Consider the following 144,179-nt stretch of genomic DNA (forward strand, 5'->3'; position numbering starts at 1 on the left):
CCATCACACTTAAGTATAATTGGCTATACACTTTACATGTTTCATATATACTGCGCAGTCATGACGTCACTAACCGAATTGATGTAAGCGTAGTAATTAATGTAATTACTAGCGACGCACAAAACGCAAATCTTGACCTTGATCTGGGGGTGAGACTGTCGAGCTTAAATTAGGCACGACAACATTGCGCGTCAAGGAGAACATCAGAATGCACGCAATCACACTATGACACGTTTTCTGGTGCTATAATAAGCATTTCCCAGAAACCTGCATATTAACAAAAACAAAACAATTGGTCATGCCGAGTATGTGACAAACACATATGATCAGCGCATGCGTAGATGCCGCAGGCTTCATGGTTGACTGACGGAGAATGATACCTCAGACAAATAATAAATTTATTAAATGAAACATATTTGACTAGGAATAAAGACAGGTTTTTTTAATAAAAATAGGGGCATGTAACTGGTAGTTAACGCAACCCTAAAAAAAGAAACCAACCTGCGCTAGATTTAAATTTTGCGAATATTTTAATCAACGCCCTGATCCACAAAAAATACGACAATTTATATTATGACCTTGACTTTCAACCCAAAATTGTAACCATGTCATACGAGTTGTACATGAAAACATTATTTAGTGAAAGTCTAAAGATGATAATCATTCAATCGCCTATTTTGTATATTTAATGGCATGCAATCAATATATACCACGTTTTGGTTTCAGCTTTTCGTTAGATGACTTTTGCTGGTTGTCGTCGATTTTTGTAGCATTAACTTCCGTCGCCTGTATCTTATTTTCATGTAGTGTTTTCCAAGCTTTGATGTCGTTTGCTGGATTCCTATTTTGTCTTTCCTGTTTTTTTCTGTTTTTGTTGTTGTTGTTGTTTTGCGTTAACGTTGAATTGACAGGTCAGGTCAGGTCAAAACTCGCTCGTTCAACAGTTAGCTTTCAATTAGCTTTAACAAATGACATCAGTGATCCGCCAGACAGTAAACTTTCAGTTTCGTCATGAGCGTCATCTTAAAAAACTGTTACAAGTTGGACATATAAGATGCAATAGACTCCATGTCGTCTTCAGCATCAGACAACTCGGAGCAATTATCGTTATCATTAAAACAATTATATCCTTTGGTTCCCCTGAAAATTCAAAAGCGGATATTCAAAACCCCGTGCCTTTATCTTGACGACAGCCATTTTCATCACTCCTGTGTCAGGTTTACATCGGCGTGCAGAAACGTCGCTCGTCGATTTCCCGGGACAGGAGAATGGTCACGAAAAAACACTAGGCATGGAAAAGGGGAGGAATTCTTACATTTTTTTTGCCAGTAGCAGGTTCACTTGGCATTGTAGATTGACCAGTGCAGGTAGCATTTGTGTCACAAACAAGTTCGTCTATTTCAATGGGTTGCCATGGTGACGGTTTGTGTTTCTCAATTAACTTGTGTCTATCTTGGCTAACGTTCACCCGGTCAGGTATAGGTGTACTCAGAGCGTTTTTTTTCTTTTGCATGACAGACGAAATGTTCATGTCTATACTTTCGTTGATTGATGACATGTCGTGATTTCCCGTTAGTCTTGTAAACTGTGTATCATGTGATGAACTCATTATGGCGGTCTCCGTAGAATGATAGATATTTTATTGACAACACTATCAAAGCAGTATGATATCAAAAAAATAAAACTAAGGTATGAAATAAAAGCTTAAATATTTCCGGGGGAAAAGGCATAACGGGAATTTGAACATTATTAAGAAAGATTATTATTATTATTATTATTACAAAACGCTTCAGCGTGGTATTAGGAGTTTGTTTTCAGGGGTGGGTGATACCAAGGTGGAAAATGGATGCAAATATGGGGTTAATTCCTGGAATTGCAATATAGAGGGTTCAGGCTGAAATACAATATATAGTGTTTTCATGTTTCGTCTGATATTTCTGTGGTATTCTGCTGCTGTAAATAATGCACGATATGTTCCGAAATTTAGTGTGTTGTGTGCATTCCAGGGTTATTCGTTTTTTGCTGAAAACAACCATATTTTTTAATGGCAGAGTCAAATAGTTTCACTCCCACTGGGAAATCTGCATTGTTGCTTGAATGGGAGCTAATTAAACGCTTTTTCCAGACCGGCGAAATAGTATGCAACGGCCAATTTTAACAGCCTGTCATGTAATTTTACTCTGAATGTCAACATGAAAAGAGGCTCGTCCATTTTACGCTGGAATTATTGGGAGTAGAATATATGAGGGATAGTATAAACAGAGATGTGTATACTGAAAAGTAATATCTATCCTTTTTGCATCGCTAAGTATTTCTGCTTCAGTATATTGGTTTTAAAATGTTGAATTTGCAAGGTATTCTATGTGTGTTTTTACCGAAACTCCCCTATTGATGGAATGAACATGCCGTGCTACAGCGGTACTCCACTGACAGGATGACTTACATCGTCAGCGGTCGTCGCTGAGCTGCACGCTACAACTTCGCTTGTGATGTTGCTTGTTAGCCGTGGATTGAATGAATCTTGATTACCGGTTAAAATGTTGCTCATTTGGCGCTGGTTATCTTTATTTGGAACTGGGTAACGTCGCAACGTCGCCAGCAGAAACCTTCTAATACTTTGATGTTGATGGTTGCGTCTCCATGGCAATCGCTAATTTTACTGCGGGCGGATCTTATGAGAGCCCATCGGGGTTTATACAACTCGGTTTCCAGGTGGTCAACATTAATGATGTACATGCCAAAAATGTTGCTGAACAATTTAAACCGCACAAAAATAGCGGACAAAAATGCGTTTACAAAATAAAAATAGTTCGGTAGCCAATGGAAATGCCATGTTCATTTGCATATCGACCATGAAAATACCGAAACATTATTGCAAGGGTGCTATACAAATTAATTTTAGTCAAAATAATTGACCGCCTAAAGTACCATTACTATTGTTCAAATTTCATTCCCCTCGGCAAGTATATTCATGTATCCCAAGGGAAAATTATCGTACTTCTAAATATTGTTTATTTTTGATATGACTACTTTGTTTGCTCTCAGACCGCATTTGCATATGGGGTGTGGTAATACCGATTTTCAAGTTCTCTCAAATGTAGTATTCCATATGATGTACACATAATATGTCAAAAATGTTGCTGAACGATTTTGCCAATGAAAACAAACCGGTAGGCTGGTTTGTGATCCACTCCGCTCAACAAACAAGCATTATGTTTTCGGCTGTTGCCATGGTAGGACATGAACGTGAAGCTAACATCGGTTTATAACTAAAACCGGGCGCCGTATACGAAGTTCGCAAAAAAACATTCAGTCTTTAGAAGTCACTTTATTTTATTGCTAGGACGTATTCTGTCGTTAAATGTATTATTTCCAACCGTTTTGCTTTAGTATTTTCAATATTGAAGGCAGCATTTACATTTCATTCAAAGTTCAAAGTTGCGTTGAGATTATGTTGATACAGTTGGCGCCGGTGATCTCTTACCAGTGTGTAACATAGAGGAAAATAAAAGGCATGATCATTTGAACACTGCTATTACAAGACTGGTAGAAGGTAATAAATTTGGGGCGAAAGTATTAAAAAACAGTTTTTGCCATGGTAGCTGTGGGCCAGGATTGTTTTTCCAATTAGTGACAGCACGATCTGCCTGTCAAGTATGAACAAAATTAGCCAAGCCCAAAAAAATACACAGGAGTTAAAAGCCTCTGCTGGCGAAAAGTTGCCCCAATGTTGGTGTAAATTTTCTCGGTGATGAAAATAGACATAAAAAATAGTAAATTGTTGCCCACGCTCAAGCTCAGTAGAATGACCTACGTCCGTGCTTTTTAATCATAGAAATGTAGGGTGTGATACATTTGGCGCGAAAGTATTCAAAACATCAGTTTTTGGCTGTTGTCATGGAAACAGTGGTCAGGATTTGTTTTCCGATTTTACAAATAGTATCTTTGTGCCCACACTCAATCTGAGTAGAATGGGCTATGTCTGAAGTGTTTTATCCTAAATTTGTAAGAAGCTATCCAAAAATCATTTTTTTGGCTGTTGCTATGGCAACAGTTGGAACATTTTTTCTCAGATTGTTCCTAATAACTAGGGTGAAGGTGTGAGCGAAATCGGCCAAGCCAAAACAATCACAGAAGAATTAATACGTGCAAAATACTGGAAATCACACATACAGACACACAAAAGCGATTTTAAGGGCAATCCTAGTGGAGATTACCATGTTCATTTGCATATTGACCGTGAAAATACCATAAGCCCTATTGCATGGATGATATGCAAATTAGTTTTAGTCAAAATAAGTGACTGCCTAGAAGTACGATTACTGTTGTTCAAATTTCATTTCACTCGGCATGTATATTCATGTACCCAAGTGTAAAATATCGTACTTCTAAATATTGTTTATGTCTGCTATGTTTCGAAAAACGCTACTACTTTGTTTGCTCCCAGACTTCATTTGCATATGGGGTGTGGAAATACCGATTTTGATTTCCGGGACGAATCAAAATAAACTGCAGTACATATGTAATAACGTGGAATAATTAATTTTCACTGTAAACATTTTTCCACTAAAATAAATTCCAGTGAAAATGCAATTTCACTCATACTCCCTGAGACTTGACACAGCACAGTGAAAACTGGATTCAAACGTAATGCTTGAAAACTTTTCATCGAACATAAAGTGAAACTCTAGGTGTATTCACGAGAGTTGGAAATGAACAAATTATATGACACCCAACCCCACCACTCCATACACAATGTAAACTACACCCCAAAAGATATTTTCACCATGTGTGTTGTATTTGACTTCAGGAGAAATTGAAATAAATTATATGACAACGAATTTAGTTTTAATTTCCGCCTCTAGTTCAGCACTGATTAAATGAACTACCTCAACTTTATGCCAACTTGAAAGTATTCAATGCCTACATTCAGTGACTTCAGAATCTATGTTTCAATCCCAGGAATTTCACCTGCTATTAATTGCATGTTTGTTATTTTCTATTGCAATGTCAATTCCTTGCGATTACTCGGAACAAAAAGCTGTAACCACAGACCGTCTAGATGTTGTAACTACATACTGGTGTAAGCATCAGTTAGGCAGGCTTGAACTATGCATGTGAAGCTAGCTGAGTGGTATGTCCAATCATATAGATTTCTCATTGTTTGCTTACTATTTGCTGCAAGTGCAACAAAAATCAATATAAAAATGTTACCCTCACAGCATTCTACAGGTTACTTGTTATTATTATTATTTAGCAAAGTACACACATTTTTCTACGTACTTTGCTAATTTGACGTTAGGAAGTTTATTATCTGAACTCATGAATTTGTTGTTTTTCGTCGGAACAGTGCGTTGTCTAAAAGTAAATTTCTTTGCTGTTCCTACTTTTTTGTCTGACATTACAAAATTTATCTCAGGAGAAATTCTTTTCTCAGTCGGAGTTTTAGGTTTGGTGTGTCTACCCATTTCAATTTTGAGACATTGATTGCAGAGTTCAAATTTACTAAACTGTTTTTCCATTTAGATGCTTTCGGTATCAACCAGGTATTTTTCCAATTTTGCCTATTATTTTTAATGCACGGCTAAACCATGTGGCCCTGGAACATGAATTGACTACAGGTTTAATACGTAAACTGGTAGTATTTGTTTTTTTAGGGAAATATAGTGGTTGAATTTTAAACAAATGTTGAAAAAAATACCGAATTAAAAACAACTGAAAAATTATATAACCATAATATTGCTTTTTGTTGATGTTGGGATCCAAGCTATAAGCTTCGGTCGTTGGGTGATTGTCGTTCGCCACACAAACCTAAACAACAGTGCCTAAACAAACGCCAGAATGCTGTGTTCTCCGTATTGTGACTTTGAAATATATTGCGAACCTCCAACAAAGAAAACATGATCTGTAAGTTCAACTTGTGACCAACTAGATGAGACTTAGGGATTGAAGGACAAAAAAATTAAAAAAAAAACTACGAGTCACAGGCAAAAATGTATGCCACCAATAACAACCGGTGAATGTGCAACCAGGTAATCGTCATCTGATTCAAAGAACACGGGAGAACGCAGAATTCGGCGACGATGTATTGTATTGTATGGTATTGTAATTCTCCACTATGGGTAAATAAATTACAGGATATGATGAAGGTAATTTCGAAAGCTGTAGATTTGTGCCGAGTGTACACCAACCACTGTATGAGAGCGACGGCGTGCACAGTTTTGCATTCGGCCGGAGTTGAGACAAGGCATATCATGGACGTGTCACAAAAACGATGCGGGAATCCGATCTTACACCATCAAACTTACCCCAGAACAACGTCAAAACTTGTCAAGCATACTGTCACATAACTGTCTTTGGTTATACCAAAGATGTCACCGTACATACACCGCGTCCCGCCGCGTCTCTGTGAACCACGGGCGCTCGGAACGTTTCGTGGATAATAAAAAATGATCTAAAGTGGGATCGGCATAGTTAGTCAGTCGCTGGTAGGTCATGTCATTTTTTATTATCCAGGAAACGTTCCGAGCGCCTGTGGGTGAACCAAGTACCGATGAACGTCAAATATCCACAGTTACAAGTGGTATGATGAGTCACAAAACTGGTTTGTTTCACTACTGTACTTTGAAAGGGCATATTACAATCCAAATTGTACAAAAACCGGAATGAAAACGTGGAAATTTGTTTTAATGATCCAAACTGTACACGACCCTGCATTTCAAATGGCGTTGACGCAGTCAGTAAAAGGTCAGAAAGGTCATATTTTGTTATGCTAATTTTTGTGTTTACGCTGCTATATCGACTGGATACCTTTCGATTTCACGCGGAATAAAAATTTGTATGTATACAATTTGAACTGTGTTATGTATGTAATTTTTGTATGCATTCAGTGTACAACTACATACTATTCTTTTAAATATTCATGTTCAAGGGCCATAATCATGATCTTATAGTAGATGCAAGTTAACTAGTTTTTTACTAACTAAAATAGCAGCAATGGGATGTACAGTAATGTGTAATCCAATCTGAAGAAAACATGACATAATTGGAGGTTAAGTAAGAATGTTGCTGTATTCTAATGCAATAAACGAAGACTGACAATTCCCAACACCCATTAGCATTTAGTTCTGCTAATTTTTAACAAATCCAAAATCACTCTCAAAATCACTGATTTGGGCAAAGTAACTACTAAATTTACACTGATTCAGTTATTGGTATTGCCATGTTTATATATATGCTTTTTGTGGAATTTATGTTGTCAACATGGTGAAACAGACAGAGTTTGATCAGCTGAAGAAGTCCATGGAAAGTGTTGCAAAGCAGGAAGACTTGGATGGGGCAATCAAGTCTCTGGAATATATAACTTGGCAACTAGATGATATGCAGAAAAGTAACATGTACTAACAAGAGACTGTGAAGATGCTGCTTGCCAAAATAGTGAAATTAGAAGAGGTAAACGTGAAAAAAGAAAAAAAGAATTCTGCAGCTGGAAACACGTGTTGATGAGCTTGAACAATACAGCAAAATCCAGAATGTAATCATATCTGGCCTACCAGTTTTACCATTTCAGAAGAGGTTCAGTGCTACTGAGGTTGTTACAGACAAAAGCTATGCTGAGGTAGCAATAAATGACACCAAAGCTCCCATGGCGAGGAGGAGGAATGATGTGTGACAAGCTCGGTGGAAGAACAGGTTCTGAATTTCTTCAAAAAGAATCTACATGTACATGTTAAACCTAATGAGATTGACGCTGTCAACATCCTACCTCGGAAGTCAGGAAAGAAGGACATCTTGGTGCGTTTTGTCTCAAGGCGCAGTAAGGCAAGAATCATGAGTAGTAAGAAGAAGGTAAAGGTAATGACATCTATATCAATGAACATATAACTAACAGAACAGCACTGATCTTCAAGTGATCTGGAACTACCCAGGCAACCTGGACTCGGAATTGTAAAGTTTATATAAAAACCCTTGGAGAACAGGGAAAAGTGCTTAATATCACCTCTATGGCTGATTTCCAGGCACATTGTTTGTGTTAATATTTTGCTTGAAAAAGGTTAAATATGTAAATAACGGGTGATAGACAAATTACTTATAATTTGCATAACAATTCACTTAGTAAGAAGTTTGCTAAAGCTCATTAATGCTAATTAAAATGGCTGTAACAGTTCCAAATTTACATGTATTATCGTTTTGTAAAAAGTTAAATATAGCGCATAATATGGAGATCCCGTCATTTCATTTTTTCACCATGTTTCTTTTTTATTATTTATGTACAGCCTTGCTAAATCTTGCTAAGCATTCAAAAAATAGAATGTTTGCACCTGTTATCTATATTTTAAAATCGTCTTTTGAGTATGTTCCACTATTCACAATTCTACAAAGTTTTAACAGTCTATAGCCAAGACTGTTTGGATAATAAAAAGCAAAAAAAAAATTCACTCCCAAGTGCCCACAAACCTGCATCTCTACCTTAACTCAGATCTAATGAGTATAAGTCATGGCGTTCCGCAAGGTTCAATTCTTGCAGGTATACACATCACTATGAACTTGACCAAATATGATTGTTTCAATAATACTGTAGATCAGTACGTCATTGAAACGTATGTGGTGATATTTCGAAACCATGGAAACCATCCATCTTTTCACGCTTTTACGGGTTGTATACAATGTAAGTTATATTGACTCGAACACCGTGATGACTCGTTAAACAGTTTCAATTCCCATGCCTATAATGCAGAATAATTCCCATTTCATTATCAGTGTGTCCATCTTTCAATATGGGGACGTATTCAAATGCTAGTTTCTGTTTTCTTTTTTTCACAGCTTATTTGATGATGACATCATTTACGGTCAACACGTACACGTTTGCAGTACAAAAAGAAAACTGAAGTATGCATGCTATACAATGTTGTATTGTTACACATTCTGTGTCGAATCTATAAACAGTAAGTCTCTGTCATGTGACGGGTAAACACGTCATCCCTATTTGCACTGTCTCTCTCTCTGGGATTATGACCTATTCTGACCTGTTCATTTATCATGTGGTCATAGCAATTATATAAGACACTACGGACCACTCGTACTGTGATTGAGATACCGTTTGCGGTTCGTTGTGTCGTTACCCAGAATGCATCGACATTTAATCCGAATAAAACTGCATTGTTTTTTGTTCTTTTGTTAAAAATATGTGGTTTTTATTGAGTGCCGTCTGAAAGGGAAATACATTATTTAAATTTGTTCTATTAAAAAGGTCTGATATAGACACCACATAGCTACACTGTAAATCAGGGAAGCATTTTCAAATTGATGGTTTTATAAATAGAACACACTTTTTAATTGAAAATACGTGCACTTTATTATCATACATCTGTATTTTCAAGCATACTAGTGTTCTAGTATTTTTCGAGAAGATTTGTATAGTGCCAATTAAACACATTTTGATGAACATTAACCATAATTAAAAGAACAAAAACACAAAAGTACATGTTCTCAAGATAAAACATAGGGACATGAACGTTTCATAAATGTGTTTATTGATAGTATATTTATGGAATAATGTAACAAACTTCATGCCACCTGCACTAATTGGTTTAGTGACAAAACACTTGTCTAAAATGTGGTAAAAAGCGCCCGAGTCAACATCTGTGTTCCGGCTTTTTATTTGAAACGACCTATTTCATTTCATCGTGTGCCGAATGGCATGATAACTATTTACCTAAAATTTATGCATTTAAAGGAAATTTTCATACTGCTAGAATTCCTTGAGACAGTTTGATTCGTGTTACCGGTGATGAGCATAATTTCATGTCCGCAATACATGTGTGTTTCATTAATTTACCTTATAAAAAATATTTGTCTGAATCACATATTGAATCCTTGAACATATAACAATTTGATACGTAAATGAATGAATGAATGAATAATGTGTATAGATGCAAGTTATTGAATGAGATTGAAATACAGCATGTTTATTTTTTAAAGATTTGCTTCTTATGTTCCACTATTTATTCTGTGTAGTCGCGTTTATTCGTATCAAAGAAGAACAAGTTTTAAAATGTTATTGTTTGTTCCGGTATAAAATCACCTGATCTGAAGTATCACGTTAACTAATGTTTTTATACAGTTTCACGAAAGGTTTGAATTTCAGTAATAAGTATTTATTAATACTTATTTGCTTGAATATGTGATTTGTTTACAAAATGTGTGTAGAACGAACCTATAAACAAAGAATGTGTTATGCAAAACACTTCTGACATATTTTAAATGAAAAACACCTATGATTGGGTATGTTATTTTCACTTCTCAATCACATATCAAGGAAATATTGTGCATATATAGACGTTTCTAGTATATATTTGTATATAGTCAATGTATACTGTAACATATTAAGCGATAAAACAATGTTATGTAATCAATTGACATTAAGTTACCATAATATAAATATATGATATATTGGTCCTAAACTTTTTTATGAGTACAAAAAATATTGATGATATATACATATATAGTTTTTAATGTTATTTTACCATTATATAAAAATGTGGTGCGTAGAAATGCATATGAAGTAATTGTTGTGAATAATGAATATTTGTAAACAAAATATAATCATATAAAATACGACATATATACTAATGGACAAACGAAACCCGTAGCTTTTGACAGTTACCCTCCGTAATTATTTCCTCTGCCAGTACTACACTCCAACTCAAAATAACAGTAGCTAAAATAACTATTGTATATATGTACAAACAATTGTTTGATTTAGATTCGGATCTTGTTCATAGCCCCGCAGATGTATTTAACGTTATGCTAGTCTCTCCAAACATGAACCGACATTGTAATATTCGTACATACGCACTACGAAAGTCTTTTTTGTAGGCGTAAAGAACAGGGTTAACCGCCGAGTTGGAAAACCCGAGCCATAAAAACACTTCCACAGCCTGCAATGGCACACAGGAACAAAGTGAGTTCGTCAGCATTGCAGCAAAGAACGGCATCCAAAAAATCATTAGAACTATTATAATCAATACCATCGTTTTTATTACTTTAATTTCACCAGGCTGCAAGAAACGCTCGTGACCTTGGACATGTGTTCCGGTTTCGCTGTTTGCGGTAACAGGTGCGTCAACTCGAAAACGTTGCTTTCGCAGCACTTTTAAAATGTAGTAATTGTTATATAAAATATTCAACAGTGGCAGCAAGTTTAACAGCATTCCGATGACAACGTATACGGTCACTACCGGGAAACACAGCGGGTGAACGTTCTCATTAATCCCGTGGTCTTGCTGCCATCGCCCGATCGTGGGCAGCACTGCATACATAGCGGATGTTGCCCATGACACAACGATTGAAATTAGTACACGAACAGGGGTGACCAGTGAATGATAATGTAACGGGTACTTTATATATAAGTATTTATCCGAACAAAGCAGCATGGTACTGAAAATTGATTCATGACATAGCAACACAAGGACACTTTGGTAAAAGCTACAAGCTGCGTGGCTGTAAGGCCAATGATCACCCACGCGAAAAACGATAGCTATTGGCATGACAACTATGCCCATCAGAATGTCACACACGACCATGTTGAAAATAAATATGTTGGTCTGAGATCGACGCAGTTTTGTAAATAAAAGCAGAGAAAGCAACGTCACGACGTTGTTTGTTATCACAAAAAACGTAATAAAACATTGTAGAGCGATCCAAATAGTTGAGCCCGTGTCCAGAACGTGTTCATCTGAAAGCCAGCTGGGGTTAACAGTTGAGTTATTCATATTTGTGTCAAGCGCTATTCAATTGACTCGTGGTTCGACTCACTTGTTAACGACGACTGTGATTAATTGATCAATATGGGACACATGTACGCGTGTTCATTTCCGACTACGTTCGTCTTCTCATTTTCTGCTTCCCGATAATTACACAAAAACGACGTGTAGAGTCAACCATGCTGCCTACCAGATCAATGAAAAAAAAGGTCACCACACACTAAATTCAGTTGTATCAGCCGTAATCATTTGAATATTATTGAATATGTACGCATGTTTGTAACTTAATAATGTGCGACTCGTGACTATATTCTACACCTGTAAGACAAAACAGATATATATTAGCATTAGACAGAATGGTTCTCCGATACGGCATGAATTATTTACACCTTGTGAGATCACCTGGGAGCCTTATAATATGAATTATTGCACAGAAATCTTGTTTTACCCTATGTGTGTAAATACTGTAGTGAAACGGCTGCACAATAATAAAAAACAACAATTTGGCTTCTCGATGACTTCTACCAATATCAACACTCATAAACAAGGTCAAACATGTTTCTAAAACATTAACAATAGATACCAATACATGTGTGATGGTACGTTGTGTTTATTAATAGCATCGCGCTATTAAATTTATCGCGTGAATCACATTAAATTAAAACGTATTCTTTGAAACTGTGACATTTAAAGCCTACGTATAATACGATAACATAGTTATTTTTTCCGAATAATTCTCGTTTATTGCCGAAATGCATACATTATCTTATTTTATTTATTTTTACCTGTATAAAATATAGCTATGGGTACAAGACAATCAGTAATCAAAAGGAACACTAGTCCGGAATATGTTGTTGGTAATATATACATTTGGCACCAGAGAAGTGGAGGCTTTCGTGTGGTTCATTTAACCAACCAGTGTTTTAGTCTTTTATTTGCCAAAAATTGGTCTACTCTGCGTATTTCTGTGCACCTGACATTTAATGACATCAGCAGCTCGTAGCCTCGTTCGCAGATTTTTACTAGTAATGACGCGTTGGTTGCCGACTCGTGCAAACAAATGAATTTAACTAAGCTACTGCCTTTTCCGTATTGTGCGATGTTTTAAATGAATTTATCTTCCGAGTAATTATGTGATTATTATATGGAAGGCAGTTTTAGTGATTAATATATTTCTAAGGATATGTCTGATTTTGTGACATAATCAGATAATAACAAATAAAACATAGTGAAACTATTGATCACCTTGCACATGATTTGTTAATTATGATATTTTCTGATGAAATTGATGTCATAATGATAAACCGTTACGGTGCTTTGGGGCTTAGATTTAAAGAAAATGATACTATACCTTCTGTCAAAGCAATACAACTCGAAAGACGAGGGCTATACATTTTATAAATAAAATGGCCACCATTCAACAATCTTGAATTGGATCATCGAATGAAAGTACATACATGTGACACTATGTGTGGTGTTTTTGGGGGAAATTTGAACATGATAGCGACATACATGTCTACAGAAATACGGAGGTAAATCTGTCCCACTTTTGGATTCCGTCTGAATGTTATCTTGCAAGAACAATGAGGTCATAAGCAATTGTTTTTGTAATTAATTAATCTTTTTGTTTCTCGGTTAATATAAAACGTACTTTATTATTCGTATGGTTCCTATACAGTATGATATTAATTGTATGAAAGTTCAAAAATAGTGCAACAATTTTATTTTAGCAAATGTAAGCGAGACATTTATTAAATGGCGGTGGTCGTTCCATCGCGCCCTGTTCGATATGGGACTCATAGTGACGTATAAAACACGTGTAAAATACTAGTACAGTGTTTATATACATGCAATTGGAACACGCGCTGCGCGACGACCACCGCCCTTTAAATATTAAATGTATAATAACATTTATACCTTTAGTAGTATATGTTATATATTAATTCCCATTTCACTCTTACTATTGTTTAATTTTTTTCGTTTGTGTTTTTGTGTTTTTTGTTAAGTACTTGTGATTCGGTATTTTTTTTAATTAGCGCTACATACATTTGAATCAATGCCTATGAAACCAATGCCTATGTAAGATTCGATTCAATGTAATTCATGAAAACAGAAAATAAATAATTTGATGCAACATTATAATGAACAATCTGTGTTTTGACTTACAGTGTTTTGGTGGGCATGTGCTAAACCATTAACGATGTATACGTAATCTCTTTCGTTGTAAGTACCTAGAGGTACCATTAGTAGACTATCATTAAACTGCATAAAGTCACGCATGGTACAAATCTATTACTCGTCAACACTCAATTAGCGTAAACCATATACATGTCTACAAGATAGAAGAGAAGGCAATTGTGCTCATAGTTATACCTCTGTTCGTATTTTACAAGTCCGCATTTCTATATGCTAGCTGCCTCGAGTTATATTTATTCTAAGTTACACTTTAAATACAAATGGTAATTGTCGAGCAACTAAACCCAGCGTAATTTGGTTCAGCATTAATCCAATCTGATTAAAATAAGATCCTGGTTTGGTCTTTTTTTTTTTTTTTAAATAATATCATTCATATTTTTTTCATATATTCTATTATTTATTTTTTTCAAAATTTCTTTGCTGGTATTTTTTTGAAGTTTTGGTAATCGCGAAAGCCCACAAGGATCTGACCAACTACCTATACAAATCGCGTTCAAGTACCTCTCCGCTGACGGGATTAGTCAACCAATCACAGAGCGCTTTACGAAAACATGGTGATGCACTTTGCGCGTGCGCATGAAGTGGTCACAAAAAAAATGAAAAAAATGGCGGCGCTTACCGGCCAATCGAGCGAGAAACTCGGAACAAATAATTGACCATGAGGTGAGTATTTGTTGAATATGACATGTTTCCTATTATGATTGAACTATGTCGGGTATTGGTGGACGTTTAGCCAAGTAACAATATTTATATACGCGAAAATGCGTACTTGTGTGGATATAAATAAAAACACCAGTGTTATTCACAGGCGCTCGGAACGTTTCTTGGATAATAAAAAATGACCTAAAGTAGAATCGACATAATTAGTCAGTCGCCTACCACTCATGTTAGTCACATTAACAAGGATACAAGGAGATTGTGTTTTAATTCTGTCGCCTCCTGTCTCATTAATGAAAGACCAAGTCACAGTCCCTCTATCCTCTACTGTCACTGGAAATTGTTTAATTTGACTGGTTCATGTAATTTCGAAATCTATACTTCCTGTTATTATTTTAATATCTTGTTGATTAGTTTCTAAGTGATTGATTAATTGGTAATTCTTCCAGATAGACAGTTTGACTTTGTTGGGATTTAGTGCAAAAATGGCCAGAGATATCCAGATTGATAGAAAGTTGCCAACCTATATATATGGTATCCCAAAGGAACAAAGCACACCTTCATAGACATGCTACATCAACATCATGGTGATAAGATTGTATTATTGGTAGTTGATGAAGTTCATACTATTCAAAAGTGGTAAGTATATTGCTTGTATGCTTGCTTGTAAAATTTGTATGGTTGTTATTTCCATAATTGACACTAGAGGCATTTTGAGTCGATCTGTAATTCTAAACCACTCACTGCATCATGGGAAAGAACTTCCATTGTATATATAATCTGGAAACTGACTAAATTCTTATGTAAATTTTATGAAATTTTTCAACAATATTAGGATTTGTATCACTATATTAATATACAATTTTTTCATCCTATGTCAGAGATTTTTTTGAGAAACAAGTGAAAAAAACAAAAACATTATCACCATATACATGTACCACATTTTGGACTCTTGTAATCTCGATTTTATTTATTTTATTTTGAGTATCCTGATGGCCCAGTACCGATAATGATAAAACTATGACAAACATGACCTAATCTTGAATTCAACATGAATCTCTTTAACATCTAAATTTAGCATAATTTTTTTAATCAATTTAACAGGGGTGAAAAATCTGATGCAAGTAACAAAAGCAGACGAAAGGCACAAGAAGGGGCATTCCGAACTAGGGAACTGAGATAGTTTTTTCCTGGTGTCGGAGTTTTTGCAGTAACAGCAACAGCATCAAAATGTCTGCAAAATCAGATTAAGGAAAATTTAATTATGCAGACTGCAAAGTTGTAAATGTTTGCCCAAACAGAGATAATATCAGACTATCTGTTTTGAAGATTCAACGAGATATCCCATCATCATTTTATTGAATGGTCGACAAGCTACGAGAAGATGAATACATGAATCCCAAAGGACAATAGTATACTGTTCATCTATTGATGCAACAGAAACACTTATTATTTTTTTTAAGGAGGAATACCCTCAATTACAGCGAGACGGATAATATAGTCCAGGAATCACACTTAAAAGAGTTTACTAAATTATCTACTTCTAATTTTGAGATTATTGTTTGTACAACAGCCCTTGGGCATTGACATGAAATCAATATACCATGTACTTCACTATGGGTCATCATTTTATCTCGAGAGCTATATACAAGAATCTGGCAGAGTTGGAAGAGATGGTAAACCATCTCATGCCGCGTTATTTTATCACGGTGGAATGTTACGCGACATTTGTCCAGGCACAGTCCCTCTATCCCCGGTCTGGAAACGACTAGCGTTTTTTTGTCTCGAACCGCAGTGCGGGTAAACAAACCGTTCACACGCGGGCCGAGGGAGTCAGGAAGTCGGACAGATTACAATACCTTCAAAAGTTACCGTCATGCAAAGCGATACCTCATTGTATGACTTCACTTTGACTTCAAATTCGGGCAACCACAACGTAAACAAACATGTAAACAAAATTATCACTATGAAATTTGGGTTTTTTGAACCCTGATATGCATCACCACCAGCCTACCAACTCATAAACATCCAGTTCCTGCAATTCAAAGATTAATATCGGGAATTATGTTAATGTTCTCGTTTTAATAGGGAAAAAACTTCGCGTACCAACATGCTGACATCGCTAAAAAAAATCTTGTCAAAATGGCGTCCATGTTAACGTAGTCGATCGAAAAACCTGTGATATTTCTGATTCTTGGGGGGTTCATAACAGTTCAAGTCAACTATACAACAACTAATGACTTTATTCTATGTAAAAGTATATAACAATGCTTCAATGATTGTATATAAATGATTTTTTTAGCACAGAATTGAGTACATTGTCATTTCAAAACGTCGCCATTTGCATTTACGATCTAAAAAGCATCCATAAAAGTCGCTCAATTTAACATTAATAAAATGCGGTGTGACAAATAACAAATCAGCCCACCAATTTTTAATGATATGTTTCGATTATAAAATGTCAAAATCGAAGACAAATATTGTTTTCGCGCCGAGAAGTATGGTAAATAAAATTGAGTTAATTTCAATCACCCCAAAATCAAAAACGACAAATATCTGGGTAAAGGTATGAAAATTTGTTGCGAAAATGTGTTGTTGCTACTAAAATAGATGAATTAAAGAACTACTCGCCGGCTAAAATATGACCTTATACAGATATCCTGATTAAAAAATTATGTGAAAAAGTACGAATTCTGTAATAAACAACTAAGTTGTAAAAAAATACAGTACATCCATGCACGGACGATGTCAAATCACGTACTGATCACGTGACAATGCTTTGCCCACACCCGCAATGCGCCTTTGCCAGGGAAGGAGACCAATTCACACCTAATACAATGACCGTTTCTAGACCGGGGATAGAGGGACTGTGGTCCAGAACTGAAACGTTATGTCAAAAATGATACTCTTTGTAGGAGAGTTAAATTATTTGAAGATTTTACATCCAGTAAAGACTTAAGGTAGAGATGCACTTTATTTGTGAATTTCAATCAAAAATAGTTTTTTTCGTTTTTTATATAGATTTTTATCTAAAGAACATTCTGTGAAAATTTGACCAATGAATTCTTATTGGAACACCGTTAAAATTGCTATTTATTTTCTGGTTAAAAATAAAAAACACTCACACGTGGCAATGTTTATGTCCAATTGGCTAATTTGCATGAGTAACCAAATAACAAGACCTGTGATTGACAATATGCAAATCGAGATTGTACGGGTCATAGTTCATTCAATTCACGCGCATGTGCAATTATTCTCAAATCAGTTCTCGCTCGCTAGCAAACCAAACATTATATTTCCTCAGCGTTTTTTCCTAATTTTTATCATTACATTATGCGTGGTGTGAAAAGAAAGAAAGGTAGAAAGAAGATTCAGATGATTTCTATGTCGGAAGAGGCAAAAGCTACACTGAAGGCATCAGCTCACCGAACGAAAAACAAATCGATGTGAGCGTCCAAACATGACTTTCCCTGAAGGCATCAATCCGAGTTTCTGATTGACTGAGAGATTTTATTTTTAAATAATTGTTCTCAAAAAATAAACTGAGTATGTGAAGAATAATTTAACATTGTTTACAGTGATAACTGCTCATAGTCGAAACGAAGCTGACCCATTCACGCTAGTCACAATAAACATCATACTCTTGAATAGGCGTCAATGACTACGGTAAAACTTAGACTCTATTTTAGGCATCAGGAATGATTGAAATGCCCGAAAATGACACCAAAATACACCTTAAAAGTCCCATTTTTTTTCTAAATCCCATCCCGAATTTACGGCAGAATCTGGTCCCTCAAATAAGGGACACGTGAGCTTTGATTTTAACCGGATATATTGCACTGGGTCGGGGAGATACAAACTTTTGTGTATCTTTTGTCCAATGGGTACCTGTACTTCGATCATTCGCAAGTTTTGCTAGGTGGTGCGAGACAGCTTTGTTTGCAACCGGTCGAACTCCGTTTAATTCAATGAAGCAAACAACTGACAATGCTAAAATAAATTGCAGAGGTACGCTAAAATTAATTGAAAACAACCAAATAATTTCAATGAAAAATAAATCACAGAGAGAGGTAACTTGATACATTACGGTAACAACTCTTTTGACGCGCTGACCGCCTCTCCACGTCTGATGTTTTGTTTTCCTTGTCATAATACTTACTGATTGATGATTTTGTTTTGATTTTTGAGTTTTTTTAGCCTGCAACTCGGCCACGACCTTTGCTTTTTCCGTGAAAAATGGGGAAGTCTACGTCAATTTGACGGACATTCCATTTTTTTGTAAACTAACGAAGCACACTGTTTAGCACTCCCATTTTTCTTTTCATTTGCCGATTTCTATTCAGAAAAATTCGACCGCTCGAAAATGCACCTTCATTTTGCACTCTTAAAACATGTCACATTTCCAACACAAATTATTTAAAACCGGTCGAAATTTTAAAACTTTTACGTTAGGAGCTGGAGCTCTCTTCTTGCAGGCGACCGTCGCCGCTAGTACAACAGCATGTTTTGTACGTACATCCGTCTGCGACTGTCTTAGAAAATCCCTGAATAAGGCGTTGCCAAAATCGGAAAAAATTAAAAAATGCCTCCTTAAAAAACGAACAGAATTCAAATATTTCTTTTAACAAATATGTTGCAGTGGGAAAAATGGGATTGGAAACGATGAACAAAACTTCTGTGCCTCGCGTTTCGATTCCAGGATTACGCGATTATTCATTATTGTGCGTTCGCTTCCTGGAGTTGGTTCTCAATACTACATAAAAATCATCAAGGATAAATAATTTAATATCCCACTTTGTACTCTTCACGGTAAACCATAGGCTCTGAAATACTCGTAGATTTTTTATTGAAAATACATCGAAGAGAAGCCATGATGTTTTGATCGTGATAAAAGGTCACCTTCCTAGGACCGCCCCCTGTTTAATAATTCATGAGATGACGTCATATTTACTGGGCATTGCCACGTGTTTTTACCATCCCCATCAAAACACTGGTATGAATGACGTGTTTCTGATTTATATATTCAAGAGCAGTTGTTCTGGTCCAACGATTTTACATAAAATGTCTATGTCTATACGTTAACTTTCAATTTCAATAGTCTAGAAAGTATGACAAAGCAGTAATTCCCGGTTTAACGCGCAAATATGCAAATTAGCCTTTTTCTCGTCTTCTATTTTTGGTGAATTCTTGGGCTTTAAATTAAAATAGCTGATAGACGCTTTGGCCATTTGCCTCGAAATTTTCACACATTATTGACAAGGTGTTCCCCCTTCAAAATGCGTCCGGACAGTTTATTACAGCGAGTGGAACAAAAATAACAAGTCCGCAATTAACATGGATATATAAATTATGCAAAAATAGAAAAGAGTGAACTTAGAGGTCATGCTGTGCGACTTTGAAAGCCGTTAGAGAGATGAGTGGACGCATTTGAATTAGTAGTATACCAAGGTATCCAGTGATGTAATTTTACCCACAAACGGACTTGAAGTTTTTAAGCTAATTTTTTTTAAACCACTTTTGTCCAAAAAAGCATATTTTTGACCCAAAATCAAAAACGCATTCTGGATATTTAAAATAAAGACAAGTTTTACAAAGTTTGTATAATAAGCTTTCAGAAAATATATAACATGTTGGATATATAATACCATCTTCATTGTCTAATTACTCAATTAAAAAGCAAGCCAAATAAACTGCATCTCTACCTTAAGTGTTTTAAAAAACAAGGAATCACATCACAACTGCTGTGATATATGTGAACGGAACTGTTCTTGTAGTAATTACGACTCTCATGCTAACTGTGTAGAAAAATATATGGTCCATTACTGTGCCAATACAGAGAGTGATGAGTCACGTGCAGTTTAGAATTGGATGCTGTACTGGCAGATTCATTACAGTCTTCATGTTCTAATGAAAGTTTGGAAGCAGACCAAACTGAATAAATCAATGTACATGTACATATCACTTTGTTGATCATGTATGCATTTAAAATCAGAGTAAAAAAAACACATCATTAATGTAAATAAATAATTGTTTATTACAAATTATATGATTCATTTTTGGCTCAAGTGTGAGTTTAAGGCGTGTTCCAGAAAATTATTTTGTGAACAAATCAAAGGATTTGCACCAAATTTGATAGGGATATTATACATTGATGTGTCTACATGGCATTACTGTTGGGGATAATTTACTCGTGCAAATTATTTTTACATCATGAACACCTCCAATTTGTATTCTGAGCTTTTACAAGCTTGTCATTAAAACCCATACAAATCACACATATGGATGATAACCAAAATAACAAAGCCTTTTATTTCTATAGCACTAAATGTGACATACAAAAATAAATTAAAATTACAAGCAGATAGATATAACAGCTATAGAAAAGGGGCAACAAGAAGCATTGCCACCTGTATACATTGTGATTATAGGGGATGGCAAGGTTCTGGTAAATAATATAAGGGGTAAATAATTGACAAAATAAGTTAAACATTAAATAGATATTGTATTTATCTAACAGACTCTTTACATAGAGGTGTTTAAATTTTGTTTGACTATTGCAATATTTAATATAATTTTTGATATTACTACCGGTAGTATTCCAAAGTTTGATTCCATAACATGACATACACATTGACTTGAGTAGTTCTTCTATATTTTATACAGAAATCTAAATGTTTTGTACTATGGCTGTGTACTTCATGGGTATTTGTAAAGTACTTCAAGTTGTTTTCTGGGACTTTTTTATGATAAACATTATACATTACAAGCATGGTTCTTAATTCAATTACATTTAATACATTTAGTTTATATAATAATGGTTTTGTATGGCTAAAGTATCACTCTTTTGTAACAATTCTTATAGCTTTTTTTGGAGTAAAAATAAACAAATTAGAGTAGTTTTATATGGATGTCCTCAGATTTCACAACAATACACAAGATATGGCAATATAAGGGTTAAATACAGACGAGTCTAACAGGTATTTTAATTTTTAAAGAATACCTAAGTTTTTAGCAACTTTAACTAAATATTTTTCACATGTTCTTTCCACTGGAATTTACAGTCCAGTTCTACACATAAGAATTTAGTATGATACACTCTTTCAATATAAACATCATTGATTGGATGGACACTGTTTACATTTTTACAATAGAAAATCATGTAGTTAGTTTTAGTAATATTTAAAGATAATTTGTTAGCCATAAACCATAAGTGTAAATTCTTCATATTTTCTAGATAAAAATATGTTAGTATCATCTGCATATAGAATAACCTTTAACAATTATGATACATTACAGATATCATTTACATATAGTATAAATAAAGTTGAACCTTGCGGAACGCCATGAATTATACTCATTAGATCTGAGTTAATACCATCAATACAGACCTGCTGTAACCTGTTATCCAAACACTTCGAATGCCATAATTACATAATTTTTGGACTAGGATTTTGTGATCTATAGTGTCAAACGCCTTTTTTAGGTCGATGAAAACACCAACTGTATACATAGAGACCATGATGGTAATTGTATATCTTGTAAAACATCACATTAGATATCTGGATTATCGTGGAACTTTAAATCACAAACTGCACACAGGTTTGTTTGGGTTGCCATGATTAATCTGTGTGGAAAAAAATACAAAACCAATTATCTCCACAATTACTAGTAGTATAACGTGTTACTGGGACGTGAAGTTGACGATCTAACGTATGCGGTTGGTTGCCGAAGTCTAGTAGAAAATATTGTTTATAAATGATAAAAGACGCCCAAAATTGCCGCTACTGCGTTTTAAGCCGACCCTGTATAACTAGTGTCATTTATAAGCATTATTTCCTGCTAGATTTCGGCAGAGACCTTTTGTCTTTTAAGTTCTAATGATTTCGGCAACCAACCGGCGACTGACTAACTATGCCGATCCCGGTTTAGGTCATTTTTTTATTATCCAGGAAACGTTCCGAGCGCCTGTGCAACCAACCACATACTAAAATCGCCTATGATTGTTTCGTTACGGCACGGAAATCTTACAATCAAATCAATAATGCATAACGTTAATCATTTTCTAAGCTAAACTAATTAGTGAATGGCAGCTCAAAAAACAAGGCACGTGAATGGTTACTGAAATCGATAGCGATAACTTACGTATTTGCACTGTTCAATGTAGCTTAGTATACGTCTTCTGAAAAAATACAGCAGAAAAACAAGTCCACCATTGTACATGTGTTTGTTTGTTTGTTGTGTCGCTTTTCCTGCTCTAGAAAGTGATTTGTAACACGAGTTCTGATTGGTTGCTGATTCTACGAGACTTGAACGCGATTTGTATAGGTAGTTGGTCAGATCCTTGTGGGCTTTCGCGATTACCAAAACTTAAAAAAAAAAATACCAGCAAATAAATTTTGAAAACAAAATAATAGAATATATGAAAAAAATATTAATGATATTATTTTAACAAAAAAACAAAAAAAAAAAAAAAAAAAAAAAAAGCCCAAACTAGGATCTTATTTTAATCAGATTGGCATTAATCTAGCTTCACTGGAGTCTCGTTTAATTACGCTAACATTCACGTAACTACGCGGGATATCTTACTATTCCTAAATCATCGGGTAATGTTTCCTTTTATTAAATATTCCATTTAGCGAGCCTCGAAGCTTGAAGAGAAATGAATACTAACTTGGGAAATGACATGAATAGTTAACAGCCTGGTACGGTGAAGTAAACAATAATGTCCCCCCATATGTAACGACACTTTCACCGTGACGAAAGATTGATAAAATCACACACTTAAAGAAAGTTGAATGACATTTCTCACATTAATTAGGCAAATATTTTCAACGAGAAAAACAAGCTGGGCCACCAACATTCACACATATATGTATTTACTCTTGTGGTTGACACAAAACTGTGAACGCGTGCGTGTACCTACTAATCAAAACGTGGTCACGTGATAGTTACGTCATGTGCACCAAATGCGCGAGTGATTTATGTGCCTCAGGCATCAAGTGATGATTTCGCGAATTTATACCATGAGTGTCGCAAATTAAGGAGTTACAGCCAATACAATTGTCGCTGTGAATATATATCTTTTGCCTAAGTTGTAGGTAATTTGTACAGCATATAAGTACGGAAGTTCTAGAACGTCCATTTGTCGATAGATGGTCGTGGTATAAATGATTACGCCGATGCTGTCGCATCTTCGCCAGCCAAGGACCATTTATTCGACGGAAGCCTCAACATTAACCCTTAGCAGATTTCATCACGATTTACTGTATGTTGCCCGCCCTCAAACGATTATGCGATTCACATGGGCTCATTTGCATAACCCAATCAGAACTCGCAATAGAAACGACACATTACTTGATAAATTAAAATGATGGAATATAGAAATAAACGTGTTTCTAGCTTTTTCTATGTAAACGAGCTTACTGACCAGAAAACACTAAGTCCTGATTTTTGAGGGAAATGATTTGTTTTGCAACGAAGATTATGTAGCTCGTTGCTACAAAGTAAACTTAAAAGGTGGCAGTCGTCGTGCCGCGCACTGTTCGATGTGGGACTCATAGCGACGTATGAAACGCGTGTAAAATACATTGTTTATTTACATGAAATTCGAACACGCGCTGCGCGACGACCACCGCGCTTTAATTACGTGAAAAATCACTTATCAGAATAAAGAGGGAGACACACACACAAGTTAACGGGTTGTACCGGATTCTACCGTAAATTGGCCCAGGGACCAAGAAATCGGCATTTTTTTAAGGTGTTATTTTAATCATTTTTGGTGCCTAAAAGTTTAGCCGTGGTCAATGACGCATATTCAAGTGTATTGATGTTTATTGCGACTAGCGTGAATGGGTAGCTTCGTTTCGACAATGAGCTGTTATCACTGTAAACAATGTTAAATTATTCTTCAAATGCTAATTTTATCTTTTGAAAACAACCCATATTTTTTATTTAAAAACAAATCATGTCGCTTTCTCATTAAAATCCAAGCAAACAACATCGGCAAATCTCTTCCGTGCTGCGTTCAATAACATTAACATATTTATATGAGCTATGGTAATTTGAACACGTTGGCATCATCCGTCGTTTTCATTGGTTAATTATAGATTTGACCTGACAGGTTATAGAAAACCATTTCAGGTCAAAACATGACAGATATTCATTTCTACAGCATCGAGAGTTGAAAATGCGATCGGAATCATTCGCTTACGATGATATAAGTTAAAATTTATTTGCATTTCATAACAATTCAACGATTTTATTTTTTGTACGTTATTATAATCATTACTAGGTAATAATCAACACAGCATGGCCATATTGCGCTACCGCGATCATTTGCTACTAAGCAATGCAGTTGTGTTCGTTGTTATTTGAAACTTCTTTCAGAATATACTTTCGTTACTAACAAAATGAAACAAAATAATTGTATTTGGCGCACAAGGTTTGTTAATGTTATTTTTTTTGGAGTATGGTGCGCGGTCTACTTTTTAATCCAGCTAGAACAAAATGTATGCAATTTAATAAATTGCAATAGTGTCTTTCCTTTTGGGTGGTCCAACTGCCGACGTTGAAAATCGGTGTTTTTTTCAATGAAAATATAAGCCCCCTAAAATATTTGATGATCATTTCATGAAAATTTGAACCCCAAATATAGACCCACCAGCCGTGAAACCGTCCAGGGAGATTTTTTCGGATGGGCAAATTTACGGCAGAATTCGGTAGGTTGGCGGCGAAGTGACACGTTTTATTGCGTAACACGTGATCAGCTCATGACAACAAACATGGCGTAATGTGATTAGCGATAAGGTCATGGTCATGACACATGATTATGTAACCCTAACTCAATGAATAACAGTGCAAGAAACGCATAGCAAAGTCAAAGATGCAACAGAAGACATGATCCATTCGGGCAATTCGATATGTTACGATAAATTCGTTTCGACAGTTTTGTCAGTTAACTAAAACACGGTTTGCACAAATATTTAGACATTTCATCGTCTTCATTCACTAGCCAACAAACCATTTTCAATAATGGAATAAGAAGTTTTGGAAACGTGTCAACGAATATAGACCTTCTGTTTTTGACTTCCGGTGAATCAGCCTACATGTGCCACTGTTTTAATCTTCGATGACCTTCACGTTTAAGATACAGCAACGCTGATTGGTGGCGCCAGCTCCTTGGCGCGCCCAATCAAGTGACTCAATTTAACTGCCAGTGCAATGAAATATAGCTTTTTCTAATACGATCACGCCAGGGTTCGTGGGCCCATTCGGACGATGTTTCTGCCGACAAGATATATATATATATGTGACAGATATAACACAGCCATTCACTAGTAACTAGCTAAATAAGTCTGCCAAAAGATACGCGAAAACTATTCTATGTACACGCATGAATACAGAGCGTGGAATCGATGTATACTCACACTCACAACCCAACCATGCAAGAAACACTCTTGATACATTCTAGCAATATATATGACTGCCGAGTTTTATAAAACTCAATTGTTGACGCGGTGATCACAAATTATACATTAGTTTTGAGAGTGCCGTTACGTTTCATTGATATTGATGAAGCTGCAGTGTAACCTACAAAAATACCTTCAGCAAAGTTATTATTAGAAATAGAATGTTATTTGTATTTTTAGTACATCTGTCATATTGAAAGACGTATCATTAATCGATAGCTTTCAACTACACAGAGGTAATGCCAGGGACATGGTGTATAAACCGATGACAAGCTCACCAGTTTACCACATAATGTTAATTGAAGTGTCGATGAGTATTGTGGTACAAGACTGCTGGACCAATATTAATATCTACGTATATCGCACGGGCAATTTGAATTGCTGCACTGATTGATTAGAGATTCACCAGTAATCGTATCTTTAGACTGACTCTTATTCTGTGTTAAGGTTACGGTATTAGGACTATTATTTGGGGGTTCGTCCTAATGTGCACTCGTACTATGCGTCTGTTCGTCTTGGCATGAGCTGGCTGATCACATTCAAGCTGATCACACTGACCGTGTATAATGACTTACATATCTACACAGATCATATGTGGCTTGCCATATTGGTCATATTGTTTTTATTCATTTTTACTAATACATCGCATGATTCAAATGAAAGTTTACTCATCGATAATTCTGAGGGATGTATGCTTTTGTGATTTGATCTAATTTCCTCTGGCACCCATTTTGCTTTCATTCATATCCATACTAATTTTTCACCAGTGTATCGATTGATTCAGTTGACAGTTTGCATACATGCACTTAATTCATAGGTAATTCCATAGGTTGTATGTCGAATTGATAGCCATTTTGTCTTGAACTATTGCATAGGGATTTTTGTTAGACATGTCTAGCACGAGGTGGAAACAAATAAACGAATCTTGAAGTGAATTGAACACTTAATTGTACTAATTGAGAGGTAGTGTATACTGAACAATTTACTATGCAATATGAAGTAAACAATAATTTAATCGTCTCTACTCGTGTTCGTGCGCTTTTGTATTGTTACAAGTAATATCCAGCAAAGAAACAATCTAAGCAAATCCCAATATGTGCCAAAATGTTGATAATTGTGGTTTGTAATCCTACCGCAATGACTTTATAACTAAACAAATTTACTAGAAACAAATCATCTCAATTTAAGTCAAACGATACCACAAATAAGAGCCCGATTATAAGATACCCATCTGCCGTATTTGAAACCTTCAAAAAGTATGGACAACTTTATTTGTTGGTGGTTCAAATCGGACATTAGCTGTCAATTTTCTAAATACAATACCATCAATTCATCTTGTTTGAAATGTACATGTTTGATTTAAACGATCACTGTTTCAACTACGTAATCGAACAAATCTGTGTACTTTTTATTGAAAGTGTTACACCATTACATCTAGATTGGCTCAGTGAGAAAATTAGACGGGACATGATTAAATGACGTCTATTTAAGAAGCTTTTCTGAATCTGACATATTAGTTAGCTGTTATAAATTAATTAATGGATTCATAAATCAGATCTTGCATCTTGGCTAGAAGTGAGCAGTGCAACGCCTGAAGTTAATGAGGAGATAATCTTCTTCATCAATTATTGAAAATGTTGGTAAAGTTCGAGCCCAGAACATAAACCATGACAAGTACAGCTTCTTACAACTTAGCTATTGGAATTCCTGTGGAATTTTCTGAGAAAAGGTTATTAAAATAGTCATGCCTATGCCAAATGTTATATATTGAATTATTCTAGAGCATGACATCTTTTGTATTTCTGTATATTAGCATATGTTCAACGTTGTACACTGACAATGCAACTGATAGCTGAATCTTTCAAGTTTATCTTTTCTTCGTGGTATAACTCGTTAATCGCATTTCCTTGTCGTGTCTTTGCAACTAACAAAAATTATGGGATTTACAGTTGTAAACGCCCTCCAACTCGTGCGATTAACCATACCAAAACACGGTGTCAGTCGGTTTGTCAATCTATTCTATAAATAGATTCAATTACAAGTTAACAGCAAATTTATGTTCGTTATAAAAAATTCAATAAACAAAACAATTTGCATTTAAAAATATTAATATTTGTTGCCTCCTGAACACATCGATGCAATTTTCTTCACAGAATCGGAGCTTGGCAAGATTTGTTCTCACTATGCATACATGGTTGACATGGCAACTCGATTGGGTGTATTGATAGAATGTATGTCCCTGGTGACCTACATGTTATTCTTTAGATATAATGTGAACATCTGCAATTTATGCAATAAAAAAACTGGATGCGAACATTAACAGAGATACATGGATAATGGACATCCCATGTTGATCTTGTAATCTTTTTTGTAGCAGGGTACACTACCATCAAAGTATCCCTATGCAGTTTCCCAAAAAAATCAACAATAATAGCTACGTAATGGTAGTAATATGCAATTCTAAAATGCCGCATCATAGTTCACAAGAACGGCAACGAACTGGAAAACAAAATCCGATTTACTTGTCAGTATTATCCTGGCACGTGGCGTATATATACACATTTGACATTTATACATTCAGAAACTTGTTCTTCTTTACCAATCAACCGAGTTTAATTATTGAACATAAGAACCGGCGGGTATATTCACATTTTGAAAAAATGCAAAATTTATTTTTATTTCATTATTAACGGGAAAGAAGGGGAAACATCATTTCCTGATTGTTCATAATTTTCTAATAAACAGCGCGTAAGTTATTCTGAATGTTGCATATCTTATGTAAGCGATAATTGGTTTGGATGTTAGCTGTACGAACACTTACATCACGTTTATATGTGGGGTATATCTTATATTTAATTATCATTAAATGCACGGGGGGGGGGGGTTCCCACAGGATGCGTTTTGTCTGTTTGAATTTAAAGAATGTTCCATGGTGAATAGAGATACAATGCAATGTCAGCCGAAGTTCAATAAATGTCAATTGGCATGAGGGGTCTTCAAAAGAAATTTAGGTCTACCGACAATGACCTGATCAGACAATGTTCTCTTGCTCAGTTGATGCGCTGGAGCAGCTCACTGCATTAGTTTGGTACACTTGCGTGTCCATTGCCGAAGGGCCGCACAGTTTCAATATTAGGGAACAGAGAGCAGAGGAGTTGGGCCCTGTGGAGCCAATTTGGTGCAATTAGTGTTTGATTTCTGGCATTCTGCTATAATGAGCTGACAAGTTGGAATCATATACGTGCCCATGTCCTTCAAAATCATCAGTAGTGTAAGTCATGTCAGTGATAAATCACACATAATGGCACAAACACAGGTCTTTTATGGTTACAGGGGCTGAATTTGTCAGCACATCGTTTGATTTTAATAAACCGGGACCGAGTAAGTCATCAGTGAGAATTATTTTAACCATCAGTTTGTTCGGGGTTTTGAATCGTATTCTCCTATTTTCGACGAGAGCTTAAAAAGTTGGACGTGCTCTCTGAACTGCAGTCATTTCTTACAAGTTTATACGAGCATCAGATTCCCTGGGGAGGGTAAACTGCATGTGCAATGACACATGTCGGTGGTCCGACAAAATGTTGGGGGGTCGCCCCCTGAAAATCAAGCTGAAATCCTTTGTGTATGTAGATTTCAAACTGTTCGCGGAGGAGCATGCCCCGGACCCGCTGAATAAAGACACGCGTTTGGCAAGGGATGATGAGCAGACACCCAACCAAGCCGCCACAACAACCCACCCCCATCCCCATGCAAAATTTCGTGCCGCCGCCTTAGTGCCTTGTTGAAAACATCTGTTCGTCAACAGTGTCGTTGAGGACATTTTATTGTGAGCTTCCGTATATCCAGTGAGCTATGGAAATTCAGTAGACCTCTCTAAATGTGTGTGACGTCACATGAGAAACTGGCCTCTTCAGCAGTTGTTGCCTGACGATTGTTGCTTCCAGCGCTACTATTACCTGACATATATATGTCCAATGGTGTTATCGTGATAAAATGACCTAATCAGCCGAACATGTTTAATTTAACTGGATCGAGAATCATATGATAAGGCATTTGCTTTTGCTGTCAGAAAAAAAAAAACTGAGTACCAAGAATTTATTTTGCATTGTACGAGATTGTATGCAGCTTGACAACTTTTTCAAATATTGTCCGAGCCAGTACTGAGCCTGAGGGTAGGTCTCTAGATGGTGGCTGTAAGACTTGAGTTTAATATCAGTGGCATATTATAACTATGTTAAAGAATTGAAAGCACAAATATTATAATTCCTATTTGTGAAATATACATCTTTATTCTAGGGCAACAGAGACAAGTTAAACAACATGATTCCAATGATTCTGAGTACACCAATTGAGGATATCAATTGTTTGTTTATGCAGGTCTTTTTTAATGAATAAAATGGACCAATTAATTAAATTTAAGAGATTTTGTGAATCTTTCTTAACTATGTCACTGATAATTAAATTATGTTAATTGACTAATTGCTAGATAAACATGTTAAAAACATTTCAGTTTTTGCAGTCATTGAACTGGTACTTTTAGCTTAGCACGTGAACAGCCGAACCATTTTAATTAATATTTACCTCAAATTTAAATTTGGTCTCCTGAGTCGCAATCGAAGGTCATATAAGAAATAAATTTTATTATTACAAGTTTGTAAAGCAGACGTCAAATTAAAGCATAATTCATGGCTTAATAATTTGAAATATTTTCCTTTTTTTCTTTATTTGTGCAATCATTTTATGTTTCCATGCAATTATTAAATATACATCCTTTGATTATTACGACAAGAATCTCAATCAATAGCTCAAGCTCAATATCCGGGAACTTTTCATATTCCCTTAAATTGTGTATTGTGCAATGATATCTCTGCGGCTTCCTCTGCTTATAAGATAATGGAATCTTTTCTGATTTGTATGTACATGCATGACTGTAGCTCTCAGGTAGGCAATAATTGATGTTTACTTCGTCTCCCAATATATGTAATCCTCAGGGAGTGGAATTCTAGAATTGAATTGTAATTATACAAGTAACATTGTATCTTTTTTTATCTCCAGCCTCACCGTCATTCACCCAACAACAAATTTGCAAATGATTGATATATATATATATATATATATATATATATATATATATATATATATATATATATATATATATATATATATATATATATATATATATATATATATATATATATATATATGTATGTATAACGTCTAAATTGTAACAGAATGTTCTTATCGTGGGAAGTCGAGCTTGGTAAGGATGGAAGGTTAACGTAGAGATAAAAATGATAAATTCTGATATTGCCATTACGTTTTTCACTGCCTACGTTTCTATCATATCTTGAAATGTGGATCAATTGGATAAGTACTTTATGGTGAATAATAAAACCACATTTTTATGTCTTTTTAAATATAAATGTATACAGAATAATATAATAGTTGAACACCCCTGTCACAATTTGTAGTTAAAAGGTAATTGAACAACGAATATACATGAGTACTTTTGTATTCTGAATGTGTCTATCGTTGACTTTAATGTAGTTTATACACACTATCCTGGTGACTGACATTGTCGTTTTCATTATACAATGTACTGTGAAAGCAATTTAATTATGTGTCGAAAAAATTGTCTCAGCTAATGAACACATTATATTAATTTCGTGTCATATTGCTACATAAATATAATACATCTAATACGTCGCATAATATAATAATCCATCAAATTCATTATTACTATAGTCGATTTTATATTCATACTGATATACATTTAATTGTGGTACCAACTGCATTTCGTCTGCCATCCCGCAGAGATGCTATGTACATTGTATATCAGCAAAAGTCGATAGACGATGATTAATTTTTAATTTTTTAATTAATTTGTTCTACTCAATTAGACGGAGGTCATATTCTACTCCCCCACGTGACATTGCGAGGACATGCTATATATTTCGTTGTTTACAGATAACAATGTCGTCTGGGATTGACTTAAATTTATGTCTAAAAACTTTTATATGTCGTATAGCTGTTTTATTTATTTTTTTGAACTTCTTACTTCTACTATTGTACATGATTATGATCGACATGTTCTTCTGATAAACACACATCCAACAAATGGTGAAAATGTTAAAAGAAACAGAACACCCCCCCCCCCCCCGGAGTTAGATTCTTGTATTTAAATGTTAACGATAAATGCCTTTGCGTGCTTTTGAAAATATGTTGTATTCCACTTGTGGTGAACCACGAACCCTCAACTGAAATTAAACGTTAGTGCATTGACAACAAACCGGACTCTTAAAACTATGGTAACTGGCCATGTCACTTTTACATAATCATTACTTCTTCATGTAATAGTTTACTTAAGACACATTGGAAAGATTAATCTTTAGTTAATTTCAGTCAGTTTTCATTTAATATGAAACAGATTCATAAAGCTCCCTGTCTAACCGATTATGTTTGAAGCCTACTTAATAATTAATAATAATTCCTACCTCAGGAGAAACAACTTTTCGTGATTTTCCTAATTGGGCTATTTTGCATTGCCAGTTGGTAGATTTGAATGCCTTGGGTGTGTTTTGCAAATCAATTACGTAGTAAACGCTTTTATCGGATAGAATTTCACTGGAAAATCAAAAGCGTCTCCATGGGGATTATCTCTCGGGCTATAATGCTAATCCGGGGAATTGCATCTTGACATTTTCACAAGCAAATTGTTTTCACATAATATTTTGTCTTAAAGTTTGCGTTGGTTGCGAAAATATTCATTATTAGTAGAATAATAAAGGCGTTGCTCGATTGTCGGTGATTCCAGAATCAACCAGGAAGGTACTTGTCTATAAAATATATATACATGTATATAAATAAAATATATAATGTAAAAAAGAGAACGTGGCATGTTAGAGTTCCAAAATGGGAAACAGGTTTCACAAAAATGGTATATGCTAAACTAACGACTGAAAAAAGAAGGTACAATAAGATAACAAAGCATGGATGAGTTTGTAAATAGAAAATTACCTTTGTAAAGAATATTCACTGGTATTTGACAACCACTGTTCACGATAAATCCCTCAATATATATAGATATGTACGTAGATTTAGCAAACTGATGAGGTATGTCACCTACTGATTATGCGTTTTCTCAAAGAAATGATTTAGCTTGTATTATGGAATTTCAGTCTACAATTCGAAACATAAGATTTAATATACAGCTTTTATATATAAAATAGAGTAATTCCTTATTGAATTTGCTATCACAAGAATGCATGGTCATTTAACTTACGCCGGGGACGAGAACAGCACACACCTGCAGTTATATCGACCGATAGGACGCTATTATACCAATGCGCCGTGACCGGTGTTTTTAGGCAGAATATATTTTTTACTGTTGAGTATCAGCTTGTGGTGGATGAGATAGGGTTGCGTTGTGTAGAGAAATTCCATGGGACAAAGTCAGAGTTCCGTGAGATTCAGTTTATTACAACACGTCAGACTACATTGAAGTCAAAACCAGAACTACTCCCTCCAAAAATCTGGTAGCTTGGAGTATTTTCATAATGTTGTCAAAATAGAATACATAACTGTGATTGGCTCAATTCAAAGTGGAAGATTCCACTATCATAACAACAATTAATTAGTCTTAGTTACGAGTCAAAGGTTATAGAAAGAGGCGGCAAGACCAACACCTAACGTTGCAGCATTAAATGATAAACAAGATACAATGTAATACAATGTTATACTACATAGGTAAACAGTGGAATTCTATACCATGCATGTAAATAAATTTTGAAATGTTGAATGCAATGGAGCTCTCAGTGATACAGCTCAAGTATTGAATCTATGGAACCTTGGTATGAGGAAAACGCCCATAACACACGAACATTATTATTAAACTGACTTACCTAGTACACTTTGTTCGGCCGTCAATTGTGCCAAATCTCCTTTGCCGTTTTCTGGATTGTGAGCATGAAAACTCTGGAACAGTTTTCTATCAAATTCTCAGCGATGAAACTGTATAAGCTGTCCATTATACAAGATTGCTTTTTCCAAAGGCGTATGTTTTCGTCAGTGTGACCTTTACATTGGAGTAATGAGAAAAAAAATGATAAAAGCATATGTAAGGATTACGTATGGATACTTGAATGCATTACACAGTGTGCTATAAGGTTTCATGTAGCAATATATATTCTACTTCAGTTGTATTTGAGGAAGTAGTTGTACGATCTTTGGTTTAGTATGTGCAGTACATAGGCAGCTCGTGTAGACGTGAGGAGTGGTCCTTCCTTTTCGGGAATCGATAAAAGCAATTTAATCTCAATGCCATTAATAATCACTTACCCCATCTGCTTTGATTAATGTTGAAGTTTGAGAAAACGTCGAAACCATTTTAATTGTGATTTTGACAGTACAGTAAAATGTGTATCTTACCATGTGTGTAAATTAATATATTATATTAGATGTTAAAAGTTACAATATATTACTTGTATTTATAGGCCAGTGGCCTCTGTACCTTGAATAAATAAATATAAATATTTCAGAATACATTTTTATTAGTATCCTTCTTCCGTGCTTTGTAGCAATGAATTTGGATGATGATAACAGATAGTGTTATATAGTTATTGCTGCCATTGAAATCCAGCAATCCAGCGTTTGCCTCATTCATCTCAATAAGAATTCAGGGTGTATATGTTGTTCTAAAACACTAAATAGTTGTATACTACCCTGTACGTTAGATCAGATTCAATTTCCCGTTTGCTTCGTTTGAGTGTGAAAAATTCATAACGGAATTACTTGTATTCTACCTTTGAATCTACCTTATCCAATAGACGACATGATAGTTTCAGTGTCGCCTGTTGTCTCGTTTATTCCAGTCATGCGATGACTACTAAAGTCGTCCTCAAAATATCAATTTCCATGATAGGCAAATATTTCGAATGTCAGATTGTGTGATTTTAAGGTCTTCGTCCCATGTAATATTTACATCAAAAGAAGTCATATCCGTGCTTCGCAATCGCAACTCTCAGGCATAGAGGACTATATATTCAATTTAATCAACCACACAATAAACTGCAAACATCTTCATCACTATTATTATAAAGATCATCGTCATTTGAAGTTACTGACATGCAATATATAATGTCCATGTGTTATATTAAGTGACGTAAGCATATTGCTTGTAATGCATGCATTTTTTCAACCAAGGTGGTCGTCAATTCGTACCTTTAATTCCATCGTGTCGTGAATTTATTGAACATTTGTGATAATATCATATGGAGGAGTGAAGCATCGGATGGATGCGGTGTAGAAACTGCGACGCAATCAAATTGTTAATGATTAGTGAATGTCTGCTGTGTGACATTTTTATTGTACATTTTCACAATTTTTTTACAATTTTACTCCATGTACTTATCATTGTTACCTAAGTAGACACTCAGTAGTTTCAGCCTGTTATTGTACCATTTAATAGGGTGCCGTGATTGTTGCGTCAGCTACACAACTCATACGTCGTTAAGACTTTTCAAAAGTGATCCGAGCATTGGAAGCACGTTCATAAGTGTTTAATGGGAGAGTTTGGCAAGGTCTTGTTTGTGTGTGATGAGAACTTAACATTATCAGCATATGTGTACAAGATCTTCCATTGCTTCCAGGAGAAATCACCAATTAAATCTTTGCATCTCCTCTGATTGTATGAAGATGAGGCTTGATTGCAATAACATATAGAGGGCAGTATATAGTGAACACCCTTGCCATTGCCCCTATACAGCTATTCAGTGTAAAGATGTTTATAAAAATTATAAATAATGTTGCGATTTTTTACTCGATCTGGGGTTAGTATCATTTGAGTGCTTAAGCTGTGATACACATTTTTTTTAAATTCCATTTTGTTTTTTTCTACTTGGAATACAAATCAGGCATGCACGCATCACTTTCACTGAGGTATTTGAGTCGTGCACGTATTGTACGCATCACTTTCACTGAGGTATTTGAGTCGTGCACGTATTGCACGCATCTCTTTCACTGAGGTATTTGAGTCGTGCACGTATTGCATGCATCACTTTCACTGAGGTATTTGAGTCGTGCACGTATTGCACGCATCACTTTCACTGAGGTATTTGAGTCGTGCACGTATTACACGCATCACTTTCACTGAGGTATTTGAGTCGTGCACGTATTACACGCATCACTTTCACTGAGGTATTTGAGTCGTGCACGTATTGCACCCATCACTTTCACTGATGTATTTGAGTCGTGCACGTATTGCACGCATCACTTTCACTGAGGTATTTGAGTCGTGCACGTATTGCACGCATCACTTTCACTGAGGTATTTGAGTCGTGCACGTATTGCACGCATCACTTTCACTGAGGTATTTGAGTCGTGCACGTATTGCACGCATCTCTTTCACTGAGGTATTTGAGTCGTGCACGTATTGCACGCATCACTTTCACTGAGGTATTTGAGTCGTGCACGTATTGCACGCATCACTTTCACTGGGGTATTTGAGTCGTGCACGTATTGCAATACCTGCATATTTTGGCTTAACCAGACGTGAAATTACTTGTTTATTTTTTCTGTGTGAAAAGTTGGTACAGGTATATTGTATGTTGTGTTGTGTTAAGTTTCGGATTTTTTTTTCTAGATCGTTTTGTTTTGTGTATAAGTGAAGAGCTTAGAAGTACAATAATGGTGAGTGGGAAATTTCATTTTTTGATTTGATTTGATTTGATTTGATTTGATCTGCCATTTTGCCAAAAAATCAAGGATGATGTTAATGTACTCGTCATCGTCCAACAATGTATACACCGTATTAGATTTTTATATTTAACATCGCAGAAATTAATATAGATATTAACTGACAAGTGATCTGCGAAAGCCATAAACTATTATTAATATTCACCATTATGGGCTTCATTTGGTTCAAGTGTACAGCTAAAGTCACCGCCAGTGGTGACAAGATCTTCATTCAGTGATATTTAGTTTTGTCCGTTTGGTCACTTCTGTCAATGGGCACACATATATTGATGAGATGTACTAGAATGTCATTAATTTACACAGGCGAGTGTATTGAATGACCTGTCATAATGTCACTATGTGAAATAATTTTAACGGGAAGTTTGGTGATAACAAAATGGCTACACCTGTATAATCTGCACTTTCATTGGTGAGAAACACTCGCCTTTCCACACAACCTTCCAGTCACTTTTATCCGGTGGCAATTAGTGTGTCACTTAGAGAATATAGAAATTGCTGTGGCGATCCTTATTTTAGAGAGCTGTACACTTTCTAATGCAACACGGCATCTATTTACACTGTAAATTACCCCAGAAAATGATGTATCCGTGACAATGTTCATGATAGTAAAAACCAAGATTATAATGTTCATCAAATGTACACAGAAGGTGCATTGGGTAAAAATCGGCAGTGCGATTTCCATTCGTTCAAACATATTCTTTTATTGTCATTACGTCATTGAATACAAATCCTTTTGTGAAGTATCCAGAGAGTGACGGTAGTGATGTCGGGCTGGAAATCAAAACACTTTTCAATCTACTTCCTTGAATGAAGTGTATAAGTTAAAAAACTGTGATAGCTTCAGTGGTTAGGTGGGATTCAGTGATATCTGAGTAGAAAAGTCATTTACTTTATCGTCTCTATTAATTCCCGTTGAAACTACTGGTGTTATGAACAAGTCAGTGGACAGATCCAGGAGTACTCTAGACAAATGAATGAAGATCAAGACTTCACAATTAACAGCGACCCATGGAAAGTTTTCACATCTGACAGCGTGATTACATGTCAGTAGTTGGTCTCCTGTGTGAGCGGTCATCATGTCACACAGCACGCCTTCCACGTCTAAACAGAAAGGACACCAAAAACACGACAGAAACAGGACAAATATCAGTAATTACAGTGTATCAGGAGAAATGAAACAAACATCTAACAAACACAAAACACGCAAAAGAACTGTAAAGCGCGGAAAACGAGAACACAAAGGTGAAAACCCAGAGTGCACAATACCACGTATTGTAATGTAGTTGTATTGTACTAATATTTGATTGCATCTAATGTCCATCCATTAACCCTAGCAAACATACATTCCTATGGCTAAGCATGGAAGGTACTAATACTATGTCATATTTTAAATTGTAGGCTGGTGACACAGACTGAAAAAATGATGTATTGTGAATGATTGGGTTCTAGTACCTTTTGTTGTTTTCATATATCTAGGTTTTAAAAAGTGTTAAAAATGAAATTTTACTTTAATATTTTGCCCTATGGAATTGTTGTAAAATAGTAATTTTTGCAAAAAACAAGACAATTTTCTCACAATACGTCACTGTAACACACAAACAAATGCTATTTCACGGTGTCAAGAGACAATCCTCGGGGCGGACATCCGGGCATTTTCACCGCCTGGCAACCCGCGGCGGTGAAAACAAAGGCCCAAAACTCGCAGAAAACAGTACTTTGGGATGATTGTTGATACTCCTCTGAACAGTGTAACAAGATTAGCCCTACGTGTGTAACATATATACATTGGTTGTTCGGAATTACTTCAAGGTTGAGTTTGTGTTGTTTTCTCGAATTTTCACCGGCTCGACCGGCGTTCCACAGCAGCGCGCACAGAGCCCATAGAAATGCATGTACAGTGGTGCGCGTCTTAGCAACGTGGAACGTCTTGTGACGTAGCTCCGCCCCCGAGGATAGCTCGTTCTGTATGTGAAACGCCCTCTATTGTCCATGACCCGAGAACGTAAATAGGTCGAGTCAGCTGGTGACTTCCTATAGCGGGTAACATGAACTAGACCAGAGTTTATTCCGAAATACCGGTACATCAAAGTGTGAGTGATAAATATATATACATATGCATGTATATATCTAGTCCGTGACATTCTTGGAGTCAACATTTTTTACGTTTATTATTAATCGATTTCAAGTTCAACCTCAAATGAATGATATTGTTGACATGGACAGCTGGATAATCTAGATCATGCAAGTTTAGTTTATACAGAACAAAAGTAGCAGCAACTATCACCTCAAATCGATGACCATTCATGCATACATTGATTCTATAATGTGTTGAAATAACACGTGTTGTTGTTTTCAGTGAAAATGCCATAGAGCCACTGTTTAGTATTGAAGGGAGGTGTTGGTCTGTTTTGAGACGACTAGAAACAAGAAAATGTCTAGCGATACAGGAAGTGAGACACCCGATCTCGACTCGGATTTACGAGAAGATGTCCCCACGTGCATTAATAGGAAGGAGCACAGTAAGTGCGACAGTGGTTATTTAAATATTACTCTACTTCAAAAGTGAATTTCACATTGTGTTTTTGAGATAATTTAAAGCCAAAATTGTCTAAAAAAAGATGAATGTGCATTAACACTTCGATGGATGAAATAGAATGTATCTATATTCAAAAAATGGATAAGAGAATTCGGCATTTATTTTGATGTCGTGCTGCTGGTAATCAATTATGCTAATTTAGTGCTGATTGGTTTAAATAATCATAAAATGCACAACTTACGTAAGTTAATTTCTGTATTTTTTGTTGTTTTTTGCTGGATCTCAAAATAAAACTATTATTACACTATTATTACTTTTTTATGAAAATTAACAAAAATGGCCAATGTGCTTTTTTTTCATTTTGAGAAGAGCTCCACATAAATGTTACTTAACTATTTGTTGTTCAGTAACACCACGGTTACTAAAAAAGACGGTTATGAAACAAACCAAGTTTTTTTCATTGGATGCGTGTCGCGGGTAAACATTTGAAACAAAAGACGTACTAATCTGTGATAAATAAAATGTAGACAGGAAATCACGCAAATATGACATCATTTTTTCGCATAGTTCATTGCATTCAAAAACTGCACGCCATTTTATTGTTTATCTGTGTTGATGCTAAAAGTGTAAGTTGTTCCAGGGAATCCTGACAAAAACTCTCACTCAGTTTAAACTCAATACATATTTGGCATTTTCGTTTCTAAAGAACAAGATTAGCAGAAAACTGAAATAAAAAAACCAACAACACATGATCAGAAAAAAAGATGTCAAAAAAACATACATATATTTATATTTCAGCCATGCGAAAGTTCTAATGAGCAATGATACCACATACATTTTGTTGGAAATAAACAAAATATGCGATAAGATAACTGAAATGACCTGCCCATGCTCTACAAAATGCATGTAAGCAGACCAAATATGCAACAACAGGCAGTTCTAATGAAATTAAGAACGGTTAAAAATGGTTCGAAAAATCAATTTGCCTAAGAGACTGCTAGAAAGTTGTACCAAGAGTTCAGTTTATTCAAAAATTGTCGCGTTGACTAAAACTGTATTTAACTGCACGCTGAATATTGCAACATGAAAAATTCATCAAAAAACTGAAACAAGGACAGACAAGAACAATTAAACAGACATTTTATGAAACTGACGAAAAATTTAGAATACATTTTCAACAATTTCTACGGCATCTACAAAGAAAAATGTAAAGACTTGGCTGATCCAGGCCACGAAAGCACAAAGATACAATTTACTCTAATAAGTCCCTGAATCACATACAACCATCATAAGTACGCACAGTAGTATACTAAAAATTCATTTGGTAGTATTTTTTATAATAAAATGTATTTTAAAATAATGACTTGAAGGGGTTAGAATTTTCGTCACTTTTTCTCCCGGGACCCAAGCTTACTTTCATGACAACAGTGAAAACGACAAATGACAATTTTCGATTCTGAATGTTATCACAGTCACAAAGAGTACTCATCTGAAATGTACGTATAGTTCTTCATAGAGCCGTCTTTTTTAGTAACCGTGGTAACACAGACCATGGATCAAATCTTTCTCGCAATGCAAAGGTTGACACTTTCATGTGTGTGTTTTTTGTGTGTGTTTTTTGAAATAGCATTTTAAATTGCTGTTATGCCAACATTCACATGCTCTTGATTTCTGAAAATCACTTAAGCCAGTACCCCCTAAATTTGTACATAAATATTAAGCTTTTCTGCTGTAACTCAATAACCCTCTAGTATGCACAGCCCACAAACAATTCCTACATTTACTGATTCCGTGATTCAATAATTTCTGATTCCTTGCGTTTGTGAACTTGTGATTTCTTACATGTGTACTACAATTGTATCTTATAATTTTATATCTATACAGAGGTTTGGTGCATTGGAGACAGATGCCTGGCTCCATTCTCAGGTGATAATGAATTTTATCCTGGAACCATCAACTCAATCAAACATGATAAAAATGGTAAGAAGACGGCTGTTATCAAGTTTACTGGATACAAATCAGATGAAAATGAAGAATTTTCTTTTCATCAGCTCAGACAACCAGCAAGAAAGAAAACTACACCAAAGAAATGTGGTAAGAAATGGATTTCTTCAATTGCTGCACTTGTTGTGCAGTTTACATTTAAATTTTTGGCAAGTGTATTTCACACCTATTGTGTACATCGTTTGGAACCTCCCTTCCCCCACGAGTGCGCATTTTTATGGTGCTATTTAGATATAATTTTCTTGATGAAATTGCAAACTTTTAAGTTATTTAATAACAATTTTTGAAGTCATCAAAGTGCCATAAATAATACACTCACAAGATGAGTGATGGACCAACAGTATGTTGACATGGTCCTTGCCTTCTTGTCCTTCTCTTTGCCTTACTAGTATATGTTTGACTGATCAAGCTATGAAAACAGACAGGAATCACAGTCACTCTACTAGGAGAGTGACTGTGCAGGAATCAAGGAATCCAGAGAAGAACATTTGTACTACATATCGGTATATCCTAGTGAATATATGATCTACATATCAAAATAGTGATATTAAATAGCAGTGAAAAAATAATGCTTTTGCAGTTATGTTTAGTTTTGTAATAACTGTAATTAGAATTTTTTTTATTCATTTTTCTGGTTTAGATAAGCCATCGAGCAGTGCCTCAGACAGTACAAGCAGTATGTTCAGTCCTCTCAAAGGAAGTGAATTCATTGACAGGCTAAGGTATTGTTATGTATGATTGAGTAATCTGCATTCTCTGTTATCATTATCAAAAACTAGGACCCAAACTTTCGGGGAGGGGATGAAGTTAGTCTTTAGAGGATGTTTGGTTAATCCAATCATGGTCATTCCAGATTTTATTTATCACACATGGGTTTACTGTTGAATTCATTCGACTGAATTAAGTGCTTGAGATTTAATGGATGGTAAATATCACAAAACTGGTCACATACATGAATATAGTGAAATAAAAAGGGTTTGTTTCTTGTCATTATGCTCGTTTGAAACTTGTGCCTTGCGCATTCAGTACCAGTGAAGTTTGTTTGTTTTCTACTGTAAAATAATTTTAGCTGGAATTAATTTTCGCTGAAAAGACGTTTTGGGTGTTTAGTATGGAATTTATTTTCACTGTTTTTGATGAGTTAAATGTAAAAAAAGGTATATTCACTGGATTTTGTTTTCACTGAATCATTCCTTCGGTGAGAATAGCGAAAATTAATTCCGAGCGAAAATAAAGTATTTTACAGTATTTCCATAAATACTTTGTAAAATCCAAATCAACTTTTAATGCATGTCTTCAAAAGCTTTTATTTTATTTGGTGAATGTTGAATGTTTAACGTATTCTGATATATTAGTTAATTTTCAATTGTCCTTGTGACGAGAAGCAAATTTTGTGGTTTGCATATCATCTAATAGTAAGTTGACTCGTAGATGCTGGTTTAACACTCAATTTCATTTCGCTGATTTTGATAGTAAATATGGCTCAAAGTAAAGGCTTCTCCCGAGGCTTTTCTTCAGTGAGGATGTACATATAACTGTGACTTTGCCAGTAATAAAGTTTTCTCAGTACGCTGTCATTTATTTATCGTTGTAGACAAAAGTATGCCGAACTTGATGAAGAAGATTATGAGAACAGTTTTTCAAGTCCTGCATCCTCGTCCTCCACAAGGGATAAATTCACTACTCCTTCAAGACAGAGGAAACGACGAAAAGGAATTGTTGCTATCGGAGGTGAAACCATACAGTCACCATCTCAAAGAAGTTACTCTTTTGCAATGAAGAAAAGCGCCATGGCAACACCACCACAAGTTGAGTCTTCTGATGTGAAAAAAGATGGTGCAAATTACCATGGTAATGATAAATAAATTATATCCTTTCTTATCATTATGGTGGTTACATAATTATTTATTTTGGCTGATAAATGAAGTGCTAATGACTACATTTCAATGAAACTTGGTACATAGATGGTCTGTGACATTGCAAAGACCATATTAGTTTTTACATTAACATCTGTGCATATTAATAAAATGGTTAGCATGATAATAAGTCTTGTTTCCATCAATAGTGAAGTACTAGTTCAAGTTATAATCAACACATTATAATGAAACTTGGTACATACATGCTCTGGAACAATACACAGGCCTAATTAGTTTTGATTGTTTTGATCTATTTATAATGATTGCTCAGTTTGCATGCATATTAATTATCTAATTATTATTAGCCAATTTTTGATATCTCAAAAATCTGATTTAAATTGAACTTGTGGTAGAAATGCTCTGACAGAAATTTGTTATTCATAATACTGTAGGCCTCCTGCCTCAAGGTATACTCATTGTAATTACATAACATTTTACAGAGGACAATGTAATTTTACAGTAACTGAAAAAGAACAAAAAAATATGAAAAGAACATGAACTGTCAGACCAAAATAATTGTATTACTTTTTTTGTGGCGAGAAAAATAAATTTCAAAATTTATAATGTAAATCACATTGTTTTCATGTTGTGCATCTCAAATAGTAAACAAATATTAGTTGCCAAGCTTCTTGTTGGAAAGGCTAATGTCAAATTTTGAATTAATTTTTAATGTCTCTAACTCTCCTCAGCACATGGGAGCTCTTTCTAAGCTTTCTTTGATTTTGATCAATTACAACCTATAGCCAAATTGAAATTATGTTCATTTGGTCAAGAATTAATTAGGAAATTATAGAAAAATACATAGAAATTTACAAAAAATATTTTAAAGAAAAATGTTGCCATTTAAAAAGAGTGAGTGAAATGATAATATTTAAATACGTAAGTTTAAGTTTAAAGGTAATGATATTTTACCTAATTATCTCTCTGATGGTGAGAAATTGTTCAAACATCACACATATATCACACATTGTTTTGCATTTTGTTGTAAGATGATTTAATTGGAGCTAAAAATGTAAAATGCAACCATGTAACTCTGATATTTTAACTAAATTTAAAATGATCGCCATGTTTGACATGCCTAGACCAATCACATTCAAACTTGACCTTACCTCTATTGAGTTTGACCAGACCTTACTTATGCCACTGTATGATTGTAGGTTTCACAGATAGTGATTTGGAGAGACCGTATTTTCCGGCTATATGTAATTGTAAAACTAAAGAACCATTGATTTTATCAAAGTCAAAACATTCTGTTGTCCAGGTAAATAATTTCAGTTATCTATTTCTAATAAACATACAACTTCAGCTTACATGTTTGTTTTGTTTTGGATCAATCTTCAGTACTGTTTGATGGCTCATCGAGTGTTTTTGATCACATGAATCGAATGGTGCATCCACAATGAGGACTTTTGCAAGTCTGAATAGCATAATTCATAAATTACCTTGTTTACGCAATGTGATTATTTAATCAGGAAGTACAAAGATTAGAAAGTAGACAGACATATTAATTCACTAATAACAGTGAAACATTGAATAAACTGTTTTCCGTCCATTTCGTTGTCCCATGTTATGCGTAAAATCAAACATAAAAACTTAACTAAGAAAGGTCATAGCATTGTGGTGGCATCAAAACATTGCATGAGATTTGACAAACAAGTATTTTCTGGGTATTTTCTTGCTCAATAACGTACAATACACATTTTATGATGGTAAAATTTGATGAAGAAAAGTTATCTGGCATATTCCTCCCCAAAAAGTTACATATTTTGACATTGAGCTATAAAAACAAAAAATTGAATCTCATAATCAATTCATTTGATTTTAGCTTGATCATCTGCACATTTTGTGCATCACACAAGATCTCCCAGTACAAACAGTTACTATTTTAGAAATAATGGAAACAAAAATTAAAATACACAAAATACTTATTTATGCTTCATGATGTATTTTTTACAATGGTGTATATTTTTTACATCAAGAATAACAGTGGATATGCTATTAACGTTTTAATTCATACTATTTATTTATCGCATTTATTTATTTCATGTGAACCCAAAACAAACACAGTCTACACAAAAAAATAGTTTGTTTTTAAAAGTTTCAGGCTAAGTGCTTTCCATTGGTAAATGTTGGCCATTACTGTTCTCATTATAGTCATTTAGCATTTTTCTAGCAAAAAGACCATCCTGCTACCTTATAACTTATTTCGACTATAGATACTCCTCTATTATTTTCATAAATGTATGCCCTACTAATAGAGCAAATACAGTATATACAATATTTGTTTGACAGGTTCCTGCCACTATTCATCAGTATCTAAGAGACTACCAGTGTGAGGGGATTAAATTTCTGTACAGTCATTACAAGAACAATAGTGGAGCCATTTTGGGTGATGACATGGGACTTGGAAAAACTATACAGGTGAGGGAAGTATTCATCTGTAAATTGTAAATATGCCACAAGTAAAATAATCCTGTAGTTTGGTTTAATCTTGGTACTATGGTACAACTTTTATGATAATATGTAGATAGTTCAATGAACAGTATGAATTTTCTAATTATAAATCCAGGTGATTGGTTTAATATGCGCAATTTTAGGAAAGACTGGAACAAGGGAAGACTGTCAAAGAAAAATGCCTAAATTTCTACAGAAGGTGAGAATATGATTAATTTACATAAATAATGTGTTTCATCAAAATATTCAGATTTTATTCACAGCTCAAAACTAGAAATAATGTCTGGTATTGTGAGGAGCAGTGTTGATATTTTTTGAAGCATTTATTTTAAAGAAAATATATATCAGTACTGTGTTCACTCAGTAAACATACTTCAGGGCGTGCACTCAATATTTGTGTGGAATACTTAAAGTTAAATTTGGGGATTACTATTTTGATTTGCCAAAATTAGTGAATCAAAACAGATTTTAAACTACCAGTAGTGAATAATAAATACTCTCCGGTTGTTGGCAATTACTGTGTAAATTTGAATCTTTTAATTTGTTAATTCTGCAAAAAATGTTGAATGCACATATAACTAGAATATCCTCATTTGCAAATGTAATTGCCTTAAACTGTAGTCATAGAAATTTCTAAAATAAACTTGACATCATTTCAAAGAAAAATAGCATTCATAATGATTGGTAACTTAAGGTTATTGGAACATGATCAAGTCAATAGATTCAGAGTTGCACTCTATGTACTGCCCTGGGTCAGAACATAACTCAGGGGTGAAAAGATATCTTGTGATGTGGATCAAAACTACAAAATTTTTCTGTAACTAAAACATTAAGAAACTGTGAATAATAAAGTTGCTCATATAATTATTTGTAATATTGCAATGGATTCTTGGAAATATTGCCACGTCCCTACTCCAATATAGCAATATTTGATGAAGCGCATTAGTATAATTGTTTATTGTCATTTGATGACAAAATTGCATATTTTTGTTTTCAATGGATTGTGAGTTTCAAAACTAAATTGTATAAATTATGTTAATTTACTATGTTTTTGACCAAGTGACTGTCAGTGTGCATGTACAAATAATTCCTGTGTTCGTTTTAGGACATTGAAAAAGACGACAGCGGATTAAAGAGTGTTTTTCTGATTGCCACGCCAAAGACTGTACTTTATAATTGGCTGGATGAATTCAAAACATGGTCTTACTGTAATGTGGAGTAAGTAAAAATAAACATATTAAATAATAGTGCCTAGAGCTGGATAGCCAGATAAGAAAAGTAAAGTATATGTGAGTATCACAATTCCATATTTGTTCTGTTAGAAGGACAACTCAAATGAACTTGCATATATTTTACACTACATCATGGAAATATTATTTTGATCATAAAAACATTTACGTAAGTGCATGTTTACTAATAGAGCAAATACATGTATTTAAATTTTGTCTGATCTAAAATTATTTTAGAAAATATCATGGAAAAGACAGGGAAGCAACACTGATCAAAGCGATGAAAGGCAAGCTAGATGTAATCCTTACAACTCATGAAACTTTGAGAGTCAGTGTGGTAAGTATGTTTTACTTAATATCTGTTGTTGTTGGTTTATATTTAGGGTTGTGTATGATATAATAATAGTAGTTATGTTTTATATACTGTAGGATGATCTGAACAGAGTGAATTGGTCAGCTGTATTTGTTGATGAAGTCCATAAAATTAAGGTACAATATGAAATTTGTATTGTATTAATGTAAAAAAAATATTTTAAAAATTAATTTTTTGTTGTTTTTGCTGGAGTAAAAAATAAAATCCTATATTTTATATTTGAACTCATCAAAGATCTAAGAAAGTATTTTATGGTAAATGGTATTTGAATCATCGATAATTCTCATCTCAGTAAGAGTGTGATTTGATTTGATTTTTTCCCTAAAATTTTAACTGCTTTTTGAACCAACACAGGCCTTCAAAGCACTTCAATTTGTTTTAACTATGGCTGTATTTTCTTTGATATTAGGAACCAATGGCCAAGGTAACACAAGCCTTCAAAACACTAAGAACCAAACGTAGATATGGATTAACTGGAACCATTTTACAAAATAACATGTTGGAATTATGGTGTGTTCTTGACTGGTATGTATATGGTTTATTTTTATCTGTCTCGTTTTGATAATTTTAAATATCATACATATGCCTTTGAGAAAAATATAAAATATAAAATTTAATAGCTTTATGTGGTGGCATCTGAAATTATGTTTGAAAAAAAAAACATAATTACAATGTTGGTGCTGTATCCTAAATGAATGTTTAACTGCATCAAATTGTTCTCTGATGGTAATACCGATTTTGATTTATTATAGGGCTAATCCTGGCTGCCTTGGTGCCTATGTTGATTTTGATGCAGAGTTTCAAAATACAATCGTGAGGGGACAAAGATTTGATGCCAGCAAACGAGAACTAGCAGATGCCAGAAAAAGTAACTGATTTGTTTATACTCTCACTTATCATTTGTGAATTATTGTGTTTTGGATTCGTACATGTTGACAACACCACTATAGAGAATGGGTTTATTTACTGAATTAATGTCAATTTAGATGCCAATAAATATTATATCATTGAAGCCAAGGTACAACAAAATCCTTGGCCAAGGTTCAACAACTGTTTAACCAGGGTACAACAAATTCCTGCCCACAGTGAAGCGTATGTCCATTCAGGATCCAACAAATGCCTTTCAAGGATCTAGCAAAAGCCCGTCCAGGGTCTAGCAAATGTCTGTCAAGGGTCTAGAAAATGTCTGTCAAGGGTCTAGCAAATGCTTGTCAAGGGTCTAGCAAATGCTTGTCAAGGGTCTAGCAAATGCCCATCCAGGGTCTAGCAAATGCTTGTCAAGGGTCTAGCAAATGCCTGTCAAGGGTCTAGCAAATGCTTGTCAAGGGTCTAGCAAGTGCCCATCCAGGGTCCAGCAAATGCTTGTCAAGGGTCTAGCAAATGCCTGTCAAGGGTCTAGCAAATGCTTGTCAAGGGTCTAGCAAATGCCCATCCAGGGTCCAGCAAATGACAAACCAGAGTCCAACAAATGCCCATCCAGGGTCCAAGTAATGCCACACACAGATGTCAATAAAGTCTGTAAAAATGTAATGGTTTGGATTTTTTTTCAGAAAGCAATAAATTTTCCAAATTAAGAGATAAATGGATGATTAGAAGAACCAAAAAGTTAATTGCTGACCAGCTTCCAAAAAAAGGTGAATATTAATGATGGCTGTGCTATCGGAGTGATATATGTAAAATATACTGTACAACCATTTATTTCACTATTTTGATATTATGGGATTCATGAGTTTACCAGGAAAACAAGTTTTATGAATGTTTTTTATGATTTACATGTATTTCCTTTAGCAGATTTCACGCATCATCAAAAATAGTAAAATTATAACACAATGAATAATCAATGCGTATGTCTAAACCTAAAAAAAAAAAGGGGTTTTTGGTTTACAGGTGTATGATTATATAAGGTATTTTATATTAAACAGTCAAGTCTTTGTAAAGAAAGGGAATGTAAAATTTATTTGGCTGTTAGATTTCTGTAGGGTTCAGTTATGCAGATTTGTGGTTTACCCCTGTTAAACTGAATTCAGTTTAGAAATGTTTCCAGATTACCATATTTGTTCTATTAGAAGTGCATTTATATAAACCCAAAATTACATTTGTTGTATACTACCAGTAAATCATTTATTAACATTCTTTATTTTGACCTCTGACCTTATACACACCTCATTAAATGTATGCAGTACTAAGCAATGTGCCCTCTAAACCGATATGATAGGTCACTGAATCACAATGTTTTGTGCCCCAAGTCATCTTTACTGCTACAAACCGTTTTATTTATGTTTTTTGAAGACCACTCTCTCCAGCATTCTGACATGATCAGTTCTGTTATAGGATGCACTGCCACTAATAGAGCAAATAAGGTAGTTTAAATGTAAATACTAATGTCATATGATTGAGTACTTATAAAGACTCACAGTTCTTGCTGTGTACTGTAAAAGCATTTATTTTCACTGACATTTAATTTCACAATTTTGATATTTTGAGCATATTCACTGTGTTTTAATTTCACAAATTTGCCAAGGAAATAATGAGTTTTACCTCAAATTGCAGTCACGCTGCAATCTCTCATTACACTACAGCCCCCACGGTTGAAGCTTCATTACTAACATAGATTTGTTTAGAGTTCTTACGTTCACATGATGGGGGCTCATGACATGTCCATCCTGGTATATTTCTTGTAAGCCAATGGCCTTCATTGTGTGCACTCCTGTTTTGCCAAAGTAATAAACTTTATTATTCATGTACCTATCTGTGTTTGTGTAGCAAAATTAAAACCCAGTGAATAATTAATGCATGTACAGTATGTAGCATACATGACATGGAAGTTACACTCACTTACATTTATATACCCATAACCTTTCCCACTGTTACAGATGAGAAAGTAGTGTTCTGTAATTTATCTGACTTTCAAACTACTGTTTACAAAGAAGTTCTCGCATCTGATGATGTTCAGCTGATACTGAGACAGAAGGAAGACTGTGACTGCGGTAGGTTTAGAACTCGAGGGCGCTGTTGTTACAAGGTAGATCCTAAATTCACTATTGTGTAAAAGTAGATATTTGAATTTTCTTTACCATCAGTTTAAGTGAATTGATGTAGTTATCATTGTTTCCTTTATATTCAACCACATTCTCCATATCTGTACGACTGATTCAATTAAACTTAAAAATGTCTATCTATTAGTTCTGAAATATTTGAAGGTATTCACATGATATGACTTCCTTCTTAAATTTACGCTATTTAAAATTTTGTAGTTTTCTTGGTTTGTGTAATTCACAAATATTCATCTGTCTCTGTGTTAAATAATTTGTAGAATGTTATCACATTTTTATTGACAATTGTTTAAATCTTTGAATTTATTTGCCATCAATTTTCATGGTTTTATAGAGGGCAGTATTCAGGATCCAATGAATGTTGATAAAGGGCAATCCTCAGGATCCCATTTTCTCGTTCCTACCTCATCAAATGTCATGCCACAAGAGGCTTGTAACTACCGTAAAATCTGTATTAGAAGCCGCACCCACTCTTTTTGAACAATTGAGAACCAAAAATTTACCATTTCTCATATGTGTAGATGCTCTAATAGAAGCTGCATCTGGCATTCTGATTGGTCCTTCATGTTCCCATTCTTTATTGTATTTCCATTTTATTTCCCTGTTTACTTGCTGTCATGGCTTACACACATCATTATTCTAGAAATAGAGCAGGGGTTTCCTTTAGCCTGACAAGTTGGTGTAGGTGGCGCCCTGGACTGCTGCGATCCCCACCGATCGCAGCAGTCCAGTGCGCCACCTACGCCAACTTGTCAGGCTAGGGTTTCTTTCTACGCTCAAAAGTACCGCAAATATAAAACTTTTGTTTTGTTTTTTTGTTATCACTTTGCACACAAATAGCCAGAAATGTTAGAAACTTCTCAAATATGAAGTCTCAGCAGGCAGACTGAATGGACAGTATTTCAGACTTGTTTATGGAGAACAAAAATTATAATGATTTAAAATTATGTTAATTTATAGTCGGGTGAATCCAGGGCCAGAAATCCGGCCCAATGAAACAATATGGCGATTACTAGTTACCTGCATCTTTCTTGCCATTTGCATTGGGTCCTGGAAACCAGCAAACGGGATCCAAATAAAATGTTGATGAACAGTCTCTAGGATCTCAAATGCTACTAAATATTTTGATTTACCTCACTCACAAATTCATGATAATTGTGAAATATACATTTTCAAAAAATATATTAATAGTTTGTCTTGAATTTTGATCAAGTTCTGATAGTTTAATTTATAGTTTACAAACAAAATATAGATAACGTGAGAAAATTCTATTTATTTCAGACTAATGCTGATGGGGTTGAAATAAAAAGTTTGACTTTTACCTACAAAGCGTTCTTAACCAAAGTAGCCAATCATGTCGCATTGTTGATACCTCATGAAGACCAGAGTGCAAATCAAGTCAAGATAGCCAAGAAGATTTGCGAGAGAGCATTTAAAAAATATCCACAATTTGTACATCTAACACAAAGTGCTGCATTCACTACTTTAACTAACACTATGTATTGTGGAAAGATGAAGGTAAATGTTTTATGTTTTTTTTCATTTTTTGAAGTATTGTTGAAGTTACCACAAGTGGTATTGGAAAAAATATGTCTGATTCAGACGAAATGATCTTTAGATGTGCTGAAAACCATTGAAAATCGTAGTAAAGGAATTGATCATTAAAACTTTAGAGGAAGATTGAAAACAACTGTACAAATTATTTTTTCTTCATCTATTTTGAAAGTACATTGTTTTTCTCTGTCAAATGTACTGGTATTTTATTTACCGTAAATGTAACTTTTTTTTTGTCTGCCATATATGCTGTTGGATATTTTAAAACAAATTTTCTCTGTGTTTTTTCTCATCCCCAATTTTCTAATTGGTCAACCCTTAATGTCACATAAAACATTACAAAATACTGATAAATAACTGAAATGTCTTCACAGAATGCAATTTAGTTTCAATTTCCAGCTCAGTATTCTGTTGTTGGTTGCAGATTCTTGAGAAGCTGTTACATCGTTTCAGAGAAGAGGGCAGCAAGATTCTACTCTTTTCCTACTATACAAAGGTACAGCAGGTTTATCTCTTGTTTGAGTAAACAAGCAAATTTTACTTGCTTTTTGTTGACTCCCATGTGCGAAGCACAAAAGGGAGTCTTTGCAGTTACCCTGTCTGTATGTCTGTATGTCTGTATGTCTGTATGTCTGTATGTATGTATGTATGTATGTATGTATGTAAATGAGCATACACACGCCTTCACGTCGCTCTCCTGGTAAATCGATTTTTCATCCTTTTATAGGTCAGTTATTACACTTTATTTCACTGCACCTTTTTTGTAACCTTCCCGTTTTTGGTTGGTGCTTCTCTTGGTTGTTTTGGCAAAAATCTGCCTTGTTCTCAGTTGTTTTAGTTTTCTCTGTTTGTGTTACTCGTCAAGAGGCCTGCCAAGATGGCCGCCTCCATGACGAGTACACGTGTCAACCCCTTTGCCGGGTTGACACGAAAACATGGAGTTAAATGCATGTCACTGGATGGCGTTAAAATTGAAAAATATGTTGAGGCTTTCTCACAGCTTTGTGGTCCGGAAAAAATTGTTGCAGCTTCTCGTGCTAATGGCAGCGTAATTGTTTTCTTTAATTCACTTGAGTCTGCCGAATCTGTGTGTGCATCTGGGTGTGGAATTGAGCACACATTTATTACTGTACAACCACTCGTGAAACCCGCAACGAAAGTCGTGCTATCTGGTGTACCCCCGTTTATACCCGATTACCTACTACAAGAACAACTTTTACGGTATGGTAAAGTAGTGAGCAAAATAAATACAATCCCACTAGGCTGCAAAAGTCCCAATTTGAGACATGTTAAAAGTTTTCGCAGACAAGTATACATGCTGTGCGATCAGGATAAACTAGAAGGTGTTCTTAATATCGTTTTTGAGGAGCGTACTTATCGTATTTATTTGTCAACGGACGAAATTATTTGTTATAAATGCCACAAAAAAGGCCACACTCAACGTAACTGTATTCAGACTATAACACCTGTACCTACACCCGCAGTCACTAACAATACAAACCCACAAACTGGTATTCAAAACGATAATAACGTAAATCAAAACCCAAACCATGACGATAGCACTCCCCCAAATGATATGCAAATCGATAATGTTACAGATAGTGAAAACAACACAATCGATACCATACAAAACGTTAATATAAATAAAGACACAAATATGAACGAAGCGATCGACACAACGTCATCTGAACCAGCTCAAAACAAACAATCTGCCACGCGTTCAGTCCTTTCTAATGCAAATGATGCCTCTCAAAATGAGTGTGTCAATGACAATACACCCACACCGTCACTCATTCAAACAGACCCGCATTCCACTGAAACAATTGACACAACCACTCGCTCAACTGAATCTGAACCAAACGGCTCAACAACTACCACTGGTGCGGCAGAGGTACAAACCCTCTCCGCTTCTCCTCTCTCTTACGCTGCTGTCACTGCAACGCCCATTGATGTCTTTGACAGGAAGCAGACCTCATCATCCTTTCCCTTTCACGACATGGACGATGTGGAGTCTGTCGCTTCTGACGTGTCAGATGTGTCCCAATTTCTCCAGGAGGAGAGTGCAGCTGATTTAGAAGTTTCTCTACTTCCACATGACTCTTTGCAGAAATTTCTAGACGAGTCCTACAACTCAAAACATCTTATGGAACAAGCAAGCCAGTTTTGTCCTGACCTCCGCTTACTAATAAGATCGCTAACTGATTTCCGCAAAAACAATGACCTGCCTTCCAAGGAAAAGGTCCGCATCCAACGACTATCCTGCAGAATCGCTAAAAATATTGGGATCACAAGAACACCAGTTGAAAACAAACGGAGCAATGAAATCCTCGATAAAAAGCGTGGTATTTCTACTACCTGTAGTAGAAGGTCAAAAAGAGATAAACAGTAATTGTATCAACTATAATAATGGATTCTCCACTTGTGACGTATCAATGGTCTATTTGTTGTTCTCATATTCATCCATATATGAGTCTTAGTTTTATTATATTATTTATTGTTCCAATAACTGGATATATGTTCTTCATAGTCATTGCTTGTCAGATTTTAACATCTGTCTTCTTGCCTACATTGTGCTATTTAATATCCTTATTTGTCACAATCATCAAATCGATTTTGGGGAGTGTTTTCACAGTTGAAATGAAACTCTGCTCTGCTACTAGTCTTTCAGGTATGGTCACTATGGCAACAATGCTTCTTGGGTATAATTTGTACTGCTCAGTCGTTGATATTATAAAATCAAACATGCAGATTGCTCTTGCAGTCGATATTCAACTATCCTCCGTTATTTGTATGATAATTTTGCCAGCTATGTTCACCATAGCAACAACGTCCGAGCTCTTCGGGTATTGTCTACTCTGTTCATGGTTTAATAATGTAAAACCATGCCTGGAAATTAATTCCGGAGTTGATGTTCAACTCTTTTATGTTACATCAAAGATTGTAACTGGTGTGTCAACTATCACCGTAGCAGCAATGTTTGTACTCTGTGGCAATTTTTTACATTGCTCATTGCTTAATACTATATACACAGTTTTTGGTTTCACAGCTGACTTTCAACTATTCTATGTTACACCTGAGTGTGTAACGAGTGTACAAGCTATTGTCACCATGACAGCAACGTCGTTATCTGGGCTGTGTCTATATCACGCATCGTTTAATATTTTAAAATCAAAATTGAAACTGGTTCTCATAGTTGAATTTCAACTCTCCTATGTTACACCCGAGTGTGTAACAAGTGTACAAACCATGTTCACCATGGCAACAACGTCGTTATCTGGGCTGTGTCTATCTCACGCATCTTTTAATATTTTAAAATCAAAATTGAAACTGGTTCTCATAGTTGGGTTTCAACTATTCTATGTTACACCTGAGTGTGTAACAAGTGTACAAACCATGTTCACCATGGCAACAACGTCGTTATCTGGGCTGTGTCTATATAACGTATTTTTTAATATTTTAAAATCAAACTTGAAACTGGTTCTCATAGTTGGGTTTCAACTATTCCATGTTACACCTGAATGTGTAACAAGTGTACAAGCTATTGTCACCATGACAACAACGTCGTTATCTGTGTTTTTCCTATATCAGGCACTGTTTAATATTTTAAAATCAAACTTGAAACTGGTTCTCATAGTTGGGTTTCAACTATTCCATGTTACACCTGAATGTGTAACAAGTGTACAAACCATGTTCACCATGGCAACAACGTCGTTATCTGGGCTATGTCTATATAACGTATCTTTTAATATTTTAAAATCAAACTTGAAACTGGTTCTCATAGTTGGGTTTCAACCATTCCATGTTACACCTGAATGTGTAACAAGTGTACAAGCTATTGTCACCATGACAACAACGTCGTTATCTGTGTTTTTCCTATATCAGGCATTGTTTAATATTTTAAAATCAAACTTGAAACTGGTTCTCATAGTTGGGTTTCAACTATTCTATGTTATGCCTGAGTGTGTAACAAGTGTACAAGATATTGAATTGGTTTTTCCTGGTCTTGTTCTCTGTTTCGTACATGGCTGATGTATCTGCGCTGACATGGAACGTCCATGGATGTCGTGACGCATTTAAACGATACCAACTTTTCGAGTTTCTCAAAATTAATCATCCTAGTTCATTTTATTTTCTACAAGAAACACACACCATCCAATCCGATGAATCTACTTGGCAAGTTGTCTGGAGAGGACCGATTATTTTTAGTCACGAAAACACACACTCAGCTGGGGTGGCAATATTATTAAACCCAAACAGAAATTTCACTATTTTAAATGTTGACAATGTGATCACAGGACGACTATTGCATGTTCATGTTGATATCAACGGTCTCCCGGTTCATTTAATAAATGTTTATGCACCCACCAATGGCCCAGAACGTGTAGAATTTTTTCAACACGTAAAAAGTCTCATTAATAGATTGAATAATGACCCCATTATAATGGGAGGGGACTTTAACTGTACTCTCAATGCTAATGTAGACAGAGCTGACAGCTCTGAACCACATGCTCACTCTTCAACATCTTTGCAACACATTATCCGTCGTTTCAAGCTCGCAGACGCATGGCGTACTCTTCATGCTACCGCTAAACAATTCACGTGGTCAAGGCATGAGAGTAAATCGCGGATTGATACATTTTATATCTCGAAATCTATTGTATCAAGAGTCAAATCATCATCAATTCAACCACACTGTAATATGTCTGATCACTGCCCTGTTAAAATACTTGTATCTTTTAATCACACGAGTACTCGGAATCCTGTATGGCATCTCAATCTCAGCCTCCTCCAGGATCAAGAATACTGTAATATAATAAATGAGTACTGGTTAAAATGGCGTCGAGAAAAAGCTCGCTTTGAGTCTCTATCTGTATGGTGGGACATTGGTAAACTTAAAATTCAACAGCTGACTAAACAATACTCTGCTAGACTTGCAAATACATACAAACAGAATAAAATCAAATTAAATGATGAAATTAAATCTATTGAACAGGAAATAGCTAACAATCCTGCACTTAGCAACAAGCTGGACGAAACAAAGTCACTTCTTGAAAAATTAATGATGACAGAATCTAAAGGAGCCGCTATTAGATCACGCTATAAAATGTTAAATGAAAACGACGCCCCAACATCGTTTTTCTTTGATCTTGAAAAATACAAAGGAAATAGGAAAATGATGTCGCAGCTAAAACAACCGAACGGCGAAGTTACTGAACTACAAAGTGGAATGCGAAAACTAGCATGGGACTTCTACAGCGATCTTTTCTCTCCAGACAATGTCTCACCAGAGTGCCAAAATGTAATCTTGGCGGATCTACCCCAACTGAACAGTATCAAGCGTGAAAATTGTGACGCACCTATCACTCACGAGGAACTGACAAATGCAATGAAATTAATCTCTAGCAACAAAACTCCGGGAATAGATGGTCTGCCCGTTGAATATTACAAACACTTTTGGCCCATTTTGGGCACTGATCTTCACCAGGTATTTGAAGCTTCGATCGAGGTTAATCAGCTTCCTATTTCTTGTAGGCGAGCGGTCATAACGCTTCTACCAAAGAAAGGGAACACCAATCTTTTAAAAAATTGGCGACCAGTGAGCTTGATGTGCGCTGATTATAAGATCTTAACAAAGGCACTATCCCTCCGTTTAAAAACCGTCTTAGGTGATATTATTCATTCTGATCAAAGTTATTCCATTCCTGGTCGACAGATATACGACAATATACACCTCGTCAGAGACGTCGTTACATATGGTAATGAACTAAATATAACATTGGGTATTGTATCCCTCGATCAAGAAAAAGCTTTTGATCGGGTGCACCACGGATACCTTTTAGAAACCTTAAAAGCATTTGGGTTTGGCCCAGAGCTGATTAAGTATATACGACTTTTATACACCGACACACAAAGTCTTGTTCGCATAAATGACTCTTTGACCAGTCCCGTGCAGTTTATGCGTGGTATCCGACAGGGATGTTCACTGTCAGGACAATTGTACAGTATTGCTATCGAGCCGCTCCTGCACAAAATTCGTACCCAAAGCGGCATTCGCGGTATCATAATTGATAACATGCCTGAACAAAAAGTAAACCAAACTGCATATGCTGATGATATCAGTTTTTTCATCACCGAAAACTCCGATTTTGCCAAACTGCAGGAGTGGCTTTCAATTTACGAGAAAGCTAGCAACTCGCGCATCAACTATGGTAAATCGCAGGGCTTATGGGTTGGTGCATGGAAAACTAGAACTGACAAACCACTTAATATAGGTTGGAACAATAACGGGTTGAAAATCCTTGGTATCTATATCGGAAATAATCCCACGTTCGTGGATAAAAACTGGTCCGGTATCTTAGAAAAAGTTGAGGTAAAGCTAGGTCAGTGGAGCAAATATGCACCTGTCATGTCCTATAGAGGGCGTGCTATTGTAATTAATAACCTTGTAGTATCCAAATTGCTTCATGGGTTGATATGTCTGTCCCCGCCCACACATATTGTTGAGTCTGTCCAACGAAAGCTCCTTGACTTTTTTTGGCAAGGTAAACACTGGGTAAATGCAGAAGTTGTCTACTTACCAATAAATGAGGGTGGACAAGGACTGACGCATCTACCAACGCGCATTACTTCATACCGTCTGCAATTTATACAGCGATATCTTTACTTCAGTCCAGGTCACCCTTGTTTCATGTTTACTGACTTCTTTCTTAGAAAGTTCCAACACCTGAAATATGACAAACAATTGTTTATTACTGAATTCCCACAACATTCGTATAATATGCCTGATTTCTATCGTAACTTACTAAAAACCTGGCGGTCAGTCACATATATTCGTAAAGATACGCCATCTAATATGCATAATCTATGTCAAGAACCGTTGTTTCACAATAAACTAATCCTACACCATCTACATAAAACGCCATTGAATCTCACACACTTTATCGAGGCCGGCTTCACAAAAATTGGTGATCTCATCGATGGTAATGAATGGCGCTCAGCTGAACTGCTCCATCCTCATATTAATATGTACTCCAAACGTGTTCTTAATATCGCATTGAATGTAATACACAAAGCAATCCCAGCTCAATTTAAAGAAATATTACAAAAAACTAACAATGCGCCAAATACGAATGTCACGACTACCACATATTCTCTTGAATTAATCTATAGAGATGACGATAATGACATATTAATAAACTGTCCACTGTATAAATTAGAAAAGGGCACAATTTATAAATTTCTAATCTATACCCGAAAACTGATAAAAGATCCCACCCACCCAGGCACACTTTGGTGTGATCTGTTATCTCTTGACCCCGACAAACCAATATTTCAAGATTGCTACATTGCACCGCTAACGAAAAAAGATGGAGATTTACAGTGGCGACTTCTTCATGGGGCATACCCTACTGGAGGTTTTCTGGTTAAGTCTGGTTTACAACAAACAGATAACTGTCCATTTTGCCAGGATAAAGACGATCTCGTCCATATTTTTGTAGAGTGTACAAGACTTGAACCACTCTTCAAATTGTTCAACAGCATCATACAAAATCTATTTGACGGAGAAAGAATACCACTATCACAGTATCTACTAGGCGCCACTAGAGGCAAGAGCATAACACAGAACCATAGATTACTATGCTACATACTCGTCTCATTGAAAGCAGCTATCCACGTGACACGGGTAAAGAAAATGAAAGGACTACCGAAAACGGACGTCACTCAAGCCTTTAAGGCGAGACTAAAATGGAGAATTAACACAGAGTACAACTACCACTATCTCAACCATACCGTTGACCAGTTCAAGTATCGGTGGTGTAACAACAATGCGCTGGCATCCATTGCAGAAGATATACTCGTCTACGCGGATTATTTGAAATAACACCCTTATGAACATTATCATCATCGTATTTGTTAATAACAATGAGAGCTGTATTATTTATAACGATTAATACTTAAATAGTATCTTTACTACCTACCTGAACAATACTTACTCGTCGTATTTATTCGAATTTGATATCTTGGTTTTCATGTAAACCTATATTTTTATCTTTTTTAGTTATGTAATAACAGAAATGTAAATATCTTTTTTATACCTGCGAATAAAAATTAGAAATGTATGTATGTATGTATGTATGTATGTATGTATGTATGTATGTATGTATGTATGTATGTATGTATGTCACTTTTTTTGTTCCACCGTTATCTCAAGAACCACTAATCAAATTTTGGTGAAACTTGGTACATAGATGCTCTGGGATAATGCGCAGAGCTGATTAGGTTTTGGTAAAAATCTATGAATATTAATTACCTAATTTGAATGATAATTAACTGATTTCAAGCTGTTCCATGACTGGTCCACTGATATTTGAAGAACCACTCATTGGATTTTGATGAAACTTGGCACATGGATGTTCTGAACCAATATGCAGGTTTGATTAGTTTTGGGTAAAAATCTATGAATATTAATTATCTAATTTGCATGATAATTAACTGATTTTAAGCTGTTCTATGACTGTTCCACTGATTTTTGAAGAACCACTCATTGGATTTCAATGAAACTTGGCACATGGATGCTCTGAACTAACGCGCAGATTTGATTAGTTTTGGGTAAAAATCTGTTAATATTATTAATTACCTAATTTACATAATGATTAATCAATTTTTGGCTTTTCCACTGATATCTCAAGTACTAATCATAACATTTCAATAAAACTTGGTACATAGATGTCATATGACACTGCACAGACCTGATAGTTTTTAAGTTAATATCAGTACATATTAATTACCTAATTTGCATAATTAATTAATTTTCAGGTTTTGATATTTCGAGTAATAATGATCGCGTTTCAATGAAACTTGGTACATAGTTACTTGAGGACTGTGCAGAGACCTAATTAGTTTTGGGTAAATATTTGTGCATATTAATTACCTAATTTGCATAATTAGTTAATTTTTTGCTGTTCTATGGCTGTTGCACTGATGTCTAAAAACCACTCATTGGATTTCAACGAAACTTTTCAAGAGTACCTGTCACATTTCAATGAACCTAGGACTATACACCATATTAGTTTTTGGTAAATATTTATGCTTCTTAATCACCTAATTAACATAATTAATTAATACTGTATATCTCAAGTATTGGTCATAAAACTTGGTACATAAATGGTCTAGGACAATAGACAGCCTGATTAATTTTGGGTTAAAATCTGTTCATATTAATTCTCTAATTAGCATAATAATTAATATTTTTTGGTTCTAATCACATTTCAATGAAACTTGGTACATTGTGCAGACCTCATTAGTTTTACACTTAAATCTGTTCGTTACCTTATTTGCATAGTTAATTTTCTGCGTTTCCATCAACATCTCAAGTTCAAGTAATTTTGAATTAATTTTTAATGTGTCTCCAATACTCTCAGCACACGGGAGTTCTTTCTAAGCTTTCTTTGATTTTAAATGATTTTGTGCCAGGTGACAGTTCCGGTCATTGAATGTGCGAGGGGATATTACTAGCATTGTATATAGGTGTCAGTGGAATCTGGGTGTATATCGAGTGGAACATTGCATAGATTCTAGACTACACCAGGAGATATTACTAGCATTGTATCTAGGTGTCAGTGGAATCTGGGTGTATATCGAGTGGAACATTGCATAGATTCCACACTACACCAGGAGATATTACTAGCATTGTATCTAGGTGTTAGTGGAATCTGGATGTATATCGAGTGGAACATTGCATAGATTCTAGTCTACACCAGGAGATATTACTAGCATTGTATGTAGGTGTTAGTGGAATCTGGGTGTATATCGAGTGGAACATTGCATAGATTCTAGACTACACCAGGAGATATTACTAGCATTGTATCTAGGTGTTAGTGGAATCTGGATGTATATCGAGTGGAACATTGCATAGATTCAAGACTACACCAAGAGATATTACTAGCATTGTATCTAGGTGTCAGTGGAATCTGGGTGTATATCGAGTGGAACATTGCATTCTAGATTACACCAGGAGATATTACTAGCATTGTATCTAGGTGTTAGTGGAATCTGGGTGTATATCGAGTGGAACATTGCATAGATTCCACACTACACCAGGAGATATTACTAGCATTGTATCTAGGTGTTAGTGGAATCTGGGTGTATATCGAGTGGAACATTGCATAGATTCCACACTACACCAGGAGATATTACTAGCATTGTATCTAGGTGTTAGTGGAATCTGGGTGTATATCGAGTGGAACATTGCATAGATTCCACACTACACCAGGAGATATTACTAGCATTGTATCTAGGTGTTAGTGGAATCTGGATGTATATCGAGTGGAACATTGCATAGATTCAAGACTGCACCAAGAGATATTACTAGCATTGTATCTAGGTGTCAGTGGAATCTGGGTGTATATCGAGTGGAACATTGCATAGATTCCACACTACACCAGGAGATATTACTAGCATTGTATCTAGGTGTTAGTGGAATCTGGGTGTATATCGAGTGGAACATTACATAGATTCCACACTACACCAGGAGATATTACTAGCATTGTATCTAGGTGTTAGTGGAATCTTGGTGTATATCGAGTGGAACATTGCATAGATTCTAGACTACACCAGGAGATACTACTAGCATTGTATCTAGGTGTTAGTGAAATCTGGGTGTATATCGAGTGGAACATTGCATAGATTCTAGTCTACACCAGGAGATATTACTAGCATTGTATCTAGGTGTTAGTGGAATCTGGGTGTATATCGAGTGGAACATTGCATGGATTCTAGTCTACACCAGGGGATATTACTAGTATTGTATCTAGGTATTAGTGGAATCTGGGTGTATATCGAGTGGAACATTGCATGGATTCTAGTCTACACCAGGAGATATTACTAGCATTGTATCTAGGTGTTAGTGGAATCTGGATGTATATCGAGTGCAACATTGCATGGACTCTAGTCTACACCAGGGGATATTACTAGCATTGTATCTAGGTGTCAGTGGAATCTGGATGTATATCGAGTGGAACATTGCATAGATTCAAGACTACACCAAGAGATATTACTAGCATTGTATCTAGGTGTTAGTGGAATCTGGGTGTATATCGAGTGGAACATTGCATAGATTCCACACTACACCAGGAGATATTACTAGCATTGTATCTAGGTGTTAGTGGAATCTGGGTGTATATCGAGTGGAACATTGCATAGATTCTAGACTACACCAGGAGATATTATTAGCATTGTATCTAGGTGTTAGTGGAATCTGGATGTATATCGAGTGGAACATTGCATAGATTCTAGACTACACCAGGAGATATTACTAGCATTGTATCTAGGTGTTAGTGGAATCTGGGTGTATATCGAGTGGAACATTGCATAGATTCCACACTACACCAGGAGATATTACTAGCATTGTATCTAGGTGTCAGTGGAATCTGGATGTATATCGAGTGGAACATTGCATAGATTCCACACTACACCAGGAGATATTACTAGCATTGTATCTACTAGGTGTTAGTGGAATCTGGGTGTATATCGAGTGGAACATTGCATAGATTCTAGTCTACACCAGGAGATATTACTAGCATTGTATCTAGGTGTTAGTGGAATCTGGGTGTATATCGAGTGGAACATTGCATAGATTCTACACTACACCAGGAGATATTACTAGCATTGTATCTAGGTGTTAGTGGAATCTGGGTGTATGTCGAGTGGAACATTGCATAGATTCTTGTCTACACCAGGAGATATTACTAGCATTGTATCTAGGTGTCAGTGGAATCTGGGTGTATATTGAGTGGAACATTGCATGGATTCTAGTCTACACCAGGGGATATTACTAGTATTGTATCTAGGTATTAGTGGAATCTGGGTGTATATCAAGTGGAACATTGCATAGATTCTAGTCTACACCAGGAGATATTACTAGCATTGTATCTAGGTGTCAGTGGAATCTGGGTGTATATCGAGTGGAACATTGCATGGATTCTAGTCAACACCAGGAGATATTACTAGCATTGTATCTAGGTGTTAGTGGAATCTGGGTGTATATCGAGTGGAGCATTGCATAGATTCCACACTACACCAGGAGATATTACTAGCATTGTATCTAGGTGTTAGTGGAATCTGGATGTATATCGAGTGGAACATTGCATAGATTCAAGACTACACCAAGAGATATTACTAGCATTGTATCTAGGTGTCAGTGGAATCTGGGTGTATATCGAGTGGAACATTGCATAGATTCCACACTACACCAGGAGATATTACTAGCATTGTATCTTGGTGTTAGTGGAATCTGGATGTATATCGAGTGGAACATTGCATAGATTCTAGTCTACACCAGGAGATATTACTAGCATTGTATCTAGGTGTTAGTGGAATCTGGGTGTATATCGAGTGGAACATTGCATAGATTCCACACTACACCAGGAGATATTACTAGCATTGTATCTAGGTGTCAGTGGAATCTGGGTGTATATCGAGTGGAACATTGCATAGATTCTAGACTACACCAGGAGATATTACTAGCATTGTATCTACGTGTTAGTGGAATCTGGATGTATATCGAGTGGAACATTGCATAGATTCAAGACTACACCAAGAGATATTACTAGCATTGTATCTAGGTGTCAGTGGAATCTGGGTGTATATCGAGTGGAACATTGCATAGATTCCACACTACACCAGGAGATATTACTAGCATTGCATCTAGGTGATAGTGGAATCTGGATGTATATCGAGTGGAACATTGCATTGATTCAAGACTACACCAAGAGATATTACTAGCATTGTATCTAGGTGTCAGTGGAATCTGGGTGTATATCGAGTGGAACATTGCATAGATTCTAGACTACACCAGGAGATATTACTAGCATTGTATCTACATGTTAGTGGAATCTGGATGTATATCGAGTGGAACATTGCATAGATTCTAGACTACACCAAGAGATATTACTAGCATTGTATCTAGGTGTTAGTGGAATCTGGGTGTATATCGAGTGGAACATTGCATAGATTCCACACTACACCAGGAGATATTACTAGCATTGTATCTAGGTGTTAGTGGAATCTGGATGTATATCGAGTGGAACATTGCATAGATTCAAGACTACACCAAGAGATCAGTGTTCTCCACAAAGGGTTTTAGGCGGGCGGCCCGCCCATCAAGTTTTACGGCCGCCCAGTAACTCTCAACACCCGCACACCAACGTACATCCAGCTGAAATTATTTGTAAAAAGCTTGCATTGTTCTTCCCAAGCCTAAACAAAAGAGTAGTTGCCCAACCCTTTATTTTGCTATTGTTTCAACAGTCCAAACATAAACAATGTCCATTGGAAGTCTGCAAGCAGTTATCAAGTGTATTCATGGCAATGTGTCAATCGCTTGAATTCATTGTCGCCCGACATTGTTGCCACTTACTGCTCACGATACGCAACTACAGTGGTTTCAATTTACAGCTGTATTTTTAATAATCGTCTTCCGATCACGAAAGAAAGAAGTAAATACGAACGAAATGTATGTGCACAGAAAATAAACAAATATATTAGCAGATTGCATGTAAACTCGAACAAAAATTTAAATTCTAGCCGTATTTACAACGTTCGCTCGATTTTCATTGTGAAAACAGCATGGAGAAGGCAAACTGATGACCTTTTGGCCTACCTCATTCAACGACCGTCTGCTACCCATCGCTGTTGACGCTGTAACGATTTAGTATCTAAGTTGCATAGGGGAACAGCGCATTCTGGGTGTTCGTGTACTGAATTCGGAAAGCGGTAATAAACATCAAACATGGCTGCTGGATTAGTTTACCGCGAGTATTTGTAATTGAATAATATTTTAGTTATCTTTTCCACATACTTTTTTCAATTTATCTATTTTTTTATGTCTAATCTTTCGAGAACATATCAGATTCTTTTATTTTGCCGATTGCTAGCATTTTTTTCTTGAATTCCAAAACAATGTGTGAAAACGCAACGTATCGTGGCCGTACATGCGTAAATGCATCTTACCGTCCGTCGGCACGGGTGAGTACTGATGCCACAAATAAAAATGTTATGGATTTTGTTTTGACAAATTGTCTGTTTTGGCTTCGTGGGCAAATCATCTCGTATATTTTCTACATTATAACTCAATTATGTTTTGTACTTGCTCTTGGTTACTCGAATTGCATTTCATGAACGCAGAATAATTTGCGAACGCATAAATCACCGATTTCAAACTTTTTGCATTTCGTAAATATTGATAGTGACCAATCTGTTTGTACTTCAAAAAATTGTAACATGTTCCAATTATTAAAATTAAATTAAAAAGAGAATAGTAAATAACTTAGTGTGTATTGCAGTTCATGTCATAAATGCGAGAATGCTGTATGTAAATGATATGCAAATTGATATGCAAATTTATGCTAATCAGGCCGCCCACCAGCTAATTTGGATTGTGGAGAACACTGAGAGATATTACTAGCATTGTATCTAGGTGTCAGTGGAATCTGGGTGTATATCGAGTGGAACATTGCATAGATTCCACACTACACCAGGAGATATTACTAGCATTGTATCTAGGTGTTAGTGGAATCTGGATGTATATCGAGTGGAACATTGCATAGATTCAAGACTACACCAAGAGATATTACTAGCATTGTATCTAGGTGTTAGTGGAATCTGGGTGTATATCGAGTGGAACATTGCATAGATTCTAGACTACACCAGGAGATATTACTAGCATTGTATCTAGGTGTTAGTGGAATCTGGGTGTATATCGAGTGGAACATTGCATAGATTCCACACTACACCAGGAGATATTACTAGCATTGTATCTAGGTATTAGTGGAATCTGGATGTATATTGAGTGGAACATTACATAGATTCAAGACTACACCAAGAGATATTACTAGCATTGTATCTAGGTGTCAGTGGAATCTGGGTGTATATCGAGTGGAACATTGCATAGATTCTAGACTACACCAGGAGATATTACTAGCATTGTATCTAGGTGTTAGTGAAATCTGGGTGTATATCGAGTGGAACATTGCATAGATTCTAGTCTACACCAGGAGATATTACTAGCATTGTATCTAGGTGTTAGTGGAATCTGGGTGTATATCGAGTGGAACATTGCATGGATTCTAGTCTACACCAGGGGATATTACTAGTATTGTATCTAGGTATTAGTGGAATCTGGGTGTATATCGAGTGGAACATTGCATGGATTCTAGTCTACACCAGGAGATATTACTAGCATTGTATCTAGGTGTTAGTGGAATCTGGGTGTATATCGAGTGGAACATTGCATAGATTCCACACTACACCAGGAGATATTACTAGCATTGTATCTAGGTGTCAGTGGAATCTGGGTGTATATCGAGTGGAACATTGCATAGATTCTTGACTACACCAGGAGATATTACTAGCATTGTATCTACGTGTTAGTGGAATCTGGATGTATATCGAGTGGAACATTGCATAGATTCAAGACTACACCAAGAGATATTACTAGCATTGTATCTAGGTGTCAGTGGAATCTGGGTGTATATCAAGTGGAACATTGCATAGATTCCACACTACACCAGGAGATATTACTAGCATTGCATCTAGGTGTTAGTGGAATCTGGATGTATATCGAGTGGAACATTGCATTGATTCAAGACTACACCAAAAGATATTACTAGCATTGTATCTAGGTGTCAGTGGAATCTGGGTGTATATCGAGTGGAACATTGCATAGATTCCACACTACACCAGGAGATATTACTAGCATTGTATCTACGTGTTAGTGGAATCTGGATGTATATCGAGTGCAACATTGCATGGACTCTAGTCTACACCAGGGGATATTACTAGCATTGTATCTAGGTGTTAGTGGAATCTGGGTGTATATCGAGTGGAACATTGCATAGATTCCACACTACACCAGGAGATATTACTAGCATTGTATCTAGGTGTTAGTGGAATCTGGGTGTATATCGAGTGGAACATTGCATAGATTCTAGACTACACCAGAAGATATTACTAGCATTGTATCTATTTGTTAGTGGAATCTGGGTGTATATCGAGTGGAACATTGCATAGATTCCACACAACACCAGGAGATATTACTAGCATTGTATCTAGGTGTTAGTGGAATCTGGGTGTATATCGAGTGGAACATTGCATAGATTCTAGTCTACACCAGGAGATATTATTAGCATTGTATCTAGGTGTTAGTGAAATCTGGGTGTATATCGAGTGGAACATTGCATAGATTCCACACAACACCAGGCGATATTACTAGCATTGTATCTAGGTATTAGTGGAATCTGGATGTATATCGAGTGGAACATTACATAGATTCAAGACTACACCAAGAGATATTACTAGCATTGTATCTAGGTGTCAGTGGAATCTGGGTGTATATCGAGTGGAACATTGCATAGATTCTAGACTACACCAGGAGATATTACTAGCATTGTATCTAGGTGTTAGTGGAATCTGGGTGTATATCGAGTGGAACATTGCATAGATTCTAGACTACACCAGGAGATATTACTAGCATTGTATCTAGGTGTTAGTGGAATCTGGGTGTATATCGAGTGGAACATTGCATAGATTCTAGTCTACACCAGGAGATATTACTAGCATTGTATCTAGGTGTTAGTGGAATCTGGGTGTATATCGAGTGGAACATTGCATAGATTCTACACTACACCTGGAGATATTACTAGCATTGTATCTAGGTGTTAGTGGAATCTGGGTGTATATCGAGTGGAACATTGCATAGATTCTCGTCTACACCAGGAGATATTACTAGCATTGTATCTAGGTGTCAGTGGAATCTGGGTGTATATTGAGTGGAACATTGCATGGATTCTAGTCTACACCAGGGGATATTACTAGTATTGTATCTAGGTATTAGTGGAATCTGAGTGTATATCAAGTGGAACATTGCATAGATTCTAGTCTACACCAGGAGATATTACTAGCATTGTATCTAGGTGTCAGTGGAATCTGGGTGTATATCGAGTGGAACATTGCATGGATTCTAGTCAACACCAGGAGATATTACTAGCATTGTATCTAGGTGTTAGTTGAATCTGGGTGTATATCGAGTGGAACATTGCATAGATTCCACACTACACCAGGAGATATTACTAGCATTGTATCTAGGTGTTAGTGGAATCTGGATGTATATCGAGTGGAACATTGCATAGATTCAAGACTACACCAAGAGATATTACTAGCATTGTATCTAGGTGTCAGTGGAATCTGGGTGTATATCGAGTGGAACATTGCATAGATTCCACACTACAACAGGAGATATTACTAGCATTGTATCTTGGTGTTAGTGGAATCTGGATGTATATCGAGTGGAACATTGCATAGATTCTAGTCTACACCAGGAGATATTACTAGCATAATATCTAGGTGTTAGTGGAATCTGGGTGTATATCGAGTGGAACATTGCATAGATTCCACACTACACCAGGAGATATTACTAGCATTGTATCTAGGTGTCCATGGAATCTGGGTGTATATCGAGTGGAACATTGCATAGATTCCACACTACACCAGGAGATATTACTAGCATTGTATCTAGGTGTTAGTGGAATCTGGATGTATATCGAGTGGAACATTGCATGGATTCTAGTCAACACCAGGAGATATTACTAGCATTGTATCTAGGTGTTAGTGGAATCTGGGTGTATATCGAGTGGAACATTGCATAGATTCCACACTACACCAGGAGATATTACTAGCATTGTATCTAGGTGTTAGTGGAATCTGGATGTATATCGAGTGGAACATTACATAGATTCAAGACTACACCAAGAGATATTACTAGCATTGTATCTAGGTGTCAGTGGAATCTGGGTGTATATCGAGTGGAACATTGCATAGATTCCACACTACACCAGGAGATATTACTAGCATTGTATCTAGGTGTTAGTGGAATCTGGATGTATATCGAGTGGAACATTGCATAGATTCAAGACTACACCAAGAGATATTACTAGCATTGTATCTAGGTGTCAGTGGAATCTGGGTGTATATCGAGTGGAACATTGCATAGATTCCACACTACACCAGGCGATATTACTAGCATTGTATCTAGGTGTTTTTGTGGAATCTGGATGTATATTGAGTGGAACATTGCATAGATTCCACACTACACCAGGAGATATTACTAGCATTGTATCTAGGTGTTAGTGGAATCTGGGTGTATATCGAGTGGAACATTGCATAGATTCTAGACTACACCAAGAGATATTACTAGCATTGTATCTAGGTGTCAGTGGAATCTGGGTGTATATCGAGTGGAACATTGCATAGATTCCACACTACACCAGGAGATATTACTAGCATTGTATCTAGGTGTTAGTGGAATCTGGATGTATGTCGAGTGGAACATTGCATTGATTCAAGACTACACCAAGAGATATTACTAGCATTGTATCTAGGTGTCAGTGGAATCTGGGTGTATATCGAGTGGAACATTGCATAGATTCTAGACTACACCAGGAGATATTACTAGCATTGTATCTAGGTGTTAGTGGAATCTGGATGTATATCGAGTGGAACATTGCATAGATTCTAGACTACACCAAGAGATATTACTAGCATTGTATCTAGGTGTCAGTGGAATCTGGGTGTATATCGAGTGGAACATTGCATAGATTCCACACTACACCAGGAGATATTACTAGCATTGTATCTATGTGTTAGTGGAATCTGGATGTATATCGAGTGGAACATTGCATAGATTCAAGACTACACCAAGAGATATTACTAGCATTGTATCTAGGTGTTAGTGGAATCTGGGTGTATATCGAGTGGAACATTGCATTGATTCAAGACTACACCAAGAGATATTACTAGCATTGTATCTAGGTGTCAGTGGAATCTGGGTGTATATCGAGTGGAACATTGCATAGATTCTAGACTACACCAGGAGATATTACTAGCATTGTATCTACGTGTTAGTGGAATCTGGATGTATATCGAGTGGAACATTGCATAGATTCAAGACTACACCAAGAGATATTACTAGCATTGTATCTAGGTGTCCGTGGAATCTGGGTGTATATCGAGTGGAACATTGCATAGATTCCACACTACACCAGGAGATATTACTAGCATTGTATCTAGGTGTTAGTGGAATCTGGATGTATATCGAGTGGAACATTGCATAGATTCCACACTACACCACGAGATATTACTAGCATTGTATCTAGATGTTAGTGGAATCTGGGTGTATATCGAGTGGAACATTGCATAGATTCCACACTACACCAGGAGATATTACTAGCATTGTATCTAGGTGTCAGTGGAATCTGGGTGTATATCGAGTGGAACATTGCATGGATTCTAGTCAACACCAGGAGATATTACTAGCATTGTATCTAGGTGTTAGTGGAATCTGGGTGTATATCGAGTGGAACATTGCATAGATTCCACACTACACCAGGAGATATTACTAGCATTGTATCTAGGTGTTAGTGGAATCTGGATGTATATCGAGTGGAACATTACATATATTCAAGACTACACCAAGAGATATTACTAGCATTGTATCTAGGTGTCAGTGGAATCTGGGTGTATATCGAGTGGAACATTGCATAGATTCCACACTACACCAGGAGATATTACTAGCATTGTATCTAGGTGTTAGTGGAATCTGGATGTATATCGAGTGGAACATTGCATAGATTCAAGACTACACCAAGAGATATTACTAGCATTGTATCTAGGTGTCAGTGGAATCTGGGTGTATATCGAGTGGAACATTGCATAGATTCCACACAACACCAGGCGATATTACTAGCATTGTATCTAGGTGTTAGTGGAATCTGGATGTATATCGAGTGGAACATTGCATAGATTCTAGACTACACCAAGAGATATTACTAGCATTGTATCTAGGTGTCAGTGGAATCTGGGTGTATATCGAGTGGAACATTGCATAGATTCCACACTACACCAGGAGATATTACTAGCATTGTATCTAGGTGTTAGTGGAATCTGGATGTATATCGAGTGGAACATTGCATAGATTCTAGACTACACCAAGAGATATTACTAGCATTGTATCTAGGTGTCAGTGGAATCTGGGTGTATATCGAGTGGAACATTGCATAGATTCCACACTACACCAGGAGATATTACTAGCATTGTATCTAGGTGTTAGTGGAATCTGGGTGTATATCGAGTGGAACATTGCATAGATTCTAGACTACACCAGGAGATATTACTAGCATTGTATCTAGGTGTTAGTGGAATCTGGGTGTATATCGAGTGGAACATTGCATAGATTCTAGTCTACACCAGGAGATATTACTAGCATTGTATCTAGGTGTTAGTGGAATCTGGGTGTATATCGAGTGGAACATTGCATAGATTCCACACTACACCAGGAGATATTACTAGCATTGTATCTAGGTGTTAGTGGAATCTGGATGTATATCGAGTGGAACATTACATATATTCAAGACTACACCAAGAGATATTACTAGCATTGTATCTAGGTGTCAGTGGAATCTGGGTGTATATCGAGTGGAACATTGCATAGATTCCACACTACACCAGGAGATATTACTAGCATTGTATCTAGGTGTCAGTGGAATCTGGGTGTATATCGAGTGGAACATTGCATGGATTCTAGTCAACACCAGGAGATATTACTAGCATTGTATCTAGGTGTTAGTGGAATCTGGGTGTATATCGAGTGGAACATTGCATAGATTCCACACTACACCAGGAGATATTACTAGCATTGTATCTAGGTGTTAGTGGAATCTGGATGTATATCGAGTGGAACATTACATATATTCAAGACTACACCAAGAGATATTACTAGCATTGTATCTAGGTGTCAGTGGAATCTGGGTGTATATCGAGTGGAACATTGCATAGATTCCACACTACACCAGGAGATATTACTAGCATTGTATCTAGGTGTTAGTGGAATCTGGATGTATATCGAGTGGAACATTGCATAGATTCAAGACTACACCAAGAGATATTACTAGCATTGTATCTAGGTGTCAGTGGAATCTGGGTGTATATCGAGTGGAACATTGCATAGATTCCACACAACACCAGGCGATATTACTAGCATTGTATCTAGGTGTTAGTGGAATCTGGATGTATATCGAGTGGAACATTGCATAGATTCTAGACTACACCAAGAGATATTACTAGCATTGTATCTAGGTGTCAGTGGAATCTGGGTGTATATCGAGTGGAACATTGCATAGATTCCACACTACACCAGGAGATATTACTAGCATTGTATCTAGGTGTTAGTGGAATCTGGATGTATATCGAGTGGAACATTGCATAGATTCTAGACTACACCAAGAGATATTACTAGCATTGTATCTAGGTGTCAGTGGAATCTGGGTGTATATCGAGTGGAACATTGCATAGATTCCACACTACACCAGGAGATATTACTAGCATTGTATCTAGGTGTTAGTGGAATCTGGGTGTATATCGAGTGGAACATTGCATAGATTCTAGACTACACCAGGAGATATTACTAGCATTGTATCTAGGTGTTAGTGGAATCTGGGTGTATATCGAGTGGAACATTGCATAGATTCTAGTCTACACCAGGAGATATTACTAGCATTGTATCTAGGTGTTAGTGGAATCTGGGTGTATATCGAGTGGAACATTGCATAGATTCTACACTACACCTGGAGATATTACTAGCATTGTATCAAGGTGTTAGTGGAATCTGGGTGTATATCGAGTGGAACATTGCATAGATTCTCGTCTACACCAGGAGATATTACTAGCATTGTATCTAGGTGTCAGTGGAATCTGGGTGTATATTGAGTGGAACATTGCATGGATTCTAGTCTACACCAGGGGATATTACTAGTATTGCATCTAGGTATTAGTGGAATCTGAGTGTATATCAAGTGGAACATTGCATAGATTCTAGTCTACACCAGGAGATATTACTAGCATTGTATCTAGGTGTCAGTGGAATCTGGGTGTATATCGAGTGGAACATTGCATGGATTCTAGTCAACACCAGGAGATATTACTAGCATTGTATCTAGGTGTTAGTTGAATCTGGGTGTATATCGAGTGGAACATTGCATAGATTCCACACTACACCAGGAGATATTACTAGCATTGTATCTAGGTGTTAGTGGAATCTGGATGTATATCGAGTGGAACATTGCATAGATTCAAGACTACACCAAGAGATATTACTAGCATTGTATCTAGGTGTCAGTGGAATCTGGGTGTATATCGAGTGGAACATTGCATAGATTCCACACTACAACAGGAGATATTACTAGCATTGTATCTTGGTGTTAGTGGAATCTGGATGTATATCGAGTGGAACATTGCATAGATTCTAGTCTACACCAGGAGATATTACTAGCATAATATCTAGGTGTTAGTGGAATCTGGGTGTATATCGAGTGGAACATTGCATAGATTCCACACTACACCAGGAGATATTACTAGCATTGTATCTAGGTGTCCATGGAATCTGGGTGTATATCGAGTGGAACATTGCATAGATTCCACACTACACCAGGAGATATTACTAGCATTGTATCTAGGTGTTAGTGGAATCTGGATGTATATCGAGTGGAACATTGCATGGATTCTAGTCAACACCAGGAGATATTACTAGCATTGTATCTAGGTGTTAGTGGAATCTGGGTGTATATCGAGTGGAACATTGCATAGATTCCACACTACACCAGGAGATATTACTAGCATTGTATCTAGGTGTTAGTGGAATCTGGATGTATATCGAGTGGAACATTACATAGATTCAAGACTACACCAAGAGATATTACTAGCATTGTATCTAGGTGTCAGTGGAATCTGGGTGTATATCGAGTGGAACATTGCATAGATTCCACACTACACCAGGAGATATTACTAGCATTGTATCTAGGTGTTAGTGGAATCTGGATGTATATCGAGTGGAACATTGCATAGATTCAAGACTACACCAAGAGATATTACTAGCATTGTATCTAGGTGTCAGTGGAATCTGGGTGTATATCGAGTGGAACATTGCATAGATTCCACACTACACCAGGCGATATTACTAGCATTGTATCTAGGTGTTTTTGTGGAATCTGGATGTATATTGAGTGGAACATTGCATAGATTCCACACTACACCAGGAGATATTACTAGCATTGTATCTAGGTGTTAGTGGAATCTGGGTGTATATCGAGTGGAACATTGCATAGATTCTAGACTACACCAAGAGATATTACTAGCATTGTATCTAGGTGTCAGTGGAATCTGGGTGTATATCGAGTGGAACATTGCATAGATTCCACACTACACCAGGAGATATTACTAGCATTGTATCTAGGTGTTAGTGGAATCTGGATGTATGTCGAGTGGAACATTGCATTGATTCAAGACTACACCAAGAGATATTACTAGCATTGTATCTAGGTGTCAGTGGAATCTGGGTGTATATCGAGTGGAACATTGCATAGATTCTAGACTACACCAGGAGATATTACTAGCATTGTATCTAGGTGTTAGTGGAATCTGGATGTATATCGAGTGGAACATTGCATAGATTCTAGACTACACCAAGAGATATTACTAGCATTGTATCTAGGTGTCAGTGGAATCTGGGTGTATATCGAGTGGAACATTGCATAGATTCCACACTACACCAGGAGATATTACTAGCATTGTATCTATGTGTTAGTGGAATCTGGATGTATATCGAGTGGAACATTGCATAGATTCAAGACTACACCAAGAGATATTACTAGCATTGTATCTAGGTGTTAGTGGAATCTGGGTGTATATCGAGTGGAACATTGCATTGATTCAAGACTACACCAAGAGATATTACTAGCATTGTATCTAGGTGTCAGTGGAATCTGGGTGTATATCGAGTGGAACATTGCATAGATTCTAGACTACACCAGGAGATATTACTAGCATTGTATCTACGTGTTAGTGGAATCTGGATGTATATCGAGTGGAACATTGCATAGATTCAAGACTACACCAAGAGATATTACTAGCATTGTATCTAGGTGTCCGTGGAATCTGGGTGTATATCGAGTGGAACATTGCATAGATTCCACACTACACCAGGAGATATTACTAGCATTGTATCTAGGTGTTAGTGGAATCTGGATGTATATCGAGTGGAACATTGCATAGATTCCACACTACACCACGAGATATTACTAGCATTGTATCTAGATGTTAGTGGAATCTGGGTGTATATCGAGTGGAACATTGCATAGATTCCACACTACACCAGGAGATATTACTAGCATTGTATCTAGGTGTCAGTGGAATCTGGGTGTATATCGAGTGGAACATTGCATGGATTCTAGTCAACACCAGGAGATATTACTAGCATTGTATCTAGGTGTTAGTGGAATCTGGGTGTATATCGAGTGGAACATTGCATAGATTCCACACTACACCAGGAGATATTACTAGCATTGTATCTAGGTGTTAGTGGAATCTGGATGTATATCGAGTGGAACATTACATATATTCAAGACTACACCAAGAGATATTACTAGCATTGTATCTAGGTGTCAGTGGAATCTGGGTGTATATCGAGTGGAACATTGCATAGATTCCACACTACACCAGGAGATATTACTAGCATTGTATCTAGGTGTTAGTGGAATCTGGATGTATATCGAGTGGAACATTGCATAGATTCAAGACTACACCAAGAGATATTACTAGCATTGTATCTAGGTGTCAGTGGAATCTGGGTGTATATCGAGTGGAACATTGCATAGATTCCACACAACACCAGGCGATATTACTAGCATTGTATCTAGGTGTTAGTGGAATCTGGATGTATATCGAGTGGAACATTGCATAGATTCTAGACTACACCAAGAGATATTACTAGCATTGTATCTAGGTGTCAGTGGAATCTGGGTGTATATCGAGTGGAACATTGCATAGATTCCACACTACACCAGGAGATATTACTAGCATTGTATCTAGGTGTTAGTGGAATCTGGATGTATATCGAGTGGAACATTGCATAGATTCTAGACTACACCAAGAGATATTACTAGCATTGTATCTAGGTGTCAGTGGAATCTGGGTGTATATCGAGTGGAACATTGCATAGATTCCACACTACACCAGGAGATATTACTAGCATTGTATCTATGTGTTAGTGGAATCTGGATGTATATCGAGTGGAACATTGCATAGATTCAAGACTACACCAAGAGATATTACTAGCATTGTATCTAGGTGTTAGTGGAATCTGGGTGTATATCGAGTGGAACATTGCATTGATTCAAGACTACACCAAGAGATATTACTAGCATTGTATCTAGGTGTCAGTGGAATCTGGGTGTATATCGAGTGGAACATTGCATAGATTCTAGACTACACCAGGAGATATTACTAGCATTGTATCTAGGTGTCCGTGGAATCTGGGTGTATATCGAGTGGAACATTGCATAGATTCCACACTACACCAGGAGATATTACTAGCATTGTATCTAGGTGTTAGTGGAATCTGGATGTATATCGAGTGGAACATTGCATAGATTCCACACTACACCACGAGATATTACTAGCATTGTATCTAGATGTTAGTGGAATCTGGGTGTATATCGAGTGGAACATTGCATAGATTCCACACTACACCAGGAGATATTACTAGCATTGTATCTAGGTGTCAGTGGAATCTGGGTGTATATCGAGTGGAACATTGCATGGATTCTAGTCAACACCAGGAGATATTACTAGCATTGTATCTAGGTGTTAGTGGAATCTGGGTGTATATCGAGTGGAACATTGCATAGATTCCACACTACACCAGGAGATATTACTAGCATTGTATCTAGGTGTTAGTGGAATCTGGATGTATATCGAGTGGAACATTACATAGATTCAAGACTACACCAAGAGATATTACTAGCATTGTATCTAGGTGTCAGTGGAATCTGGGTGTATATCGAGTGGAACATTGCATAGATTCCACACTACACCAGGAGATATTACTAGCATTGTATCTAGGTGTTAGTGGAATCTGGATGTATTTCGAGTGGAACATTGCATAGATTCAAGACTACACCAAGAGATATTACTAGCATTGTATCTAGGTGTCAGTGGAATCTGGGTGTATATCGAGTGGAACATTGCATAGATTCCACACAACACCAGGCGATATTACTAGCATTGTATCTAGGTGTTAGTGGAATCTGGATGTATATCGAGTGGAACATTGCATAGATTCTAGACTACACCAAGAGATATTACTAGCATTGTATCTAGGTGTCAGTGGAATCTGGGTGTATATCGAGTGGAACATTGCATAGATTCCACACTACACCAGGAGATATTACTAGCATTGTATCTATGTGTTAGTGGAATCTGGATGTATATCGAGTGGAACATTGCATAGATTCAAGACTACACCAAGAGATATTACTAGCATTGTATCTAGGTGTTAGTGGAATCTGGGTGTATATCGAGTGGAACATTGCATTGATTCAAGACTACACCAAGAGATATTACTAGCATTGTATCTAGGTGTCAGTGGAATCTGGGTGTATATCGAGTGGAACATTGCATAGATTCTAGACTACACCAGGAGATATTACTAGCATTGTATCTACGTGTTAGTGGAATCTGGATGTATATCGAGTGGAACATTGCATAGATTCAAGACTACACCAAGAGATATTACTAGCATTGTATCTAGGTGTCCGTGGAATCTGGGTGTATATCGAGTGGAACATTGCATAGATTCCACACTACACCAGGAGATATTACTAGCATTGTATCTAGGTGTTAGTGGAATCTGGATGTATATCGAGTGGAACATTGCATAGATTCAAGACTACACCAAGAGATATTACTAGCATTGTATCTAGGTGTCAGTGGAATCTGGGTGTATATCGAGTGGAACATTGCATAGATTCCACACAACACCAGGCGATATTACTAGCATTGTATCTAGGTGTTAGTGGAATCTGGATGTATATCGAGTGGAACATTGCATAGATTCTAGACTACACCAAGAGATATTACTAGCATTGTATCTAGGTGTCAGTGGAATCTGGGTGTATATCGAGTGGAACATTGCATAGATTCCACACTACACCAGGAGATATTACTAGCATTGTATCTAGGTGTTAGTGGAATCTGGATGTATATCGAGTGGAACATTGCATAGATTCTAGACTACACCAAGAGATATTACTAGCATTGTATCTAGGTGTCAGTGGAATCTGGGTGTATATCGAGTGGAACATTGCATAGATTCCACACTACACCAGGAGATATTACTAGCATTGTATCTATGTGTTAGTGGAATCTGGATGTATATCGAGTGGAACATTGCATAGATTCAAGACTACACCAAGAGATATTACTAGCATTGTATCTAGGTGTTAGTGGAATCTGGGTGTATATCGAGTGGAACATTGCATTGATTCAAGACTACACCAAGAGATATTACTAGCATTGTATCTAGGTGTCAGTGGAATCTGGGTGTATATCGAGTGGAACATTGCATAGATTCTAGACTACACCAGGAGATATTACTAGCATTGTATCTAGGTGTCCGTGGAATCTGGGTGTATATCGAGTGGAACATTGCATAGATTCCACACTACACCAGGAGATATTACTAGCATTGTATCTAGGTGTTAGTGGAATCTGGATGTATATCGAGTGGAACATTGCATAGATTCCACACTACACCACGAGATATTACTAGCATTGTATCTAGATGTTAGTGGAATCTGGGTGTATATCGAGTGGAACATTGCATAGATTCCACACTACACCAGGAGATATTACTAGCATTGTATCTAGGTGTCAGTGGAATCTGGGTGTATATCGAGTGGAACATTGCATGGATTCTAGTCAACACCAGGAGATATTACTAGCATTGTATCTAGGTGTTAGTGGAATCTGGGTGTATATCGAGTGGAACATTGCATAGATTCCACACTACACCAGGAGATATTACTAGCATTGTATCTAGGTGTTAGTGGAATCTGGATGTATATCGAGTGGAACATTACATAGATTCAAGACTACACCAAGAGATATTACTAGCATTGTATCTAGGTGTCAGTGGAATCTGGGTGTATATCGAGTGGAACATTGCATAGATTCCACACTACACCAGGAGATATTACTAGCATTGTATCTAGGTGTTAGTGGAATCTGGATGTATATCGAGTGGAACATTGCATAGATTCAAGACTACACCAAGAGATATTACTAGCATTGTATCTAGGTGTCAGTGGAATCTGGGTGTATATCGAGTGGAACATTGCATAGATTCCACACAACACCAGGCGATATTACTAGCATTGTATCTATGTGTTAGTGGAATCTGGATGTATATCGAGTGGAACATTGCATAGATTCTAGACTACACCAAGAGATATTACTAGCATTGTATCTAGGTGTCAGTGGAATCTGGGTGTATATCGAGTGGAACATTGCATAGATTCCACACTACACCAGGAGATATTACTAGCATTGTATCTATGTGTTAGTGGAATCTGGATGTATATCGAGTGGAACATTGCATAGATTCAAGACTACACCAAGAGATATTACTAGCATTGTATCTAGGTGTTAGTGGAATCTGGGTGTATATCGAGTGGAACATTGCATTGATTCAAGACTACACCAAGAGATATTACTAGCATTGTATCTAGGTGTCAGTGGAATCTGGGTGTATATCGAGTGGAACATTGCATAGATTCTAGACTACACCAGGAGATATTACTAGCATTGTATCTACGTGTTAGTGGAATCTGGATGTATATCGAGTGGAACATTGCATAGATTCAAGACTACACCAAGAGATATTACTAGCATTGTATCTAGGTGTCCGTGGAATCTGGGTGTATATCGAGTGGAACATTGCATAGATTCCACACTACACCAGGAGATATTACTAGCATTGTATCTAGGTGTTAGTGGAATCTGGATGTATATCGAGTGGAACATTGCATAGATTCCACACTACACCACGAGATATTACTAGCATTGTATCTAGATGTTAGTGGAATCTGGGTGTATATCGAGTGGAACATTGCATAGATTCCACACTACACCAGGAGATATTACTAGCATTGTATCTAGGTGTCAGTGGAATCTGGTGTATATCGAGTGGAACATTGCATGGATTCTAGTCAACACCAGGAGATATTACTAGCATTGTATCTAGGTGTTAGTGGAATCTGGGTGTATATCGAGTGGAACATTGCATAGATTCCACACTACACCAGGAGATATTACTAGCATTGTATCTAGGTGTTAGTGGAATCTGGATGTATATCGAGTGGAACATTACATAGATTCAAGACTACACCAAGAGATATTACTAGCATTGTATCTAGGTGTCAGTGGAATCTGGGTGTATATCGAGTGGAACATTGCATAGATTCCACACTACACCAGGAGATATTACTAGCATTGTATCTAGGTGTTAGTGGAATCTGGATGTATATCGAGTGGAACATTGCATAGATTCAAGACTACACCAAGAGATATTACTAGCATTGTATCTAGGTGTCAGTGGAATCTGGGTGTATATCGAGTGGAACATTGCATAGATTCCACACAACACCAGGCGATATTACTAGCATTGTATCTAGGTGTTTTTGTGGAATCTGGATGTATATTGAGTGGAACATTGCATAGATTCCACACTACACCAGGAGATATTACTAGCATTGTATCTAGGTGTTAGTGGAATCTGGGTGTATATCGAGTGGAACATTGCATAGATTCAAGACTACACCAAGAGATATTACTAGCATTGTATCTAGGTGTTAGTGGAATCTGGGTGTATATCGAGTGGAACATTGCATTGATTCAAGACTACACCAAGAGATATTACTAGCATTGTATCTAGGTGTCAGTGGAATCTGGGTGTATATCGAGTGGAACATTGCATAGATTCTAGACTACACCAGGAGATATTACTAGCATTGTATCTACGTGTTAGTGGAATCTGGATGTATATCGAGTGGAACATTGCATAGATTCAAGACTACACCAAGAGATATTACTAGCATTGTATCTAGGTGTCCGTGGAATCTGGGTGTATATCGAGTGGAACATTGCATAGATTCCACACTACACCAGGAGATATTACTAGCATTGTATCTAGGTGTTAGTGGAATCTGGATGTATATCGAGTGGAACATTGCATTGATTCAAGACTACACCAGGAGATATTACTAGCATTGTATCTAGATGTTAGTGGAATCTGGGTGTATATCGAGTGGAACATTGCATAGATTCCACACTACACCAGGAGATATTACTAGCATTGTATCTAGGTGTTAGTGGAATCTGGGTGTATATCGAGTGGAACATTGCATAGATTCCACACTACACCAGGAGATATTACTAGCATTGTATCTAGGTGTTAGTGGAATCTGGATGTATATCGAGTGGAACCTTGCATAGATTCCACACTACACCAGGAGATATTACTAGCATTGTATCTAGGTGTTAGTGGAATCTGGATGTATATCGAGTGGAACATTGCATAGATTCAAGACTACACCAAGAGATATTACTAGCATTGTATCTAGGTGTCAGTGGAATCTGGGTGTATATCGAGTGGAACATTGCATAGATTCCACACTACACCAGGAGATATTACTAGCATTGTATCTAGGTGTTTTTGTGGAATCTGGATGTATATTGAGTGGAACTTTGCATAGATTCCACACTACACCAGGAGATATTACTAGCATTGTATCTAGGTGTTAGTGGAATCTGGGTGTATATCGAGTGGAACATTGCATAGATTCTAGACTACACCAAGATATATTACTAGCATTGTATCTAGGTGTCAGTGGAATCTGGGTGTATATCGAGTGGAACATTGCATAGATTCTAGACTACACCAGGAGATATTACTAGCATTGTATCTACGTGTTAGTGGAATCTGGATGTATATCGAGTGGAACATTGCATAGATTCAAGACTACACCAAGAGATATTACTAGCATTGTATCTAGGTGTCAGTGGAATCTGGGTGTATAACGAGTGGAACATTGCATAGATTCAAGACTACACCAGGAGATATTACTAGCATTGTATCTAGGTGTTAGTGGAATCTGGATGTATATCGAGTGGAACATTGCATAGATTCAAGACTACACCAAGAGATATTACTAGCATTGTATCTAGGTGTCAGTGGAATCTGGGTGTATATCGAGTGGAACATTGCATAGATTCCACACTACACCAGGAGATATTACTAGCATTGTATCTAGGTGTTAGTGGAATCTGGATGTATGTCGAGTGGAACATTGCATTGATTCAAGACTACACCAAGAGATATTACTAGCATTGTATCTAGGTGTCAGTGGAATCTGGGTGTATATCGAGTGGAACATTGCATAGATTCTAGACTACACCAGGAGATATTACTAGCATTGTATCTACGTGTTAGTGGAATCTGGATGTATATCGAGTGGAACATTGCATAGATTCTAGACTACACCAAGAGATATTACTAGCATTGTATCTAGGTGTCAGTGGAATCTGGGTGTATATCGAGTGGAACATTGCATAGATTCCACACTACACCAGGAGATATTACTAGCATTGTATCTATGTGTTAGTGGAATCTGGATGTATATCGAGTGGAACATTGCATAGATTCAAGACTACACCAAGAGATATTACTAGCATTGTATCTAGGTGTCAGTGGAATCTGGGTGTATATCGAGTGGAACATTGCATAGATTCCACACTACACCAGGAGATATTACTAGCATTGTATCTAGGTGTTAGTGGAATCTGGATGTATATCGAGTGGAACATTGCATAGATTCCACACTACACCAGGAGATATTACTAGCATTGTATCTAGGTGTCAGTGGAATCTGGGTGTATATCGAGTGGAACATTGCATAGATTCTAGACTACACCAGGAGATATTACTAGCATTGTATCTACGTGTTAGTGGAATCTGGATGTATATCGAGTGGAACATTGCATAGATTCAAGACTACACCAAGAGATATTACTAGCATTGTATCTAGGTGTCAGTGGAATCTGGGTGTATATCGAGTGGAACATTGCATAGATTCTAGACTACACCAGGAGATATTACTAGCATTGTATCTAGGTGTTAGTGGAATCTGGGTGTATATCGAGTGGAACATTGCATAGATTCTAGACTACACTAGGAGATATTACTAGCATTGTATCTAGGTATTAGTGGAATCTGGGTGTATATCGAGTGGAACATTGCATGGATTATAGTCTATACCAGGAGATATTACTAGTATTGTATCTAGGTTTTAGTGGAATCTGGGTGTATATCGAGTGGAACATTGCATGGATTCTAGTCTACACCAGGGGATATTACTAGCATTGTATCTAGATGTTAGTGGAATCTGGGTGTATATCGAGTGAAACATTGCATGGATTCTAGACTACACCAGAAGATATTACTAGCATTGAATCCAGGCATTAGTGGAGTGGTGCATAGCAAGTGGGACTTTGCATAAATTCTAACCTCTAATTCCATTAACAGTGCTATAAAAACTGATTGACTGCTAATTGTCAGATAATAGATTGACTTGTGGCCATGACTTTCATTGTTTTATGTTTCATTCTGCAGTTGTTAGACATTTTGGAGCAGTATATCATGGGTACTGGCATGGAATATCGACGTATCGATGGAAAGACGCCTGGTCCAGTCAGAATGAACTATGTGCATGAGTTCAATCAAGACAAGTCTGTATCAGTCTGTCTAATATCAACCAAGTAAGTAAGAAATATATGCCATTGTCTCAGTTGATTTATAAGGGGAAGGTAGAAATGTTATCAATCAATTGCATCATGGGATACTATTTTCTGTTTCAAATTTGTCAAAATAGTGGCCATTTTAATAAAAAAACGTAAAATATTATTCTGTATTATGTCCCGAACTGTTTCCTGGATCAGAACAAAGCGATATGGCCTGATTCAGTTCAAAGTTGAATAGGGCATTTTCAATCGAACTTTGTTTGATGACCCAGGGATCTTGCCACGCTGGTTGGTGGTGGTCGGCCCCGACTGGCACTCAAAATTAGCGACCACCATGGAAATGCTCCCGACCAGGACTATTGTATATAGTTATGTACCGACTGACATGCATGTTGCCAGTCCTGGATTATACTTTGTAAACAATAGACATAGTCGCACGATACGTAACGAATTGACCTTACATATTAGGTTATGGTGCAAGCCATATTTCTTTTGGAGATACTTGAGCAACAATACCCGACTGGCTGCATTTTTCTTTCATGCTATTTCCTTTGTAGGATATACTAGTAGTCCAATTCAGTTCAAAGTTCCCACATAGGTACTATACTGACAGTAACACAATCTATAATCTGTGTTAGTGTTGGTATTAAAAAAACATTGATCTTTCATTTCTACATGTCACTTGTGCTGAACATTTACATCGACTACAGCTAATACTTAACAGGGACTATGCATTATGAATGCTTGTTATTAAATTTTTTGGATGACATAATTTTCTCTGCTAAAATGTTGGTGGCAACATTTTTGTATTTTTCCATAATGTTTTTGTTAATTTTGAACCACGATTGTCTTAATCAACATCTTTTTATTAAAAAAAATAAGGAAACACAATTGTGGGTTTATTTTGTGAATGGTGACAAAAGTTGATGTTCGATATGTAACTGTAAAACTATTGGACCAATTTTAGGTTATGGAATATGTTTTAGTTGAGGTATGATGTCTTACATTGCAGAATATGTATACAGTTTTGGTAATCAAAATCTGTGTAAAGTAAGTTTCTGGTTCTGTAAGAGTCCTCTATAAACCATCCATCACAGTTTGACGAAACTGTAAAAAGTCTAAATTGCTGAAATGAGACAATTATTTTGGCAACGATTACATCTTTTAGATGTCTACTAAGGGCAAACATTCTGCATTCATTACAGGGCAGGTGGACTGGGTTTGAATATGACCGGGGCAAACATAGTCATCATATTCGATCCTAATTGGAATCCTGCTCACGACCAACAAGCCCAGGACAGAGCCTATCGAATCGGACAGCAACGAGACGTGAAGGTGTACCGATTGATATCATCTGGCACTATTGAAGAAAACATGTATCTTAGGCAGATTTACAAACAGGTTTGTAATTTATCAGATGATTCATCACCATATACCATATTAAGTACTGTAGAATACTTTATTTTTACTATTTTGATCTCAAGTCTAATTTACCAGATGGTATTTTTCTTGAGATAATGAAAAGTGCAAAAGCCCTTTCACTATACCTTAAAGATACTATCTATAATTCCCCTGATTAAAATTTGTGAGGATCTTGACGTTATTATTATTTTCATATTTCTTTATTACATTTGTTTATTCATGTCTTGTTATTCTCTTTACCTTACTAAATTCTCTGATGATTTAGTTGTGTGATTTTATTTTCACTGAAGCATCCTTTCAGCGAAAATAAAATCCAGCAAATATTTTTTTTTCGTATATTTCACATTCAACTCATCACAAATCAGTGAAAATAAATTCCGAAAATTAATTTCAGCTAAAATAAATTAAATTACAGTATTTATAAAATAAGGGCATACTAGTATCATTCAAATATCCATCCATGGTGATATGTAATTGAAGATCTGCTTGTGTACATCAACCAAACTAATTCTGATCAATGGCATCACTGAATGCAATAGACAATTGGAAATGAGATTTAATTATTATCCTGAAACACATAATACCCTCTCAAAAAACGCAAAGACCAGTGTGCTCTCTAAGCCGTCAACAAGCTGACTGAACTTGAGTTTGAAAGATATTATTTTTACTCCGGATCCTTACAAAATCAGTTCTGAGAGGGCACACTGATGCTGGAAAAAAATCAGACAAACACATACTATATTTGCACTAGAAAAGTAAGCTTGTCTTGCAATAAGAAAAGAAATCATATTTCAATGATTTGCATCTCATGCCACATAATTTGCAAATGAGTTTTTGGTTGGATCTTGAAAGCAGAGAAAGTTGATGCAAGGCGAAGAGTTCTGGAAAATACATTCCAGAGTCTGATTGTAGCAACTGAAAATACCCTCTTTCTGTAATGCTCTTGTTTATAACGGGGGTTCAAATAACCTTATAGTGGATGAAAAATGAGTTTGCGTAACTAGAACTGGAATAGTAATAAGGCCAGATAGATAAGATGGCACTTTATTGTGTAAAATCTTATCAACAAACATTAAAAACAGTTTGCCGGGAAACAGGTAACTAGTGAAGATTTTGAACAGGAGTTACGTGTTGATGTTTACGTAATACGTTGACGACGGGCAATCAGATTATCAGGAAGATGAATATAAAAACTATTACAATAATCTAATTTAGGGGTTTTAAAAGCATGAATTAACTGTACAGTACTACTACGATTTAAAACATTTCTAATAAGGCCAATACGTCTTAATTCATCAGAGACTGATTTACATACATTTGATATTTGTTTATGGGGTAAAGCAAAACTATCAATGTGAAACCCAAGATTACTCACTAGATCAGAAAGATTGATTTCATCAGAACCAACGCAAAGGCATGATAAACGCTCATGCTTACCATATTTTGAGTTTTCCTGTCTTTCAAAACCAACCTATTTGACAGCATTCATTTCCAAATTCCATCAATGAACGACCAATCACAGATCTATCCATTTCAGTGTTTGTACACGTAATATATAATTGTGTATCATCAGAATACATCATGAAATTTAACAAATCATTCCTCGTGATATCGTCCAAGGGAACACAAATGAGAGTAAAAAGAATTGGGCCTAAAACACTGCCCTGTGGCACACCATACAATTGAAATCTTAATCTGTTTCAGGTTCTGTTCTCACAGTTGTTCATTCCTGTTACTTTCAGCAAATAGCCAGTACGCTGGTTTCATCTGAGAGTTCAAAGCGATATTTCAATGCAGTTGCAGGTGATAAAAGCCAACCTGGTGAGCTGTATGGTCCGGAGAATGTCTTTAGGTTTGGTAGAGGTGGCTGCCTAACAGAAGACCTTATTGCGGTATAAATAGAATTTCATATATATTCTAAAGCTACCGTAGACTTCAGTGCTATTGTCATAAACAAATTTTGAAAGCACAATTGTGAATTCCTCACTAATAATTCCAAAAGCCTCTGTTTTCACCTGTTTACAGTTATCCATATTCTCTTCAATAATTGATAACTTATTATTCAGTAGACAAAAATGTGTCCTCAGTATGCAGTGGATTTCATATGCCCTTGTTTATTGACCCTTATCTCTACTTTGGTTTGTTTGTACATGATCACAATTCCTTCACTTTCTTAATTTTTTTGTTATTATTCAGAGAGAAAAAACTTTTGAGCAAGGTATAATGATGGCTCCGTATACAAGTCCTGAAAGCCATGTCGATGAAGAAGTGGAAAATTATGAAGAAAATGTATGTATAAATAAATAGTGAGAAAATATATTGGGGTGGAATAATTCTTGCAATTTAAATGGAATGGGATGAGATGGATCAATCAATCAATCAATCAATCAATCAATCAATCAGTGAATCAATCAAACTTGTGAACCTAAATGAATGAATGAATTTGTACAAGAGGGAAATCACTTTTATATGTCTCCTTGGACTGGATGCCATTCCTCATTTTAGGAATTGCAAGTTTTGTTCCCTACAGATTGGGCCACAAACATAGTCACCAAAGCAGCATTATTAACCATTATGCCACACATTGATGAAATATTTTACATGTACCACATAATAACAATGAGTATAACATGGTTAGTGTGATGGAACTGTATACATTTATACTAAAACACAGTCCCTCACGGTGTTGAGTGACTGTGATTGAAACAACACAGAAAGACTATCAACATGGTTAAATAATATAAATATTTTTATGGACACTCAATATTGATCAATATTCTACAAAATTGATTTTTGATGTAAATTTCTTGAAAAGATTTCATCATTATATTTTTTATTATATTGTAGGAACAAGAAGAAAAAAATGATGATTGTGTAAACAGTGAAGATGATTGGATCAGGTCACAGATCAGTTACCATAGCGATGACAGTGATGAAGTAGATAGACACGATGCTGGAATATTGAGGACACAACATATGGAAATAAAAACTGATGAGGATGAAAGTGACGAGATGATGAGTCTTGATACATCAAATAGTCTAGATGAAGATGCAAAGCTGAATTTGAAAAGTGAACAGATGTTGAGACATTCAGTTAGGAATGAGAGATACAAAGAAGCATTGAGTAGAAAGGGAACATTGTCATCCTCAAAGAAAGGAGATGCACATCAGGAGGAGAACAAAATGAAGAGGAAAGTGAAGAGAAATGTTCAGTTTCTTGATGTGTCATCAGAGGACGAAGAAGATGGAATTGCCAGGAATGTTCGAAGGAAAAAGAAAAAAACGAAAGCTAAAAACAATTATTCAAGTGATGCAGAAGATTCTATGGAAGTTATTCTCAGTAAGTTGCCATTTTTTTCCAGAGTAAATAAAATACACAAAAATTCTGAAATAATAAATATTGTTTTGTGTATTACCAACCCTTTGAACGTCTTGATTTATGTTTTTGATAATCAACTACTGGTACATCACTTTATATACAAAATCTGTTCTTTTCATAGAAAATTCAAAATTCTTGAACTGTTGATGCAACTGACTTCAGTTGTTGGTTCATAAGTCTGTTTTGTTTATTATTACAGAGGAATGTGGTGCGAATTATATCCATTCCAATATGGCGGTGGTTGGAGGCAGTCGTGTGGAGCACCATGTTTCTAAATGTGCAATTAAAGACGTATATGAGCTAGAACAGTATTCACAGATGCCAGCAAACTGCCATATTCAGACTCTATCACAGGTATTGTTCTCAGCATAGAGTGAAAGGAGGGTGGGGTGGCTGCACTAAAACTGGGATACACAATTTTGGAAATTAATTAATATTATATTGTTTGGTACATATTTCGGTCACTCAATGATTTGTACATTTGAAGATGAAATCTGCAATAAATAAAACTGTTTAACCAAGCAAAACGACTGTCTTGTTACCACTACATCATTTAGGAAAGGTGATACAGCAGTACTGTCATCAGAACTACACTATGCAGGACCTACAGCTGTTTACTTATTGATAGTAGCCAGTTATTATAAAAAGCATTTTTTGTATACAAATGTCGTGCTTGGTCGGAGCTAAAGGTTCTATTTTGTGACGATAAAGTATTATGTGAGCAATGTTTATGGTGTGTTTTATTTATGAACAGTACTGTATATAATGTTATAATGTGTGGTACTCTCAATGTCAGTAAAGACCAATCACAGAATTAACAGAAAACAATAATAGTATAAAAGTAGAATATCCACATGTGCTGTTTTGACGACAGCTTTAATTTACGTGATCAGAACGTTTCGGGTGAATTAAACATCCATTTTCAAGCTTTGGACTTTTTATCTATTCATTATTGTGAACATTGTGTATTCTTCAGTTCTCTTTTGTAGCATATTGATAACACTACATTTAAAAAAAAATTAAATACATAAATTATCTTTATCTTTCAGCCAAATAGCGAAGAGAGCGATGATTTAGGAGTGTCGTGTAAGTCATCGATTACTCAGTCTCTCATCACCGAAGATAACACGACACAGTCTGATGATCCATGCTGCTTATACAATCCTGTTGTTTTGCATAGTAAACGAGAATCTCGCATCACTGGGAATGTTACGCTTTTAATTGGAGAGACTCCAAAGACCATAACAAGGTGAATAGTGATGATTTATTAGTCTTCATCAGAGTCTGAAAAGGGGGATTATAATTTGTGGAAGCATGGAGTAAATAAATTTGGAATGTGAACAACAAAATAGTCAATGGTGAAACAAAGACAGTGAGGACTAGGATAATAAAAGGTTATCTGACAGTGAGGACTAGGCGGGCAATGTTTATATATTCCTCCACATGTAGATGTGCACTCATACCAACAGGCTATATAAATTGTGGAAACGTGCTATACTTATTATAAAGGAAGCTAAGTATAATCATCCTACATCTTAGGAATATATTTTTGTAATGTGTGTACGTTTGTTTTTCAGACAACATTTTGCCGACATAGCTAAATCTTTATCATATAAATCAACGTTGGAGTTCGCTGAAACTGTCCTCTCGATTGATTCCAAGGAACGACTTGAGATTTTAGAAGACTATTATTCTAAAAAATATGCTCACCTACAAGTAGTTGATACCAAAGGCTTATACACTGTGAAAGTGGCAGAGGAGAAACCTAAAAACAAACAAATACGGGTAAAAAATGTTAAGAAAAATGCAGCATTGAGAAAACGGCCACAGAATACAAGAATGCGAAAAAGAAGACCACTAGCTGTGAATTTTGACAGTGATGAAAGCGAGGAAGAAAATTATAGACGTGATAAAAGATGCATGTACAAAAACAGGAGGAAAGTTGTTTACAGAAGTGACAGTGATGAGGAGAGGAATGATATTGAGAGAAAAGATGAGAGTAGTAATGACGGTGATTTGGAGGAGGAAAATGTGTCCCTTAAGGAAGGAGCTTTAAGTAGGAGAAAAGCCGGAGTTTTTCAACATGAATCAGGTGCACAGAATATACATGATGAACTACTTTGTATGGACAGTGAAACAGATGGTACAATCAGTGTAGAAGACAGTCCACAGCCACCACAGGTGACTACCATAGAAAGAGAATCAAGTTCTAGTATCTCCTTGTGTAAAAAAGCAAATATGGATTTCCTAGATGATATCTTCATGTGTGATAACAATCTTAGTGACGATCATAGTGATGTCAATGTTACCCAAGTTAACAGACATGATGATAAGGTTACTGAGGTGACAAGCTGTTCCTATGGTGATGAGGACAGTTATTTTGTACTTAATAAAAATTATCGAAAAGTTATAGAAGATCTGTGATCTACAGACCAAAATATATTAAAGAATTATAATGGAATGCAGAAATGTTTTGACTTGTGCAACTCTCAAAATTGACACAGAATATGCAGTTTATGACACTAGAGGGCGCTATACCATCAAAATTTATTCTGATAACTTTAAACTGAAGTTTTATTGTAAATTATATTGAGTATTACCCAGTCAGTGTTTGTATTTTTGTAATTCTTTTAAATGAAACTTTGACCAGACATCATGTCTTAACTTTACTCATTGAAAACCAGTAAATAAATTGGATCTCAGATGACAATGGCAACTGATACCTTGTTAAGAGAAAATTAGCCATAATTCTCGGGGGCGGACGTCCGAGCATTTTCTACCGCCTGGCAACCCTCGCGGTGAAAACAAAGACCAAAAACTCGCAGAAAACGGTACTTTGCGATGGTTGTTGAGAGTCCCCTGAACAGTATAACAAGATTAGCCCTACGTGTGTAACATATATAAATTTGGTTGTTCAGGATTACTTCAAAGTTGATTTTGTGTTGTTTTCTTGAGTTTTCACCGGCTCCACCGGCGGTCCACAGCAGCGCGCACAGAGCCCATAGAAATACGTGGTACAGTGGTGCGCGTCTTAGCAACGTAGAACGTCCGTGACGTAGCTCCGCCCCCGAGGATACTTGTTTTGATATTTTCCAAGTACCGTAGATCAATGGAACATTGTACACAGTGACTGAAGTGAATGTAACACTACTTGAGGTGCAAAAACAAATCCTGCTCTATTACAATGTTGGTGACTTTTTTTTCTCTATTCTGATAACATGGTTTTGAAATTTTTTTAAGGAATATTTAAGGAATCATTTATGTATTCAGTGATCACATAGTGTTTGAAGGAACAATGTCAAACAAATCACTGACAACCTGTCATAGGGACTCCCGTGAAATTGTCACTGCTACAAAATTATATGATTTTCATTGACTCACAAAATTTCCTATAAGTTCCATTGGTATAATTTGCAAAGAACTGAAATATTACATGAAATAACTAGCATAAAAAAGAACTCATAAGATTAGGGTTAGGGACTTTGATATTTATCTAAGGAATTATGTGATGAAGGTCCTAGTATAGTTATGTTATGTTATCAAATTTGATTCCTTACAGATGTCAACATTATTTTACTATTTGTACAGATTTTTGACCATGTTTAATGTTTATTTTAAATATGTATGTTTTTTAACTCGTTGCATTGAGATCGTTAAGCATTCTGTACTTTGCTAAGATCAAACTTTTTCTGTTTCTGTGGTGTTCAAAAAATGTGTGTAGTGACAATTGTGGTAAACAAAGCAAGAATATTAGTGCCATTACTAGTATTCATAGTCTTGGCTGTAAATAGTTTGGTAAATAAATTTCAAATGCAGGATTTAGTGCATTTTTATACTTTCGATATTAAATAAGATCATTTTTTTTATTTTTGGTGGTAATTATTTTCCCTTTCCACTGCTGTGTATTTAGCTCCTCCAAAAATCAAGATGAAACCCTTTGTGTCAGCAAAAATTTGCCCTCAAAATGCAGGAAATAGCGTTTCAGATGGTCTAGATTTCAGATCTCACCCCCTCATGCAAAGTTTCGTTCCACCGCCTCTGTGCATTTACTGTTAGATAGTAGAGCCCAGCTGGAGTGTCCGGGAAATTTTAGGACATACCCCCCCCCCTATTGCATAATGGTATGCCCCAACCCAGTCCTTTGTAGCTGGTCAGCACTCAATTTCCAGTCTCAGTTTCTCGCGTATGTCGTTGTCTTGGTAATATTTATAAATTCCAGTGACAGCCAATCAACGAGTGCTGTGTTCAATGACGTTATTTGAAAATGTTCCAATGTTATTCCATTGGCCAATAGAAACCACGTTTTGAATTTGATTTTTGAAATTTATGAAAATTGGTTTGTGGTTGCGATAGTGTAAATTAAATTGTTCAATATCTGATGGTTCAGTCCACTACCAACAAATCGCGCTAAAAAAAAATACGGCCGTAAAAGACAGGCATATTTGTAAATTTGTCGTATAGTCCCTGAAGCCACAGTCACGCGTGAAGTAGCGCTTGTCTGTATGTTGCTCGGCTTACAATATATCTAAGACAAGGAAAACGCGCCGCGCAGTTACACTCTCGTGAATGGTGCAATAGACAGTGGACGTGTCGCGTGTTTTTTCATTGCGCAAATTTGACTGGAACTGGTTACGAACCAGTTGAGCAAGGCTAACCGAGTCGTGACCTCGATGTGGTTCGTAACCAGTCTTGTGATTGGTTGTTGACAAATGCTGAACAGGCCACGCCTCCAACTGTGCCTGCGTTCGGGCAAACCGTTAGGAATTCCTAAATGGAGTAAATTTGTGTAGTTTTCTTGATTTATTCTGCAGATATCGGTAAAATATAGGTAGGGCTTTGGCGAAATTTGAAGAAGCAACTAATATTCTTCAACCTGGTATTTTTTTTAGATTTTATTTTTCATTCTTTTCGTCTGTTTTTTCGAGTTTAAAAAATGTGAGCTGGCTGGAGCCTTCATCCCTTGTCTATTTCTTACACTAGATACCAGCCGATAACCCCCCCCCCCGCTCATAGAGACTGCGTACTACCGTTGATTATAGTTCCTGGGCCCCCTGTGGTAGAACTGATAAAGATACGTGTTTTGAACGATAATACGTATTTTGTTGAATATATTTAAAAATACAGTAACAATAGAAATGTAAATTATGCAGTATTTAGTGTTATATATCAGACGAGACTGAGATCGGTCTATGTAGTAGTTTATGCCACCATCTTCTCCGATGGCGAGATTTTGAGCAGCCTTTTATGTCATCTGCCTGGCAACCGTATGGCAGTACTTCGTCAGTTTCTCTCTCGTTATTCGCGTCATCACCGCTGGTGGCGCTTTCGATCACTGTCGCACAATTTTCTTCAATTTGAAGTTCATTTTCTATGGCGTCATTTTCACTCAAGTACTGAATTACGGGCACCTGTACAATAGAGAAGTTACATATATATATATATATATATATATATATATAAATAAATCGTCACGAGACAAAAAAAAACATTTTTAACGATGACATATTAGTATAACCTTAATTTTTCTAACAACTAACCTGCGTCGTTGGAGTTGCTTCATTATTTTCCTTGTTATTGTTGCCATCTATTGTCTTTATACCGGACTTCATATCTCTAATTTTGTGTTGTTCTTCTAACATCTTAAATCCGTGGTCGCAATACGCATCAAGCCATTCGCGAAACTGCAATTAATATATAAGATTAATATAAACGCTATACCAGGGATTCTCGTAAGTTGTTACCCGCACATGCGCAGACAGACTATGCTAAAACTCCCCTATAAAGTATCAAATGCATGCGTAATGCGCCGACTAAAAGTAAACAAAGTATTTCACATTTGACACAAAATATATTGTCTTGTCAAAGTGATGGCGAACGGGAACACGAGCGCGTAAGACTATACAGCTCCGTGTGTTTCTTTAGTGAGTGTTCATGCCGTCTGATATGTCATATTATAACTGGATATACTTGTGTCGAATATCGTCTTACCTCTGGACTGCCGTCAATTTTTGGAATCTTTTTCAAATTAGGCACATATTTGGGAGTGGGTGGTTTAGATAGCTCGGCTGAAAAGAAAATTATTATCAATATAACTTTGATTTCGTTGCTTATGGCGGCACATTCGCAGGCACAATATCATCACTATTCTTAAAATAACCTGAAGCAATAATGTTAAAACGATGTGGAAAATGAAAGTCGAAGTAACTGCAAAAAGTCGCACAATGTCTTTGAATTACGTAATATATCTTTACCTTTCTTTATCTCCCTCATTCTCCGATGGTATTCCTTGGTGTCCATCTTAAGTATCGTAAACACCGCTAACCACTTCGTCATTTTTGATCTCTTTCGAGATGAAAAGTACAATGACTTTTTCTATCAGAGATTGAAAAGATATATCTTCTTATTGTCTTCACAGTGTGTAAATGCAGACAGTGACAATAAAATGACATTAATATTTTTCATGGAGGAGGTAACTTACCTTTGAGACGAGTGCAAACATGTGTGATTTTTTTGGAGCCACTGCAGGCAGTTTCGGTTTTGTCACTATTTCGTAGTCTTCAAGTGTGATAAGTTGATCGGATAAACTACCCTGAAAAAGTAATGCATTGAAATGAAAATAACAATTCGATTCAAAATTAGAATAATTCACGACGACGAGAGGTGTTAAAAACACGTTACCTTTCTGCGGATGGTGAGAAAAAACGGGAATCTAACAACAGCATTGGCTCTCATCCACACCGGGCATGAAGACGTCATGTAAGAAACTGTGCCCTCGAGTAATCTGACGAGAAAGCCTCCGTCTATCTTGGATACCGATGGTCGATACATTTCCCGCAACTGAAATGTAATAGAAATGTATTATAAATAGGCTTTAAATAAAAAAACTGCAGTGCTAGCGTAACTACGTGTGTTGAATAACATCGAGTATCAGTGTAAAAACGACAAGTCATGTGATGTGTGGTATGATTCAAAAGTGGCGAAAAGTCGTGCTAGAACAAACAGAAATACTTACAAACTCTGTAATATAATTTTCCAATACTTCATCCGCCATTTTATGTAGGTTTTAAAACAATCGTTAAAAGCTAGACAGCTCGACTTGTACGTCCGTACTTTACGAAGTGAGTTTGGGAATGGAACACATCTTGCACTTGTTGCCACCAGCAACACGCATTGATGACGACACAGACGCTGTTCCACGCGTTCCGCCTGTCACACGGCGCCACGTCACAAGAGAAAAAGTGGTGACCGGCAGACGTGTGTTATGTTGGTTTAGCCAAGATATTTTATATTATATTACTATTCACCTAAATATAGAAAAAAGGCATCGATGAGATGCGTTAGTTAAAATGAAAGGCGCCAAGTTTAGAGAAACTCTCCCGCACCGAATGCGATGTTGATGACGGCCATAGATGGCGCCCTCTCCAGTTTTGTTTGCTGGTGTTTACGAACATTGCAGCAATTTGCCTAAATAGGCGATTTTCCGTTCATTACAAGATCAAATAATTTGATTTTAAACTTTATTTCTATAGTTTTATAGTTATAGTTCAATTTTGAAATATCATTATGAGAATATATTGTTTAATACACTTACTTCAATATTAAAACAATTGTTATACTATCTCACTTTTGGTAGAATATGTATATATTTTCTACAAAATTGTGTAATACGTTTATTACATGCAAAATAATTACGAAAAACTATTGAAAACCTTGAAATATACTGTAATGTGGGACCATATGGCATTAAAAACCCCTACGGACGCTTAACAGACGTCACTACGGCGCTGTGATCTGATAGTTCTGTTTTTACATTCGATTTCACACATAACGATATTTATAAAACATTATTAAAACATAATTTGTAATTAATGCTCGCGAAATGACATTGAAGATAAATTACACTTTTTATTACTTTGCCCTAAATATTTAGACAGACAAAAAAAAACGACAGATATTGCATTTTCTGCTAAAATTACCAATTCATTCCAGAAACTTTAATATATCTACTTAAAAATACAGATGAGGAAATGATAATAAGCGTAGGAAGTTTTTTAAACAGGTGCTTCACAGCACGAAATGAAATTGCATAATTTTCTTCTAATGCTACTCGTACTACTTTTCAGCTTTTGTTACGGTATATATTAATTGCTAACAACTGATAGAAATGTACTTTTTATAAATATGCAATACAATATTACTTCTTACTTACTAACGCGGAATCTCACACTGAACGGCAAATAGTCTATAAGGTACAGTTTAAACAAATCTTCTGACTTCAAATGTTCGGCCCTAATGTGTAACCACCGAATTTTAGCTCATATTTCACACAAAAAATCACAACTTTGAATGAACTGTACCATTGTCACGTGAACAATCACGCCATAAAAGCGAGGGTTAATGAGCTGTGTTTGTTATCATTCAAAGATTTTATTTTATTAATTATTGTAATTGATAAGATATGTAACAAGTATATCAACTTATCTATGCTGACAATTGTCCTTGTACAACCTACAGTCTGTGTTTTTGCTTGATGGTTTGTGACAGCATGTTCAATACATTATTAAACGTTTTCTTCCAAATATTGTTAGTCACATTTCGTGTGTCAGGTAGAGTGTACTAGGTATAAAATTGTGTTTCTATCGAGACCTGTGTTTGATTAATTGACGTGGTTGAGCGCCCTCATTCGATCTCAATTATACTGTTTACTCACTTGATGGCATGGTACCTGATAGCCCTGCGTACAGTGCTGTGTGTACGGGGACGCGTTCAGTTGATAGATGTCCCCACCACAGCCCTGCATACCTCCATAGACAAAGTACGGGACTTTGAAAAATACAACATTTTTAATGAAATAACATGCCCAGGTACCAAAAATGATGATCGATCACCAGATATATCCAGAACTCCCAGTTCGGAGTCCAATTGTGGATGAAATCGGCTACTTTGCCCTAAAAACAAACACATTCTCTTGCGTGAATGAAATTAAAAATGGCGGCGCTTGGTGGATAATTTCTCCGGTACCTACGCGTTTACATTTTGTCCGTCTTTACTAGTCGCATTTTAAAGACGTTTCAGTTTCAGATAACTTTGTAATGGTTGTTACGGATAACTATCGTTATTTAAACCGATTTCGGCTGGGAAACTACTTATTTTTAACTTGCGCACCAATTACGGTGCGCTTCCTCCCGGACTTTGTCTATGGAGGTACGCAGGGCTGTGGTGGGGACATCTATCAACCGAACGCGTCCCCGTACACACAGCACTGTACGCAGGGCTAGGTACCTGACACCAGCACGAGTTATTGCGTTTGGCAGTTTCGTAGCATATATTCTCTTTTTTATTTTGGTGTATGTTTTTGATTGTGTTATTATGTTTATATGTAAGTCTTTCAAAGCACGATTGTGCCCGATTATGTGGTTTCGTTAGCAGGTTCTGGGTAGATGGGCGTGTTGGTGGCGCTATTACGTTCCCATTAATAGTAAGTTGGAAGCACCCCCCCCCCCCACACACACACACAGACGTTCGCCGTTCTAGTTGAAGTTGAGCGGATGTTGAGCATATCAGTTTTTACGGATGACGATATATTGAGGGACGGAGTGATTTTCGATGTTTGGAGGCACGATCAATTCAGCGTGTATTGACTCATTGCGATATTTAGAAGCGATGTTTCTCAAGGCAAAAGCGATTCAATAAAGACAAAAAAGATTCAAGGATTACAACTATTAAGGTGGCAGGAGTACTTTTTTGTTATCTACTGAGTGTTATTTAAAATTAGTTTCAAAATCGACGCACGTAAGTACATCGTGTTTGTGTATAGGAAGTGTCCCGGGTTACTGTCAGCGTCACGATACAGGTACATTCTGTGCTGCCTACGTATTTACGTAGCGATTCACCAGTCCATTGGCAATGGCACTCCCAATGGCTGGATCCAGGTTAAATAACGGGTGCAATAATAACGTAATGCAATAATGACATGAAGGTTCGATTTGTACATTATGAAGCAAAGAATATACATGATAAAATTTGCAATAATTTTAACACTTATTAATATGCAATATTAATAATTCAAGAATTAATATTTTACCAATTGTTCCTCACCCCTCCAAACAATATGAATAGTTCTGTAATCTCCTTTAATCTCCTTTAGACAAACGCACCCAGTGCGAGATGTACGGCCATGCTTCAGTCAATCAGATGGCCTGATTTTGACCATGAATGCTATTTAATAGCAAATCGACCACATTTTCCAACTTAGTAAAGATGTAATGTATGGTATTGACGAGGAAAATCACAACAAATAAAATAAAAAGCGAGATTTATAATGACAAGTACATTTAAGGTAGAGATGCAGTTTATTTGGCTTGCTTTTTAATTGAGTAATTAGACAATGAAGATGGTATTATATATCCAACATTTTATATATTTTCTGAAAGCTTATTATACAAACTTTGTAAAACTTGTCTTTATTTTAAATATCCAGAATGCGTTTTTGATTTTGGGTCAAAAATATGCCTTTTTGGACAAAAGTGGTTTAAAAAAATAGCTTAAAATTTTCAAGTCCGTTTGTGGGTAAAATTGCATCACTGGATACCTTGGTATACTACTAATTCAAATGCGTCCACTCATCTCTCTAACGGCTTTCAAAGTCGCACAGCATGACCTCAAAGTTCACTCTTTTCTATTTTTGCATAATTTATATATCCATGTTAATTGCGGACTTGTTATTTTTGTTCCACTCGCCGTAATAAACTGCCCGGACGCATTTTGAGGGGGAACACCTTGTCAATAATGTGTGAAAATTCGAGGCAAATGGCCAAAGCGTTTATCAGCTATTTTAATTTAAACCCCAAGAATTCACCAAAAATAGAAGACGAGAAAAAGGCTAATTTGCATATTTGCGCGTTAAACCGGGAATTACTGCTTTGTCATACTTTCTAGACTATTGAAATTGAAAGTTAACGTATAGACATAAACATTTTATGTAAAATCGTTGGACCAGAACAACTGCTCTTGAATATATAAATCAGAAACACGTCATCCATACCAGTGTTTTGATGGGAATTATTAAACAGGAGGCGGTCCTAGGAAGGTGACCTTTTATCACGATCAAAACATCATGGCTTCTCTTCGATACATTTTCAATAAAAAATCTACGAGTATTTCAGAGCCTATGGTTTACCGTGAAGAATACAAAGTGGGATATTAAATTATTTATCCTCGATGATTTGTATGTAGTATTGAGAACCAACTCCAGGAAGCGAACGCACAAGAATGAATAATCGCGTAATCCTAGAATCGAAACGCGAGGCACAGAAGTTTTGTTCATCGTTTCCAATCCCATTTTTCCCACTGCAACATATTTGTTAAAAGAAATATTTGAATTCTGTTGTACAGGACGGTCGCCTGCAAGAAGAGAGCTCCAGCTCCTAACGTAAAAATTTTAAAATTTCGACCGGTTTTAAATAATTTGTGTTGGAAATCTAACATGTTTTAAGAGTGCAAAATTAACGTGCATTTTCGAGCGGTCGTTTTTTTCTGAATAGAAATCGGCAAATGAAAAAGATAGGAGTGCTAAACAGTGTGCTTCGTTAGTTTAAAAAAAATGGAATGTCCGTCAAATTGACGTAAACTTCGCCATTTTTCACGGGAAAAAACAAAGGTCGTGGCCGAGTTGCAGGCTAAAAAACTCAAAAATCAAAACAAAATCATCAATCAGTAAGTATTATGACAAGGAAAACAAAACATCAGACGCGGAGAAGCGGTCAGCGCGTCAAAAGAGTTGTTAATGTATCAAGTTACCTCTCTCTGTGGTTTATTAACGCTGAGAAAATATAATGTTTGGTTTGCTAGCGAGCGATAACTGATTTGAGAATAATTGCACATGCGCGTGAATTGAATGAACTATGACCGTACAATCTCGATTTGCATATTGTCAATCAAAGGTCCTGTTATTTGATTACTCATGCAAATTAGGCAATTGGACATAAACATTGCCACGTGTGAGTGTTTTTAATTTTTAACCAGAAAATAAACAGCAATTTTAACGGTGTTCCAATAAGAATTCATTGGTCAAATTTTCGCAGAATGTTCTTTAGATAAAAATCTATATAAAAAACGAAAAAAATATTTTTGATTGAAATTCACAAATAAACTGCATCTCTACCTTAATGATGAAACAACATTAATATGGCGGTACCACAAAGACTAGCTGTATACAATAAACAAATGATTCAGTTAAGCCATAAATACAATAACATGTATAAACACCTCATATAAATCTTTCCAATGACTTATAATAGAAAAATAAGAGGATAAATGAAAATTGAATAAACATATGTGTGTACAATTACTGGTATGTATGTATGGTACCGTGGACTCATGGTGGCTTCCAATTCCGATATGTGAATTTACTTTATACATTATTTTTGTAATGATTTTCTAAACACTGTTTACACAAATTTTAATATATTTTCTCTAAAAGGTCTTGCATATTTGAAAGTGAATAATCGCAATAGAATGTTTTATCGTTTTTATATTTTTCCACTAACAAAGAATAATATATCATCTATTATTATAAGAAAGTAGATATAATAAACCCATATTAAATATAATTGTAATACTCTTATATGTTATATATATATATATATATAAGGATATTATTTTTGTTATTTTTTTTGTCAAAATATTGTCTAAAGATTTCTCATTATACATTAAATGCCCTTTCTCCAAAAAACTGGAAACTATCTACAAACTCCCCTTTTAGTATGGCATATGCACATATGTTTGCAGAGGCTTCGCAAACCCAAAAATGTGGTGACATTAGTAACTAATATTAGTGGTGGAGTGCGTGTCACACTCGTAATCTTATCTACTAGTAATGTCATTTGAGTTCAGTTACTTTGAAACATGTTATGCCTTTCTGCCGTGAACAAGCCAATCTGTATCCAAACCTAATCTGGTAAACACTTCCTGGGACAGGGCATTTTGGTCAATTTTACCAGTTGCGTTTTTCGGGAAATCATTAAATACCATCACATACTTCGGAATGTAATCTTTCATAGCAATATTGGCAACGTAGAAGTCTCTTAGTTCGTCACCCGATAGCACAGTGTCTCCATTCAACGAAACACAAGCACAGAAATCTTCTTGCAATTCCTTATCTGGTACAGGTACAATGTAAGCTGCTTTAACGTTGGGATGACTTAAAATTGACTCCACTAAGCTGGCATAATACAATGTTTGTGCCCCTTTCATTATGATATCCTGATTTCTTCCAACAACTGTTATATAGCCATTGCTATTAATCTTAGCAATGTCACCTGATTTATACCATCCATTCACACTCTTGACCTTTTTCGTCTTCTCTTCATCGTGTATATATGAGCGGAATACGTAGTTACTGCGGATAAACAGATCACCAAGCGTGTTGATTGGCACGATTCTACCATTTGTATCCACTATCTTCACTTCGGTGTGACTAAATGGGCGTCCAACATTGTCGAGACTTCCTTTTCCATCATCCGTCGGATCTATTCCACTGACTCCCAACGCTTCAGATGATGCGTATGTATTTAAAACTTTAGCTTGAAAGATCGTGCTTATTTTCTGAATGAAGTCTGCTGGAATTGTGCTAGCACCAGTAAAAATGTGGCGAACAGAATTGCAATTATACTGTTCTACATTACCAGAATATAACATGTTATAAAGACCAGGATATGTAGCAACAAGTAGAGAACAACGTTCATCTTGTATAATAGAAACGTTGTCTTGGATGTTTGCACCAGGGGAGAGAATGACTGATGTCAACCCAAGTACGAGTGGGGCCGTGTGAGCCACATCTGCGGCAACATGAGACAATGAAGGACATGCAGACAACAGAATGTCATCTTTCGTCCACCCATATCTGTCTCCACACATCATGTTAATGTTTTGAAGAGCTTCATTACTATGAAGAGTGCCTTTCAATGGCCCTGTACTCCCAGACGTGTAAAAAATCGTATACAAGTCACCAAACTCAACCATTTTGCTAGTTTCTTCTAATAGCTTTTTATCCTTCTCAGGATCCATGTTGCTTTTATTCATGATATCGTCAATGGATTTCCATCTGCCTCCAGATGTCGCTACCTTGGTAATTATAAATTGCAGTTTAGACTTTCCAGTCATAGGTAGTGATCCTGAATCTGTTGTTTTCAAATCTGGTATGATTTGCATTAGCTGATTGTAGACATCGTCATGATTGTCACCAACTACCAGAGCAACGCATTCACTTTTCAATATGACATTTTCCAGAATACTATGCGGTAAGCCAATGTGGAATCTTGCTAAGATCACTCCAATCTGTGCAGCGGCCAACTGCACCAATACATATTCAGGTGCACGTGACGACAATATACCCAGCGTATCCCCTCGTTTCAATCCCATGTTGATAAACCCACTTGCCAAGGCGTTCACTTGCCTTTGTAATTCTGCAAATGTTAGGCGTATCTTTTCAACTGGAAACACGTATGCTTCTTTATCCGGTATTTTTTCCACAACAGAATCTAGCATATCTTTAACGGTAACAGCTACTAGAGGAACATTGGATGTTGAGTGGTAATAACTCTTGTTTATTTTTGCTCTCAACATGACGTGATCTGCTGGTTTAACACTGTAGAAAAAATAAACGAAATATAACATGTTGATTGACCTGATATGTAGTTGTGAGTGGCGCCCGCACCGGCCGAACTGCATCGCGGAGGGCGCAACTCACGCAACCTTGTCAGGCTACCTAAGCACGGGATAATCACAAGACCTGTCCTGTGTAACTAGATTAGTTCATAGATCACAGAGAATGAAAACAATAAGTTTTAAGTGTATTTCTTGCTTTCAACCAGATCTGGTCCGCCATTTGGACAGGCCATCTGTGCAGATTCAAATAAGACTTTATTTATTTATTTATTTATTTATTTATTTATTTATTTATTTATTTATTTATTTATTTATTTATTTATTTATTTATTTATTTATTTATTTATTTATTTATTTATTTTGGATTTGTTTATACACCATCTTATATTTCAAAAGACTACTAATATACTAATGGGGGTAGCCTGACTTGTAGGCGTGAGTGGCGCCCTTGCCAGCCGAACGGCATCAAAACCTACTCGGTTTGGAGCATCGTCGCGGAGGGCGCATCTCACGCGACCTTGTCGCGACCTTGGCTATAATGGGGGTTGACAATAAAATTGTTGATAGAGAAATATTGTATTCAAAATGTTGGGAACAAATTAAAGCAGTCACAAATGTCAAATATATACACAAAAACGTGTAGAGTCGATATCTGATATGACCGTATTGTGAGATCAACCACGGAGTTAAAAAAAGAACCAACATTTTTGTTGGGGATATTTATTGGTTTAGTTGTCATCCGATTTGTACGGTCTAATTGAAGCCAGACATCCAGGGCCGTCCCTACGAACCCACGCGTGACGGTGTTGGGAAAAAGCTGCATTTCACCTAAATTGATTGATTTGATTGGGGTGCCAAGGAACTGGTTCCATCAATCAGCGTGCTTGAAACAACAACACCATGAATGTTAAATTTAAAACAATAGATTTTGTCTTATAATACGTCATAACTTAACCGACAAAAACTCGCACCAGGGTATTCGTTTGATTTTGTCAACAGTGAATACAGGTTTACAGTTGGAATTCTGCCAATGGTGAGGCGACGGTCAAAGTAAATGATCCTTCGGCTGGCGAAGATTAGTTAACTAGTTTATTTAAAAAAGTTGTTGTTATAACGTCATCAACCATGCAGGCGATTGTAGTCGGTTTTGAATTGCCCTTTTGCTTTTTACAGTGTTATATCTTGAATCTTGTATTTTTTTCAATTATTTTTCGTATATTGTTAGTGGGAGTGCATTTTTTTTGTTATGTAATGTAACCATTTTAATTCCTTCCGAGGAGTTTTAAGCGTTCTTTAATAAATTGATCAGTGATACCACACATCGTTGTTTTAGTCGTTATGTAAATAATACATGTACTAGTTTAAGTGTATCATTCTAGGATAAAGATGTACATATTTATTTTACCTCACACAGTATCGATGAAAATCTAAAGAATTATATCTTCTGGAGAAAAAAAAAATAACACGGCTGCAACCATTAAACAGGCCAGACATACGTGATATGCACTCCAATTGTATGGGGTGAGGTCACTCCAATTGAATACCGTCAAAGCTCCATTCATCATGGTTTATTTTGAAATAGGTTGCCAAGCGTCATCTAACATTCAATTGTTTTGATTGTGAGTTGCCCCATTAACAGGCACTCAAAAAAACTACTATAGCCATACTGTAGGGCAGAGGTGGCGGCACGAAATTTTGCATGGGGGGGGGGGGCTAGATCTGCTCAATATTGAAATCTAGACCCACTGAAACGCTATTTCCAGCATTTCGAAAGGCAAAATTTGCTGACATACAAGGGTTTCAGCATGATTTGGGGGACCCCCCGCCACTGTAGGGCGATCTCGTTCTAGGTCGTCGTCAGTCGGTCGGTCGGTCGGTCGCCCGTCCGTCTTGATTAGTGGTTGTTGTTCAATCAAATGTATTTCCATGCGTAGCCCGGAGTTTACCATGTGACAATCAACTTATGTCAACATATTGTAGTGTATCTACCGATTTAAACCATCATAGTAAATGGCATATCTCATAACTACAACTATACTGTGTATCCTAAATAAATTCTCTCAACCGAGCACAAGTAACGCATCGCCAGTCGTATACATAAAACCTGCCTTCAAGGTCTCACCTGTTTCACCTGTTTCAAAGTACCCTGTGAATCACAAGCTGCACTTGATCAAAAGGGCTGATCTTATCTATTTAATCCAGACGATGAGTTACACTGATTTGTACGAATGCACGGACAAGACAAACATAGGTATACAAAGTCACTGTGTATTTAACCTCAAAGCGATATCAGATTGAGGTCTACAAGTAAGGAATGAACCATTTAAAATCTTGAGGACATCAACATGTCAAGCAATAATATATTTTTTTTGGCATTTTCCCTCTAGCTAAAATTCTTTTACTCTTTTTTGGATCACTTAATCGACTTTCCAAAAACAGATAGTAAACTTGAAAGGAAGTACTATGCTGAAAGGAATTGTACTAACAAGTTCCTTTGATGTTAGTATATTTCCATTGCTCATGTGTCAAATGTAAGAAAGTCTTACTGACTCACAGATGGAAATGTGTATTACCAACTAACACAGATAAAAATGTATTTTCAAGATAAAATGTATTGTCAATTTTGTAATAACTGCATTGAAGATGAGATCCATTTCCTTTTAGATTGTCAAAAATATGAACAGCAGAGATCTCAACTGTTACATAAAATTAAAGTCCCGGCTGACAATAACATTTCTTGTTTCACATATTTACTTTCACATCCAGATAAATTAGTTCAACAAGAGATATCAAACTTTATTTTAGCTGCAACCAAAATTAGAGATTAGATTTCTTTAATATTTTTTTTTTATATACATATTTATTTATTTGTGAATTTTAAGTACATTCATGCAAGTTATTTTCAAAATATTGTCTTGTTAACAAAAATTCTTTATTGTTGCAAACACCCTATGTAACCTACTCTTTTACACGGGAACAATAAAGTTCATTCATTCATATTATACTATTGCCACAAATTGAGGTGTTAACGATGAAAGCTTTTAGCTTCTAGTTAATTTCCTTCACATGCCACAAAATTTTCTGTAGTATTGTATATTTTTTTCTATTTTAATGTGAGAAATACATGATTGATTGATTGATTGAACAGGGATTTTTTAAGCTCGACAAAACGTACGAAAACAAATGTAGCTGACCCAGCCAGACGCACTAAGATTATTATACCTTGAATAGAAGTTACCTGCAGAATTGTGTCTTTCTAGTAATATTGTAGCTTGACTATATGTATTGTATATGGAGTTATGTCTAGCTAAATGTGATAAACACAGATATATTGGGATATTTAGACAATCTAAATATCATCTAGAGCTAGAACAGGCGGCTAAACATGGACGGGGGTCTTGCTTAAAATATTTCGGAACGATATTGCCGCAATATATCGCGATATTTAGAGCTAGTACAGGCAGCTACATGTGGACTGGGGTCTTCTTCAAATCACCTCTGTCACAGCTTGATTATGCATTCATGCAAATCAAGGGTCATTGGTAGGCTCAAACCCGAACTATATTTAAATATGGCAGAGTTCGCGGGAACTTTAAAACATATTCTGAATGAATACAATTCTACGTGGCAAAGCATATGGAAGTTATGGAAAGAGTGTGGGAAGAGAACGATTTAATAGTTTCCTCGGCTTGCCAATTGGGTATGGGATGCCGTCTTGAATAACAGAACAACACCTGCGTGCGCATTGGTGTGTGGCAAATCATGTGTATTTAGTGGGATTCGAACCCATGGCGTTTGTATTGTGCGGTTTTTCATTTCCCATGCTGGCACTTGCAACTTGCAACCACTTCACCGTTTTATTGTGATTTTGTGAGTGTTTAATGATGTCTTCCTCACCGTCACGCCATGACCCAGTTTCAACTACACGGCTATTTTGCAACGAAGTGCGTGACCCTTGGCGTGACCCCACTGACTATATGATCGTTCAGTGTGTAGGTAAGGCTTCTAGAAATGCGTCCACCAATAATGGCTGAATGAATATGTAATAAACTGAAATGCAATGCAGCTTGTCGTAACCAAATTACCATATGTAAATATTAGCACAGTGACGCAAGGGTTTAACCATCGGTTACACCCCTATAATCCGACACCCCTATGTTCCGACACCCCTATATTCCGACACCCCTATATTCCGACACCCCTATGTTCCGACACCCCTATTTTCCGACACCCCTATATTCCGACACCCCTATGTTCCGACATCCCTATATTCCGACACCCCTATATTCCGACACCCCTATGTTCCGACATCCCTATATTCCGACACCCCTATGTTCCGACACCCCTATATTCCGACACCCCTATTTTCCGACACCCCTATATTCCGACACCCCTATGTTCTGACATCCCTATATTCCGACACCCCTATATTCCGACATCCCTATATTCCGACAACCTTATGTTGTGATGCTAATAGGTTCTGACACCTACAACATTTTAGAAACGTTTTTGATATTTCACTGCATTTTTATATGTTTACTATAAGAACAAATATCACCCTACGCTCACCTTTTGTAACACAATGTTACATTTCTTTACATTTAAAAAAAATAAGTATGCCTGATTATAATACTGGCGATTGGCTTTCGTGGAGGTGTTTTGTGATCATCGTCGGCAATTATACATTCAGATATACAATGTCAAACACAATTCTCAGACGCGCAGTATCCTATCAAGCTCCAGACGCAAAATATTGTTTTTTTTTAATTATTGCCAAACGTTCATATCAACAATAAACTATGTACCTGACAGTCTTTATGTCGGCCTCTGACAACTTGTACTCGGGGAGACATAAATTACATTGTTCAGTACTTGTATGGTCGAGGATATCCAATAAATCCTGAGCTGGCCAGAATGTGCCATATTTTCAATGAAAATATGTACGCTAGTGGTCGGAAGCCAAATGCGGACAAATACCCCTCGCCACGGTAGAACAAAGCAACATGTTTTTTCTCTGTTCAACGCGATCAGTATAGTTACAGAATACTGGTTGTACAATTGAAATGTAAGACAAAGCTGTCAAATTTACATGCCATAAAATAAACAGAAACATGGGAATTTATTTTGTCAATGTTGGTTGTAGAATATGAGCCGTTTTTGAGATATAAAAGATATAATTTTCCCCCGAAAATCAGGGTAAATGTGTTAGCTTTAAAATATTAAACACAGCGTCAAATAAAAAAGTGAATTTTATGAGATCAACCTTATACAAAGGATCTGAATTTGGAAGTAATTTAAGTTACGGAAACCTCTTTTTTCAAGATATTTGCATAATTACGTAATAGCCTATCACATATTAAATAAAAATTCTTCAGACAAACACGATCATGTTATATATGATGTAGCGTACAAATATTACTTTGGTTATTACATCGTATAATCCATTACTTATTGACACTATGAATTCATTAACCTGATTAACCTTATTATACATTATTCAAAATCATCAAATGGCATTTTCTGGTCAAATCCTGTCTATGATAAAATGAATTAGTTCTATCCTAATATTAAATTAAAGGTATTAATTACCAGGTATTATATATAGTAATCTTCTGTATATTTTCACTTCTGTTTGATCGCTCCTGTGATGAAGTCAATGATGAGGTCAAACGGAGTAACCCATACAAAACCGAAAATTATTGTACTCCACAACTATGGGTTACAACTACAATTTGGCAAGTGTAAAATACAACATGAAATCTGACTGTAGTGAAGAACCTTAAAATAGTATGTTAAAGTTATCAGGTGCATAAAGACATGATAATTTACGACTGGGTATTTATTGGGCTCGAATTTCTTCTCCGTCACAACTAGCCACTTTTTTTTCAAAATATGGACGGGGATAATTTCAGTAGCCATTATCTAAGAGGATGGATTTTACTTTATTCAACTATGAACTTAATTTCGTTTTCAAGCAAATCACGAGTGCCCGTTGATTTTAATGACTGCTACTCCAGGCTTAAATTTGATGAATATTAAAATACCATACTCCGACTATATTGTACATGTAGATCCCTCTCTGATATCGATCTAACGATAATGTCAAATGTGGAATTCTGATGTGGATGTTGTCTAATATGAACCTTAACCTTGAACAGTGAATTATGAATCAAATTTGCAGGTAGTATAAACTTGTGCAATATCCCGGCTCCTGATATTAGAGGAAGCCGACCTAGATACCAATCATCGTTGACGACAACAATGACATTCACAAGATTAGTCTGTCGACAGATTTTTGTATTAAGTATATAACGGGTGGTTGTCTTCAATGCCATCTTAAGAGTGTACCTAAGGGTATATTGTCCTCTGGCAACCACAACCATTTATTAGATGGCTTCGTATGTTCAAATAACAAATACAAGTGGGCACAGAACAAGGAAAACAAAAGATTACCTCACTTACTATTGTTTCCAACCCCAAGTAGTGAACTACTCAACCAGTAGAGTGACTGTGACTCAACATAACACTAGACTCTAAATTAGGCTAAACAAAAGACCTTTAAAGTCTATGACATCATCCGTTGTCTCGAATAATTTTGCATGTAATTATAGTCACTGCAATGGAAATCCCTACTTGACCAGATTCTATTGTCCATTTCTGACAATGCAATGGTTGAAAACTTACCTATTGAAATGTATGCTGACCGAAGCAGTTGAATAGTATAGAGTGAGACACATTTGAACTTCTCCACAATTTTTCCATTTTCTGTAAACCCCACCTTTCCCCATTAAAGGTCGTAAGCATTAGATATTACATTAATTTTTATTGTAGCAACCATGTAAATCATAATATTATTTTTTTAAAGGCAAATTTATGGGAATTTTAATAATTTGCATTCACTTTTCTGCCATTTTAATGGAACTAAAACAAAAATAATTACAAACATAATTCCAAGAGACAGTTTAATCCTTCATTTTGCTAAATCGCAGTGAACAAATGCAGTAACCGAGCTTCGTAAATATAACTTTTTTTCAAAAATGCATACATTATCACATATACATATTGTTTTACAGACATGCACTGGTGTAATAAATATTCATAAAGAATTCTACATTCATTAAATACATTAATATTACCAACATGTATTTTTCATGTCAAAACAATGGAATTTACGTGTACAAAAATAAAACAGTATAGCTTATTTTAAAATACACTGGAGACGCGTTTTTAACAGACTGATACGTGATGTTGACAATTTTTTCATACAATTAATTGAAATAACTGAGAATGTATAACATACCTAACATATGTGAATATTTTTCTAGAGCAGTCTTCCTTCAATGGTCTGGTAGGATGCGATATGGGAGACTGGTTTGTGAATATACTGACGCTGAATATTCCCTGTATTATTTTATGTACCCGTAGAAATAAGAAGATAAAGCCGCAAGCGGCGTCATCGGGGCCCAAGCTAATTCTGTTCTATAATTAATGACGTCACTGATTGCCATTAGGACTAGTTTCAATAATCTGTACCATTAGGTCGAAATGCAGTTAGTTCCATGAATACCTGGTTTGGTTATCGAGCTATGGTTTTCCAAATACATAATGGGCCATGTGCTTATGCATATTAATGAGATTATATAATCATTTATAGTAATCTTTGATGTTAGTTACATCCTTTGTTTGATGTCTTCATTATGACCCTGGTTACATGTCCTGTTCTGCAAAGGTGTTTCAGATATGACAGTTATGCATAATAATGAGTTTACATGACCATATATGGCCATCTGTTTTTTTAATCAAATCTCTTGTTCAACATCAGCATAATACTACAGGTTTCAACTTCCTAACTTCAACAGTGCTTGAGATATAACAGTTATGCATATTAATGAGTTCACATGACCATATGTGGTCATCTGTTATTTTATTCAAATCTCTTGTTCAGCGTTGTCATAATAACACAGGATTCATCTTCCTAACTGCAACAGTGCTTGAGTAAAAACAGTCATGCATATTAATGAAGTTAGAAGCCCCCACCCCATGGCCATGACCACGTGGCCTAGCAGTGTGCTATTTGGGCAAAATGATGTATCTAAAAACACAAATGCACGTACAAAATTTGAGAGTAATCGGACTAATACAAAACATGTAATTGCATAATTTCTACTTTCAAAAAATCCAAGATGGCGGCCAAACCACGTGACTGATAAAAATTATATTATTTTTCTCATATAAAGCTATGGTCAGGCATGTTATATATAAAAATATCCAGTAGATCAGTTGAAGTACCTTTAAGAAATAAATGCCTAAACTTTTGGTCAATTTTGCCTAAAATCCAAGATGGCGGCCAAACCACGTGACTGATCTGATTTTTTAACAACTTTTTGAAAGAATTCAACATAGAGATGCAAAATAGAAAATGACAAGAAAATCACGCAATTGTAGAATAAGTAAAAAACTACTTCCTGTTTGGAAGAAAACCAAAATACTAGTAGCGGCCAAACCATGTTACCAATCAAAACAATTTTTTCAAACTGAAATGCGTGTCATGTATTGATGATAAAACACCGTATTTTGCCAAGTGGTTCTGAAGAAGAAGAAGAAGAAGATTTAAAAGTGTTTTTTACCGTTTTTTTTTGAGAAAAATCATGGCGGAAAAAGTCACGTGACTGCTAAAGTTTTTATTACTGATATCTATTACACATGAGCTGTTCTATAAACCATAAAAAATCTGAACGCCTAGACCCTCAGAAAGTGGTCAAACAACCACTTCCGGTTTTATTTCAATCTAATATGGTTGCCGAACGAATCAACCAATCACATTGTGAAAGTCAGGTGCACCAGTTCACATTAGGGGCTATTAGTATAGAGCATTTCCAGACCATTCGGTTCAGCGGCTTTCTCAAACGACTTGACGAAAAAAGTTACGGAAGAAAGAAAAAAAGAAGAAAGAAGAAAAAAACGAACGATAATAATAGGTGCCTAGCCCTACGGGCTTGGGCCCCTAAATATCGAAATGGAAATGGTAAAGAAAATGCCCGGATGTATCAGACTTCTTGATTTTCTGTATTAAAAATGTTATTATGTCAAACTGTTTGTTTTTTGAATTGTTTTGCAATAGACATAATTTTCGACCTTGAACATTTCCATGTGATGTTTCTATATGTCGTTGAAAATTATGCTGTTAAGAAATTATTTCATATGTTCATGAAACGGTTCTTGTCGCTTTGAAGATTGGCTACGGACGACTGACTTCGAAACGTTCCACCCAGATCGGACGTCGCTGTCGGATGTGGATGGAACGTCTAACGTCAGTCTTCCGTACGCCATCTTTAAAGCAATAACCCCCTTTAAGAACATATGGAATCATTTCAGCGATTTATTTACAGAATAATTTGTGTATTTTGCACAAATTTCAAGCAACAACTAGTTTGGCGCTACTAGTTTCTTGAGTGATATATTACGTTCAAAATCATGTGATTTCTCGAAATGCACACTAATTAAGTAATTTGTTGCTGTAACAGTTAATGAAAACTAAATGTGTAAGTGTGGCCAATAGTACGAGAGTGAAATATCAACGTGCTTCTGCATTCTCCATGAATTTCGTAACTTTCTATGATCACGTTAAAGAAAAAACCTGTTTTAGATTACATCAGTTTTTCGATTATTTTTTCAGCTCGTAACAATAGAATCATTGGCACGGTTCCAGAAGCCGTACCTACACACGAATTGGTGACGTCACAAAATACATGACCTTCAATCGGGGTCGTTTCCTCGGTATACACGAATTGGTATATACAAATTATAATAAAGATACTTAAAACATTACACATAAGGTAAAACAAATCACGTGACAATATAATGATAATAACGTTAATAAATCCTAGCTTAACAGTTGAACAGAACGATCATATATGATATGAACAAACAAAAGAATACACTCAGTCACACTTATTTAACTTTTTATTTACTCAACTTTCGCCTACTTACTTTTTTAGTTATTCATTATTAACTTTATTACATTTTAAACACCAAATTAGAAATGTAAAATTTTCTACACGGTTGTAATAAAGCTGTTATCTTATCTTATCTTATCTTATAGTCAGTCGGGTCCGGGGTCGGGTCACAATAAAACGGGGAAGTGGTTGCATATTACGGCGTAGCCAACATGGGAAATGAAAAACCGCACAATATAAATGACATGGGTTCGAATCACACTAGATACACACTCAACAGAACCGAAGCAATCGGAAACCAGCAATCAGCAAAACAAAATCAGCTTGAAAAGATAGTGGGTTCGAGTCCCGCTCAGAGCCACCGTAAAAACGTAAATCAAGTAAACTAACCGTAACAAGTAAACAAAAAAACTTCGCGAAAAATAATAAACTTCACGAAACTCCACCATGCAAAACTGAATGAATAAATAATAAAAAACTTACATCTTAAACTGGACGACGCGCAATTTGTTCAACAGTTTCCAGATTGTGACAAGAGATAAACAAGACCCAAGTCAGGTAAGTTTTGTTAAAGCGTCGATGGCGCTCCCTATATTACGAAAACACAATTCAGGCAATAGACAAATCATTTGTTTGCATGACTACCCACATGGTTCAGTGGATATGTACAATGCCAGCAATGTGAGAGATTGCTGGTTCGAATCCAGTAATGCTAGTGAGAACAAAAACAGACACGAGGAGCATTGTTGCTATCAAATGGGTCCCTTCTTTTGTATTGGCCCCCTAAGGATTGCTGATCCCCCTTTCTAACTCTTCCCCCCAAAATAATATATCGCCCCTTTTCGAATGTATTGACCCACAAATTAATGAATATTCATGAACACAGAAACTGCTACATCATGAATAAATGTAGAACTATCATGTATGCTATCAGAAAGCATTTTTGGCACAATTTACTGAAAAGACGAGTTTTTCATTGCTCATGAATATTATTTTTTGCAAATTAGATGATTATTTCAACCAATCGTGCAACTCCCCGTCGGAATACAAAACGCGCGCTTTCTCTGTGTTTCGCTCATTGCATCACGAGAAAAAATAGATATAGTATACTGATCGACATACTTTTATCAGTTATAAACTTGTTAGTAGTTCCAAAATATGTTGAAATGTTCAAACATCATTTATTGAGTGCAAATGCTAATCTCATTATTAGACTTAGTCGCAAAAAACGTGAAAAAAATAGGCTCACCATAAGACATACTAAAGTTGCATAATGAGTTAACGGACTGCAAGAAGACAAAAAAATAAATGGCCATGATCTGAACTTAGTCCCACAACTGAACTGACACAGCAAAAAATAAAAACTGAATTAAAAAAAAATATTCTATATTGATTACAAAATCACAATAATTTATCTCCCTCTGATCGAGATCTTAATGTCACAATTGAAGAAAACCAATCATGCAAACAACGCCTGTAGTTTTGTGTTTTTGTTGACAATAAACTAAGTTGGGGAAACATTAAGAACGCTTGTGGTCAAGTAAATATATATTACTCTTACAGGCAGACACACATGTAAAGTGCCTTGTCTATTTTCGCAAAATCAGCTAACGATTCAGCACCTCTATATACGAGAGAAATGTTCACATGAACAACATGATCAAGGCAGGACATTGATCACACAGGCTACTTTTTAAAAACAGCCATTGTAGGAGCACGTGTGTTAAACAGTTTAGAACAGGAACTCACACATTTAAAGAAATGGTTTAATACATTATAACTACATTTAATTTTAGATTGCATTTGTATACAGTTAATAATTTAATTTTTTTTCTCTAGTTGGGAAGATAAGAGTAAACTTGCTATGTTACCCTCTTTAAATAAAGTTTTTATTATTTGATAATATGTATATTGCACATTTGAATTATCTGATAATTCTCGATGTTTTAGATCGATATTAGACAGGGCCTAAGCTGAGTGGTGGTATTTTTTAAAACATGGAATTCTCCGACAAATCTCTGAGAACTATCAGTGTCTTAGATTGATAGGAAAACGTACAACGTGTGGAAGTAAACAAAGAATGTTGGCCAAAAACATACAATATGGGAATGTGAAGAGATAGTGTGAGACCTTTGTATTTTTTGGCAATCTCAAAAACTTATTCAAACACTACGGAATGTTAAATGCAGTGCCTATTTATATCTTGCATAATGAATAAATAAATAAATACATTGTTTTAATTAACATGTAGATAAATTTGGAAAGGTGCTACCGGATGTAAACAACAACCTTGCAACCTTGATTTATATCGAAGTACAACTTTCAAAAAAAGGATAAAATAATTCTCCGATAATTATCGATCTAAAACGTCGGTAGTTAGGCTATCGGAGGCTATTTAAGTTTGGAAGCACTGCCAACTCGAATTGTCGAAGTATTAGATTGATACAATGGGCAACATTGCTTGATTATTCTCTGATAATTATCCGATAAAAAATATGCAAGATCCCGCTTTCATGGAAGTTCGAGCATCATGGCCGGACTCCGGTTCACTACAGTTGAATTCCCAGTATTAACCCACAGGACATCATTTACAGATCATAGCAGTCAAAGGTCACGCAGGGTATGATGTGCATTACAATTAAGCTAGTCACAAGTATACTGTATGTCGGAACATAGAGATGTCGGAACATAGGGCAGTCCCCGAACCATGACTTGGGTCATCATTGTAATCGCATGATAATTTCCATAGAAACGGAAGATTTATTTATATTATGAACGGCCCTGATAGTCTTTTGGGTTAGTTAAGAGATGGGCTGAGATGTACAACAACTCGAACTGTGAATTTCGCAGCTGTATCTCAGTTGGGACATCGGTGAATATTTGGAATAAATCTAATCAACTTGTACAGTTTTGTCTTCGAATTGTGTGTTTTCACCCATCTGGTAACAACCTGAATATGTATGTTATCGTACGAGCAAGTTCCTTGCACTTTACTTCTGCTATATTTTTTTCATTTTCACCTGGCAGCTAATTTGCATATTTCTTTCTTGCATTCATTCAAAGACACAAATGTGTGCTAAGGATTCTTTAGTTTGGTTTAATGACGACAAAAAACACTACTACTCTGCAGCTGGCATCTAATAATTCAACATTTGGAAACAAAATTAAACAAAAAGTGTATGAAGCGTATCAACAGATACAGTCTGTGTATTGGCGGAATTCGCCAAACATTTACCAACCAATATATGTAGGTACAAATCACATAGGATTGTTGGTAATGGCAGACATAATTAAAGCGCGGTAGTCGTCGCGCTGCGCATGTGCGAGATATATGGGTCTCATATAAACAAAGATGGCAACTTTGACTGTTACGCAGATCAACGAGTGCGAACTGAGACGTTTCCAAGCTTTAATTAAGTAATTTTCATGTTAATGGAAGGTATCAAAGGAGTCACCGGCGGTAATCAGTGCAAGTCGCGCCCAAGTCAAACCTCACGGTGATTTCCATTTGAAGAGCGCATTGGATTTTGGGAAAATCAATGTTTATCAACACAAATGTGGCACATGCGCAGCGCGACGACTACCGCTCTTTAACTCTGGCACCGGTTCCCCCGACGCCAAAGAGTAGCTGTAAGTAACTTGAATACATATTAGTTGTCGTTAGCGAAAACCTTGTGAAACAAGAAAGTAAAAACCACATAAGATTATGTGTAATCACAGACATCATGAACTCAAAGAGTAGCGGTAAGTGACTTGAATATATGTTGGATTTCGTTTTTTATACCAAAACACTGTGGTCTAATAGCTGTTCAATTATCTAGCGATTCTGGTTACGTCCTGGAACGTGTTAAAGCCGTAGGTAAAACCGGTACTTGGGGATCATTAATTAGCCTACGGTGTATGCATTTAATTATTTATTACTTAATGGAGCATAAATGTTATTTTAAATTAACTAATCCATCATAATGTAAAAGTTATTTATATATCATACCCAACATATAACTGATTTAAAAGCACTACTCTTAAAACCCATACGATCGTCCGGCATCTGTGTCTTTCTTCGAAGAGTTCTTATTTTATTCAGAAGCCTTACTTTGTCAAATCACGGTTACTAGTAACCGCGGTCAAATATAAGATCATATTCTGACATTGGCACAGAGTTCGTACACAAGCAACACCCTGATTTAAACATAATAGTATTTCCACTTATTTTTTTCTTTGAAATAGAATGTGTTTATTATTGTATTGATTGTTATTACATACTGTATTGATAAAATCACTTTTTCTGTCAATTTGTTTTGATAATTGAGTGCTGTCTCCAATAGATATTGATTTTTTTTTCAATTTGTAAACATTCATAGTATACAAAGAGTTTATTGTGTCATTCTAATTCTTACAAAAGTACACAGCTTTGCTTTTGATTCTTGGGGGTTTATTCGAGTGATAGTGTAATTTGTATAAAAATATTGTGACATCATTTCCATTGAAACTCTTGAAGCTTGCTTTCAACTGTAACTAGAAAGACATCTAATAAAAACAAATCGACTCCTCTTTCATAATCTTGGAAACTTGGGGGGGGGGGGTATAAAGTATTTGTTAGTCATGTCTTTACAGTACAATTCACAATTATTCAGAGAGAAAAATTAGTCATCTTTAATAATGTCAAATATAATTAGTCTTTATAATACTGCCCGTGATCAAATAATATAGCCTTTAGTAATGTAGTCATACTCAACCTGGGAGTCTTTTTTAGAATATTCATTTTTTTTCCTTTTAGTGGGATTATTAGCTAGATTAATGACTAATGCTGGATAAGTTTATATCTAGACAATTTAGGTATTCAAATGATTCATGCAATTTAAGCCGGGGGCGTTGTTCAGGTTTGAACATGTATCTTAAACTGTTCTATTTTAGTAATTCTATTCTAAATCTGGACGCTTTTTATTTTCATCAGCCATAGACCTTACAGTAAAAGGTCACGGAAATAACAAAGATAGTGTTGGATATCTTGTTGCTGTTCAACGTTACAAAAATATTCGTACCGAGTCACACCTTCAATTAAGAGTGTCACACACATCTCAACCTTGTACAATATTAGAAATAATAATTAAAAAAAATCTAAATTTACATAAAAGTATTCAACTATCAATAAATTCAACCAATTAACACAATATAAAAACATACTTAAAATGTTATACTTTAAAATACTTTATTTTCGTTTGGAATTAATCTTTTCTATTTTTGTTGAAGGAATGATTCAGTTAAAATAAATTTTCCAGTGAATATGCCCCTTTTCCTATATTTTACATTCAACTCGTCCAAAATCAGTAAAAATAAATTCCATACAAGGAAAGTTTAATAAAATGGAGGATAAAATTCAAACTAAAAACAATAATAAATTAACTTCTGTTGGAAATATACTAACCAATCAACAGATAAAAAAAATAAAATAAAAAAAAAGTAAAAGAATGATATAAATTTACTTATGTTATTACTTCTGAAAAAATAAGCAGGATATCACCATAAAGCAGTATAAAATAGTCTAATAAATAATATCAGATTTATCATCATTTTAGCAAGTTGACTGCTGTGGCGTTCAATACAGTATCTGCAATCATAATTCTAGTAGTTACCATTATATATATCTCAGTTACCATTATATATATCTCAATACAACTATTATCATAAAAGTTATCAAATAGTTATGAGACAATCTGTCAATTGTTAACCTCTCATGAGACAATCTGTCAATTGTTAACCTCTCATTCTCAGGTTCATTTTCTGTAAGGTTTGTGATAAGTTAACCACAAGTAAAAAGTTAAAAATGACCAAGAATGTTTATAGGGGCAATTTAATTACATCTATATGAAGATAACAAAATACACAGTGTGTCACACTACGAGTTATAGGAAGGTGGGCATCCGGGTTCTGTTCGATGTGAGACTCACAATGGCATATAGAACGTGAAATTTCACAAAAAGACACAGAGGACAGACAAGTTTAAAACATAATTAAAACTTACTTTATTACAATAAAAAAATAATACACTGAGTTTCATGTGAACTGAAAAAACAAAACAAAAAAAACTTGGCATAACTTACCTCCCAGCCTGGGAGAAAAACAAACAACTAATAAAATTTAGGTTATTGAGCAGGACTACAATAAGTTCAGGCTTCAGAAAATACAATAACTGGAGACTAATCTTGGTGAAAATATTCAGAATAATTATTAAAATCCACTAAATGCAATGTATAATATATCTGGGTAAACCAAGCAGATGTGTAAAAAAAGAAGGTAAAACTTTCTCAGTACAACCAAAATATACAGAAAAATGTTTGCATAGTAATTATTTATTAACTTTCAAATATAAAACAGGAGAAATTCAAATAAATAAAAGTATTTACAATTCTAAGCAGGACTTGAGAACAAAATTTAAGGCGCTAATCTTGTCAATTATTATTAATTAAAGCATATTTTATGAATATAAATGAAATCAATACTACAGTATAATAAATTATATGTAATACTCATGTATGTACTTTACTAATGTTAATTCCACTCCAAGTTAATTTCTAACTGTTTAGATGTATAATCAACAATTTACAATTCAGCGGATGTTATGTTCCTTGTATTGACAATTTGACAACAAATATTTTGAATAGATCACAAACTGTATGTTCACAGATAAAATTTGAAAACAGTAACGGTAAAAATCTAGAATTTAAAAAGCATCTCAAGAAATACAGTTCCCAAATACACTGTATAGTTTCCGGACACTTCTATGTGAGAAACGAAATGCTTTGGAACATAATTGCAAAACACACATCTAGAAATAAGTACTGTTAGATACTGTTGACTGACTTGTTTTCTTAAGTGATACAAAAGATACAAATTGCACACAAATCAAATTATTTTCTCCTTCTCGCCTGCACATAAAAAACACTGTATACAATTTAAAATAATGTTTTACTGACATACATGTATACTGTATAAAAATTACAAACCACTGGTTGCCATGACAATGATATAAATCACAGTAAACAAAATTATAATAAATTGACTGAAAATTTATTTCTTAATTGAATTCACCGCCACTACCAGAATATCGTGACTCAAACAAACCTGTGTACTTTTTCCAACTCTTGATCAAAATACCTGTATACATGTATGAGAATACTGTCTATATTAGTGAAAGTAATCTGAGTACCTGAGAACAGCAATATGATTGGACGAAATTAGGAATATACCATAACCAATCAGAGGAAGTGTTATAAAAACAATATACCGCTAATACAAATTCATAGTATAAAATTCCCTGATTGGTCAAAATTCGTCCAAATCCACTATGCTGCTGATTAATATTCAATCAGGGTAGATGTTACAACTCTCATCTATAACGGACAGTTGATGATACCAGCGCCACCAACAGCCTGACGTTGAAAATCAATCTGTGATGATATTCCAGTGGAGTTCTGAGAAGTCAGGAATTGAGAGTAACATCCTATGAATCCAGTCGTATATCGGCCTGCACTCAGCTGAGAAATGTCACCTTTGTAGCCACCTAACGATGATAACAAGAAAAAAAATGAATTTCTAGTATCATGATGAAGTTTATTTTTATTGTTATAATATATAGGAGTATGTGTGTCCCATGATATGTATTTATTACAGAATGTCAATGCAATCAGCCAATTTACGGAATCTGGCAGATTGGAAAAATTCAAATCTTCTTCGTAAGTATACAGTTTGAACAATATCTATCTTGCATTGGACACTGAAACGAATGCATGTACACTCAGATGACATGATGTACATTTGGTGTTATGTCTACGCACATTTTATATTGCAATCAGCCTAGGCATGTAACAGATTTGATTTTGGAACAATATTTTTGAAAACAAAATGACAAACATCAGAATTCCACAAGGTTCTGCGTACAAACTATATTTGCATGGAGGAATTGCAGAAATGTCTGATTTAGATGCGTGAGGATAGACACTGATTTTGTATGTGAACGTACCAAAGTACAGATAGGTATAGTCTGTATTGAGACCAGTCTGGGTGCCAGGACTCTGTGAACTATATGTGAACATAGTTCCTGTCATATCAAGTACATTCAACGTCGCTGACAATAGAGTTCTGCAAACCATTGGTAGAGCTGAATATGCAAAAGAATTGTGTTTTAAAAGAAACAAAAATTAGGAATTTATTTGATGATCCTTGTAGTATGGAGGATATACATAAAACTCTAAGCAGTGATAGGAAGTTTAGCAATTGTGCCTGATACTTTTGTAATTTTGTTTATGGTTACTTGTAGACTACTGTGTTGTAATTGAAAATTAAAAAAAAGATTGAATTTATTATTTACAACCACAAAATCCAAAATTGCAAATTCACATGAATACTGTTTTGAAATGATCATTGATATTAGAAAGTGCATCCCCATTAAATGTATTTACACTTAAATAATAGTCTAAGGAAAACCACAGTACACTGGTAGTAATGCATGTGTAAATATTTTATTTGATTCAGCAAACATCAAATGATTGAGTTTATTTTCACTTCTATTGAAGTTAAGCTTCTAATAAAGAAGGTAATGCAATACTGATAACATTTATTTTACATTTGAAAAGCTCTCTATAAGCTTACCTTTGTACTATAACATTATACCAAGAATTATCCACCATGGGAACTGTGTCTGCCACAACCTGACCAATGCCACTACCAAGGTTGTATCGGAACTCCAACGTTCCATTGTAGACCCCAAGAGAGATAAAATCGGTTGTCGATGATTTGCCATTCCACAGTAATAGAGCATTGGGAGATGAATCATCAACTCGAAGTACTAAGTTAAAAGAATTCATCGTTGGATCGCCATCACTAGAGCAAATTGATGAAAATAAGCAACGTTGAATATATAATGATTCTGCCACGTGTAACTGTACAGTGATTAAATAACTGTATTATAACTCAAGAAATAGTTCAGTTGTTAACCAATTAAAAAACAATATTCTTTACCACCAAAACAATTTTATGAATCTTTCAAATAAACATAATTTCATATTTCTTAATCAAAATTTTGTAAAATATATAATGTTTATTATTAAGAGATGTTGAAGTGCTGTTCAAGAGGTATAATGCATAAATGAGCAAATCAGCTCAGATGAGAATATAAACATTATGTTTAAGTAAATAAACAGATGAATAATTAAACATACTGCATTATCCTTCAAAGTATGTAATATTCAGTGAATGTAATATGAGATTATTATGATAATAGCATAAAATAAAATATGCCCACAGGTAGTATGGTAATCGTTTTAATCAACATTCAACAGTGGTCATTGCAATTCTGGTTCTGTATTCTTGTGATATTTTATTATTATTATTATTACTATTATTATTATTATTATTATTATTACTTGGAATTTATTTTCACTGAAAGAATGAGTCAGTGAAAACAAAATCTAGCAAATAACTTTTTTCCTATATTTTACATTCAACTTTTACAGTAATACATTATTTCCTCATTGCAAATAGCAGTGAAAAACAGTTAATTTGAATCTGAACAGTTAGTGAATGTCAGAGATATAGCTTCAGAACTGCATTCACTAAAACAAAGAAAAGTGTTCAAATGTGATGTACCGGTAAATAAATGGTAACCTGTTCAAATGTTGGTCATATAGGAGTATGAATATGAAATTGTAAATTCTATTGATAACTGATATATAATGTAAATACCTGACAATGATTTCTGTAGGATATTCTAAGTAGCTAAAACCAGAGAATGAAGGTAGAGTAAATATCAACTCTGTAAGTTGAAAAAAAAAACAGTCAACATTATGCGCAATTGTAACAAGTCTGTTGGTGCTACATGTACTACTACAAGTTAAAATAATACTTCGAATGAATTACAGTGATGCCTTGAGACAAACACTTACCATTTGAGCATGTTGGACCACTGTATAGGTAAGTACATAGGCATAGTGACTGTCCTGTCGCATCGGTGTAGCACGTTCCTCCATTGTCACATTGTATGTCTCCGGAAATTCCGCATGTTGTCATCTCACAATCCATTCCTGAAACATCGACAGTCAGAAGTAGTTTTAAAAAATGATGATACTGAATGCAGAATAGATTTTGTTTTCACTCCAGTGGTGTGTGTCATGAGAAAAAGTTGATGTACTACAGCTATACTGCAAACATGGTGTCATGAAATAAAGACTGCATTGCATATAACCCTGGTTCTATATCTATGATAAAGTTGGTCCCTGACAAGATTAATATTAATATTAAGGTACTAAACTCACCTGACGGCAAATATAACAAAGTGAGGAGTGGTCCTTCCCTTTCGAGAATCGATAAAAGCAATTTAATCTCAATGCCATTAATAATCACTTACCCCATCTGCTTTGATTAATGTTGAAGTTTGAGAAAACGTTGAAACCATTTTAATTGTGATTTTGACAGTACAGTAAAATGTGTATCTTACCATGTGTGTAAATTAATATATTATATTAGATGTTAAAAGTTACAATATATTACTTGTATTTATAGGCCAGTGGCCTCTGTACCTTGAATAAATAAATGTAAATATTTCAGAATACATTTTTATTAGTATCCTTCTTCCGCTCTTTGTAGCAATGAATTTGGATGATGATAACAGATAGTGTTATATAGTTATTGCTGCCACTGAAATCCAGCAATCCAGCGTTTGCCTCATTCATCTCAATAAGAATTCAGGGTGTATATGTTGTTCTAAAACACTAAATAGTTGTATACTACCCTGTACGTTAGATCAGATTCAATTCCCCGTTTGCTTCGTTTGAGTGTGAAAAATTCATAACGGAATTACTTGTATTCTACCTTTGAATCTACCTAATCCAATAGACGACATGATAGTTTCTGTGTCACCTGTTGTCTCGTTTATTCCAGTCATGCGATGACTACTAAAGTCGTCCTCGAAATATAAATTTTTATGACAAGCAAATATTTCGAATGTCAGATTGTTTGATTTTAAGGTCTTCGTCCCATGTAATATTTACATCAAAAGAAGTCATATCCGTGCTTCGCAATCGCAACTCTCAGGCATAGAGGACTATATATTCAATTTAATCAACCACACAATAAACTGCAAACATCTTCATCACTATTATTATAAAGATCATCGTCATTTGAAGTTACTGACATGCAATATATAATGTCCATGTGTTATTTTAAGTGACGTTAGCATACTGCTTGTAATGCATGCAATTTTTCAACCAAGGTGGTCGTCAATTCGTACCTTTAATTCCATCGTGTCGTGAATTTATTGAATATTTGTGATAATATCATGTAGAGGAGTGAAGCATGGATGCGGTGTAGAAACTGCGACGCAATCAAATTGTTAATGATTAGTGAATGTCTGCTGTGTGACATTTTTATTGTACATTTTCACAAGTTCTTTACAATTTTACTCCATGTACTTATCATTGTTACCCAAGTAGATACTCAGTAGTTTCAGCCTTTTATTGTTCCATTTAATAGGGTGCCGTGATTGTTGCGTCAGCTACACAACCCATACGTCGTTAAGACTTTTCAAAAGTGATCCAAGCATTGGAAGCACGTTCATAAGTGTTTAATGGGAGAGTTTGGCATGGTCTTGTTTGTGTGTGATGAGAAACTTAACATTATCAGCATATGTGTACAAGATCTTCCATTGCTTCCAGGAGTTATCACCAATAGGTGATTTTCCGTTCAACTGCGAGATCTCGCGAGATGCACGAAAGACGCGCTTCGAACGTCTGCCGCAAAAATCAAACGATTTGATTTTGAACTTGAATTCCTTTATTTCGTAACTCACATCGACCGGCCGATCTTCGACAGAGAAATATTGCTTTCGAATACCCTCATTTAATAGAAATTGTCTATCATCAAATGTGTACATCACATTATTAAGCATGGAAATGCCCCCCCCCCAATATTTTCTCGTTTGTCGAATCCCACGCGATGTTTGACGCCACTACGACGCTCATTCTCCTTCCCAGAGTTCCTTGCGATTAGATCACCGAAAGTATCTCTGCCACCACACACCGCCATTTTGTGGTGAAACACCACAAGACTTTTACTACGCGTATTATTTGCGTATTTTTGTTATTAGAGGGATCTCGTGTTGATTTCTTCATCCTAGTAAACAATTTTAAAATATGTTATCGATCTCTGATAATGATTTTTTCGTAAACATACTGAAAACAGTGAATTAGTTATATAATTTACAAAAAAAAATAATTTCATCGTGTTACTCGGTTAATCAAACTGACCGTACTGTGGATTGCCATGCGAAGAAATGTGAACAAACGAAAGAACTTCGTAGTATTAACGACTAAATCGTCCCACCGTCACACCATTTGTGCTACAGAAAGAATAAAAGAAGCTTCTAACTTTGAAAACAGCCAAAATCTGTAAACAACGATACATATTCGTCGGGTTCGAAAATCGAACACTTGCATGGCAATATTTTGGTGAGCGACTTTGAAAGTAGTACCGCTGTGACGCATTGACCAATCAACGACAAGCATAAGATCGCGTGGTGGCAGAGATATATTCGTGGAATAGAACTCTGCCTGGGAGATTGGTTCCCATTCTCCTTCCCAGAGTTCCTTGCGGTTAGATCACCGAAAGTATCTCTGCCACCACACACCGCCATTTTGCGGTGAAACACCACAAGAATTTTACTACGCGTATCATTTGCGTATTTTTGTTATTAGATCGCTTTCGTGTTGATTTATTCCTACTTGAAAACAAGTTCTAAATTATTTTGTCGATAGCTGATAATGATTTTTTCGTAAACACACTGAAAACGGTGAAATAGTTATAATTTACAAAAGAAAATAACTTCATCGCGGAATAACGGTTGCTAAGGTGTTACTCGGTTCATTAAGCTGACGGCCCTGTCGATCGCTTGGCGAAGACATATGAAGAAAGGAAAGCACTTTGTGGTATTGACAGCAAACACGTTCTATTGCCACTCCGTTTGTGCTAAGGAAAGTAAAAATATGAGCTTCTCACTGTGAAAACATCCAGAAAGTAGTACCACTGTGACGCATCGACCAATCAACGACAAGCATAAGATCGCGTGGTGGCAGAGATATATTCGTAATAGAACTCTGCCTGGGGAGATTGATTGGTTCCGTCTGCCACACGGCGCCACGTCACGCGAGAAAAAAGTGGTCACCGACAGACGTGTGTTATGTTGGTTTAGCCAAGATATTTTATATTATATTACTATTCAGCTAAATACAAAAAAATGCATCGATGAGATGCGTTAGTTGAAATGAACGGCGCCTAGTTTAGAGAAACTCTCCCGCACCGAATGCGATATTGATGACGACCATAGATGGCGCCCTCTCCAGTCGTGTTTGCTGATGTTTATAAGCATTGCAGCAACTTGCCTAAATAGGCGATCGAATAATTTGATTTTAAACTTTATTTCTATAGTTTTATAGTTATAGTTCAAGTGATTTTCGATGTTTGGAGTCACGATCAATCCATCGTGCTATTGACTCATTGCAATATTTAGAAGCCATTTTTCTCCAGACAAAAGCGAATCAATAAAGACAATAGTAATTCAGGGATTACAACAGTGACTGAATAAGATAGCAGAAGTACTTTTTTATCTACTGAGTTTTATTAAAAATGAGTTTCAAAATCGACGCACGTCAAGTACATCGTGTTTGTGTATAGGAAGTGTCCCGGGTTACTGTCTGCGTCACAATACAGGTACCCATTTTCCAGTGTTCTGGTGGCAGATAGACTAGATGCCGTTCAGTACCCGTTTTCCGGTGCTGTGGGTGGCAGATAGACTAGATGCCGTCTAGTACTCGTTTTCCAGTGTTCTGGTTGGCGGATAGACTAGATGCCGTCTGGTACCCGTTTTCCGGTGCTATGGGTGGCAGATAGACGAGATGTCGTCTAGTACCCGTTTTCCAGTGTTCTGGGTGGCAGACAGACTAGATGCCGTCTAGTACCCGTTTTCCAGTGTTCAGGGTGGCAGAGAGACTAGATGCCGTCTAGTACCCGTTTTCCGGTGCTATGGGTGGCAGATAGACTAGATGCCGTCTAGTACCCGTTTTCCAGTGTTCTGGGTGGCAGATAGACTAGATGCCATCTCGTACCCGTTTTCTGGTGTTCTGGGTGGCTGATAGACTAGATGTCGTCTAGTATCCGTTTTCCGGTGTTCTGGGTGGCAGATAGACTAGATGCCGTATAGTACCCGTTTTCCGGTGCTATGTGTGGCAGATAGACTAGATGCCGTCTAGCACCCGTTTTCCAGTGTTCTGGGTGGCAGATAGACTAGATGCCGTCTAGTACCCGTTTTCCGGTGTTCTGGATGGCAGATAGACTAGATGCCGTCTAGTACCCGTTTTCCGGTGTTCTGGGTGGCAGGTAGGCTAGATGCCGTCTATTGCCCGTTTTCCAGTGTTCTGGGTGGCAGATAGACTAGATGCCGTCTAGTACCCGTTTTCCGGTGCTATGGGTGGCAGATAGACTAGATGCCGTCTAGTACCCGTTTTCCAGTGTTCTTGGTGGCAGATAGACTAGATGCCATCTAGTACCCGTTTGCTGGTGTTCTGGGTGGCAGATAGACTAGATGCTGTCTAGTAGCCGTTTTCCGGTGCTATTGGTGGCAGATAGACTAGATGCCGTCTAGTACCCGTTTTCCAGTGTTCTGGGTTGCAGATAGACTAGATGCCGTCTAGTACCCGTTTTCCGGTGTTCTGGGTGGCAGATAGACTAGATGCCGTCTAGTACCCGTTTTCCGCTGCTCTGGGTGGCAGATAGACTAAATGCCGTCCAGTACCCGTTTTCCGGTGTTCTGGGTGGTAGATAGACTAGATACCATCTAGTACCCGTTTTCCGGTGTTCTGGGTGGCAGATAGACTAGATGCCGTCTAGTACCCGTTTTCTGGTGTTCTGGGTGGCAGAAAGACTAGATGTCGTCTAGTACCCGTTTTCTGGTGTTCTGGGTGGCAGAAAGACTAGATGTCGTCTAGAACCCGTTTTCCGGTGTTCTGAGTGGCAGATAGACTAGATGCTGTCTAGTACCCGTTTTCCGGTGCTATGGGTGGCAGATAGACTAGATGCCGTCTAGTACCCGTTTTCCGGTGCTATGGGTGGCAGATAGACTAGATGCCGTCAAGTACCCGTTTTCCAGTGTTCTGGTGGCAGATAGACTAGATGCCGTCTAGTACCCGTTTTCCAGCGTTCTGGGTGGCAGATAGAATATATGCCGTATATTATCGCGAGCCGTTAAACAAAATCTACGAATAATAGACTAGCCTAGTGTATCGGTTCGGGGAATGTTGGCTGGCCTTACAGTGGGAGATGTACCACCATGTTTCAGTCAATCAGATGGCCAGATTTTGAGCATGAATGCTATTTAATAGCATAATAGCAAATTGGCCACCTTTTCAACTTAGTAAAGATGTAATGTCTGGCATTGACGAGAAAAGAGCATTATACAAAATCACAACAAATAAAATAAAAAGCGACATTTATAATGACAAGTACATTTAATGATGAAACAACATTAATATGGCGGTACCACAAAAACTAGCTGTATACAATATACAAATAATTCAGTTAAGCCAATAATATGTATAAACACCTCATACAAATCTTTCCAATGACTTATAATAGGAAATAATAGGATAAATGAAAATTGAATAAAAATGTGTGCACAATTACTGGTATGTATGTATGGTACCGTGGCTTTCATTCCCATACGTTAATTTACATTATACTTTATTTTTGTAATGATTTTCTAAACACTGTTTACACAAATTTTAATATATTTTCTCTAAAAATTCTTGCATATTTGAAAGTGAATAATCGCAATAGAATGATTTATCGTTTTTATATTTTCCCACCAACAAAGAATAATATATCATCTATTATTATAAGACCTATATTAAAGATAATTGTAGCACTTTAATATGCTATATATATAAGGATATTATTTCTGTTATTTTTTTTTCTCAAAATATTGTCTAAAGATTTGTCATGATACATTAATGGAAACTATCTACCAACTCCCCTTTTAGTATGGCATATGTACATATGTTTGCAGAGGCTTCGCAAACCCAAAAATGTGGTGACATTAATAAATAATATTAGTGGTGGAGTGCGTGTCACACTCGTAATCTTATCTACTAGTAATGTCATTTGAGTTCAGTTACTTTGAAACATGTTATGCCTTTCTGCCGTGAACAAGCCAGTCTGTATCCAAACCTAATCTGGTAAACACTTCCTGGGACAGGGCATTTTGGTCAATTTTACCAGTTGCGTTTTTCGGGAAATCATTAAATACCATCACATACTTCGGAATGTAATCTTTCATAGCAATATTGGCAACGTAGAAGTCTCTTAGTTCGTCACCCGATAGCACAGTGTCTCCATTCAACGAAACACAAGCACAGAAATCTTCTTGCAATTCCTTATCTGGTACAGGTACAATGTAAGCTGCTTTAACGTTGGGATGACTTAAAATTGACTCCACTAAGCTGGCATAATACATTGTTTGTGTCCCTTTCATGATGATATCCTGATTTCTTCCAATAACTGTTATATAGCCATTGCTATTAATCTTAGCAATGTCACCTGATTTATACCATCCATTCACACTCTTGACCTTTTTCGTCTTATCTTCATCGTGTATATATGAGCGGAATACGTAGTTACTGCGGATAAACAGATCACCAAGCGTGTTGATCGGCACGATTTTACCATTTGTATCCACTATCTTCACTTCGGTGTGACTAAATGGGCGTCCAACATTATCGAAACTTCCTTTTCCATCATCCGTCGGATCTATTCCACTAACTGCCAACGCTTCAGATGATGCGTATATATTTAAAACTTTAGCCTGAAAGATCGTGCTTATTTTCTGAATGAAGTCTGCTGGAATTATGCTAGCACTAGTCAAAATGTGGCGAACAGAATTGCAATTATATTGTTCTACGTTACCAGAATATAACAAGTTATAAAGACCAGGATATGTAGCAAAAAGTAGAGAACAACGTTCATCTTGTATAACAGAAACGTTGCCTTGGATGTTTGCACCAGGGGAGAGAATGACTGATGTCAACCCAAGTACGAGTGGGGCCGTGTGAGCCACATCTGCGGCAACATGAGACAATGAAGGACATGCAGACAACAGAATGTCATCTTTCGTCCATCCATATCTGTCTCCACACATCATGTAAATGTTTTGAAGAGCTTCATTACTATGAAGAGTGCCTTTCAATGGCCCAGTACTCCCAGACGTGTAGAAAATCGTATACAAGTCACCAAACTCAACCATTTTGCTAGTTTCTTCTAATAGCTTTTTATCCTTCTCAGGATTCATGTTGCTTTTATTCATGATATCGTCAATGGATTTCCATCTGCCTCCAGATGCCGCTACCTTGGTAATTATAAATTGCAGTTTAGACTTTCCAGTCATAGGTAATGATCCTGAATCTGTTGTTTTCAAATCTGGTATGATTTGCATTAGCTGATTGTAGACATCGTCATGATTGTCACCAACTACCAGAGCAACGCATTCACTTTTCAATATAACATTTTCCAGCATACTATGCGTTAAGCCAATGTGGAATCTTGCTAAGATCACTCCAATCTGTGCAGCGGCCAACTGCACCAATACATATTCAGGTGCACGTGACGACAAGATACCCAGCGTATCCCCTCGTTTCAACCCCATGTTGATAAACCCAGTTGCCAAGGCGTTCACTTGCATTTGTAATTCTGCAAATGTTAGGCGTATCTTTTCAACTGGAAACACGTATGCTTCTTTATCCGGTATTTTTTCAACAACAGAATCTAGGATATCTTTAACGGTAACAGCTGCTAGAGGAACATTGGAAGTTGAGTGGTAATAACTCTTGTTTATTTTTGCTCTCAACATGATGTGATCTGCTGGTTTAACACTGTAAAAAATGAGAAATATAACATGTTTATTGACCTGATATGTAGTTGTGAGTGGCGCCCTCACCGGCCGAACGGCATCGTGGAGGGCGCAACTTACGCGACCTTGTCAGGCTACCACAGAGCGAGATAATAACAAGACCCGTTCTGTGTAACTAGATTAGTTCACAGATCACAGAGAATGAAAACAATAAGTTTTAAGTGTATTTCTTGCTTTCAACCAGATCTGGTCCGCCATTTGGACAGGCCATCTGTGCAGATTCAAATAAGACTTCTCTATTTATTTATTTATTTATTTTTGATTATTGTAAGATTTGTTTTCACACCATCTTATTTTTCAAAAGGCTACTAATATACTAATGACTTGTAGGCGTGAGTGGCGCCCTCGCCAACCGAACGGCATCAAAACCTACTAGGTTTGGAGCATCGTGGAGGGCACATTTCACGCGACCTTGTCAGGCTATAATGGGGGTTGACAATAAAATTGTTGGTAGAGAAATATTGTATTCAAAATGTGAGGGAACAAATTAAAGCAGTCATAAATGTCAAATATATGCACAAAAACGTGTAGAGTCCATATCTGATATGATCGTATTGTGAGATCAACCACGGAGTTAAAAAAAGAACCAACATTTTAGTTGGGGATATTTATTGGTTTAGTTGTCATTTAGTTTACGGTCTAATTGAAGCCAGACATCCAGGGTACTCCCTACGAACCCACGCGTGACGGTGTTGGGAAAAAGCTGCATTTCACCTCAGTTAAATTGATTGATTTGATTGGGCGTGCCAAGGAACTGGTTCCATTAATCAGCGTGCTTGAAACAACAACACCATGAATGTTAAATTTAAAACAACAGATTTTGTCTTATAATACGTCATAACTTAACCGACAAAAACTCGCACCAGAGTATTCGTTTGATTTTGTCAACAGTGAATACAGGTTTACAGTTGGAATTCTGCCAATGGCTAGGCGACGGTCAAAGTAAATGATCCTTCGGCTGGCGACGATGAGTGAGCTAGTTTAATTAAAAAAGTTGTTGTTATAACTTCATCAACCATGCAGGCGATTGTAGTGGGTTTTGAATTGTCCTTTTGCTTATTAGTGTTATATCTTGAATCGTGTATTTTTTTCAATTATTTTTCGTATATTGTTAATGGGAGTGTATTTTACTTGTTATGTAACCATTTTAATTCCTTCCGAGGAGTTTTAATCGTTCTTTAATAAATTCAATGGCACGGTTCTAGAAGCCGTACCTACACACGAATTGGTGACGTCATCAAATACATGACCTTCAATGGGGTCGTTTCCTTGATATATACGAATTGTTATATACAAATTACAATAAACATGCTTAAGACATTACACATAAGGTAAAACAAATCACGTGACAATATAATGATAATGATAATAACGGTAATAAATCCTAGCTTAACAGTTGAACAGAACGATCATATAGTCAGTCGGGTCACGCCGAGGGTCACGCACTTTGTTGCAAAATGGCCGTATGGTTGAAACTGGGTCATGACGTGACGGGTGAGGAAGACATCATTAATAATCACAATAAAACGGGGAAGTGGTTGCATATTACGGCGTAGCCAACATGGAAAATAAAAAAAAACGCTCAATACAAACGACATGGGTTCGAATCACACTAGATACACACTCACCAGAACCGAAGCAATCAGAAACCAGCCTACTTTTTGGCTTTCCCGTTCAACTCATCGGAACACTGGGGAGTAGTTAGAAAAATGAACCAACGTCGTGGCGTGGTACACAAGCGTGCCATCAAAATAAATCAAAATTTTGTTAGAAAGTTTCACAATTAAATCAAATATCCAATGATACCAGTATATTTATTTCATTATTTTAACAACTTGCAATGGTGGAAATTGGCAATTTTGTGGGCAATTGTAGCTCAATAATAGAAATATGGTGTATTTCTATATATATATATACACTATATAGTCTTATCAAATGCAAACACATCCAGTCAATCCATTGTGGTCTTGTGGGTCAGTCTACCCAGTCATCAAGAGGACCTGGGTTCAATTCCCATGCCTGCCAGTCTTTTCTCGCAAACACTAATTTGCAATAAAGCTAAATATGAAAACAAATCATTTATTTGTATGACTAACCATATGGTTCAGTGGATATGTGCAATGTGAGAGATCGCTGGCTCGAATCCAGTACTGTTAGCACGATTTTTTAATGCTAGTGAAAACAGTGCTCCTATAAGTAGGACTTAAATCCAATCACTTGTGTGAAGACACTCGTGGTACAGTGGACTTGATAGTGAGCTGGGAACTCAAAGATTGCAATTGTTCAAATCACGGTCGGGACACTCCTATAAGACAATATATCAAAGACGTTAAAAACATAAACAGCAACATTACTTCTGTGTATCAAGAATTCAAGTCAGAACACAAGAGTACTACCTCATAAGGAAGCCAGTCGAAGTACGAACACAGGTGACAGCTGTAGGTCACGTGCAACAGACAAGAAGAGCAATGCTGCTCTCCAAATGGGTACCTTCTTTTGTTTTGACCCCCTAAGGATTACTAATCCCCCTTTCTAACTCTTCCCCCCCAAAATAATATATCGCCCCTTTTGGAATGTATTGACCCACAATTAATGAATATTCATGAGCACAGAAACTGCTACGTCATGAATAAATTAGCATAATTAAACAAAAAATTGCATAAAGTGTATTTAACCTCAAAGCGATATCAGATTGAGATCTACAAGTAAGGGATGAACCATTTAAAATCTTGGGGACATCAACATGTTAAGCAAAGCGACATTTTTTTGAATTTTCCTTCTAGCTAAAATTCTTTTACCTTTCAAACTCTTTTTTTTTGGATCACTTATTCGACTTTACAAAAACAGATAAGAAACTTGAAAGGAAGTACTATGCTGGAAGGAATTGTACTAACACGTTCCTTTGATGTTAGTGTATTTTCATTGCTCATGTGTCAAATGTAAGAATGTCTTACTGACTCACAGGTGGGTATATGTATTACCAACTAACACAGATAAGAATGTATTTTCAAGGCAGATGAGAATGTATTACCAATATATAAAAATCAAAGTACAACTTTGTTTGACGGATTTCAATCAAACTTGGTATTATAGTGAGTTATTGATGTGAGCAATATTTTTAAATGGTCGACTGGCTGACTTTTCGTTTGTTGTTTCACATGTGTTTTTCTCAGAGTTAAATTTGATAAAAAAGCAAGAAATTATGGTTTGAATGTTGTCTCTCGTTTTGATGACTTTTGTCCACCTGTTGTAGAAAAATCAGTCTAATTTTCCGCTATGTAAATGCGAGATAATTTTATAAATAAAATTTGCCTGACCCTGGTTCAAGTCGAGCCAAGCCAAGTGTTGTATTTGCTTTGTACATCGTACGGTGTGGGTATTTGCGTATCATGCGAGTTGTGTGGTAGACGTGGCAAGTTTGTAAGGGCATTTAAGGCTATTCGTCACCTTGCTTATGCTGCAGAACCAGACTAATAGTACAACCAGCGTTACGTTTATATCTGTGTACAGACAGGACGAGTTTGTTGGTTTCAGTGTTTTTTCCTTTGCTGAATGGAACAGAAAGAAGTGACGGCATATAAACTTTCAAATTGGCTTGGTAATTGTGAACTGGTGTATCGTGGTCGTGTGGACGTACATTAATATTGGCAACTGGTGGTGGTGAATGGTTGCTATTATTATATCTACCCGGATCGGTTACACTGGTGGCACAGGCAGTGTTAGAAGCTCTATGGGCTTGATATGGATGGTAGCTGAAGTATCGTCGATGCCAAGATTTGAGGAGCGTGACAGAACACTGCAGAACTATAATAGGACACTGATACTGTAAACTTTATCACAGTTTTGTTTTGCCTTAATTTCCTGACCCGAAGGCCTTGTATGGCCCAACTCTTAGTTTAAGTAACTACATATTAAGCACAGTTTTGTATTTCACATAGATGGATAATAGATTGAAGTCGTTGATTTCCTTGATTTGTTAGTTAGCGTGATTTATTAGTGATAAGTTCTTGTGTACAAGTTTCATGTTAATTTCTAAGTATAAATATCTGTTAATGAGGTTTAGAGAATAAAATAGCTTAGTTAACTGCGTGGAATGGCCAATCGTGCGTGGCCAATCCTGATCTGTGACACCATCTAGTGGTCGTTTTTGTAGAACACATTTGTATCGCATGTTATTTCATTCCTGGGATAATTTAATTTTCACATTCTCGGCAGCTAATAATTTCGAATATTCGTGACAGAATCGTAATTTGAATCTTACATGTCTTCTTTATGTTACTTTTGCTCTTGCAGCCCATATACTGAATACTCCAACATTTAATATTAAACAAACAAGTTTCTGGTCAGTGGATGCAATCTGTTTAAGGGTATTTGTTTATTTCACCATACTCCCTGGTTACGTAAATATGGTACAAGAACTGATTCTATTATTATGTATATCGGAGTGAAAGTTATGTGTGACATTGCGTCAAGAGAGAATATTTGTTGGCATTTCGAAAGATTAAATTCGCAATTGTGTTACCAAAACACACATTTTTTGCAGTGTAAATGTGAATGCCCAAACCCAGAATTTCAAATGGTCTACCCCTAGTCGGCGAAGAACTGGAAAACGGTATCGATTATCCGGTGCCCGAGTTTGGCACAAAGTTTGGTGGTGACAAGAACTCTATTAGGCGTTCTGCAGATGTCGGAAATCGGTATACTTTTAGAAGTACGTATGTCTGTTTTGTTATACAGCTGTCATGAATTTGTTTTCGCGTATCTGTTGACCGACTTAATTAGTTGATTATTAGCGAATTGCTGTGTTATGTCTGTCATCGTTTAGGCCTATTTGAAGTTTTGGACGGAACTTGGCTCAGTGATTTGGAACTAATTACAGATAACCGCCGCTATTCTGACTAAGATTCTGACAGTTGGTATCCATAGTTATTAATGTAGTGAACGATTAATCAAAAGATATGACGTATTCAGTGCTTAGTGTGATTGGCTTTATGATTGAAGGTTACGCCCTAGAGTCTTTTTACTGCTTTGTAATTGGTTAGAGTTTTGAAAATGAATAAAGAGAGTTTTGAATTGGTCTTGGGGAGCACAGCACGATAGACGAGACGAGTCCAGTCCTGGAGAGCCTTGGGGCGAGTGTTGACGCAGTCTAAGAGAGTCTTGGGTCAGCCTTGCAATAGTCTTGGGGATTTTTCCCCAGGGCGCTGTGTCTTATAGTGTGCTCGATTGACCGACTAAGACGAGAGCTGAAACGTATTTCGTTGTGTGTGTCTTATTTGACTGTAAAGTATAAGTGGCTTTCCTGATCCCGTACCTCAAGGGGACGTGATAGAGAGACGAGACGAGATTCCCCCCTGGCAAGTGTGGAGACCCCGAGAGTAGAGAATTTACCCCTGATACAGCCATGGTTTTGAGAACAGGGATGCGCTCGTTCGAGCGATTTTTTAAGTTCGACAAAACGTACGAAAACAACACAAATGAGCTGACCCAACCAGATACACTAAGAGTATTATACCTTGAATAGAAGTTAGATGCAGCATTGTATCTTTCTAATAGTATTGTAGCTTGACTATATGTAGTGTCTATGGAACTATATTTAGCTAAATGTGATAAACACAGATATATTGGGATATTTAGACAATCTAAATATCATCTAGAGCTAGAACAGGCGGCCAAACATGGACGGGGGTCTTGCTTAATATATTTCGGAACGATATTGCCGCAATATATTCCGACATCCCTATATTCCGACACTCCTATGTTCCGACACTCCTATGTTCCGACATCCCTACATTCCGACACCCCTATGTTCCGACATCCCTATATTCCGACACCCCTATATTTCGACACCCCTATATTTCGACATCCCTATAGTCCGACACCCCTATGTTCCGACATCCCTATATTCCGACGCCTCTATGTTCCGACAGCCCCATGTTCTGACACCCCTATGTTCCGACATCCCTATATTCCGACATCCTTATATTCCGACACCCCTATATTCCTACACCCATATGTTCCGACATCCCTATATTCCGACGCCTCTATGTTCCGACATCCCCATGTTCTGACACCCCTATGTTCCGACATCCCTATGTTCCGACATCCCTATATTCCGACATCCCTATATTCCGACACCCCTATATTTCGACATCCCTATATTCCGACACCCCTATGTTCCGACATCCCAATGTTCCGACACCCCTATGTTCCGACATCCCTATATTCCGACAACCCTATGTTGAGATGCTAATAGTTTCTGACACCTACAAAATTTTAGAAACGTTTTTGATATTTCACTGCATTTTTATCTGTTTGTAAGAACAAATATCACCCTACGCTCACCTTTTGTTACACAATGTTACATTTCTTTACATTTAAAAAAAAAATAGTATGCCGGATTATAATACTGGCTATTGGCTTTCGTGGAGGTGTTTTGTGATCATCGTCGGCAATTATACATTCAGATTTACAATGTCATACACAATTGTCAGACGCACAGTATCCTATCAAGCTCCAGACGCAAAATATTTATTTTTTAAATTATTGCCAAACGTTCATATCAACAATAAACTATGTACCTGACAGTCTTTATGTCGGCCTCTGACAACTTGTACTCGGGGAGACATAAATTACATTGTTCAGTACTTGTATGGTCGAGGATATCCAATAAATCCTGAGCCGGCCAGAATGTGCCATATTTTCAATGAAAATATGTACGCTAGTGGTCGGAAGCCAAATGCGGACAAATACCCCGCACAATGGTAGAACAAAGCAACAGGTTTTTTCTTTGTTCAACGCAATCAGTCTAGATATAGAATACTGGTTGTACAATTAAAATGTAAGACAAAGCTGTCAAATTTACATACCATAAAATAAACAGAAACATAGGAATTTATTTTGTCAATTTTGGTTGTAGAATATGAGCCGTTTTTGAGATATAAAAGATATAATTTTCCCCCGAAAAGCAGGGTAAATGTGTTAGCTTTAAAAAATTAAACACAGCGTCAAATAAAAGGTGAATTTTATGGAATCAACCTTATACAAAGGATCTGAATTTGGAAGTAATTTAATTTTTTCAAGATATTTGCATAATTACGTAATAGCCTATCACATATTTAATAAAAATCACGAGTGGCCGTTGATTTTAATGACTGCTAAGCCAGGCTGTCTTCAAATTTGATAAATATTAAAATACCATACTCCGACTCTATTGTCTATGATCTAACAATACAAGAATGTCAAAAGTGGAATTTAGATGTGGATGCTGTCTAATATGGACCTTAACTTTGAACGGTGAATTATGAATCAAATTTGCAGGTAGTATAAACTTGTGCAATATCCTGACATTAGAGGAAGCCGGCCTAGATACCAGTCGTCGTTGACGACAATGATATTCACAAGATTAGTCACTCTCCCTTGCAGAGTCTTCTTGACCTAGGGAGCTACAGAAAGTAGCAACTAGACTCTGCCACAGGCGACATTTTACACCAAAATTGTTGGTATTCCGCGTTTTTTTTTTTTAAATTCCTTTGTTTCATATATCCTAAGTTTCTGTTGACAAAAATGTGTGTTATTTAAAAAAAATATATCAAATATTTTTACATTCAGTGCTAAAATCTTTTCAAAATGTTAAAATAATGAAAAAGTAGATCCTGCGATAGGATACGTAGATGTGAATCGTCGGTTCAAATCGTCGGTGCGTTCGCGTCGTTGCCTCAGGGTGACGCGGGCGCCTCGCGCCTGCCCATTTTTCGTTCTACTGATATACGACGTCACAACTGGGCGATGTTGGGAAAAAGATAGCGAACTACGAAATCGATAGGTAAAAAGATGTTCAGGTAATTTTCTCTAACATAAAATGCTAGTGGGCGTGATTTCAACATAAATATCATACATTTTATACGAGTTTCGCTCGCATAGCAGCAGACCAATACATCTACTTCCTACCGCGTGCGGCACCCCCAGGGAGCGACGCAAACGCACTCATGGCAAAGCAAAAAGTAGGTCCGGTCAGAGACGAGTGGGACGTTCCCTGGCGACTACCTAGCTTAGTGATAACAGATCCATAGTCTCGGCGAGGGAGAATGAAGCTAAGTCTGTCGACAGATTTTTTGTATTAAGTATACAACGTGTGGTTGTCTTCAATGCCATTTCGAGAGTGTACCAAAGGGTATCTCGTCCTCTGGCAACCACAACCATTTATTAGATGGCTTCGTATGTTCAGATAACAAATTCAAGTGGGCACAGAACAAAGAAAACAAAAGATTACCTCACTTACTATTGTTTCCAACCCCAAGTAGTGAACTACTTAAAGGGGAGCAGAGGTGTGGCTTTTGACACTCTGTACATGAAATTTGAGATCTATGAATTAATTCTGTCGATAAAAACAACTTGTATGTGCTGCGAAATGCCCTAAATATCGGGTATAAAACGGGCTGTGAAGCAGACGACAAACGTCCGCTTTTCCTGGCGTCCTTTTGCCTCTAGAGGGCCAGTCAAATGACGTCATCAGTGAACACTGACAATCCTCGGGGCGGACATACGGGCATTTTCTACCGCCTGGCAACCCTCGCGGTGAAAACAAAGACCAAAAACTCGCAGAAAACGGTACTTTGCGATGGTTGATGAGAGTCCTGTAAACAGTGTAACAAGATTAGCCCTACGTGTGTAACATATATAAATTTGGTTGTTCAGGATTACTTCAAAGTTGAGTTTGTGTTGTTTTCTCGAGTTTTCACCGGCTCCACCGGCGTTCCACAGCAGCGCGCACAAAGCCTATAGAAATACGTGGTACAGTGGTGCGCGTCTTAGCAACGTAGAACGTCCGTGACGTAGCTCCGCCCCCGAGGATAGGTGATTTTCCGTACAATTGCGAGAACTCGCGAGATGCATGAAAGATGCATGTCCCCCAAAATACTTTCGCGTTTGTCGAATCCCACGCGATGTTTGACGCCACTACGACGCTATGACCTTTGTTTGTCCTGTTTTTACGTTCGATTTCACGCATAACGCGTGATTCTCGCAGTGAACGGAAAATGGTCTATTGAACCCATTCATGCTAGTATGTCAATCCCATAGAAATGCTACTATGAAAGACCTTGTTAACTGACTACTTAAAAGTTGAAACATGGCGAAATGCTGTGCGTATGAATGCCATAACGATTCATGTTATGTTTCTCGAAATCCCAAATAAAAAATCACATTATTGTTGCGAGAAATCGGCAGAAGAACTAACCTGAAAATGAAGACAGTACAGCGCTCTAGCTATAGTAAACAGTGAGTAAATAAATATTGTTTGAGTTAAACACTAAATTAGAAATACGCTAATATCACTTGAACTACAGTAATCATTTCGCCCAACTTCCCACTTTTAATCGACCGCTTATCGCTTTATTACCGACCGCACTGTATTTTCCGACCGGAAAACGACCGCATTTTTATCGTAATTTTTCTTACACCGACTCATTGAAAACACCGACCGGTCGCCCAAACACTGGTCACTTGCACAGGAGTGATCGAAATAGTGGTTCTGAGTGATATAGTTTGGGGATACAACGGGTACTAACTATTATTAAATTCCGAACTACTCTTCAAATCTATACCACATTGTATCGTTCGCGGACGAAACTTCACCTGTGTCCAATATTAAATAACTGACTTTGCGTAATTATTATGAAAGCGATATATTACAATGTTGAATTTTTTAGACCCGGTACAACATTCTAAACAAATTTGCGTACATGTAATTAGAAAAGCAGCGCACTAAGTAAACGACCTCAAAGTATACAAGTTTGCGTACAGCACCGTCAGAGCTAATAACAATTTTACAAGATCGACGCGCGGGGCCTGAAAGAAAAAGATTGCTAATGGTAACGCGCCTGTTCAGTGCGTGACTTGGGGGGGGGGGGGTCAAACTTCGGTCAACACACACTTGATGTCAGCATCGCCGCGCAGTAAGTTACGCAATGAAGCCTGAGTACTTAAAGTTCAATTGCTTCCCAAAATGATGTCGTTGATCACTCAGTCTTTTGCAAAATATTATAACTAGTTTCCAAGCTTTTGATGCAGCCAGATTTATTTAACTTTGTGGAAATATAATCTTTTTAATTTCCCAGTCCTTTCTGTTCATTCATTGTCTTGACAATAAGTGTGAATTGCTGTGCGAGCTTTTCGTACCCGACGGCGTCGTGAAATCTATGCATAACAGGCGGCCGGGCGACCTGCGGCTGTTTGATTTCCTACTCTCTCCTAATCTAGCGATTGGTGAGAATGGTTATTAATATATTACCCGATGCACTTGTAAATCGGACAGTCATACCGCAACTGTGTTGAAACATTTTTGGGGCAGTAAGTAACGTCAGAATATTGTATAAAATAAAATATTCCATCCCAATCAAATCTAGGTCAAAGGGTCAAATTGCGTGCATATAATTATAGATAGTTAAAAACTAAAAAAAGGTAGTGTATACAATAGCGATATGACTGAGATATCATGGCATTTGTTTACAATATTGTACCGGCTCTAGTATTTGACACAGATGAAGTTGTTCGCGAACGATACAGAGTGCTATAGATTTGAAGAGCCGTTCAGAATTTTCTTTGTATATCCCCAAACATTTTGACTACTACTACTGTGCCGGTGACCAGTGTTTGGGCGAGCGGTTGGTGTTTTCAATAAGCGAGCGAGATAAAAAAAAAACGGTAAAAATGTTGTCGTTTTTCGGTCGGAAAATACAGTGCGGTCGGAAATTAAGCGATCGTTTAAAAAGTGGGAAGTTGGGAAAAATGAGTACTGTGGTTCAAGTAATATTAGCATATTTCTCATTTAGTTTTAACTGGTACAATATTTATTCACTCACTGTTCACTATAGCCAGAACGCTGTACTGTCTTCATTTTCAGGTTAGTTCTTCCGCGGATTTCTCGCAACCAACAACGTGATTTTTTATTTGGGATTTCGAGAAACATATTAACATGAATCGTTATGGCATTCATAACACAACACCTCGCCATGTTTCAACTTTTAAGTAGTCAGTTAACAAGGTTTTTCATAGTAGCATTTCTATGGGATTGACGTACGAGCATGAATGGGTTCATTTATCAGTGTTCACTGATGACGTCATTTGACTGGCCCTCTAGAGGCGAAATGACGCCAGGAAAAGCGGACGTTTGTCGTCTGCTTCACAACCCGTTTTATACACGATATTTAGGGCATTTCGCAGCACATACAGTATAAGTTATTTTTATCGACAGAATTCATTCATAGATCTCAGATTTCATGTACAGAGTGTCAAAAGCCACACCTCTGCTCCCCTTTAACATAACAGTAAACTCTCAATTAGGCTAAACAAAGGACCTTTAAAGTCTATGACATCATCCGTTGTCTCGAATAATTTTGCATGTAATTATAGTCACTGCAATGGGATAGACAGGAAATCCCTACTTGACTAGATTCTATTGTCCATTTCTAACAATGCAAGGGTTGAAAACTTACTTTGAATAGAGTGAGACACATTTGAACTTCTTCACCGAATAATCGTCAACAATTATTATATTTTCTGTAAACCTCACCTTTCTCCATCAAAGGTCGTAAGCATTATATATTACATAAATTAATATAGTAGCAACCATGTAAATCATAATATCATTTATTTTTTCAAAAAATGCAAATTTATAGGAGTCTCAATTTTAGTAATTTGCATTGTTGTTTTCTGCCATTTTAATGGAACAAAACAAAAATAAATACAAACATAATTCCAAGAGACAGTTTAATCCTTCATTTTGCTAAATCGCAGTGAACAAATGCAGTAACTGAGCTTCGTAAATATTACTTTTTTTTCAAAAATACATACATTTTCACATATACATATTTTTTTACAGACATGCACTGGTGTAACAAATATTCATAAAGAATTCTACATTCATTAAATACATTAATATTACGAACACGTATTTTTCATATCAAAACAATGGGATTTACGTGTACAAAAATAGTATAGCTTATTTTAAAATACACTAGAGATGCATTTTTATCAGACTGATACGTGATGTTGA

General features: G+C 36.3%; 3 protein-coding genes and 2 long non-coding RNA genes across 5 annotated transcripts in view; 2 read left to right on the plus strand and 3 right to left on the minus strand.

Annotated features, from left to right (window-relative positions):
• The first annotated feature begins 14,550 nt into the window (after window positions 1–14,550).
• On the plus strand, window positions 14,551–15,751 carry LOC144362423 (uncharacterized). Its single transcript, XR_013422581.2, has 3 exons — window positions 14,551–14,624; window positions 15,068–15,257; window positions 15,723–15,751. It is a non-coding gene; the product is annotated as an uncharacterized LOC144362423 (long non-coding RNA).
• Window positions 15,752–20,899: 5,148 nt separating this feature from the next.
• LOC146739178 (uncharacterized) lies at window positions 20,900–22,881 on the minus strand. Its single transcript, XR_014930642.1, has 2 exons — window positions 22,761–22,881; window positions 20,900–22,242 (listed from the first exon to the last, which is right to left on the minus strand). It is a non-coding gene; the product is annotated as an uncharacterized LOC146739178 (long non-coding RNA).
• A 15,961-nt stretch (window positions 22,882–38,842) lies between these two features.
• Window positions 38,843–93,363, plus strand: LOC102809133 (DNA excision repair protein ERCC-6-like 2). Its single transcript, XM_085504082.1, has 25 exons — window positions 38,843–38,928; window positions 39,195–39,357; window positions 41,259–41,468; window positions 42,019–42,100; window positions 42,973–43,229; window positions 44,452–44,555; window positions 45,587–45,715; window positions 45,864–45,947; window positions 46,854–46,966; window positions 47,215–47,314; window positions 47,407–47,466; window positions 47,760–47,875; window positions 48,103–48,218; window positions 48,901–48,984; window positions 50,224–50,372; window positions 51,685–51,921; window positions 52,382–52,453; window positions 84,569–84,714; window positions 85,902–86,097; window positions 87,861–88,010; window positions 88,315–88,407; window positions 88,966–89,458; window positions 89,697–89,851; window positions 90,547–90,746; window positions 91,075–93,363. The coding sequence occupies exons 2-25, from the start codon at window positions 39,270–39,272 to the stop codon at window positions 91,919–91,921; spliced, it is 4,281 nt and encodes a 1,426-aa protein (XP_085360208.1). The 5' UTR covers window positions 38,843–38,928; window positions 39,195–39,269; the 3' UTR covers window positions 91,922–93,363.
• A 6,156-nt stretch (window positions 93,364–99,519) lies between these two features.
• On the minus strand, window positions 99,520–111,565 carry LOC100367782 (medium-chain acyl-CoA ligase ACSF2, mitochondrial-like). Its single transcript, XM_085503458.1, has 2 exons — window positions 111,465–111,565; window positions 99,520–104,144 (listed from the first exon to the last, which is right to left on the minus strand). Exon 2 carries the CDS (start codon window positions 104,120–104,122, stop codon window positions 102,407–102,409), a length of 1,716 nt encoding a protein of 571 aa, XP_085359584.1. The 5' UTR covers window positions 104,123–104,144; window positions 111,465–111,565; the 3' UTR covers window positions 99,520–102,406.
• An 18,087-nt stretch (window positions 111,566–129,652) lies between these two features.
• The window catches only part of LOC146739179 (medium-chain acyl-CoA ligase ACSF2, mitochondrial-like), a 14,657-nt gene continuing 130 nt past the window's right edge, over window positions 129,653–144,179 (minus strand). The window contains exon 2 of the mRNA XM_085503842.1: window positions 129,653–132,086. Coding sequence (XP_085359968.1) covers window positions 130,349–132,064 — 1,716 coding nt within the window. The 5' untranslated portion in view covers window positions 132,065–132,086 and the 3' untranslated portion in view covers window positions 129,653–130,348. The remainder of the gene's footprint in view (window positions 132,087–144,179) is intronic.

The sequence above is a fragment of the Saccoglossus kowalevskii genome, chromosome 9, assembly GCF_978046115.1.
Source record: "Saccoglossus kowalevskii chromosome 9, keSacKowa6.1, whole genome shotgun sequence".
Lineage (NCBI taxonomy): Eukaryota > Metazoa > Hemichordata > Enteropneusta > Harrimaniidae > Saccoglossus > Saccoglossus kowalevskii.

Bases quoted from the DNA above. Each gene is read 5' to 3' on its own strand.
- LOC100367782 (XM_085503458.1), bottom strand. From the start codon at position 104,122: ATGTTGAGAGCAAAAATAAACAAGAGTTATTACCACTCAACATCCAAT.
- LOC102809133 (XM_085504082.1), top strand. From the start codon at position 39,270: ATGTCTAGCGATACAGGAAGTGAGACACCCGATCTCGACTCGGATTTA. The intron at 46,967-47,214 runs GTAAGTAAAAAT...AAATTATTTTAG, and splicing joins TGGTCTTACTGTAATGTGGA to AAAATATCATGGAAAAGACA. The intron at 88,408-88,965 runs GTATGTATAAAT...ATTATATTGTAG, and splicing joins TGGAAAATTATGAAGAAAAT to GAACAAGAAGAAAAAAATGA.